The sequence below is a fragment of the Scomber scombrus genome, chromosome 24, assembly GCF_963691925.1.
Source record: "Scomber scombrus chromosome 24, fScoSco1.1, whole genome shotgun sequence".
Classification (NCBI taxonomy): Eukaryota; Metazoa; Chordata; class Actinopteri; order Scombriformes; family Scombridae; genus Scomber; species Scomber scombrus.
This window is the reverse complement of record NC_084993.1, coordinates 7,004,870-7,123,481: the sequence shown is the minus strand read 5'-3', so window position 1 is coordinate 7,123,481 and position 118,612 is coordinate 7,004,870. Positions and strand designations below refer to the sequence as shown.

The 118,612-nt window shown below is 38.8% G+C and overlaps 12 protein-coding genes across 14 annotated transcripts; 3 read left to right on the top strand and 9 right to left on the bottom strand.

Moving 5' to 3' along the window:
- Positions 1-13,251: 13,251 nt before the first annotated feature.
- On the bottom strand, positions 13,252-17,187 carry LOC134006549 (B- and T-lymphocyte attenuator-like). Its single transcript, XM_062445465.1, has 6 exons — positions 17,025-17,187; positions 14,449-14,772; positions 14,319-14,360; positions 14,052-14,180; positions 13,906-13,940; positions 13,252-13,810 (listed from the first exon to the last, which is right to left on the bottom strand). Exons 1-6 carry the CDS (start codon positions 17,098-17,100, stop codon positions 13,508-13,510), a joined length of 909 nt encoding a protein of 302 aa, XP_062301449.1. The 5' UTR covers positions 17,101-17,187; the 3' UTR covers positions 13,252-13,507.
- Positions 17,188-19,064: 1,877 nt separating this feature from the next.
- On the top strand, positions 19,065-27,036 carry LOC134006648 (splicing factor U2AF 35 kDa subunit-like). Its single transcript, XM_062445594.1, has 8 exons — positions 19,065-19,108; positions 20,552-20,639; positions 21,338-21,404; positions 24,028-24,077; positions 24,824-24,922; positions 25,131-25,264; positions 26,487-26,579; positions 26,680-27,036. Exons 1-8 carry the CDS (start codon positions 19,065-19,067, stop codon positions 26,786-26,788), a joined length of 684 nt encoding a protein of 227 aa, XP_062301578.1. The 3' UTR covers positions 26,789-27,036.
- A 4,008-nt stretch (positions 27,037-31,044) lies between these two features.
- Positions 31,045-38,516, top strand: cbsa (cystathionine beta-synthase a). 3 transcript variants are annotated; one of them, XM_062445506.1, is made up of 15 exons: positions 31,045-31,379; positions 31,731-31,837; positions 32,105-32,239; positions 32,366-32,445; positions 32,995-33,199; positions 33,438-33,529; positions 33,769-33,894; positions 33,986-34,070; positions 34,190-34,295; positions 35,031-35,108; positions 35,204-35,338; positions 35,484-35,592; positions 35,818-35,902; positions 36,018-36,053; positions 37,642-38,516. In XM_062445506.1, the coding sequence occupies exons 1-15, from the start codon at positions 31,087-31,089 to the stop codon at positions 37,773-37,775; spliced, it is 1,806 nt and encodes a 601-aa protein (XP_062301490.1). In that variant the 5' UTR covers positions 31,045-31,086; the 3' UTR covers positions 37,776-38,516. The 3 variants fall into 3 exon arrangements, with proteins under 3 accessions (XP_062301490.1, XP_062301491.1, XP_062301489.1); XM_062445505.1 differs by having other exon boundaries at positions 31,087-31,379; positions 36,015-36,053; XM_062445507.1 differs by lacking the exon at positions 36,018-36,053.
- A 1,287-nt stretch (positions 38,517-39,803) lies between these two features.
- Positions 39,804-52,757, top strand: LOC133976405 (uncharacterized). The gene is made up of 10 exons (XM_062414611.1): positions 39,804-39,941; positions 41,826-41,971; positions 43,274-43,355; positions 43,559-43,694; positions 44,766-44,968; positions 45,104-45,240; positions 45,374-45,515; positions 45,612-45,893; positions 46,040-51,314; positions 51,431-52,757. The coding sequence occupies exons 1-10, from the start codon at positions 39,816-39,818 to the stop codon at positions 51,439-51,441; spliced, it is 6,540 nt and encodes a 2,179-aa protein (XP_062270595.1). The 5' UTR covers positions 39,804-39,815; the 3' UTR covers positions 51,442-52,757.
- Positions 52,758-57,496: 4,739 nt separating this feature from the next.
- On the bottom strand, positions 57,497-69,541 carry LOC133976579 (vascular endothelial growth factor C-like). The gene is made up of 8 exons (XM_062414817.1): positions 69,440-69,541; positions 64,656-64,902; positions 63,858-64,048; positions 63,270-63,400; positions 62,976-63,079; positions 61,255-61,389; positions 60,665-60,866; positions 57,497-57,608 (listed from the first exon to the last, which is right to left on the bottom strand). Exons 1-8 carry the CDS (start codon positions 69,539-69,541, stop codon positions 57,497-57,499), a joined length of 1,224 nt encoding a protein of 407 aa, XP_062270801.1.
- Positions 69,542-72,780: 3,239 nt separating this feature from the next.
- Positions 72,781-78,248, bottom strand: LOC133976329 (stomatin-like protein 2, mitochondrial). The gene is made up of 10 exons (XM_062414513.1): positions 78,110-78,248; positions 76,695-76,847; positions 76,482-76,581; positions 76,297-76,355; positions 75,933-76,034; positions 75,703-75,837; positions 75,214-75,358; positions 74,810-74,889; positions 74,573-74,701; positions 72,781-73,578 (listed from the first exon to the last, which is right to left on the bottom strand). The coding sequence occupies exons 1-10, from the start codon at positions 78,149-78,151 to the stop codon at positions 73,465-73,467; spliced, it is 1,059 nt and encodes a 352-aa protein (XP_062270497.1). The 5' UTR covers positions 78,152-78,248; the 3' UTR covers positions 72,781-73,464.
- Positions 78,249-80,215: 1,967 nt separating this feature from the next.
- On the bottom strand, positions 80,216-81,202 carry LOC133976491 (trace amine-associated receptor 13c-like). The gene has a single exon (XM_062414710.1). It carries the CDS (start codon positions 81,200-81,202, stop codon positions 80,216-80,218), a length of 987 nt encoding a protein of 328 aa, XP_062270694.1.
- Positions 81,203-83,073: 1,871 nt separating this feature from the next.
- Positions 83,074-84,060, bottom strand: LOC133976510 (trace amine-associated receptor 13c-like). The gene has a single exon (XM_062414730.1). The coding sequence runs from the start codon at positions 84,058-84,060 to the stop codon at positions 83,074-83,076; it is 987 nt and encodes a 328-aa protein (XP_062270714.1).
- A 2,088-nt stretch (positions 84,061-86,148) lies between these two features.
- Positions 86,149-87,135, bottom strand: LOC133976483 (trace amine-associated receptor 13c-like). Its single transcript, XM_062414702.1, has one exon. It carries the CDS (start codon positions 87,133-87,135, stop codon positions 86,149-86,151), a length of 987 nt encoding a protein of 328 aa, XP_062270686.1.
- Positions 87,136-89,004: 1,869 nt separating this feature from the next.
- Positions 89,005-89,991, bottom strand: LOC133976505 (trace amine-associated receptor 13c-like). Its single transcript, XM_062414726.1, has one exon. The coding sequence runs from the start codon at positions 89,989-89,991 to the stop codon at positions 89,005-89,007; it is 987 nt and encodes a 328-aa protein (XP_062270710.1).
- Positions 89,992-92,079: 2,088 nt separating this feature from the next.
- Positions 92,080-93,066, bottom strand: LOC133976473 (trace amine-associated receptor 13c-like). The gene has a single exon (XM_062414688.1). The coding sequence runs from the start codon at positions 93,064-93,066 to the stop codon at positions 92,080-92,082; it is 987 nt and encodes a 328-aa protein (XP_062270672.1).
- A 1,871-nt stretch (positions 93,067-94,937) lies between these two features.
- On the bottom strand, positions 94,938-95,924 carry LOC133976440 (trace amine-associated receptor 13c-like). Its single transcript, XM_062414653.1, has one exon. It carries the CDS (start codon positions 95,922-95,924, stop codon positions 94,938-94,940), a length of 987 nt encoding a protein of 328 aa, XP_062270637.1.
- Positions 95,925-118,612: the final 22,688 nt, after the last annotated feature.

Below are 118,612 nucleotides of genomic sequence, written 5' to 3'. Positions count from 1 at the left end.
CCCTGCGAGTAGCATGTTGGCTTTGTTGCTCTTTTTCTTAAATGGCCTATGACTAACCAATGCAAATATCTAAAGTTGAAAATACCCTTAAATTAACTAACATCCAGTTTCACAATGTATTATTTCAGGTATTATTTTAGTGAGTCAGTTGTTAATCATAGATGATTCCCTGTCATTAGAAAAATACGTTGAAATTAGCTGTTTAAACACACCAAAGATCACAGGATGTGACTGTCATTTAATGTACACTACTACTTATTGTCCCAAAAAGTCGTACACTGAAACCACACCTGCTCTCCCTGGGGGGAAAACAAAGCTATTGTGTTATATTCAGAAAGGTAACCTCATTTTTATCTTAGGAATAGATATGTGTCCTCGACTGTTTTTCTCCCCAGATTTACTTTATCCTGTTTTGGAAATGAACTCCATCTGAATGGGACCAAAGTAACATTCTCTCCAAAACACCTTTCATGTAAGTAAAGAATTTTTTGTTTTCCTTCCATAAACCTCACAAAGACAGGAAAGTAGCTCATTTGTTCCTTTGGGGTGTTGGACAGACTTATTTTGATTATCTACAGCGATACCAATGTCATTAAAGCAAATAATTTGACTAGCAACAAAACAGAGAAGCTTATCAAGAGGAAACTGCTGATTTTAATGGGCTTCATGATAAAGTCACCAGTGTGTTTTTGTATTGGTCCCTCAGTGGCTTTAAATGTTTATGGACTCACACTTGTAGGAAATGATTATTTTTATGTGAAGGAGGGATGGATGTCCTGTTTAAAATTTATATTAGCAATATCTGGAGAGTGAAAGTGTGGAGCTTTTATACCACTAGGTGGCAACCTTTATTAATTTGCTTTGAGGTGACAGGTTTAATTGCATTTGTCCCATCCAGCTCTAAATTACACTACTTCTTCCCTTCCACTTAACAGCTTAAAGAGGAAACTCGAAAAGCCTGAGGTGCTTAAGGAGCTTAAAGGTAATGACATCTAAAAAACATTCTAAGTTTTTATTGGTTTTGTTGTAATTCTCACAGCTCTTAGACCCAACCAGGATCTCCACCTGCATGCAACATTTGTTGGGCAGTGTGCAGCGTGTGAGGTGTAAGTGACACCTTACTGTGCCAGATGCAGGCATTGCTGTGATATACGTCAGCTTTTAGCACTTTCAAAACCACAGAGGTAAACACATCCCACAGGCCAACCCCACCTATGCCCGCTTCACTTTCCACTCAACAGTTAGATTAACAGTCAATTCACAGGTTTGCGTCCCCTGATCTAACTATGATAAAAGTCAACAACAAAATGTATCAGACATTCAGTGTGGTTATAGATTTGTTGCCACTTTCTGAAAGGTAACATCCATCCATAAATCATCCTTCAAAGAGGCTCCTTATGCAGAAATGAGACAGCCTTTGACCTTTACATTGTAGTCAGTTTCAGTCTGAACTGAAACGTCTCATTTCCTGGATTAGAGGTGGGAGAGAGATGTTCCCCCCCCCCCGTCTCACTGCTCCCAACACACTTTGACACCTGCAGGTTAAGGGTGACTCATACTGAAATGTGGCAGATGTCATGTTGGGATTTTTGTGGCTTTGACTGGGCTAACATGATTGTAACAACAGGCCTATGTGTTAAAAGGAAATGTTTAAGTTGATGCAACTGACCCTAGCACAAGTTATAGCTAATTGAGTTTAATGTGCAAATGTGGAAGCATTTACTTAATTAAGTCAAATAAAAACACACATTTGCCAGTGTATTGTATGATGACAGTGTGGTTAATATGTTTTGCTAAAGTTAATGAACAACATGATCAATTTTGTCTCAATTATTTCAGCTATAGCTAAGATTCACTCTTGTTTAAGGCTAATCATGTTACTAGCTTTGCTAAATTAGCTTGCTAATAGAGAGCTAACACCACAATAGCTACCCGCTGTTTATTTTTATAGTTTGGTTGTTATCTATCTGATGCCCATTACATTTATCAGTAAACATTAAAGATGAATATTTTTCAATATATATTTCAAAATGTTTTAAAAGAGTAGTTTTTCGGCCATGCTACTAGCTTGTGGCTGGCTAAAAAATCTCAACTGTCTATCAAAAATATAGCCATGAAATGCTATGCATACAATAAATCCTCATAACTTTAGTGACCCCCTGACTTTTCCTCTAGCTCCACCAACAGATTGTGGTATTTAGTTAAATGCCTTTAGCCTATTTGATGGATAGTTGTGAAATTTGGTAAAGACATAGATGATAACCTTTTAATCTAAAATTTCTATTTCTCCAATACTTTAGTTTATGACTAAATAAATAGCAAAAATTCCCATCATCCTCAACTGTAGATTACTTAAGCAAATGTTAGCATACTAACAGGCCTCATACAGCTTCAAAAAGCTGCCAGTATGGCGTATTAGTGTTATGACCATGTTGTCATGTAACTATCACTCTCGTTTTAGGCAAAACATGTTAATAGTGTTAATTAACCAGCAAATTACATTAGACAGTTAATAGTCCACAAACCACTGTGGAACTGTTGTTTGTTGCTTAAATAAGATAGAAGATAAGGGCAACTAGTCATAAAGGTTTTTTTTTAAAAATGTCAGTAGAGTATAATCTGTGCTTGAGTCTCATGATGAATATAGATAATGACTAATATTCTCCACTGTAAAACAAATTCCAGTCCTTACAGTGATGTGTGGTTTAATTCTGCTTCCTGTTCATCAGTCTGATAGCTCTCTGTCCCCAAATGCAGAACAGATATTGTACCCAAGAAGAAAGTCAACTTCAATCAACATCATCAGAGAGAGTACAAAGAACACAAACACACACAACAACATAGACAGACCAAGGTATCTGAACCGGATGTGTGCACATAGACTGTTACCTGTAGAGGAAGCAAAACTATTTACCTGCGAATGTGTTACGTTCTGCACACGTACACACACGCACACAAAGCAGATCTAAACAATAGCGGTTTCTCTAGAAAGAAATTTCATTTCTGTGTTTTGCCACAGCTTAATTTACAGGAACTCAAAAGCACAAACTGGAGGTAAAAGTGAGATTCACGATTATTCATGACAGTAAACAAGACATTTATTATATTTTGCAATTATAAAAACCAGTTCATAAAAAACAAAGCATATTACATCAAACAGCATTTTTATAAAGTACTTTGACCCACAAATCATATAAATAGATAAAGTTACAGATAACAGTCTTGTAATGAACACTGCAAAATGTTTCGATATTAATCAGAACCCTGATATTGTATGATTTAACTCACAGATTGGTGTAGATGTGAGGATTGACATTTTCATAGATTTGAATGGGGAAGATATTCTGGTAATATGGATCTTCTTCTGGGAGAAGCTGGGTGCTCGGATCGGGTGGGTTCTTGGATTTTCTTGGACAGTGGACACCTTGGATTGACATCAAGTGAGATTACAATCATCAGTATATACCAGAGCCTATTTATCTTATTGCTTTGTGGTATTTTTGTGCTGTTATTGTTTGTTATTTGAGACATTTTAGAATACAATTACTGTATGTCAAAATCAGAAAACCTCACCTTTACACCCACGTTCTGATGCAACAAATATCATCATCACAATGATGACAAACAGCACCAGTCCAGCAACACGGTACAAAAATGGCCACAAAGCATCTTGAGTTGTTGTGCTCCCTGCAACATAAAATATTACATTTCCCACAGCATTAAGGAAGCATTGATGTGTATACATTTAATTAGATGTAAAAACATTAATTAAAGATTCATATGACGCCTTTTTTTTAGGCTGTAAGTTCTACGAGGCACACAAATACAATGGAGAGAGAGTGAATTTTCTTACCAGTTTTCCCATCAGTGTCTGCAGTTGGCATTGTATGTATGCTGATAGATGCAGCATTACCTGAAAAACATTCAAATCTGATTCTTGGGAAATAAAAGAAATAATGAACACCTTTCAGACCTGCCTGAGTCACATTTATACAGTAGGTGTAGCCTACTTTGACAGACATTTCAGTAGATCACGTTATAGGTGTGAAATACTACATTAGTAAAAGCAGCAAAATACATGAAAGTTGGTTTGTGATTGTGGACAGCTCTTTGCGTGTGCACATGCAACTCTGTTGACAAAAGACATGCAATTTGAGGCTTTTGTGCTCTCTGCATTTCATTTCATTATGTCCCAGTCTGTGTGCAGAAATTTGGAGCTTACTCAGTCTCAAAACTTTATGGCTGTATCATTACTGCAAACATTTTGTGAGTAGAACCTTAAAACGGGGCAAATTACGAGTGCAAATACTGTGCAATTCACAGTCCTTTTAGTGTGCACAGTACATTCTTTGTGGATTTGGACCATAGAGAGTAGAAATGACTGACCAATTTGTCATCACTTGAATAATTGATACTAGCTGATGATGACAGAATACACAATTTATTTTTTTTAAATTAGGCATTAAGAATGATACAGTAAAGAATTAGATCACAGAAAAACTGTATAAGTTTTTCACACTGCACCTGTGACCTCCCAACTGATAATTCAGATAATTCAGGTCAGCTGGGCAGGCTAGAGGAAGACATCTGTGGTAACTGTGGTTGAGATGCTTTTCTACATCTTGCCTGTGACTAATTCTTCCATTAAATATGTTACAGTTCACATAACTGAATTTTAAATGTTTGTATTGGAGCAAACAGCTGATATCAGGATCTACCAATCTTAACGAAGGAGATGAAATTTAGAAAAATGTGCTGCCTTTTCTAGAGAAGCTAAATTTTATGTCTATGTATGGGTTTATTTTGCACAAAATCCATGTTGTTCTGGTACCTACAATATGTAGCCAAGTTCTCACAAGTAAGCACCCTTTCAAAGAGAAAGAACGCAGGTGAAGAAAGAAAAAGCTGATTTTACTGCCACATCTGCTCCCATTAATAGTTGTAAAAGAGGTATTGCTAAAATTTACCATCAACCACTTACACATTACACATTTACATTGATAAAGATCATCCTGAGGTAAGCGTAAGGGTGTATATTATGAACATATTTTACTATTACCCTCATAAGAGTTAAATTTAGTCTAACCACATTCACTTTAAAGGTTATTTACTTGTTGAGAATGCTGCACTGTTGAGTGTTTCTGTGCGTAAAGGAGAATATCTTTACACCTGGTCTGGTTTAAAGTTCAAGATACACTAAGTATATTTAAAGCCTTTTGAGTCTCTATTAGATTTAACATGTAAAACATAAGTCATCCAGTTCATATTAGTGAATACATTACTTAGCTGAAAAAACAAAAACCTGCTCAAAATGAGAATGAGCGGCTTAGAAAGAATAACAGTAACTTACTCTCAGCATCCAAAGTGCAGACGAGTACCACTAAGATGGACATACGAAAGATGGTAAAGCAGTGGTTGGGTCTCATGGTGGAAACAGTCAAAGAATCAGCTATCCACTTCTGTAAAGCAACTATCGCTGGAGGTCTCCTCTATATATCACAGTCAATGACAGGCGGTTGACTTTACTTCCTGTTTTTGATCATGGTGGTCTAGATGTATCCCCAATTCAATTTAACACATCACAGCTCACAGGGGATTTTCAAGTCAACGTGAATATATATAGTATATTAGATTGATTTACAGGGAAAAAGCAAGTCAGCAGTAATGACATCATATAAACATATAATTTAATTTTTTAGGTAATCAAACATCAAAATATACATATACAAACATAAAGATACATACAAAATGCTGTTATTTGATTGTACAAAATATTCTGTATTTCCCAACAGGTTGCGAAACATAAAATGATGTAAGAAATCAGTGAAGCTCAAACTTTATACCATATTTATCTTGTGCAAAATTGTAAGCATAAAAAATACTTGAAAACAATTCATAAAGGAAATGTTAGAAATTCAATAAAACATGTCCATGCTCGTCATCCTCTGTAGGCATTCATTTAGGAATTTCTTGCTAATCTCATGTTTTCTATAAGAATCTCAGAGATGACTCACATCCACGTTGCACCTCTACAGGTGTTTTCAATTAATTGACCTGATTAGACATCGTTAAGCATGTAGACTGTGCATTCATTGATATTTTCCTCACAGTCTTAGCTTTGTTGCATTCTTACTGGCCTTTCTACGGCAGGCATTTTGACTTGTCATTGGAGAAAAATCTGTAAATGTTTTAATATTAATTAGAACCCTGATATCATAAGATTTAACTTGGCACATTGATGTAGTCTGAATCATTGGGATCATCTTCACAGATATGAAGGTTGGGCAGGGCGTGCTGGATAGCAGGACTTCCTCCTGGGAGAGGCTGGGGGCTCAGATCTTGTGTGTTCTTGGATTTTCTTGCACAGCGGACACCTTGGATTGACATCAGGTGAGATCACAATCATGAATATGTACCACAGCCTAATTATCTTATTGCTTTGTGGCATTTTTATCTATTTTTGTGTTTTCAGAATACAATTACTGTATGTCAACATCAGAAAACCTCACCTTTACAGCCACATTTTGTTGCAACAAATATCGTCATCACAATGATGACAAACACCACCAGTCCAGCAACACGGTACACAAATGGCCACAAAACCTCTTGACTTGTTCTCTCTGCAACATAAAATATTATATTTCCCAAAGCATCAATGAAGCTTTAATGTCTGTAAATTTAATTAAAAGTAAAAACATGAATTAAAGATTCATGTGATGCCTGTTTTTAAGATTCTAAGTCGTACAAGGCATAACAAACACAGATACCACTGGGAGACAGTGAATTTTCTTACCAGTTATATTAACAGTTTCCAAAGTCGTCCATGCTACTGTGGTTACCTCAGCGTTATCTAAAAAACATAAAAGAAATAACAAACCATGAATCATTCATTGGCTGTATGAAATATTTCCTGTCAGTGCAGTCTAAGGAAGAACAGTCTAGCTGTGCAGAGAGGATCACTTCCCATAGACAGACACGCTGATGACATGGTTCAAACTGCCTTTTTTTTGTATGTACACTACAAATTTGTTTTAGGAGTCAGATTAGAGTAAAGCCATTGATAGCTTGTATAATTGCAGAAACTATATAAAGTTTTCTTACCTGTTGCATTCAACATACAACAGAGGTTAGTTAATAAAACCAGTTAAGTACAATCCAGTCCAGTTGTATTTAATCATTGAAAAAGTCACACTTACCATAGACGTACACATTGATGGCGTGGCTCACACTGCCTCCAGTTTGACACCGATACTGACCTGAGTCACTTTTTTGTATGTTTTGGAAGATCAAAAATGATATCCCTTCTACATTGTTTGAAATTTTCCACTCTGTTTTAATGTGAATACTCCTGCTGAAATTTACAAGAACAGCATTTTTTTCAAATTTCTTCCAGGAGATTGGTGGTTGTGAACTGTCGCAGAGAGTAACTGGGCACTTAATCCGAAGGTTTTCTCCAAGTGAGGTGTTATAAACTGTGTGGCGGTGCACTTTAATATCTGGGACACAGTCATAATCTTCACCTGTAGGAAAAAAATGAAAACAAACACATGCAGAGTGGGAATGAGAAAGCTATTCATCCATGCTTGATACTGTATATTTAAATACTGTCATAAAACAATTTAATCAGATACAGCAAAAAAATCAGGTAGTGAGAATGGTACAGAAAGGTTTTTCAGTTTTTTAAGATGCAGCTCTAGCAATCAAACTGAAAGTGCAGGTCAGCCAGACAGGCTATAGGAAGTCGCCTGTGGTAACTGGGGTTTAGGTACTTTTCTGTATCAAGCCTGCAACTATTCTTCTAACTAATGTTACAATATATTAAAGTTCACATTACTGAATTTTAAGAGTGTGTGTTGGAGTAAACGGCTGATATCAGGATTAAGCAATATTAACGAAGGAGGAGAGATTTGAAAAAAAAGTGCAGCCGTTTGTGGACAGTCTCAATTTAATGGAAAAAGAGCTGTCTTCAACTATATGGCTTATTTTGTGCAAAATCCAAACATTGCAATGTATTTCTGGTAGCTATGAAATGTTGCAGAATTGTTACAAGTAAGCACCATTTACAAGAAAAAGCCCACCGGTGGAGAAATAAAAAGTGATTTTACCATCACGTCTGCTGCCGTTGATAGTTGTAAAGGAGGTTTGCTAAAAATTTACCATCAACCACTTAAATATTACACATTTACATTGATAAAAACATCTTCCTGATGTACAAAAAAATGGCGTTATAGAATCAAAGACCCGTCTTATAAATAACATTTTTGTAGGTTTTGCAGCAAATTATTTAAAACACACCTTGGTTTTTCTTTAATTTTAAGTAGACTGTGGCAGCAAGGCTGTACATCATGTACATATTTTACCATTTCCCTCATAGGAGTTAAATCAACTCCAAATACATTCACTTTAAAGGTTATTTATTTGTTGAGAATGCTGCATCGTTGAGTATTTCGGTGGATATAGGAGAGTATCTTTACGCCTTGTTTGGTTTAAAATTGGAGACATAATAATAAGTAATAAGTATACTTAAATGTTTTTGAGCCTTTTAACATGCAAAATATCATTTATTTGGTTAATATTAGTGAATACAATACTTGGTAGATAAGGAAAGACCTGCTCAAAATACGAATGAGCAACTAAGAAGGAATAACAAAGAATAACAATAACTTACTCTCAGCATCCAAAGTGCAGGCGAGTGCCACTAAGATGGACATACGAAAGATTGTAAAGCAGTGGTTGGGTCTCATGGTGGAAACAGTCGAGCAACCAGCTATTCACTTCTGTAAAGCAACTATCGCTGGAGGTCTCTTCTATATATCACAGTCAATGACAAGTGGTGGACTTTACTTCCTGTTTTTCATTATGGCGGTCTTTGGTCTACTTGTTAAACCAATTCTGTTTAACACATCACAGCTCAGGGTATTTTCAAGTCAACATATTTCCTTGATCATATATAGTATATATGGCAGCCTATTAGATTGATTTACAGGGAAACCAGCACGTCAGCACTGATGACATCATATCATTTTAATTTTCAGCAAACAAACATAAAAATATACATATTTAAACATATAGATACATAAAACATAATGTTATTTAATTGCACAAAAATGAAAATATTACTATTACATACTCTATTTCCCAACAAGTTGTGAAGCATTAAATTATAAAAGAAAATCAGTGAAGCGCAAACTGCAAAATTGTTAGCATAAAAAACATAATTATGTTCATGCTTCAGGCATTTCTTGCTAATCTCATATTTTCTATAGGAATCTCAGAGATGACTCACATCCACGTTGCACCTCTACAGGTGTTTTCACTTATTTGACCTGATTAGACATTGTTAAGCATGTAGACGGTGCATTAATTGATATTTCCATCACATTTTATTAGCTTTGTTGCATTCTTACTGGCCTTTTCCACAGCAGGCATTTTGATTTGTCATAGGAGAAAAATCTGTAAATGTTTTAATATTAATCAGAACCCTGATATGATAAGATTTATCTTGGCACATTGATGTAGTCTGAATCATTGGGATCATCTTCACAGATATGAAGGTTGGGCAGGGCATGCTGGTGAGCAGGACTTCCTCCTGGGAGAGGCTGGGGACTCAGATCTTGTGCGTTCTTGGATTTTCTTGCACAGCGGACACCTTGGATTGACATCAGGTGAGATTACAATCATGAATGTGTACCACAGCCTAATTATCTTATTGCTTTGTGGCATTTGTATCTGTTTTTGTGTTTTCAGAATACAATTTCTTTATGTCAACACCAGAAAAACTCACCTTTACAGCCACATTTTGTTGCGGCATATATGGTCATCACTATAATGACACACACCACAACTCCAGCAACACAGTAAACAAATGGCCACAAAGCATGTTGAGTTGTTGTGCTCCCTGCAAGATAAAATATTATATTCCCCAAAGCATCAAAAAAACATTAATTAAAGATTCACATGATGCCTGTTTAAGTTCTAAGTCGTACAAGGCATGTAAAACAGAGAGACCACTGGGAGAGAGAGAGTTTTCTTACCAGTTATATTAACAGTTTCCAAAATTGCTGAAAAACAGAAAAGAAATAAACACTTTTAAATGAATCATTCATTGGCTGTAAGAAACATTTCCTGTGTCAGTGCAGTCTAAGAAAGATCCAGTCCAGCTGTGCCGAGATGATCACTTACCATAGACGTACACACTGATGTAGTGGCTCACACTGCCTTCAGACTGACACTGATACAGACCTGAGTCACTTCTTTGTATGTTTTGGAAGATCAAAAACGATATCCCTTCTACAGGGGTTGAAATGTTCCACTCTGTTTTAATGTGAGTGCTTCTGTTTAAATTTACAGGAACAAAAGTTTTTTCAAGTTTATACCAGGAGATTGGTGGTTGGGAATTTTTACAGAAAGTAACTGGGCACTTAATCCGAAGGTTTTCCCCAAATGAAACGTTATGAACTGTGTTGCGGTGCACTTTCATTTCTGGGACACAGTCATCATCTTCATCTGCAAAAGGAGAAAAAGACAAACTACAGACTAGAAATGACTGAATTTCATCACTTCAAACTTTGATACTAGCTGATGATGACAGAATGCACTTAAAAAAGAGAGAGACAGTAAGAATGATAAAGAAAATAATTAAATGACAGAAAAGTTTTTCATGCTGCAGCTGTAACAATCAAACTGAAAGTGCAGGCCAGCCTGACAGGCTGTGGAAAGTCATCTGTGATAATGTGGTTAAGGCTCTTTTCTGCATCTGGCCTGTGACTATTCTTGTAACTTGAATATGTTGACGAATATCTTAATGAAGGAGATGAGATCTGGAAAAAAAGTGCAGCCTTTTCTGGAGAGGCTCATTTTCATGGAATAAGAGGGATCTTTGGCTATACATAGGCTTATTTTGTGCAAAACCCAATTATTGAAATGCTATTCTAGTAGCTACAATACGTAGTGAACATTTTACAAGCACCCTTTCCAAGAGAAACAACGCAAAAAGACAAAAAAAGCAGATTTTACTGTCACATCCTCTCCTGTTAATAGTTGTAAAGGATGTTTTGCTCAAATTTTCCATCAACCCCATTACACAGTTATACTGATAAAGGTCATCCTGAGGTACAAAAAATAGACCTGTTTTAAAACTTCAATATTTGTCAGTTTTGCAGCAAATTATATAAAACCCACCTTGGTTTTTCACAGAGTAAGGCTGTACATTATGAACCTATTTTAGTATTTCCCTCATAGGAGTTATATTTAGTTTAACCACTTCCAAATTTATTTTTTGTTGAAAATGCTGCACCATTGAGTGTTTCTGTGTGGAGGAGAATATATTTACACCTGGTCTGGTTTAAAGTTCAAGATATAAGTATATTTAAAGCCTTTTGAGTCTTTAGAAGATTTAACGTGCAAAACACAAGTTAGAGACCTGCTTAAAATGAGAATGAGTGGTTTAGAAAGAATAACAATAACTTACTTTCAGCATCCAAAGTAAAGACGAGCAACACTAAGATGGATATATGAAGGATGGTAAAGCAGTGGTTGGGTCTCATGGTGGAAAAACAAGCGAGGAATCAGCTATCCACTTCTGTAAATCAACTATCACTGGAGGTCTCTTCTATACATTACAGTCAATGACAGGCAATTGACTTTACTTCCTGTTTTTCATTATGGTGGTCTTTGGTCTACGTGTAACACCAATTCAGTTTAACACATCACAGCTCACAGGGGATTTTCAAGTCAACATGATTATATATAGCATGTGGTATTAGATTGATTTACAGGGGGGGGAAAGCAAGTCAGCAGTAATGACATCATATAAACATATACTTTTAATTTTCGGTAATCAAATAGTAATGGATACATAAAAATGCTGTTATTTAATTGCACAAAATGATCATATTATTATTACATTCTCTATTTCTCAACAGGTTGTGAAACATTAAATTATAGAAGAAAATCAGAGAAGCTCAGTCATTCATATAGTCAGAAAGTGAGTGAATAGCTGATAAAGGTATAGGTTGCATCAAATGAAACCATTACTGTTATCAGGTATGACACTACTCAAAAAGAGTGAATTCAAGTCATGGATGTGCACAACCAGCACAAAATCACAGTTGTAACCACACAGTGAGTGCAGGATAAAAAAAACATTCAAACCAAAAACACAATCACATCTGTATTAGGTGTAGACAGCCTGCAAAAATTGTGTGAAGTACACTGAGTTTGGTAAGAGATGCTGCTGCTTTGGGCCTTTATATCTTTTTATCAAATCTTACTCAAACAAGAGAAAATATTGAATTCATTGGGGACTATTTTCAGTAGCGGTCACCCGGTGCATTATGGGATTTGTCAACAGTAAGACATTTAGAATATTATTAAACTTATCCTTTAAATACTCCCAAGAAAAGTCCATATTAAAGCAGGAGTTGACTGAAGCTCCTGTAATTTGCCAGCTCACAACTTTTATGAAACTCTTGCACCATTTGGCAGAAGTGGAATTAAAAGCAGCAACATTTCCCAGAAATACAAACAAAATAATACAACGTACTACAATTTTGTGATTCAAACAAGGCAGTCTTAATATTTATGTAAGTACCAAGTTGTCCTCGGTTTTGTAGCTGTTGCTCGCTACATGCTAACAAACTTTAAGTCTCATTTACCTTAGGCTAAATCTTTAGCATAAAAAATAACTGAAGACAATTCATAAAATAAAAGTTAAAAATTCAATAAAACATATTTATACTTCTCAATAATTTAGGCATTTCTTGCTAATCCCATGTTTTCAGCAAGAATTACTCACAACCATGATGCACCTCCACAGGTGTTTTCACTTATTTGGCCTGATTAGACGTTCATTAGGCATGTAGAGGCTGTTCTTAATTGATATTTCTCTCACATTATGTTAGCTTCATTGCAGGAAAGGACATTTTACATCTTTATAATTCTTACAGCAGACATTTTGATTTGATTTGACATTGTAATAAAATCAATAGTTCTATTAAATTATAAAAACATCACAGCTATCATGCTCAATACTGGGAAGAAACTATCTGGAATCCAGCCATCGTTCAATTATTTACACCTGTGTTTTACATACTGTGTGTTTCCTGCAGGAAAGGCCTATTGGTCAAGATGAAAAGATGACACAATGTCCAGCACAGCTCCACCCAACTTCAACCTGAGCAGAGGTCGAATCAGGCAGGCTTCCAGGCCGTCAAAGTACTGACCAAATTGTGGAGATGGTAACTTATGCACTTATGTTATGGAGTAAATCTTTGGAGTCTCATGTAGATTGATTGATTAGAGAGTTTTCAGAATCCGCACATTACGAGCCTCTTGCACCCCTTCCTGGTGTTGGGGTCATCCCCTTTAATTGCCCTCCTGGGCTCCTGATGAGATCCTCTTGTTTATCCTCGTTGAATGAACCAAACTGTCACACTGGCCAACATTAACAAGTCTGTTACTCCAAATAATGTGACATGTCCGCTTTGAAATGATGGCCAGCGGGTCTTTAAGAAACACGGATAGCTGCGTACTCTGAACTCTCGTCCACCAGCCTCGGTGGCCGAACTGGAGCTGCTCGTGGCAGCTGATGGTTGAGGGCAGCGTACACAACAGAACTCGCCTCATCCTCCACCATATTCCTCTGTGTCTCTTGGTCGTCTTTTATCATGCCATAAACATGCTCTCTTGGTAACTCATCAGGTTCTGAGGACCGTGTCTTTTTCCGCGTAGATCGCCTTGATGATGGGACAGACGGGCCTCCTCTCCTTTCATGTGAGGCTGGTTGCTCATCCATGGGGATTACAATGTACTGTAAACATCCAAAAAAGCATTTTGCATTTGAATGTTTGAAGGAATAAAAATGAGATGATGTAAGGATGGAGGCAAGTTTGAAATCAGTCTTACCTGATTTTCAGTATGGGTCTCCTTCTTCGGTGTCCCTGCATGGTGGACATTTTGGTGAAATAGATTGGTTAATATTTACTTGATTGATTTGAACATTTTGGAAAAGAGAATTGTACCTTAATGAATCAAATATCTGAACTGCTCACCTTTACATCCTCGCATTGATATGACAGATATAATTGTCACTATGACGACAAATCCCACTATCCCAGCAGCAGAGTACACATACATCCATTGATCTCCCAGCGGTTTATGATCCAATTCTGACGTGACTGCTAGAAAACGAGGAAGTCTCATTCAGCAAGAAGGCAGGTTTTTTTTGTATGTACACTACAAATATGTTTTAGGAGTCAGATTAGAGTAAAGCTATCGAAAGCATGTGCAATCACAGAAACTATATCAAGTTTTCTCACCTGTTACATTCTTCTGTGTATCATTTGGGCGCTTGGCATTGTCTATAAAACACAACAGAGGTTAGTTAATAATGCCAGGTAAGTACAATTGAGTTCAGATGTATTTAATCATTGAAAAAGTCACACTTACCATAGACGTACACATTGATGAGGTGGCTCACACTGCCTCCAGTTTTACACCGATACTGACCTGAGTCACTTTTTTGTATGTTTTGGAAGATCAAAAACGATATCCCTTCTACAGGGGTTGAAAATTTCCTCTCTGTTTTAATGTGAGTGCTCCTGTTGAAATTTACAGGAACAGCATTTTTTCCAAATTTATTCCAGGAGATTGGTGGTTGTGAACTGTTACAGAAAGTAACTGGGCACTCAATCCAAAGGTTTACTCCAAGTGAGGTGTTATAAACTGTGTTGCGGCGCACTTTAATTAATGGGACACAGTCAGAATCTCCACCTGAAAGAGATCAATGAAAACAAACACATGCAGAGTGCGAATGAGAAAGCTATTCATCCATGCTTGATACTGTATATTTAAATACTGTCATAAAACAATCGAATCAGATACAGCAAACGATAAAGACCATGATACAGGATTTAAAACCTGTAAAAAGTGGTTTCCTTAAACCAGCAATGTACCACAATATATCATTCAACAAAAAATAGTTTTTCTTTTGATAGGATGTGTCCGAGGGGAGTTGTTAAAGGTAGTCAAATATCTGAAATACACATTAGAAGTCTTATAGAAGACCCCTTGAAACAAAATCCACACTCCTTCCCCATGAAGAAAAGTTTAAAACAAGTTCATCTGAAGATAATTTGAGGCTTCAGCCGGCCAAATGAGTCAAATCACTTCAAAATCTTTCAAAGTTACTCTTTTTAGTGCCAAATTCCCTGTTTTTCTTGTGATCTTTCCACTGCAGCTGGACAGGAAAACACTGTCCATGGAGACACAAAGGGAATGTTTCACTAACAAAAAAGAGCAAATGTGGAAGATATCCATTTTATTTGACTAACTCAGTCGGCTGAAGCCTCATATAAGCTTCAGATAAACTTTTAAATGCAACTTTTAAAACGCCAACTGTTGATTTTGTCACTTACATTGTAAATACATTTGGAAGGGATCATCTAATGGTCGGTATGAACAGAACCGATGATTACACATAGAGCAGAACATGTTTCAATGTTCATTTGAGCACCTGACTTGAAGAATTGTGAACCAGTCGTTTAGGGGAAAATACCGTCACAATAATAAGAATATTAAACAGCAAGTTGAAAGTGGTTCAAGGGTAAATGCAGTTATGAAGAAAAGATAAAACACACTAATCATACGAAGTGAAAGAAAAATGAATCTGTGACATTTCAATTGTGGTGAGTGGAAATACAATTTGCATGAGATCCAACAGTTAGAGGAACTGAGAGTTTAAACTGGCTTAACGTAAACTGTCTCATGGGAAAATTTTAGACATCACTTCAGTGCAACACCTCTTATGAACCATATAAACTTGATCACTAAGCGTAAATCTGTAAATTCCAACACTACACACCAGATATTACAAGAGCTTTAAAAATCTAATTTATTCATGGTCCAATTTAGTAGCTGTTCTGCTCAAATCACTACCTTCCTCTTGTATTTAAGAAGGTGTTTTGTGGATGTTCACACTTTGTAATAGTAGTGATTTTGCTTTGAGTCAAGTACTTTTAGAATAGTACAAATGATGTTCTTGGCTCCTTGGCTCACTGTGAGTCATTAAATAATACTCAATGCTCGTTCGCCCCCCCTAAGACCACAAAGAAACGTTTACGGTGCAAGAAAACCACAGGACCAACTTCACTTGATAAATATGTCATTGACACTGCGGTCGTGACTGTAAATAGTCATTCACACCATTTATAAGAATTAGGCAGTTTCCTCATCCTGTTTTTTTATTTCTTGTTTGTTTTAGAATGAGAAATTCCAGCTGTGTTTTTATGGAAATTATGACCTTCCAAGTCTTAATCAACACTGCAAAAAACACAAGGAACATGAAGTGGGTTGAGTATTGATGAAGCTGATGAGTACAGTCTACTTTTTAATTTATTGTTGCCTCTTTGTTTCTATGATTTCTTTTATTGTTTCCGTCAAGCTCGCAACCACACTCCAAAAACACCTTCATGTTTTGGAAGAAAATAGCATTTTTAGCATCTGACAACGACATTGTGATATATATATTTTTTATTGCAGCTCAATAGTCATTCAATATAAAACTGACATACCTTTTAAAGATAAGTTAAGATGTACAGTAGCTCATTATATGTTATTTTCAAGAAACAATCACACTCATCGTAAACATGTTCGACGTACTCCGATAACTGATTTCCGATACGACTTTTTACGCCAAACTAGGACGTTGATCGTGTTTGCGAGAAGATTTCTTCAATCTCTGGCCTTTTAAACACTATAAAAACTTCCAGTGTACTTTGCATGTGTGTATTTAATGTAAATCCAGTGGACATAAAGTCAGCACTTTAAAATTCATGACTCTGACTGAAATCTGGCCACTGATCCAACCAGAAAATTTGGATAGTGGTTACGAAGTTCTCCTCACAAAGCACAACAAGCTGACCTTTTATTCTCAAGACCTTAGTAAACACTTTTTACACCTGCAGAGGAAGGAAAGGTAATACTACACAAACACTGAGGTAGCATAATATGCAAGAAGAACTTACTCTCAGCGTTCAAGGTGAGAAGCAGCCCCGCCAGGACGGACATATGCAGGAAGGTCCAGCTGTGATTAGGCCTCATGATGGAGAAACTCAGATAAACTCCTGTCTTCTCCCAGTCGCAGTCAATTCAAGTGGGAAATGTTCCTCTGAGCACAGCATTTTTTTGGCTGAACGAAACAGAAATGCTGATTTTGAGGTTGGTGTTATTTAACTACATACTTGCTTCCTCTTTCTACTCACAGCTCGCTCCCTTCCTACCTCTGCGCCTTTCCTCCTTAAAGTAGGGGCGGTGAATGTAATGAAGGTGATTTCAGATCGGTGGGTGGTCTTGCTTCTGCAGATCTTGCAACGTTGCAGTGAAACATCTCAGATCAGGGGGTTCCCACAGTCTCAGGGGCTGACTCTGCTACGACACAACTATAAGACCTCATGCTGCACTACAGTCTTTTTCTCTTGCACTCCCTTTTCATTTGATTCTTCGTTTCATTCTGTGTACCTACATCACTTCTTGGCAGTTTCAGTGGTTGATGTTCTTCATGTCGACTTCCTCTCCCCTCACCTTTCCTTTCAAATCTGCCGTCTGCGTCTCCTGCAAATTTATGCGGCCCTGTGCACGGCATTGTGGTTAAAGTGGAAGACATAAAGTGCGCAGATGAGGAGATGGGGATGCTGTGGCCTCTTTAGGCTTAATGCCGGCACTGTTGATGTGCGTGTGTGGTTGCTATCAACAGACACTATTAGCCTGTGAACTACACTTTTTTTTAATCAGGGAGGTTATGTTAGGACCTGGTGGCATGGAGTTCAAAGGCCACACAAAATACTTGAGTTGTATCATGGGAAATGTAGGATCCAGAGGTCTGGGGGCTTAACCTTCAGTATACTTGCAAATACAATGTATCTAATGCTCTGCTGCTTGTCTTTGAACTGTTTTTAATGTTTCTCGTGTAATTTGTTCCTTTAAAGCTCGGAAGAGCAGTAAAGTGAAATACAAACATCTGGAAAAAATGCTGCAATAAATAGTACTGAGGCAAATGTACATTTACATTACTAAATGTTAGGCCAATTTCAGTCGGTAACCTAAAAGTGGTCTTTTCTTAAATGGTTAAAAAAAAGTACAAGCTATTATAGGTATTTTTACTCTGCACCATATTAAGGGATTTTTGTATGTTTTAGATCGTATTATCCATAGTAGAAAAAAAAAATAGGCATATAGAGTAGCCTAGTGAAAAGTACAATATACTGTAAGTAAGTATTCAGATCCTTCAGTTACTACAGTACCACAAATGAAAGTACTATAAAAAATACAGTGACTGCTTTCAGTGTATTTTAGTATATATATAGTATATTGAACTACTGGACTAATATTACTGATGCAGTAATGTGTTTGGGCCAGATGGAGCTAATAACTTATTCTGGGTAGTTTAATGCATAGCAATATTTTATAATTACACGTTTTGTATGTAAAACCCCAGTAGTAATACTAGTAATTTTATTTGTTATGTCAGATAAGTGTTGTGTGGTTTCCCTAGAGGAGTACAAATTACGAGAAAATTAAGTTAATTAAAAGTACCTTAAAATGTAGTGTATTTACAATCTTAACTAGTATAACGGTACATGTAGTGCAGTAAGTTTACATGGGAACTTGAACTGAAATATTGTACTTTTTAAAGCATAAATTAGCAGAAAATGTACCTCAAACAGTAGCATTATTTGATGTGGCCTATATATTTGATGTATATGTATAGGCCCCCTATATGTATATATTTGATGTATATCTTTATATACAAGAAATGGATAAAAGAGATGTATGTAGAGAGACTTTATATACAGTCTGTGGTAAACATATTAATTATGGCGACATCTTGAGGCATCTGAGGACATGCAGGGTTTCTGAGGAAAAAGGACCCAAGTCTCCACAGAGTTGAACAACAGCGCACATGTGCGGCCTTCAGGCTCAACACAGGCCGCCGGAAAAGTGACGACTACGCGATCTCCCTCGCTTTACGTAATGACGTGCGCCATAACGTCCGCGACGAGCCGAAAATGGCGGAGTACCTGGCATCCATTTTCGGCACAGAGAAAGACAAGTAAGTTTAATTTAGTATTTGTATTTAAATATACACTTAAACAGCATGGTTTGTGCAAAGTGAGGGTGCAGACATGTGGACTTTATCGCCAGTGAGGATCAGTTTGTTGCCGAGGCTCCAGTGAACGCCCCAGTCAAGCTTGCATTAGCCAGAGGAAGCTAACACTCGGCTAACGCATTGAATGAAACTCAGGAAGGCACCTCAGCTAACCTGCAGCTGCAAAAATGTGTTGTTTTGGAGCTTGTTGGCATTAAACTTAAACACTGGGAGCATATATTTGTAGCTTGTTAACCAGTTTGGTTAATAAACAAGCTTGTTGGCAGAGTGGACGGGTTGTTTTTGTTTCTGTTCACCGGTGGAGAGCAGCAAAAAGCATCTTGCACATGCCCCCTTTTTTCAATCACATGTACTTCTTCTACCTTAATATCACTAAAATGATGGTTATTTGGAGCATGACTGTAAATGCATTCATATAAGATTCAATCTGAAACGGGGGTGTTCTCCAAGTAGTCCAAAACTACACAATAATATGTTATAATAGGCTTTTATTCTGCATTTACATGTGGAGAAACAATGTATGCATCATTTATTTAGTGCTTAAAATTTGATCCTAGATTTATGTCCAAATTAATTAATGTGGTTAATGATATGGATGCATGCTACTGTTTATTTAAAATATTTGTTGTTATTGTGTTGATATCAATATATTCGATATTTTTTACTTGAGTACTTGCCTCCTTTTTATATATATGTGTGTGTGTGTGTGAATATTTAAGCATTTGACCTAATTATTTCTGTCATTGATTGCAGACCAAAATAAAGAAAAATCAAGTTTTCATTATTGATTATTTATTTTTCAAATTAATCAATTAGTTGCTGTTCTCCAAAATTTCAGAAAATAGTGAAGACTGTTGTCAAATATCCTCAAATGTTTTATTTTGTCCACAACCCAAAGATATTCTGCTTACTGTCACATAAGACTTAAAAAAAACATAAAATATTCACAGTTGCAAAGCTGGATTCAGAGACACGTGATAAAAAATAATGATTTATTATTAAAATAGCAGCTCTGATGTTACGAAACTGCTCAGTTGTATTACCTATTGAACTAATCGTGTATGGCTGAAGTTTATTTTTTTCATTCTTGATTAATCTGCCAATTATTTTCTCGATTATTTGATCATAAAATAGTGGAAATATGTCCATCAACCTTTCACAGAGTCCAAAGCAGCATCTTAAAATATTGTTTTCTGTCTCCAGCACTTTGAAATGTAATAGACTAAATTCACTACGAATAAAGACAAAAAAATGACTTAAGCATTTAATCTGCTGCCAAAATTCTTTCAGATTGAGTTCTGAACGTGTGGTCCTGTGTGTTGTAACAATTCAAGTGAAACGTTGTGGATAAATGTGAATGTGACGAAACTATTCCTTCTCTTTCAGGGTCAATTGTTCTTTCTATTTTAAAATCGGCGCTTGCAGACATGGAGACCGCTGCTCGAGATTGCACAACAAACCAACCTTCAGCCAGGTGAGGAGGAGGACGGCCCCGGGCCTCTCTCTTAAAATACAGACTCTCCTCTGTGAGATTGACAAATGTTATTTTATTACTGTTAATGAAATATTGAGTCATCTCTGGCTCATCAAACCTCACACCCTGACCTGTGTGTATCTAATGTGATATGCACTGGGAACTTTTACTTTTATATATCACATTTTGTTAAGTATGAGTAGTCTATATACCCAGTGTTATCCTAAACCCATTCAGATTGTTAACGTTAGTTATTTAGTTGGGTCAAAGTGTCAGCATTGTGAAAGCAAAATGCTCTGTCAGTCGTTTTTTTTTCGTTTAGTTTTGTCATTTCCTATTCATTCAGCAGCAGTTGTATTTTAGATCTCATATTTTGCAATTCCCTGATTTAGCATTTTGTTGTTTTTCATTAAAGCCATACTTTAAAGCAGTGGGATCTGTTTCGGGGGCTTATTCTGAAAAAGAAAGAGCTTATGTGTACGAGTTGTTGGCTTTAGGGGGAAGTCCGGATGGGATGGAGTTTGTTCTAACCCAAAGAGGGATTACAGTTGAGCAAATATGACCCCGATCATTGCTTTTTTAGTTTGACCCATCTTCAAAGATCATGTGGCAGGATAGCTCTTTAAAGATGAAAACCAACTAAAACAATTGCACATGTATTTTCCGATGTCTGACTGTGTATTATTTGTTCCTTGCAGACCATCTTGATTCAAAACATCTACCGAAATCCCCAGAACAGTGCACAGACGGCAGACGCTTCACGCTGTAAGTTAAACATGTGTCAGCAAACTCTCATTCTGTCTCTTAAAAGTGACGTTCAGATATAACAGCAGATGTGAGGTACAGCTTCAGCTCCGTTAATGACTCATTAACAGTCTATAGGCATTAGCAGACACTTGATAATCCCTAGTGATGCTTCACGGGGCCTCTACATTGTGCCCATTTTAGGGTTTTTTTGCACTCTGTCTGGTCGTCAACCAATGAAACTTAATATCTGGAGTGCAGAGCCAAAACAAAACACACTTAGAGGCCGTGCTGATTATAGTCAGATACCTAGAGCTGCACAGTAAATATGTTGAGTCCATTGTAGAAAAGCTGAGGCAGGACCTGTGATACAGGTAGGTGAGTAATGGAAGAGTTATTTTAGGATCAGTTTGTTAGTTCTCCTGAAGTCTCACGTTTACATTCAGTGAATTTAAAAAGGATTGCCTTCACACTGCTGTTGATATAAATTTTGAACATTTTTTGTGACTTTTAAAGTGGTCAAAAGTTCTTTATCAGCATCTGTAGTCTGATAAGAGGAGTGATCTGAAATAAAAAAAAGTGATAGATGCAGTGATGGAAAATAACAGGCACTTATGAGCTTAATTCTCTAATATTATTTTCCATCCCCTGAATCTTATCTGTGATGTTTCAGGCGCCACGCAAGATAACAAATAATGTTCCATAAAGCTCTTAATTCAGTTCACAAACAACTCTCGACTCTTAACCCAGTAACAATCATCCATCCCCTCTGAATGAATAGATTAGAGTCTTGTTGTGCAAGCTTACATAATAGCAGTAATGCCAGGTTCTAAAAGTTCACCATCACGTGTTTGAATTTCTTGTTTTTCCACTTCCAAAACTAAATGTTCAATCAACAGATTACAACTACTTCCTGTAAATAACAACCTAAACTTTACCAACTAAACCAATATGTACCAGACAGAGCCTCTAATGTAAAATGGGAATTAAAGCATATATGTAAAGCCCATAACTGTAGCACAATGATCTGTTATGTTAATCTCTATAAACAGATGTGTGTGTATATGAATGCAGAAGCTTTAGGCAAGACTTTAGGATTGCAAGTGTTCTGGTTTACGTTTCCCTCCTGTTGATTTGGACAGGAACATGCTTTGGTTGTGGGTAAACAGTCAATGAGGGGAGCGAAAGGTAGAACGCTTCGGCTGAAACCTACCTACAAAAAGTATCAATGTTTGTTTGGTTTTAAACTGAATTCAAACTGGCTACTCATGAATCCGGTTAACGTCGTCTCTCAAATCCAAATCCATTCCCGCATTTCAAGCTGCTAATCGGACTGTAAACAATGACCGTCACATAGAAGAGGAAGTCTTTGCTCCCGGATATTTGCTGGCTACTTCGGAAGCCTTGAAACATTGGCTGTTGGCTATATCGTTGTCAGAAAATAGCTGATGGGTTCAAAGCTTTAAAAGAGTTAAAGAAACAACTAAAAGCAGAGGGAAAAGGAGCAAATATCTTAAGACATGAAAGCTTTTAAAATAATCTACAATAAGGGGTGCAGGGAGTGAGCTTGAGTGCAGCTTTATCCATCACATAATTAGCTGTAACTCACGAGATGTAGTAACGAAAGCTCGCAGATTACTGACAGAAAAAATTTCTAATCACATTTTTTTTCCTCCCCAGCTCTATATTTTGGTTCACAGAAGTTTACGTTTTGTATTTCAGACCATTTCCCTCTTGAACATTTACCTTCATAACCTTCAAAACTCTGCCCAGTCTGCTGATGGTTTACACTGTAAGTTTTCCCTTCATTTGCAGGACCCTCCGGCACCGACTCCACTTTAATGTACTGTTACACACCTCGCCACATTTTAAAATTTGGCTTAGTGTAGCAACATGTCCTCTGGGGACATCTTTAACGCACCACAACACTCCCCGGAGATAAAATAACTGGCCCGGCCACATGCTGTTTTGCATGTTTCGCTGGCCTAACCCAAACTACCTGAAACAATGTAGTGCAATAATGTGCACAACTTTTTGGTTTTGCTGAACTGAAACAGAAACTCTGTGTCTTTTGGCTTGTACACTTAACAGTTTCACATTGAGTACACAATTTTTTGCTTCTGATTCATTGAAGCAGGTTTCTGCTAGTGCTGCCCCCAGTTTAGGAGATCCTCTTTTATATAATAGGCATCAGTTGTCACAGCTAGTTAAATGATCAACCCAGATATTGATTATTTTTTACATCATGACCTCTCTGCACGTAATGCACATGTTATCAGACAGTTTTGAAAAGAGGTGAAACCCTGCCAGCTGAGAGAGGATGCTAAGAGGGGTCAGCTCTAGTTTTTACTTTGCTTCTGTGAAAACAGGACATTGAATAATTGTCAGTTTAAACTGGAAAAAAATGGGAGAGAGGACTGCTTTTGTAGCATCTCATAACATAGAGAATCTTACCCCCTTTTGATTTATGTTTACAGGTAAAGTTTAAAAGCTTTGGGTGTAATTATATAGAGGGTAGTATCATGCTATGTTGCTACAGTTAGTTTTCAATGATAAAAGATGTTTAAATGTATTTAAATGTGTCTTTGTGAAGCGCTGTTCATGTATAGCTGCGGCTTGACTGTCTCTTGTTGACATTTTGTAGGTGCCGTCAGCGATGTGGAAATGCAGGAGCACTATGACGAGTTCTTTGAGGTAATTGACCTTTTGTGCTTGTTAGACGTCCTAATTTTTTTGCATAATGCACAGAGTGATGTCACGCTTACATTACGTGCCTTTTTGTAACACGTTGCAGCTGAAAGGACCAACACGACATCGTCAAAATGGTTGGTTTTTGCTGATGGGCGAGAGTTTTTTTTTTTTTATGGGTACAGGAGTAAATATTTACACAGCAGTGAAATGCAACGGCTGCTTTCACACATAGAAAAAAGGAAAATTAACTTTTTATTTGGTCTTTCCTGAATTTTGAATCTTGAAAATGTGATTAAACTCATTGTAGATAGTAATCAGAGGAAAACAGGCTGAATCCCTTACATGTTCATGCTGAGAGATGATGACAGAGGATTGTTAATATTTCTCAGCTGCTTCTGAAATGAAATGAATGCACTGATGCAATAACCAGGCAGGCTTTCAATAACCAACTCATGTCTAAACCCAACTTATAAAATCCCACTTTCAGGTTAAAAAAAGAATGTTTTAATAAGAGAAGTTGAGTTAACTTAACTTTTATTTCTCACTTCTTTATATCTGAGTAATCTGAGCTGGTTTCATGATTATTAGAAGTTTCCTTTATGTTTTAAAAAAAACATCTGTAGGGTTTCCCCGGGAAGTTGTTTAACTGATGTGGTGAGCTCGGCTAACCAATTTCCTGGTTAACACATATACATTTAAACATGAGATAAAAGATAAGACGCGGGTTAATTTTCTTTTCTTGGTTGCAGGAGGTGTTTACAGAGATGGAGGAGAAGTACGGAGAGGTGGAAGAGATGAACGTGTGCGATAACTTGGGCGACCACCTCGTTGGGAACGTCTACGTGAAGGTTTGTGATGAATTTAAGAGAAAAAGTGAACACAAATGAGATGAAAGAGTCGGATCTTGAGTTGAAACGATTATTATTTGATATCAAAAGAGCCGTGCTTCACAAATCTATGTGAAATAAAGAGTTTAAATGGACCACTTTTCATCAAGAAGTCATATTGTTTGCTTTTATCATACATTCCCTAAGTTGACGTTTCTTCTGTGTTCAGTTTCGTCGTGAGGAGGATGCAGAGAAAGCAGTCATGGACCTGAATAACCGCTGGTTCAACGCCCAACCCATTCACGCAGAGCTCTCACCCGTCACTGACTTCAGGGAAGCTTGCTGCCGCCAGTATGAAATGGGGTGAGTGACATTTTGTAGGTTGTAGGTGCACTGAAAACTGTTTATTAATAAAAGACAGTAGTGAAATCTCCCCTCAAACTTGTATAAATGTAACATCCTTTTTTTTAATATGAAGATGATTGGATAATGTGCAGTAATGTGGTGCTTTTTTGGTTATCAAGCTGTTTTCTTAATGTTAGTTACCTTTTGCCTCTTCTTTTTACTTCTCTTAAGCTGTAACCAGCAAATATTTGGTATTTTTTCAATGGTATCAGTTACCTTAAAATAATTTTTTGGCATCATTTGCCTTCATTGCACAGTTGCCAGTGAAGTGACAGACAGGATCAAGGGAAGAGAGATGGGTATGACATGCAAACAAAAGTCCTCAGCTGGAATGGCACCAGGAACCACCTAAAATAGTTTTAATAAGATATTTTCAAACCATTTAGATTGACATTTGTCAGTAATTACATTTAAATGATGAGCAGCTGTAAACCACAACTACTATGTCTGTAAACTATGTTTCATACACGCTGAGTCCTTACATGGAATCAAAACACAGCTGCAAACGGTTACTGCTGCACCATCGACCCACATCTATGATTACATTTTGAGTTTCCTGCTGAAAGTGAAACCTTAAAGATTTGAATTTATTTGAGAAGCCATTTTATGTACAGTTTTAAAAGCATCAGGTTAATGCAGTAAAGGACATCTGGTGGTGGCCATAGTATTGAAGTTTGGCTTTATCAATTAAAATATGCACAACTGAAATATGAATTCAGTGGATCGGTGTCAAGAGTTGTCTGTTGCTTTTTTCTAAATGACTGTCTTCATTAGCAACAGTAAACTGGGGTCAGGGCTTGCTCCATTATAACAAACTGCTGGGTCCCCTGCCATGTTTTTCACTAGATAACGTTTCACGGACGTAACGTTTTGCATGGACACAACGTGAATTGTCACATTTTCTTTTAAATGCAAAGATAAACTTTGTCCTTGTACAGTGGGAGGAAACTTGCAATCCCCTCCTTTTATGAGTCTCTCAGTGATTTTCCAGTGAGCAAGGCGTTGTTTGCTCTCCCAGTGATAGGACTACGTGAGTGTGGAGAGAGATAAACATGAGACGTTCAGCTTGGTAAGCTGGCAAGCTCCTCAGCATGTGTGAGTGCCAACTTTTCCTCTTGGCACTGGACAACCAAATACATGCAAAGTAAGTTTTAACCCTTCATGTGCTGCTTTCCTACAGAGAGTGCACCCGAGGTGGCTTCTGCAACTTCATGCACCTGAAACCCATATCACGGGAACTCCGTAGGGAGTTGTATGGCCGCCGCAGGAAAAGGTATAGAAGCCCAGTTCAAGATGTATATTTCAGCATGGATATTATATTTATTTCATAGTTTTTGACATTGAAATGAATCTCTTCCCCTCTCTCCCACCAGGCACCGCTCTCAATCGCGCTCCCGGGAACGACGCTCCCGCTCCAGGGATCGACGAAGGGATCGCGAGAGGCGGAGGTCGAGGGACCGAGAACGCTCTGGACGATTCTGAAGGAAGCCAATACTGACCTGATCTCCTACCAAATCCCTCCTTCTTAATCCTAGCAGTGAAGACAGTTATTTTCTTTTTTTTTTTCGGTGAATTGTTGGAAGTGTTTTTTCTTTTATTCCTTTTTTTAAGACGAGCTTGTGTCGCTTTCTCAATAAAAACAGATTTGTAACACAATTTGATTATCTGAACATCAGTTTATTTCTCAGCCAGAATTCCTTCAACAAGTTACTTTGTATAAAAGAAATATTAAACAGGTGTGGAAAAATAAATGTTCTTACTTGGTGAAATATTTAACTTAGAATGTACATAAAGTTCTTAATAAGTTGAAGAGAAATGTGTGTTAAAATGTTGAGGGACTAGATGATTGAGAGTCATCTAAAGCTTTGTTTGAGTGCTTTAAAACTGAATTGATCTCAAACCTAAAATCTTTATATTTTTGATATTCATATTGACCCATCTGGTATTTTATTGTGTTGTCAGTCATTCCTGAAAATAGTTACCAGTTATTTTTTTAAACAGTCATAACCCCCAATTTAAATCTTTTCTTTGTCCAGTTAGACTATATTTATCACCCTCCCATCCTATATTTCTAAAAATAATCACAATCATGAGTGGTTAACACATTGTTCTGTTTTTTTATTTTTACATGATTATTTTTTGCACTGTGTGAATGATGCAACATTAACCAAAAGTTAATCAGCCAACTCTTCATGCATTTCCTGTTTACTCCGTTCTGTTTTCTTAGTTGGGCAGGAGTTTGGTGACTAATTAGTTTGCTTAAGATTAATATGTCAAAAAAAAAAAAGAAGTAACATTATGCCTACTAGTCACTTGGGAAGGCGTTACATTAATTGATATTTGCTGCTTTAAATCATATTAGACACCAAAAAAACACTTTCAAACTATGGATTCAAGTTTTAAATGTAAATTACCTAACATATATGGCCTCAAAACCTATTTTAAAGTGTGTGTCCCCTTTAAATATAAAGAAACTCTGCCTGGTTTATTAATATTTTGGTAATAACAGACTGTGCATGAGAAGTTCTCAAGATGTCACATGCATGAAAGTCCTTGCAGTGTGTTTGGTCAATAAAAGGTAAACAGATGGTGTAGACAACTAACACGACGTTTCCCCTAAACCCATATTGAGAAATCTCTGCTCTGATTGGCTGATTCCACCAAACAGACGCCCTCGCCGTAGCCAATCAGCGAGCGTTCTAAAAACTTTACCCACGTCCTCCCAGCGTGGCCCACGTGTTCCGTCACGAAAAGTGCTCGTTTCATCTCCGCTTGCTCACTCCACCGTGTTGTCCCCTGCCACGCCGGTACGTCGGAGTCCTTTGTGGTAGCAAACACATCTTTTTGGGCCACATTTAAGCCTTCAGGTGAGTGAAAACGAACGAGTAAGTGCGCCATAGTGAGGACGAATGTAACCTTTATGAATGAAAACACGTGTTTTAGGTGGTATGTTCTGCCTTAATTGTATGTAGCTCCGGAGCTGCTGATGTAACAATGTAACTGCGCAGTAGAGATGTGTGTTTGGCTCGGTGCACGTTTCCGCATATTTGCCGCATTTTATACATTAATTATGTAACTATATCGTTATATTCTCACCCTGATATTTCACATTTTTAAAGATATTTCTCATTAATTCAGTCAGGGCTGAGCCGAGTTGTATTTAATCCGCTAATACTATCACACAATAGCCTTCCTTGTAGCACGTTATGGCTACGAGAGACAAGTCATCGGTCATTCAGTGATGATGGTTTTAATTTGCGATTAATAGTGCAGTCTAAAATGAAGATGGTGAACAAGTCAATCACGATTTCCCAAAAAGGGAAGCTGACTAATTCAACTTCCGTTTTTTATATGACAATCAGTCTAGTCATGGCTAAGAAGACGCAATAATTTGCTCAGTTTCCTTGAAAATGACTTAAAAGATCATGAAATTGTCACACAATCTATCAATCAGTTGACTGTCTTACCTCCAGTGTCTCGTTACTCTAAGAGTCACATTTGGCTATCTAAGCTGAAAGGTCATCATAAATTGCACCATTTGGCTTCCCAACATGTGGTGTGCTTTCAGGTGTGGGCTTACATGTTTGCACTTTTACATTGTGTTTGTATGGCAAGCATTCCTGCTGTTCACATTTGTCCTATAATTTGTAATGGCTGAGTGCGTATCTATAGACTGCTCATCTTGTGCTGTTGACCAGCTGATAGTTTGTGTTTGTTGCTGGCACGGCAATAATCTGGCACTTAAAAAAAAGAAAGAAAAAGAAATCCTTATGCACAGCAATTATTGAACTTGGAGAGCACCCAACATACCACAAAGGATTAGAAATGCCACAGCTTAATCAGATAAGAGTGTGATCAGGTAAGAATATGTTGCCAGACAGATCAAGTGATCTTTTTTTCTTTTTGGCTGTATTTCTTCAGCCTGGGAGGTATTTGGGAAGTGGATTCTTAGTTTAAGTCCAGCGCATTAAACAAAAATTGAAAATTCTCCTCGTTAAATCCTCTTGAAAGTCTTAACTGCCATGCAGCCTGGGCTCGGTGCCGCATGTGGTCTCTCAGAGGATCATGTTCCCCCGTTGAACCCTGTCTCGGGCCAACACATACCATCGACTCTTTCCCACATTTGCCCGTTGTAACCACTGTAACTTTAATTAGCAGCATGACTAATGTTGGCTATAGACTGGTGGGTTTGTGGGTGTTAACAGGTAAGATCAGTATCTACACCTTTTCATCCTGAGTATAGATGGAAATCAGGTGGATTACCTCTTTGTAAACAGTGACACTCCTCTAACACTTAAAACTATACATGTATTCTTGTTTTCAGCTTGCACTGATTACTGACAATGTATCAGTGCGTCACTAACTCTAAAGCAGCAGATCTCTGGCAGTTCTCTCCCACGGAGAGCTGTTTGCTTAAGATGATGTTGTTGGCTCACTGAGTGAACATCATCTGAACTCACGGTGAAGTCAAAGAGGGGCCTCCGGTTTTAACAGCTGGCATCGTTGTGTGCACTGTGTGTTAGTGAAGGTTCAGCTGCTGCCCTTTCAGCTGGGTGAGGGAGAAACCGAATGGATGTCTTTTGTATTTTTAGAAGTTTAGGGGCTAAAGTAGTGAGAGAGATCTGATTGCTTTTAAAGATTGATCGTCGTCTCATGTAATGTTATATGCCAGACTTTATCTCCACTATTAAAAAAAAGTCTTTATAACTGATTAATAAAACATGATAGTATCCTATCATAGTAGTCTTTAATAATCAGTAACCACATTTAGAGCTCCTTAAGTGCACTTAGCATGTTCTACTGAACTCAAGTTTAAGATTATGTTTAACATTTAGTTGTGACTTTTACAGCATTTTACAGATGGTTGACTCATCAAAGGCTCTCATTAACCGCATTCACAAACACAGAGATTATCTGAGGTATAAAAGGGAGATCATGATAACAGTTGGATATATACAATAACATATCTACAATATATTATGCTCCTATTTTTAGTGGTTCACACTTCTTTCTCTGTAGTGAGTGGCTGATGCAATGTTAACCAAAGCTTGATCAGGCGATCGTCTCCTCCTCTCAGTTCACTTCTCTCTTGGAAGAAGTGATGAAACCAGAGTACGACTGATGTGTTTGCTCATCATTGGCTGTAACCGTACATTCAAAAATGAAGTTGTGTAGACGAGTATAGTGCAATAGCGCTGAACTCCTTACTAAGGATGATGAAGCTTTTTTTTTTCGCAGTGTTGATATGACTCAGCATTAAGAGTGGAGACTAGGAGTGGTTCAGTGTTTGTTTTTCACTTCACTGCCTCCTGTTTTAATGTTGCAATGTAGTTTTTCGACTTGTTTTTCTTTTTTCAAATCCAACAGTTTGATCTGTTTCATTGGACTTTCTATTAACAAAGTTTCATTTCCTGTTTGTGACACCTTTTATGTGTCTTTCTCTCACATGATTGCCATTATACTGCTGCTCTCTTCCCAGTTCCCCCTCTGCTTATCACATTTACTAACCAAAACGTGTCCGTATCAAAAACTGTCAACTATCAAAAGTTGGCACTGCTTGCTCGGTCAGGTTCATGGTCTCACTTACTGACTTTATAATTTGATAATTCCAGATTTAAATAATCATTTTCCTAATTGCAGCTCTTGTACAACTGCTTGTGCCAAGGCACATTTTTATATTCCTAAAGTCCTTTCTCACAGTCACAATGGTCAGAGTCACAGGATAAAAAGATTATAACATCTCATCTGTTTTTTCGTTATTTCTTTTTTCGGGTTAAGCCATGCCGTCAGTTCCCTCGTCGAAAGAGACTCCCGTCAAGGGCCCCGTCTGCCCCCACGCTGCCAAACTGCTCAACCACACCAATGGAGAAGCCAAACTCCGGGAGGGTTCGTTCCCACAGAACGGGGTTGACAAGCTGCCCGCAGTGGACGCCGAGGAGGCCAACGGAGCCCTTCAGCTGAACACACAGAATGCTGCTGCTGAGAGGAAATGGATCCGGCCCGACCTGCCCAGCCGCTGCAAATGGAGCCTGGGAGCCTCAAAAGCAGAGTCCCCTCATACACAAGTTCCAAGGTGAGTCGATTTTTCACTGCTTTTACATATGAAATTGTTGGATTTCAAAAATTGACCAAAAAACAGGAACTGAAATGTATTATTGGCCAGATATAGAAGTTTTTTTATTTTGTTTGTTTAAAGTAATGAAAACAGTTTCATCATACTGCTCAGGGGTGACACTTTACACACAAACGCCTGCTTTTAAAACTCCTCCAACTCGTGAAACGAGTGGAAAGAGGTGTAATTATCTCACTGAGACTGAAGTTGACATAATTATGTTTGCAGTGTACTTACACACAGACACGTGACTTGAATCTGTTTGTCTTTGCTCAAACACTTTCTTTTCTCTCTGCCGCTTTCTCCTCCCAGGGGGGTTAATCCAACCATTCTTCCAAACATCCTGCACAGGATTGGTGAGACTCCCATGGTGCGCATCAACAAGATCCCCAAAGCGTTTGGACTCCGTTGTGAAATATGTGAGTCACCCACCCAGCGCTCAAGCCGAGACACATTCTCAGATTAGGTGTGACGTTAAACAACACCAATGATACAAAAGTTCACACATCGCAGGTAGCAGCGTGTGCGACGGGCTACGTTTGTTAAATTAGTTTGAGTTTGACAAGATTACAATGGAACAAATGAAGGTGGTTCAGGGTCCTTTCCTTTCTGAATTGACTCTTATCAAAGTGGCTTTTAATGTAACCGTTTTTATATATAAATTTGTATCTGTCGTGTGTTTTAAGTGGCCAAGTGTGAGTACTTCAACGCTGGCGGCAGTGTCAAGGACAGGATCAGTCTACGGATGGTGGAGGATGCTGAGAGAGCCGGCCTCCTCAAGCCTGGAGACACCATTATAGAGCCCACCTCTGGAAACACTGGTAATTTAACACATGTTTGTGCTCATGAATGTGTCCGTTGCTATGGTGAAAGGTAATGGTATGTTAATTACTGTAAAGCAGCAGTGTTGTAAAACTTAATTGTGTGTGTGTCAACTTGTTTTTTAGGTATCGGATTGGCGCTGGCTGCAGCTGTGAAAGGCTACCGCTGCATCATCGTCATGCCTGAGAAAATGAGCATGGAGAAGGTGAGATCTTGAACGTGTCCATTACTCTTCCATGAAATTCACCAAAAACGATTAAGACATTCAAGTTTTTTTTTTAAACACATAGCTTTATAAAGCAAAGTAGCGCAGGTGACATGCATTTATTTCCTCTTATGATTGTTTTTGGTAACCCATTGCAATCTAGACTCTTTTTTAAAACCCTAAAATGAAAGAATGTTGAGTTTTTACTCTATTTCAACTTTTAGCAGTTGTGTCAAGCCTCTAAAATGCCACTGTTAATTTGTGTATTTTCATTTTTTGAGTTGTGTCTAAACCTTCCTGCCACCACACATCTACACTGTAACAGAAATGATCTAAAACTCTATAAGACAGCATTTATAAGCTATAGGAAACCATTATTGATTAATGCCAAGCTATTCAGTGTCACATCTAAATTGGACTAGCTTTGCCAATTTTTATTCAGGTCTATTAGGCTGTATTATGTAGTAAAATATAAATGTACAACTGGAATTTGGTTGGAGTTCATTAATAATATCATATTCACCCATTTTGTTTCTTTTTTCTATACAGGTGGATGTCTTGAGAGCTCTTGGAGCAGAGATCGTCCGTACACCCACCAGCGCTCGCTTCGATTCGCCAGAGTCTCATGTGGGCGTCGCCTGGCGCCTGAAGAACGAGATCCCCAACTCGCACATCCTGGACCAGTACCGTAACCCGAGCAATCCCCTGGCTCACTACGACACCACAGCCGAAGAGATCCTGGAGCAGTGCGACGGTACAAAGACGCCACGATGCTGTCATGATAATATGAAGAAGAATATAAAGAATCTTTATATTCTGAGCTTTGATTTTACCACCATGCTCTTCTGACATTCAGCAATGATCTCCTCAGTTCAAGAGTTTTTCATAATATCATGTATATTCTGTTGCTTCTGTTCAAATACATTACTCATTGTTTCGTGTACAATGAATCAGATGTACCTCTGGCTGATAACATTTCCTTTCTCCAACAGGTAAAGTGGACATGCTGGTGGCAGGAGCAGGCACAGGAGGAACCATCACAGGCATCGCCCGCAAACTAAAGGAAAGATGCCCCAACATCAAAGTAAGTTGTCTCTGTACTGAAGTCAAATAGGACAACCTAGTCACCTCTTTCTAAGGTCATAGATGCATTTCTGTGTGTTGAAACCGCTTCTGATTTCTATTATTTCTGATTCTGAGTATTTCCAAACCAAGCTACAGTTATTGCTTTCATTCTCATTTGAGCCATGACTAAAAAGCAGTGGAAGAAGAAAGCGGCAGATGTCAGCCGAGACACATGTTGTTAATAAATGTTATTTGCAGATTGTCGGTGTCGACCCAGAGGGCTCAATCCTCGCTGAGCCGGAGGAAATGAACAAGACTGATAAAACCCAGTATGAGGTGGAGGGCATCGGGTACGACTTCATCCCCACTGTGCTCGACAGATCAGTGAGTTCCTTCCTGTCTTTTTTCCTTCATATTCCCTTTTTTATTTGTTTCTGGGTGGCATGAACTTAATATTCTGTCTCTATATTTTTAGGTAGTTGATAGCTGGTACAAGTCCAACGACGAGGAGTCCTTCAACATGTCTCGTATGCTGATCAGAGATGAGGGTCTGCTGTGCGGTAAGTACTCATTCTTACTAACAACAAAAACTCAGAGAACTAGATTGTAATCATGATTATTTTTGTCATCTTATTGTGTTGGTTAAAGGCACCTAATGTTTTGGCCCTTTCTTTAACAGGAGGCAGCTCTGGGACGGCCATGGCTGCAGCAGTAAATGTCGCCAAAGAACTGAAGGAGGGTCAGCGCTGTGTCGTCATCCTGCCAGATTCCATCCGCAACTACATGTGAGAACCCACACACATCCACTAACCAGATGATTTTAAATAAAGGGGCTCAAAATACCTATTTTTGTGATATTCAATATTATAACTCTCAGAATCAAAGCAGCACCAAATGATTTCTTTGATAATTTCATATCCACACATTCAGCTACAACACAAAAACATGGGCATCCCATTGTTGTCCCCTTCTACAGCGAATAAAAATAATATTAATTAAATAATTTTCCCATTAAAGTGTGGACCAAATTGTGGTAATGGCTCAAAGCATCAAGCATAAAATTGCTGATTGTGAGCTAAAATCGTGCAAGATTTCGATCGGTTAGACCTTTATGATCCCATGTTTATTTGTAGAGAACAGATAAGTCTTGGCGGGGGCAAAGTGCCATGTTTGTCAGATTTCTCAAGTGACTAATACGGGCAATTTGTTAACTTTGTTTAGCTATGTGGCAAGTCAGTTTAATACGTCATCGTGAAAAATGACGCTGTTCAATCATATTGAGCTTCTCAGAAAATAAATAAATGGTGCAGTAATATTAATAAAAGCAGTATTACGGTGTTGTTTGAAACCATGTGTTGATATCAAGATAATCGCAGAGCACATGGTGCCAAGGTAAACACACCGACTTTAGCCTTAAGAGGTCCCTTAAGGTTAGCTGAACCTTCGAGTGATGCAAATATTTGATGTTTTCTATTCATTCGGGTAAATAAAAAAAAAATCTTGATCTTTCCCGCTGCAAGGTCCAAGTTCCTGAGTGACAAGTGGATGGTCCAGAAAGGCTTCCTGAGGGAGGAGGACCTCATGGTGAAAAAACCATGGTATGTGTGTGTTAATTTTCTCTCTTAATTAAAGTGTATCTCCATGCATGGTCATTTATGCCATAAATCCCTTCCTATGTCTCTCTGTCCATCAGGTGGTGGAACCTGAAGCTTCAAGGCTTGAACATGTCCGCCCCCCTCACCGTCCTGCCAACTGTCACCTGTCAGAAGACGATCAAAATCCTCAAAGAGAACGGCTTCGACCAGGCGCCCGTGGTGGATGAAGCTGGGTGAGTGTCCTGAAACAGAAAAATACTAGCTTAATGCCACACCAAAAAGTAGGTTGCATTGCAATACTACTTATATACCTGCTGTGCACTGTAAACTGTAAAAGTTTTAACCTCTACCCCTGTATGTGTGTGTGTGTGTGTGTAGGTTAATCCTGGGCATGGTGACCTTAGGGAATATGTTGGCCTCTATTCTGGCTGGGAAGATCAGGCTGTCAGACCCAGTCAGCAAAGTGCTCTACAAGCAGTTCAAACAGGTCAGATTAACATCTCTGTTCTCAGCTCCTGTACATAAGGAAATATGCAAATGTGTGAAAGTAATTCCTTTATTTTTAAAGGTTGAATTTGTTAAACTGACTCTGGATGGAGTTCTGGCTCACAGCTCTTTACCAGATGTTTTTTCTCCTTAAAGTCTCATTCAAATCAATAATGAAAATGAAAATCATTTAAATAACCTTTTCATCGTAACTTGTCATCCTCAGATCCGTCTGACTGATAACTTTGGAAAGTTGTCCCGCATCCTGGAAACCGATCACTTTGCCCTGGTGGTACACGAACAGATCCAATGTAAGTACGATGACTCAAATTCGAATATGAGTACACACACACACACCCACACCCCCACACCCCCACAGCCACAGCCATAAAAACACTTCCTTTTGTTCTTATGCTTTTTCAGCAGGCCTGGAAAACTGTCAAATGCTGGCGCCACCCAGTGGTAGTATAACAAAACTACACTATCTGCATTTTCCACGTGCATACTAAATATTAATTTTAAGCAATTTTTTAGACTGCACTGTTGATGGGCATAATTCTTCCGCAGTGCACAAAACAAATGAAATGGTTTCTCAGATCTGGGAAAAATGTTTATAGTGGATTGTAATGAAGCATATCTAGAGAGATCTTGGAAAACAAAATTGGATTATTAGGCTCTTTTTAATGAATGGAAGTGAGACGCCAGTCACGACGTTTAATTGGCTGTGACATAATTCTGCTATAAAAAAAAATTAAATCTAAATAATTCTGAATGTTCAGATTAGTATGAAAATTGATTATGGTGCCTTGTGGGATTAAGACCAGGAAAAAACAAATAGTCAGCAAAAAATCAGCTTTAACCAAAGCAGCTCAGTCTGTGTGTCAGTGTGCATGTGCAGGGTCACGGTCTCTCTCAAGGACACAATATTGACTGGTGCTCAACACGCTCCTGACACACCCACATTTTTAAGATAACAGTGGTCTAGTTCAGTGGATTGACTTGCCACTGATCATCCCTCTTTGATATGAGTGTCAAAGTCCAGCTGCACAGGAGGTGTCCCAAAGGGAAATGGATTTTGGACAAAAGTAGAGTCTGGAACAGGGGAGTGTTTGGCAAAACAACAAGGACATAAGCTACTTATTTGTGTGTTTTCTCTAGTGTCATGCAAACACTCAAAGGTTGTGTTTACACAAAGGGGAAAACAGAATTTACATTATATAATTAACATCCCAGCTGTGACAGACTTTCTTTTTTTTGGCATGTTAAATCAGCAAACTCAGCAACCTGACTTCTTCTATGCTGCAGGTTTACTGAGTAATAGTGTCTCAGGTTTTTGTCTTCTTCAGCAGCTGTATTTGAATTACTCCTGATAAATACCAGAGGAGGAATATCAGATCTTAGTCTGACACAAAGTGACCTTTAAAATTTTATGGAATTGCATTTATACACATCTTTTGTATCCATCAATTTGATTTTGCCCATGCTGGACATAAACAATACATAAATGTAAACCATCAATCAGATGCTGGCAAAATGTTGCTTTAACAGTCGTAAATAAGCTCCATATATGGATGTTTTATTTGTTATCTGCTACACATCAGCTGATGCTCAAGTGTAATTTATCCGATTACTGGTTTGGTTTGACCGCCATCATATAAGAAACTGTGACCAGCTATCCCAGCATGTGACAGGTCACGTGCCTTTTTGATTTATTTTAATCACAGTTCATGAGGTGAAAAAAGGATGGTTTCAAAGCACAGTTAAAATAAATAACTCTAAAAGTTGAAGCAGCACTAATCAATATTTTATGTCAACAATTGATCAGTGGGCTATGCATAATGTAAAAAAAGAGGTTGCTCATAGTGATGAACTTATACAGTAAAGATGCAACTAACATCAATGTTTATTACTGATTAATTGTTTGGTCTGTAAAATATCAGAACATGTTGAAAAATAATCTCCTAAAGCTCAAGATGCAACCTAAAATGTCTGGAAATGTCTTTGATTACTTGCATCAATCTTGTTTTTTTTTCTTCTATTGCTCCACCAGACCTAACAGACGGCTCTCCCAGTCTGAAGCAGATGGTCTTCGGGGTGGTCACAGCTGTCGACCTGCTCAACTTCGTCACAGGCGTGGAGAGGAGAGAGCGCTCCCTTTCAGAGTCCACCGATGAGCTGTGCTAAAACACAGTTATACACCTGACACTTTTTACACTAACAAAACAAACACAATGGCAAGTTAAGCAAAAGTATATTAAAGATGGCAAAAAATAATCTTGCGAAGTTCTGGTTTAGGTTAGCTCTTTTTTCCCACTTAAAAAAATGTATAAATACATTTTTTTTTTATGTTTAAACCTGAGTCTTAAGGTACAATCAAGTGATGGAGCTTGTTAAGCCAGCCAGTCAAGTTGTGATATTGTTTTAAGCAGTTGATTATTACTTAATATATCTGCTTGTAGTGCACAAAGCAAATCTTTTTTAAGTTTGTAACTCCTAGAAAGTGTTTGTTTTATATTATCTTAAATATTGAGGCCTTTGTTTTGCTTTTTTTATTTGTCTGATAACTTCATGATTGTTCCGCTGTGGCCTCGTGTGTCAGTAATTAGAAATAAGACATAATTTAGTCTCAATCATCTTGTTAATCAAGAATAAACAGGTGGATGTTTGCTGTATATAAGTAAGTGCTGCTTTTTCATCTCTGTGTGTCTTTATGTATGCACACAAAGAGAAATACATGTGGAGTATAATATTTTTTCTTTCATGCCATCATGTGGCGTTCTCTCCCTCTGCTGTTTCAGTGCCAGAGTTTGACTGTAAAATGTCCTTCACTATTTAATCGTAGCTGTGTCTGGAAGAAACGTTTTGTATTGCATAATTTTTCTTTAATTAATGTATGATTATAATAAAGTTTAAAGAAATCCTGCAGCTGTCTGCCCATTATTATAAACCAACTGATGCAATGACATCAAGGAATCTTTACCCTCTGCTGAAGGTTGACAGGATCATGAGTCACTATTTTTTGTAAATGTTTGCACTTAAAATTTCCAGAATACTGTTTTATGTGAAAAACAATGGAAAATATAAAAAACAAAAAGCGTCTTTAGCTTGAATGTGATTTTTATGATAGTTACGCTTTATAAACAACATGTCAACATAAACTGAATCTTTAATCTTAGCCTTGTTTAGAAAGTTTATTCACTTTCAATTGCACTTTGGACTTCAATGGCCAATGTTCACATTGCTTTATTGTAAATGAATGAGTGAGTTAATTAACGAAACCCTTTATTCCCTATAGGGAACATTACACTCTAGGAACATAAACAAACACACATTAACAAGGCTGAGTGTTAACCAGGGTTCAGCAGTTAGGTTCAACCATGGCTCTGATTTGTCATGGTTCCACATGGTTTCATTTCATTAAATGTTCAAATGATCAAATATTTCACCAAACACAGAGATTAGAGAAAAAGTCCTAAAGCTGAAAACAGAGTTGTATATCAGAACTAACCCTTTTTCTTCTTTCCTCTACCAGTAATCATCTCACATTCCTCAGGTGTATTTAGTGGCCCCTTGGGAGACCATCCCTTACATTGTGAACCACTGGACTAAATCAACTAACTGTATTTAAGGTAGTTAAAACTAGCTCCACCTCCAGCAGCTACAACAGTAACATGGTGTTTACACACTGATGCTTCATTATTAATCTAATGATGTCATGTATCATAATATATCCGTCAGAGTGACCAAACCACTACTTTTACTACAATACTGTAAGTACATTTGCTGCTGAATTAAGTAGGACTGTTCATGCAAGATTTGAGTTATAATGGAGTATTTTACATGGTTGCATTGATATTTTTACTCAGGTAAAACGTCTGAATACTTTTTGCATCATTGTCAGCAGTGCAATCACTCTAATAATTTGCCATGTTTGTACTATGAGCTTGATAAGTAAGAGTCATTAACAACGCGCTGTGTTTGTGTCTGCCATGTGGTTTGTGGCGCATGTTATACTCTCCTGCTAACGCCGTGCGGGCGGAGCTTACAAACGAGAGCGGTGAAACTTAGAATCCGCCCCAGGAGTAGCTTCCGTCGGTGCGCGCTCACAAAGCAAAGGAGCGACTCCCTTCACGTCGTCCAATCAGCGCTGTCAACGCGAGCCGTTGACCGTGGCGATGTGTGGTGTTGTGTGGTAGCTGCTACGAGCACGGCTAGACAAGCAGTATGGCGGAGGAGGGCAGTGTGTACGAGTTAGAGGGGCTGGAAAAACAACTACAGAGTTTGTTAAGCCGCTACTCAAGTGAAGGACTGCGGGCCGACAGCAAACCTTTTTGCTTGGACTACTGCAAGGTAAGGAGCCGTGTCTTGACGTCGGTGACAGGCTTGTTGTGTCGAAGATAAGAGCCGACTCCCCTCCCCCAGAACACGGCTAACGTTAGCAGCTATTAGCGCCTACTTAGAACGAGCTGTTGTCGCTTTAAACACTTGATATAGCGCTTTAACACCCCCCCTTTTTTATATACAATTAAAACTTGTGCTGAAATTCATGTGACGCTTTCGACACGGTTGAGTCCTATTTTAACAATGATTGCTTCACTGTGCACAGCTAGGATGCTAACTAAGCTAACATACCCCAGCTAGTAGCACAATATTTGCCCCGCAACTTTAGCATCGTTAGTCGGCGAGTGTTTATCAAATCAGCCGTTGGACAACTTTTTTTGCAGTGACACAGCACCTTTTGGTTAACGCTGAACCAGATAGGAATGTGTTAGTTAGCGTCAATCTCTTAGTTTAAGGTTACAATGTGATGTGTAGCTAACATTACCAAACATTTGCCAAACAGCCCTCTACGTAATTTAGAAATCTGGCTTAATGATCTGTTTTAGGAAATGTGGCTTAGCTGTAGGTGTGCACTGCAGTAGTAGATAACAGCATGTATTGCATCATAAGACGTGCATATATATATACCCTGAAGTTTTCCTTATTGTCATGACCGTAGGGGTATAAAACCAGTCATAAAATCATCATGGAGAAGTGCATTTAAATGTCAGCTGTCTTGAGATTGTTTGCTAATCCTTTAGAGTCACTAAATAGACTTTAAATAAGGTTTCAACTTAATTAGTAACAATGGGGAAATTGTCTAAAATAAATTGCAGGGTTTAACTCACATAGCTGCAACAAAAATCTCCCATCTCTTGTATTGTTACTAGTTGACAATATCAGAATATTAATTTTAATTTAGCTGTTTCTCATTCAAACTTTAAAGTCAAGGAGTAGCCCCAGTGTCAAACCAGTTTTGACACTCATTAATATAAATTTATGAAGCACAATGAGTGTGTCAGATCAGCATTTTCAGTCAACCTAAGTTTGTAATGTTGTGTAACTTGTCGCAGTTTGATTTCGTAGGATAATGGTTGCACAGACGGGACAAAAGGCCTCAAAACAACATTGTTGACAGTTGACATTCTCTGGATTCAGCTAGTGAGGTTTCTGGATCTCCACCATTAGAGGGCAATATACGCACATAGTGTTGGGGTAGTAGGGGTGGGAGAGGGGTACATCAGGCCCAGTCTGAGTGTTGTGTAAAGGAGCACTGAATGCAACACAGACAACTTCAGTAGTGTGTCATTGTATATTGTAGTCAAACAGCATTCAAGGGGGAAAAGACGGATATAACTGTCCAGGCAAGACGACTGTGCCAAGTCTTCATGTACTGTATAATGAATAGTTTAATTTAGAGCTTCAACAATTAGTTGCCAACTATTAAATGAATCCCAAACTATTTTGATAATCTATTAATTGTTTTGAGTCCAGCTTGAACTATTCTGGTTTCTTTGACAAAATAAGACATTTAATGACGCCAGCTTGGGCTTTTTCACCATTTTCGGATATTTTTTGGACTAAACAATTAATCGATTAATCAACAAAATAGTGGAAAAATTATTGATAATGAAAATAATTGTTGCCGCCTTAGTACTAAACAGTAAGTTAGGTAGCAGTCTGTTTTATCTTGGTTTTTAATTTCATGTACATTCAAGAAAAAATACAAAGCTGCACATGTGTTTAACGCTGCATAAATCCCACAAGTTTGTTCCTTGTACTTTTTGTACCCATACTCATAGTCTCAGTCAAAACATTATTGCCACAGACATAAACACGCTTAACGATACAAGCTACTATTGTCCTTGCGTTGCCATTATTGACTAATCTTTGTTTTAATTCTTGTCCGTGCAGCTGGTGGAGGAGTACGCCTCTCGCTGGCAGGTGCCGCTGCCTCAGCTCAGGATCCTTGAGGTGGCTCTTTGCTGCTTCGCTCGAGCCTCCACTTTCTTCTCATCAAACTGTGATCATGTGCTCCACACACTCAGTAGTCTGGCCTTGTAAGTACACACACCTCCCTAATCCTATCACACACCACATAAGTGATGGCCACATATTTAAATGCTGTTTTAAATCTAAATTTGAATTAATTTCATCGTGCTAAATGGTATTCCACTTAGCAGGGCTGTTGTCGTCGCCGCTCCCATTCAGTTCAGAGGCAACACATGATTTACAGTCCTTTTCAATTCTTGTTATATAAACCTGGAGCAGCAGACAGGACGGTGTGATTTAGTGACCACAATACACGTCTGGAAACCAGCAGCAGAAATTGTGGTCGGCGAGGAATAAAGTTTGACTGACTGAGCTGTGACCTCAAGCTTTCATTTCTCATCTCTTGCCACCATTCTTGAATCTTAACACTTTTAATGTCCAGAGTGGAGTCTGAGCAAAGTTAATGTTTTTTTTAGGTAACATTATCCCATGAAAAAAACAGCACTGAGCGGCGGCACAGACCATCGACAGCTGCCACAATCACCATACTTGGTTTTCTTGCCAGTCCAGTGACAGTAGTGTTAGAGTGGTCCAGTTTTACTATTTTTAACACACAATTTGATCTCCATAATTGTGACCTTAATCTGCAAATTAAGCCTTGGCCATTTGTGGGGATTTATTACTCATGCTTGCTGAAACTAATTGACCAATACATCTGTTGTAACCACAAGCTAGTTGTTGGGAGGGCTGTGTTGACAGGAGCTTTTCTGAAGTTTCTTGTTTGAATTGCAGCACATGAACAACTGGACATTCATCCAAATGTTTTGTTTTTTTCCTCTTACACAAATGCTGGTGAAATGCTCCTGAGACCCTGTCTCGTTTACATTTCTTGAAGGCAGAAAGTTGACCGGATGTTTGTCTTGAACTGTTATGTCAGAAAAATCATTTGTCAGTTTTAACAAACTGAGAGGAAAAATTACTATCTAATCCGTAGCATTTGATAAATGACAAGATAAGATTTAATCGAATCAATCAAACTTTAGATTTTTTTATGTTTGTCGGCCACCTCTGTAGTAGTCTGGTTTATTTTCGTCCAGCTGAAAGTGGATTTTGCCCACACAAGCGCATTTGTTGACCCCACTCCATCCATAAACCCTCAATCCTCCATCCCGTCTCCCACAGGGTTCCCCACAGCTTCTCAATTAACTGCATTCCTCTACCTCTTTGTCACGGTGTCTTTTATATATACACACACAGTGAATTATTGTGGATACCTAGATTGGGCCCATCTGATTGAAGTTAAGTGTGTTTACTCAGTTTTAAAATTTCGTATTTGTTGATGAAAGCTAAACAAATTTGTCTCCTCACAGGAGTGTTTTTGAGTTGCTGCTGTTTTTTGACCAGAAAGACTTCCACCAAGAGCCACTGAAACACTTCACTGTTACATTCCAGGTGAGAAATATATATAGACATTTTTGTGTAGTTGTTTGTGAATCATACATTTAAAAAAACAAAAAACAAACATAAATTACAGTATTAATGTATTTTTTCCATATTCTGTGCTCTACATCTAAACCATTCAGAACATTTTGTGTAACATTGGGTGATGGTGCCAGATAAGTAACATAGTGTTATTGTCCCTGGGCTGTTTTTAGGAATGTCATTCGGCCCTTGCGAAGCATCAGAATGTTCACTTACTTCAGGTGGAGCGTTTGGTTCGGGGCGGTGGGGCTTGGGCCAGTACAGCCTTACAGGCAATCCTCAGTGATTCCAGTTTACCTCAGAATGAAGGTAGGTAACACTTGTCGTAATTATAATTATATTAGGGCTGCTCGATTATGGAAAAAACCATAATCACGATTATTTGAGTCAAAATTTAAATCATGATTATTAAAACTACTATTTCTGAATGACAAGAAATGCTTAATTAATTTTCTCTCCAAGCAGCAGCCTTTTATCTGCCGCTTAACGCAACACACAGCAGAAAATGTGCAGGGATATAAGTGCTGAGCGAGTTAAGATGACGATAGTTCACACAGCACATCCTGGTTTTTAATAATTAGTCAGTAAACTCAGCATTGTCTGACGCAGGCTTGAAACTGTGCACTTTTATTTACAGTTAAAACATTTCGCTGTGTGTTTCAGCTTCTGTCAAACTAACAGAGCTGCGGTGGCTTCCGATCTAAGCTTTCAAAATGAAACCTTTGTTATTGTGCGCTTCTCATTATTATTAACAAACAAAATTGGGGCTTGTAATATTACGGGAGATTCCCGGGAGAAAAGACCAAACGGGAGGGCAGCGGGAGATGGGTCTAAAATACAGGAGAAACCCGGGAAAAATGGGAGTGTTGGCAGCTATGGTGTACAGTGCACGCTGGGGGGGAGGAACGGAAATACGCATGTGCGGCTTTTTGCAGACTGTTTCTATACAGCGTTGCACAACAGAAAATGACAAATCGTTTCCCTCCGATTTTATTAGTTTTGAGATCGTCTGGCCCCAAAATCGTAATCACAATCAAATTTCGATTAATTGAGCAGCCTTAAATTATATGCATCTGAATCTGTTGATCTCACTAATCCTGTTTATTTGCCGTGGTTAAATGTCAAGATGTACAAGATAAGATGTTGTTTTATTTTTGTCTCATATTGAGGCATTAACCCAAAAGTTTAATTCCAGTGTGTATCTGAATTGGACTCCTGATTTTCCATTCCCATTATTAATTATTTATATATCCAGAGTTTATCTGAATGTCTTTCTGTGTTGTTGTTCCTTGCAATTCTTGCTAGCTAGTTTTTGCAGCATCAACAGTATTCAGTTTCAACCATGTCTATCTGCTTTTTGGTTTTTGGCTTTTCCCTCAGTGGATGAGTGCATCAGCTCGGAGCTGGCGGTGTTTTTCGAGCTTCGGGTGCGCTACCTTTTATCCTGTGAGCGGCTCAGTGAGGCTTTGGCCCTGGCTAAGTGTTGTGCTCGACATCCCACAGCAGGGCAACACTTGTTCTTCCTCCAGGTCTACCTCACATGGCTTCACAAAACGTCACAGCACGATCGTCTACATAAAGAGGTGGGTGGAGTAATAGCATGAGAACTTTGTCTTCTCTGTTTTGCACCAGTTGTTTTTGCTCGGCTGCCATACACCTGTATCAGGATTGTATAAAAGAAATACCCTTTAGCCCTTAACTGATGCCTTGTCGTTCAGGTGGCTGACTTCAGTGGCAAAGATGCAGTGCACATCATCTGTAATTTGGAGCGTGAGGAAAAGGACGAGTTGCTACTTGCCCTCAGCAGAGCCTTCCTCTCCCAGCAGCTTCGCAGGGGAAACATGTACTATTTGTGGTAGGTAAACTTAAATTTGATGCTTAAGTAAAGAGAAGTTGGTTTATAATACCATCGGGCCTTTTTAAAAGTTCTCACTGAATGAAAAACCATTCAAGTAAACACTAAGAGTCATTTCCTGTGTCCCCTACAGTGATCTCGTTTTCGTATGGAGCAAACTCCACAGTCGGTTGAAATCATCCAAACAATCTCTGCTTGAGGAGACTCGTCAGCTGATGCTGTCTGCCACCAATGTTAACTCAATCTTCCCATTTATCAGAGTGATTCTGCAAGAGGTGAGAAATCATAAAAAAAGTCATACGTTTTTAATGATGTTACATTTTCTAAACGTATTTAGATATTTAACAAGTCATTTGTTTCTATCTTACTAGCTGGGTGATGATGGTATTCAGTTTTGCGTGGAGCTTTGTGCTAATGCCCTGGAGTCTTGCCTTTCCTGTGATGTCGTCACCAAGTCCCTAATCTACAAAACCATTGCTGGCCTGCTGCCCAATGATCTGGAGGTTTGCCGGGCATGTGCTCTTCTTGTCTTCTTCCTGGAACGCTCTGTTGACACCTACAAGATGGTGTACCTGCTCTACATGCAACCTGACCAGGACTACAACGTAGAGCACAGCCCCATGAGAAATCACATCCGCTTCGAAACCCTGCAGGTACAGCACCTTTTTTTATAACAGAGAGAAAGTAGTAGTAGTTACGTACAGAGGTTCACAATGTGCATTATATAATAAATGGTGGACAAACTGTGTAATATAATATCCAGTGATGACTTCATGAATTATTTTTTTTCTATTCTCAGGTGTTGAAGAAGGGCCTGCCTTTTGACCCAGAGTTTTGGAACCTCATTGCTTTGCGGACCAACTGTTTGAAGCTGATGAGCGGGAAAGTGGTTGATGCTGCCCTCGAGGAAATCATGGATGAAAAATGGATCTCTAAGTATTGCACCAAAGAGGCCGCTTCCCGATCACGTACATCATGTCATAAAGGAAGTAAAGGGGCAGCGGCAAAGAAACGCCACCATAAAGAGGACAGACATCCTAAAGAGGATATAACTGACATGGAATCCAAAAGACTAAAATTGGCTCACGGCAAAACAAGGCTAAATGTTGACCATGCTCTAAAGAAGAAGGGCAACCAAGGGTCACGACATATGAAGGAAGCCTCATCTGAACCTTTGAGGCGTTCATTTTGGCAGCTAGACAGAATACAGGACAATGTAGTGGTAGCATATGGAGAGCAAAGACGCACTACACGACTATCTGAAAAGAATCCGCCAAAACGGAGGATTCGAAAACCCAAGTGGCTTCTGGAAGACTCAGGCACTCATGAAGAGAACAGTGTTCCTTCGAAGTTTAAAAAGCACGGGTTGAAACATGGAAAGCACCATCGATCGTCTGTCGTAAAGGGCTCCGAATCTGGTCAGATCAAGAACAACTCAAAACACAAAGTGGCAGTAAACTCCCATTTAAAGGCGAAGGAAAACAACACCAAGCTCCAGAAAGGGTTGGACTCTCATGAATCAGCCTGTACTCCACAAGTAATTCTCGAACTCTCCCTACCAGACAATGAACTGATGGGTACCTTTGCAGATGACGCTTGCAACAAACAGAGAGGGTTCCCTCAAATGCTTCTTTACAAACCCACAGTGAAGCTTCCTGCCACGTCACAGCCGGTCAAGGCCGTGCATCGCAAAGAGGTGATTCTTAGAGCGAGGGATGCAACCATGTTTGTACAACAGTTGCATTGTTATACTCGGAGGCAGAAAGGAAAAAGGAACGGTTCGAATATTCATGGATCAGTATCAACCATCACACGCTCGTCTGTGCAGGGAAGTCCTCCCAAAGATCCAACAAGAGAACTTTGTGAAAGTCCCGATGTTGAGATGAAAGGTGGAATCGCCTCACAGACACCCGAAGCATCTGAATCCTCAGTCTTAGAAAAAGTTCTTCAAAAGAAAACTTCAGCGAGAGAGCTCTTTGAAAAGTCTGCTGTGGAGATGAAAGTTGCTACTCCCTCACAGACATCCGATGCACAAAAAGTGACAGAAACTTCCATATTAGAAAAAGTTCCTCAAGCTCAAACCACAGAAAAGGTGTCACAGACTATATCTTCAGCAAGAGAGCTCTGTGAAGAATCAGCTGTTGAGATGAAAGTCACCATTGCTTCTCAAACCCCTGCAGCGGCTAAAGCGACACAATCCTCAGTTATAGATAAAGTTTCTAAAGCGCATAATATAAAAGATGTCTCAAAAACCACAGCCTCAGCCGAGGTTTCACAGACCTCAACTGCACACAACAATCGGATGGTAGTTACTGATGAAATCCCTCCAAACTCCAGCACGGCCATCGTTTCAAACACTGGAGCTCCAGGTGAACAAGCACAGAGTTCACTTTCAACGTGGTGTAAGGGTGCCACAAATGATGTAGCCCATGTTAAAGCAAACACTCCAGAGGTGGTACATAAAGACTCAGATGGACACTCTAAAGATGAACTCAAAAGGGACAGAGCAGATACGAGTGTTCAAAAAGGCACAATCTATGGAGAGAATATTGGGACTTTGTGTGAGTCTACTTGTGTATCTACAGAGCCGGACAGTTTACATGACATATCTGCTCTGACATTAGTAACAGAGATGGTCACTGAATTTCCACCTGGAGAACTTGCTCGAGACCTGGAGAATCACAAACAACCAGGTCCAGAGGACGGTGCCCCCAAGGAGTCAACATCAGTGCTTAAACCGAATGTTCCTCACAAAATACGGACTACCTCCAGCTGCTCTCTGCCACAACAGGGGGCCTCTGCAATCGCTGACATGCAAGGTAAAAAAGAGTACGAGGGAAGCGATGACAGTGACGCAGAAACAGTTGAATCAGAGGAATCCAAGTTGGAGTACAATTGCATCTTTTGTAACAAAGACTTCAAAGGTCACCGTGTGGTGGTTCATGCAATGTTTCATTACCGTAAAGATGAGTGCATGTTCTGTGGGACAATGTTCAAAGATGACCTCCTGGCCATGATGCACCTGTCTGATCACATAGAGAAGCTAAAAAAGATCAAAGCCCAAGAAAACTGCGTGTCTGAGACCAAAGATATCTCCACACCTAAGACCTCTTCCAAAGCCAAGAACACAAATGTGTCTTCTGGGCTTCGTAGTAGTGGGAGACAGAGGAAATGTACAGTCCGTCCTAATTCTCTGAGCAATCTAGAGTCAAGCCCATCTGAATCCAGAAAGTTAAGATCAAGAGACAAGCCAGCAGATGGTCAGGATTTACAAGAAAAGGAGAAAAACAAGCACCATGATAGCAAGACTCCTGTTCACAAGGTAAACGGACATGTTGGCAAAAAGAAACAGCTTGACAGAATGAAACAGAGCAACACAAACTCAAAAAACAAGCAGCCACTTAAACAGCGGGAGATTAAACAAGAGGGAACAAGTGATGGAGGGCTTAATCCTGGGTTAGTGGAAAACCATGATCTCAACGTGGACTCCTCTACTACATCAGTGCAGGTAAAGGAGGAGTTTGGCTGCTCCACTGAAGATACAGTGAAGGAGACAGAATCTCTGCAGGTCCTGAAAACGGCCACAAAACAAAACGGGCAGGTTGTTGAAGAGAAAAATGTGGACCCACAAGAGAAAGTTTGCTGTCCTGCGGATGGATGCACTTGGTTTACAGACCAGTCCAAAAATCGCGTTGCACTCCTTTACCACGCTTTGGACGATCACTACGGTGATGTCAAACCTTTGCAACTGTCATTTCAAATCTCAAACAGCAGATGCAGTATTTGCATGAGGGTGTTGTGGAGTTTTGAACATTTTCAGCACCATGTTGAAAGACACAAACTGGCTCCTCGGCATCCATGCCTTCATCAGGATTGCACTGTCAGATTCAAAACCGGAATGGAAATGAGACGCCATGCCAGGAGGCACAGTCCACTGCAGGCAGTGTGCTGCCTCCCTGGCTGTTCTCAATTATTTATTTGTCTCTGGGCACTGAACCTTCATGAAAGAGAGCATTATGCTTCCAAATCCACTAAACCAATCAAGAACACAAATGTGCAAACAAATGAAAAACATAATAACTCACTGGCGGAGCAGAAACACGATCACAAGCCAAAAGATTCTACTGCTGCCACTACTGTAAAAAAGACTTTGAGTGTCAAGACTGCTCGTAAATTAAGAGGACAAGCTGCTCATAATTCATCAACAGGAAAAAATGTTAGTGCTCCTCCTCTCTCCAATGTCAAATCATCTCTGTTGAAGCAAGAGACAAATGAGACCAAGGATTCCAATGTGTTGAAGAATCTCTCCAACAAGGACACCACCGCAGAATCAGACGTTCCTAACCTAAGATTGAGGCAACCGTTAAGAAAGAGGCAAGTGGCAAAGACAAATCTGTTGGCTCCCAAAACTCACAAAGTCTTATCTTTGTTAAAACACAAAAGCAAAATGAGGCACAAGTTCAAGAAACAGCAGGTCAAAGTAAACACAAAAGATCCTAAAAGAAGAGGGCGTCCTCCTAAGTCAAACAAAGCTGTACATGATGAAAACACTACTACTGATTGCAACAATGAAGCTATCAAAAAGAAAACTCAGCCTCCTGCAAGCCCCTCTGAAACAGCAGAGACTTCCACAGTTGGCAACAAGTTAAAGGTAGAAGAAGAAAAGAGCCAGCATGTTCAAGATGAAGTAAAAATCACGGAGACGTCAACCGATGAATCAAAATCCAAGAAATCAGTGAACAAGCATGTTAAACAAAATGTCTTGCATAATAAATCTGCACCTGCTGTTACAGCTAAGAGTTTAAATCAGTCAGTCACCAGCACGTCAGCAGAAAAAAAACAGAAGTTAACCGCTGACAAAGGGAAGAAATCGCATATTACGAAAAAACGCTGTGCTCCAGATGATAGTCACACAGCCTCTTTGGACTCCATTAAATCAAAGAAGCAAAAGGTCACAAACAGCAACAAAACAGCAAAGACTGTCAACAAAAAATGTTCTAAAAAAGAGCTGGGTGTCTCCACAGCCTCAAAAAACCTTGCCAAGTCAAAATCTGAGACCAAAGCAGCAGGCGCTGTAGAAAGTCTTGCTGATGAAGAGAGAAAAGCAGAGGCAGAAAACCCAAACTCAACACAAAATATCCCTGGTAACAGCTTCAATGAAATAACTTCACCACACACAACCTCAGGAGAGAAAAAGCAGAAGTTGTCAACGAAGGAAAATAAATCTCATGCTCCCAAAGAAAATAATACTCAAACTGCTTCCTCTGACTCAGGCAAGGCAAAAAAGAAGCACACAGTTATTATTAAAAAAGGGGACAAAAAAACTGCCAAGGAAAGACGGCCATGCAAAGACCAGAATAAAACATCTGCTTCCAAAAAGACTGCAAAATCTAAATCTGTGGTCCAACAGGCTGAGGCTAAAGCAGCAGCAGGAGAGAGCTGTCCCAACGTGGAAGGAGAAGCAAAGGAGGAAACCTCAGATGCAACTCTTGACAGCCCCGGTTCCTCCTGCGTATCTGCTGTTACTGCCAACATAGAAAATGAAACAACTCCCCCACAAACCTCCCCTGAAGAGAACAAACAGAAAGAAACCACAAAGAAATCTCAAGACGTGAAAAAATCTGAACACAAGAAAGCAAAGGTGCTAAAGAAAGAAGGCGACACAAAGAAAAAATGTCCACGTAAAGATGAAAGTACTCCGCCAGCCCCGAAAAAAACAAAACCAAAAACCCAACCTAAGGTCAAAACAGAGGAACGAGCAGAAAGCGAAGATGATAAATCTACCGTGTGTATTGACACTCTCGCGGAGTACGGAAAGAAGCCGTACATGCGCCTCCCACCGACAGCGTACCTTGACGAGAAGTTCATCACCATGCCAAAACGGAGGAAGGGGATGCTGTCTTTCCAGTCGTCTCAGAAATGTCCCCCCCCTGAGCAAGCTAACGTCACGGCAGCTCAGCAGAGACAACGATGTGCCAACTGTTTTGCCACTTTCAACAGCGCAGAGGAGCTGCAGAGTCACCTCCAGCTGCAGAGTTGCTCAAACCTCTTTGGGTTTGACTCTGATGACGAGGGTGAGTTTGCAGTTTTGACTTTCTTTGGCCTGATTTTTGATTATGGAAAGTTAATTGGAATATAGAGGAAAATATCATTATTTTCTCCTTACTGTTTTCTTCTTTTTGTTTTTCAGGCAACAGTTGAATTAGTCTACTTAATTCAAAAGTGACTTGACATTTTGGATGCATAATGGCGTGGCCTGTGGACCTGCATGGAGCTCCTGGATGGATCATACCTCAGCAGATCTCTTGGGGACTTTCTCATTATTTTAGGCAAAGACTTGTGAATTTTGAGTTGCCGGAAGATGAGAACTGAAAGGGTTACCCGACTTTGGCTGCAGCATGTGCAAGGCCCGGGAGCAGAACACATAAAAATAGCCAATCAATAAAAGACTACTGAACAGAATCCCAGTTGGACTTTTTAGCAGAACAGCTAGTACTGAAGTGCCTGCTCTGGAACCAGTTTCCAGCTGCTTCACCTGGTAATGGAGATTAAACATTGTGGCTTAAAGACTGGACTCTTGAAAGCTGTGAAAGAAACTGACGAAGACAAGGCTGCTCCTGCTATCACTAGAATACATATTTTTCATATCAGTAAGCCATAAAATGACATTGTTTGCTTTTTGCACTCTTCTCATAAGATTTTGTTTCTGCTTAAACTCTCAAAGTGAAGAAGTATCTTAAGTTCCTGCTATTTTAGACTGAGTCTAAACTTTGAAAAACTATAAGACTGCTGTATCAGTCTTCTTTGGAAAGATTTTAGGAATACTTGTTTAAAAACTAATTGTGTTTCTTAAACAAAATTCCCTATATGATTAGGTCTTTACTGCTTGTCCTCACCACAAGTAACCAATAGGGGTCAGCATGCGCTAAGCCTCTTCATCATGTTAATTTTTTTTTTTTCTTGCTAAACACAACATGCTATTGTTTGCTCTTTTTTTGTGCAGCAGAAAGATTTCTACATTTGGAGCTGCTCCACTGCATTCATCACTGTTTATCTTCCAGTCACATCCAATCAAGCTTTATTTCCTTTAGCAATAACAACTAGCAACCACAGCTGGCACCAGTGTCCACACAATACACTGCAGGATGCTGTCACTGAACCAGCTGACACTCTGGCTGTCTTAATTTTCTCATTTTTATCTTAACAAAACTGTCCAAAAGCATAAAATCATGATTTCTCTTTTTAGTGTGAATGTTGTCTTTTTAGGATTCCTTCAAACAGACAAACGTGGCAGTCATAAACTACCACAGTTTTAAGTGTTACTGGGAGGCCACACCTGTCTTTCATGAGCAGCAGCAGGTTATATTTATTTATGTTTTATTTTCTATCTTTTGTAAATATTTGAAGAGTTTCAATGGCTTATTATATAAGGGGGTGTTGGAGCTGGGTTTATATTTTGTTCTTGAAGAAAAAAATAAAACTTATTTGAAAATGGCAACAATTCTTACTTGTAATGACATGTAATGCAGATGAGGAGTGAGATTTCATTAGTGCAGTGAGCAGATCCAAAGAAATAAAGTATAAACATAAAATGCTTTAGTGCACTGGCTGCTGGTAACACAGCAGTGTTGGGCAGTGAGCTGCAGAGCAAGAGAAAATGTTCAGATTATGTTTCGCATTAAGAAAAAAAAAAAGCTTTGAATTAGACTCATCATTCACAAGATGAATCCTCACCTTTGCCAATGAACTTCTGGCATGTGTTATCTCACCAATATTAAAGTTTGCAATCCAACATGTGAAACTACTTAAAAGATGAAACAGGGCGGGAAGCAGATTGCCAAGTGCTTAACCCAGCGATAAAAGGGTCACACCAGTCGATGGGAAAATGTTTTGAGCCAGTATACAAATAATCTTAAAAAGGGTCCACTTTTTAAGAGGTCCATTTTATTTAAAAAAAAATTAGTTGTCAGTCCCTGCAACCTTCTCAAAAAGTAGCTTTAAATATTTCAGCTTTTTCTTGGTATGATAATGATAGTCAGAGGAGAACAAATGTCTCCCTGATTATCTGGATTGATGCCGAGGCACAGGAAGGAAATCAAGAGTGTCTTTTATTTCTTCTTCTAAGGTCATAAAAAAAAAAATACTGTCGAACTTACAAGGGCAAAGATGATCCTGATTAATTCCCTTCAAGCCGTGTAATGAATTCATTGGTAGTGGCATTTTATTCACTCACCTAACAGTATTTTAACAATTGAATTTTTGAGAAGGAGCTGAATAAACAGCTGCACTCAGACGACCTGGATCTCTACCAACCTGCTTCAGGCTCAAACTCAGTGCGCCTCAAACTTCACTGACTTTTTCAGGGTAATTTTATAGCAACAGTCAAGTCAAGTCAAGTTTATTTGTAAAGCACATTTCATACGACAGGCAGAGACTAATGTGCTTCAAGAAAAAAAGCACAAAAAAAAAGACAAATGGGGTCATACATGACACAAACATTAGATAAGAAGGTATTACATAAAAACATAAAATAAAAATGTAAGGTATACAATAGAAAGGGGGAATCATTGACCCCCATGTTTACTGAAGAAATGAACAAGTTTACAGCTTGGTATAAAAGCAAATTTCCTTCTTTATTCAACTGTCTGGGGATACATTTTAATATAAGTCTTAAAGTTATGCATAATTAAGGGCAGTGTATGGTAACATTTTTGTCGCCTAAGAAAAGTTCAGTCGTACCAGTTGGACATAGTTGTACTAAAAGACCCCGTAAGGCAGGCATGTCAGACTCATTCCATAAAGGGCCATGTGGCTGCAGGTTTTTGTTCCAACCAATCAAGAGCACACATGCGCACCAATCAATTGTCTGAAGAGTGAGTTCAGCTGATTAAATGAGTCCAGCCTGGTGTGCTCCTGCTTGGTTGGCATGAAAACCCGCAGCCACATGGCCTTTTGTGGAATTAGTTTGACATGCCTGCCCTAAGGACTCAGATGTTCAGTTAAATGAAAGAGTAGTGGAACAGGAATTGACTCTTGAGGGACTCCATGTGGAATAGAAACAGAAAAAGACTTTCCATGAAGAACTGTGCCGCTTAGGCCTAAACAGTGTTTTAGGCGCTGAAGAATTTTATGGTCAGCTGTGTCGAAGGCTGCATTGAGGTCAAGAAGTACAAGAATAGAGACTTAATGGTTGTCTGTGGTGATTTTAAGCTAGTTTACAACTCTGACCGGGGCAGTTTCTGTACTGTGGTTACCTCTAAAACCAGACTGGCAAATGTTAAACTAATTGCTGAATGACAGATACTGATTTAATTCTTGGCATACAACTTTTTCAAAATGTTTTCCCAGGAATGGACAGTTTGAGATTGGTCTGTAGTTCTCAAAAACACATGGATAAAGATTACTCTTCTTCAACAATGGTGATATAATGACATGTTTGAGACCTGTGGGGAAGAATCCAGAGAGCAGGGAGGTATTAACAGTCTCAAGGATATTATCTAGTAAACAGCTGAGAGCATTTATGAACAAAAAACAGGAGCTGCTAAATTGGACACAAACCTTGTCAAGTCTCATCAGTGTCAAGGTAATTTACTTAAATAATCCGATTAAATTTGAAGTACACACTGTATGTCTAATGTTAGTAATTAGTGTTGAACAATTACTCACTGTAATCATGCACAGTAATCATCTAATGATACACAAAAGTTGTGTTGAGGCAGTTCAGAAGGCAGACAGTCACCAGGGCCAGACGGAAAGGCGATCTCTCTGTTTTCCATCCAAGTCAATATTGTTTATTGTGGTAGACACAGACGGAGTGAGACAGACTGGAGAGGAGGGAGAAGAAGAAACGGGAGACCACAGGAGGAGTCAAGTTCCCTCCCACAGGTGTGTGTGTGTGTGTGTGTGTGTGTGTGTGTGTGTGTGTGTGTGTGTGTGTGTGTGTGTGTGTGTGTGTGTGTGTGTGTGTGTGTGTGTGTGTGTGTGTGTGTCCTGAGGGTTGGGGGTGCTTTTCACTGTATTGAAACATGAGCATATAATGTGCATTTCTCATGCAATAGACTTTTTTTTTTTAAAGGAGTAATGACACATTTACAACTAATTTCAGGTCAAAGAAAAGTTGAAAGTCATGTATCATATTTCCAGAGATTCAGTTACACTCTCTACACACACTGTTTATTTAAAGGCTTATTCTAATAGTTTGTACCACTAAATTTGACTTTTTAATGCAAATAACTTAATAATATTTTATATATATATATATATATATATATATATATATATATATATATATATATATATATATATATATTTAAATACAATGAAGGTAGTTTATTATTTTCTATCAGAACTTATATACTTGCCATCAGACAGATACAGGAAAAGCAGTTAAATGACCAAAAAAAGTGCATTTATTTGTTATATGTTAAATGGTGTGAAAAGTAAACAGTTTGGTAGCAAGATGAAAACTTCTCATGTAGGTTGAGTTCTGCTGGGGGAGTTTTAACTTATGTTCTCAGTATTTCCAAAATGTTGCTGCCCAGATAGCAGCAGGATGTGTGTCTTTCACTCATCGTTGATTCAAGTTTAACATCATATTTTAACAGTCAGTTGCTTTTGTATTTGTTGCCATGTTACCCTCAAAAAATACACTTATGATATTCAACGTTAACAAAATGGTACCACTGATGCATCAGTCTGACCAGGCTTTTATTCAATACTTCAAAACAATTTTAAATATTTAATAGTGGCATTATAGAAGGTTTTCTCTGCATCCATGTACCTCAAATACGACAATCACTGCTACACTGCAACAAATCTTCATCTTAACATGTACTGTCCTTTTGAGCCCTAATATAGTTTTAAAGCATTAACAGTAAATTACTGGTTAAGATTGATATTTTTTGCAGTGTTGCAAAAAAAATGGACAATTAAAAACATAATTCAATTTCTCCATCATAATTAAAACTGCTGGAGTACAAACACATGTAAATACTTTGATTCCAAAACAATATTCAGTTATGATAGTGACTTAAATACAGTATATTACAAAAACAACAACAAATGAGTCCATCTTCAAAATGTTTTAAATATGCAAAAAATTAAAATATTTACAAATAATATTATTTTAGAGTGTGTGAAGTTAAATTACAAGAAGAATTGTATCTTTGTGAAAGGTAGAATGACCAAACACCACCAGTGTTACCATCCATTATGATTCAGTCATGTCTGACTAAAAAACTTCAAAGAGCAGCAGTACAGTAGAAGCAAGTAGAAACTGGAGGGTATAATAGCTCTTGGGAGTGTTTAAATTAACATTTCTTTAAACAAGGTCAGACAAGAACGCTACTCTCAGATTTCAGGTTAAGGAAAGGGAGAGAGTAGTGTTTTATCATCAGCCTAAATGTAAAAGTCGAGCTGCAATAGAGCAACATAAACTGCCAATTTGCTTAAATGTGTTGGGAGTTGTTGCCTTCTCTCTCTATTTCCACCTCTACTAAAACTGTGAGTATAAGGCCCCAGCGACGTGCAGTGACATCACATTACATGATCCCTGCGCATTAATTCCTTCAACCTTTTAAATATCTCATCCCTCAAGGCTGTGAAGTTGCCTAAAGCTTATTTAATCTAACAAAAAAAAAAAAAAAAAAGAAGCACAGAGTATGGTCTGTTATTATCTCATTCCACTTTCACACAGTCATGAGTGGTGCCTCTGCAGCAGCAGCAGCGGGGTGGTTGAATATCTTGCTCAAACACGTCGCAGCGGGGATCAACACTGGCTTCGAGTCTGATTGGTCCGTCCTGCCCTGCTTGTCACACTGCTGCCAGGTGTGATTGGTTTCAGTCAGGATCATGTTATTAACGTTGGGAAGAGGGCCAACACATGGGCACTGTCAGACAGAGTCCCACAGAGTCAAATTTCTCTCCTCATTTCCTCTTCTTTTCACTGGTTTTATTGCATATGGGTGGCTTTTTTGGCCGTTTGGTTTCACTGGAAAGCTCCCACATCCGCCTTCGGGGCAACTAGCTTTTTTGGAGTGTCAGAGCACCGATCGTACTATTAAAACTCCTCCAAGCTCTATTTGTAGTCTGTTGTAATCCAATACATTTTCATTTGTTGTTCCACCTTCCCGCCATTCCAGTCAAGAGGCACTTCATCTTCTTGCCCAAAAAGTTAAAGGTTAAAGGGCAATAAATGGCGGCGCCTGCAGTTTGCTGATTTCCAGCTCTGCTCCTCTTCTCGCCTCCCTGCGATTAGTTAATTCCACTCAGGCCTCATGTAGTTGGGGATGCATTGGCAGACCTGGTGGCTGTAGTAAAACCCAGCCTGGCACACACGTCTGGGCTTCCTGCATGGCAACCTGTAACAACTAGAGACAGGAAGAACAAGAAAGAGATTGGGAGATGGGAAGGAAAGCCAGAAAAAACAAGGTCAGGAGGAAAATGGAAAGATGAAGGGGATTGTAGAGGAGGGAGAGTTTAGAGAAGGAAATAGAGCAAAAAAAGTGGGGCGAGAGGACAAGAAAGGATAGAGATGATTGAGAGAAGGTTGGATGGAAAGAAAGGGGGAGGTTGAGAAAGGGGGGAGAAATAAAAAGAGCACACAGGGGAGATTATATTCTCTTGGCATGAATACTATTGATTATTCAGATCTTCACATCCCTTTTGGATAAACCCTGGTCCAAGTTTTATTTGTGCGTGCATCAAAAGATTCTCTGAGGGACCGGGAGGGAGTATTTCTCCGGAGAGGGGCTGAATACGGCCAATTGTGAGAACTCTCCCCTTCAAAATCACAGTAGGTGTATGGTCTTCTCACCACCTCCTGTGACCAGATGTTGAATCAAACTTTTAGAAAAAAAATAGTCAAAATAATGAAAAGAATGACGGACAAAGAAGAAGTTCAAAAGTTGGTCTTGTACTTGGAGATGGTGAGCTTCATTTAGAAAATCAGGTTGCACATTTAAAACTTGGCAAATAAAGAAATGTCTTAGCTAGTAAAGACTTGAAAAATTGAACAAAAGAAGAGAACAAATAGGTCTTTAAAATAATCGCACAACATTCTGGGAAATATGCTCATTCAGTCTCTTGCCAAGGGGTTAAATGAGAAGATCGTTACCACTCTTATGTCAGTATGGTAAAGCCAAAAAGTAATCTTAGCTTAGAATAACTGAACACAGTAACCAGCCAGCTACAGTGAAAAATAAATTAATGAATTGAATGCAAGAATTCGGGAAGTCATCGCACCCGGCCAAGAAATAGTCCCAGGCATCTCACTAGCTCTTGGCAAGAAAGCAAATAAGCATATTTCCCAAAATATCAAACTAGTCTTTTACATATTTGTTAGGTAACATCTGTGTTTATAGCTAAGTTCTAACATGGAGAAATATGTGCTTTTCAGGGTTAGTATTTATACAGTTTATAACAAGATTACAATGAATTATGCTAACCCAACATGAGCTGATGTTAGCATAACATTTCATAATGTGAGGTATGTTGCATTACTTTTTCTGAAATGTAAATTACTGGTTTATATCATTTTTTAACAGTATTTTAATCATGGGTGAGGTCAAACGTGTTGACTCTTGCTTCAATGTGGTGCAACTGTTAGTACACCTGGTAATTAGCCTACTGGGTGTAAACATGTAGAAAGTAATCACTAAGTTGAGTTCGAGTTGTGCAAACTGTTTTAATTCTCAATTTAGTCCAAGTTTGTTTATTGAGATCAAAAAGGCAAATTGATTCAAAGTGGAAGCTTGGGAGTCAAGGAACTCTGGCTCATCCTGTGTCTCAGTTTGAGTAAAGGCCTTCTTTTTTTTCAGATCTTGTAAGCTGCAAATGTTTGAGCATCTCCAGCACGAAAGGTCACTTATACGTACATTTGTGAACTTTCCCACATGTGTAAAGCCACCAATACAAATACTCGCCGCTCATGTCAAAGCTCATGTCTGCTTATGTGTTTTTCTTTTGTGCTTGTCACTCCATCTGTCTCTGTGCCTGCCCGCCTGCCTGATCACTGCTCTGCTCGCTGTCATCAAGTTCACTCCATCTCTCTGTCTGTCTCTGCAGGCCTCTTGGGTCAGAGGCCTCTTGCATGCCGGCTGTGGGAACCACAACATGCATGCATTACACGCACACGCAGCTGAGAACACGGTCGAATGTTAAGGACACCGTATGTCCATAAAAGGCAATAAGGAAACATGTGATAGGAAGAAAATGGAGGAGGAAAGTTGTTTCTTTTTGAGTGCGGAATGTATGATATATCCATTGAGACTTTTTGGAGATGCAGATGTGCATCGCAAATTTAATTTTGACTAATTTGGTGTTAAGATCCACTTTAATTGTGCTCAGATAGTACTCAACATGACTCACGTCTTCTTATAAAAACATTTTTTGCTGACTTTCTATCCCTCAAAAACAGCTGATTTAAATAAATAGTGATATGATATATTTGTTTACCCATTTAAATGACTAAACCAGGAATTGTCTTTTCCTTAGCTACACTTTCTACACAAAAACACTGAGTCAGAGCTTTAAAAAGTGAACATGAGTGACACACTGATACTATGATACTATGTTAGCTAGGCAACAAACGCACAAAAACAAAACACACTAAAAATGTCAAGTATACGTTTCCCACTAAAACTTGAAAGTGACCACGTCAGTGCAATTCTGTCACTGTAGCCAAGTTATACAAATTGAAACACAGTGTCCTGATCATAGTTATTCCAGTCCCTTGAGCTCAGGACATCCTTTTGGCCCCAGGCCCCATGTTACATCACACACTTGGCCAAAATGACCACTAAGTTAATTTATGCTCTCGTAAAATTCCTTATAAGGAGTGTGAGTGTGTCCTGGGTTTTCAACATGCAGGTAAGTCCAGTCTTGCAATGCAATGACGCTATTCAGCTCTGTGGTTGCAGTGGTTTATGCAATTGTGGAAACAGGGAAAAAGGAACCAATAACAATGAATTGCTTGGAAACCAGACTGCATACTCTTTTGCTGAATGTATAAACACACAGTTATGAGGCGGCTTAGGTTTAATGTATAACTTTTAAAATGTGGTGGCCTAATTTAAATAAATAAGGTATAATTAGGTAAAGGATGGATGCTGTTTCCTGCATAAAAGCAACAATAAGCATGTTTACAGCTAAAACAAAATTACTTTTTTTGCCATTTTGCTTTTTTGTCTTAGGCAGGGATTTCCAAAAGTTAAGAGTCTCACTGGCTGAAGCCCAGAGTGTGGATACTCGGAATAATTTCATTCCCCAAAGGAGACATCCTGTTGCTTGCCCCTCTCTCCACAGGGAGGTTAGAGTACAGAGCTCAGCAATTCAGGCTCATCATGGGGTTTTGAAACCAGCACAAACTCCAAGCTTTTTTAAATCGCATCTTGCTGATGTACCTTTTTTTCCCTCCCCAGTTTACCTGCAGGTGTTGGGATTGAACCTCTTGCCCTGCCGCAGACAGGACTCCGGACTCTCTCTGCACTGACACAGGCAGGTGTCTGGATTGAGGGGTTGATTCCCGGGACAATCTACATCACACACACAGCCGCACAGCTCCTCGTCCCACCGCTGGCCTGCAGGGCACCACTTCCCCTCTCCTTTACCTTCACACTGACATTCACCTGCAACAACACACAAGTACAGCACTGACCACTTTGCTCCTTTTTTATGAATTAAAACCAATCAGATATTGCATTGTGCACTTCTGTCGGTTTTACCGGGTTAAATATTTCACGGTCACGTTCTGACTTGTTAGACATTTTCATAACGCCCTGCTTCCCAAATAATTCCTTCTCTCTGTGTTTATCCTTCCCGGCTTTATCTTGCTTCATTGGTTTCAGAATTACAGACTTCTTCTTAGGAATGTGGTGTATTTACAGTAAATGGGTCTCATGAAACTAAGGCCAGAGGTATTTTTGAACATTTTTCAGGCATGTAAAGACTCTTTCTTCATTTATTGACCACATTTGATTTTGTTTTATAAACTGTCATATTGTAACCCCTCCTCACAGGTGTCGTGGTCCAGTTTCCAGCCTGGATCACAGCTGTCCTTGGTGAGTCCGTTTCGACAGACGCATTCGCACGTGGACTCCTCCAGAACCCTGTTGGGCCCACAAAGAGCCAGCAGCCCCGAGTCCAGCGCCTCTGAAAGCCACAAAAAAAAGGTGTTTAGTTTACATTTCAGGTTGTTGTTTTTTTCTAATCCTCTAAAATCCTCCTTATGTTCAGTCTGTGCTTTAAAATGATGTGACACGGCAAGTTTGTCAGCGTATTATTACACAAAATAAAAAGTAGCTGGAAATGGTGGGCACTGTAATTCAACCACTCTCTGCATGAATGGGCAAGTAAAATGCCACAATGACACTTTCATTTCTCATGTTACAGTTGAATCAACAATTCCTCTGTGGGAATTAGTTCCAAATAATTTCATCCGCTGTCAGGCATCTTCATCACCTAGCTGCGGTGGTGGAGTTTTTGAAGAAAGTTATTTGAGTAGAATCTGGCTCACATCCCAAAACCAGCTTACTTCGGTTTTAAAGTGGAGCCACAGGTATGAATGACATTGCGTCCTATAGCATTCATTTCCTTTTACAACCAAAAGGCATTTCTCAACTTAACATTCCTAAAAATGATATGAAACCCCTTTATAAATGATCTCTCTGGCCTCTGGTATTTGTTTGCAACAAATTGGGGTATTATTCGTGCACTTTTTGTTGCAGGGATGCCTGAAAGTTTAAGGCTGTGCTGCCAAACTCTGCAGCAGGTGATTTTACTAGTTAGTTCCTCTCTGAATGTGTTGTGCTAATCAGTGAAATTACCTGCTGCTGTGATTAGTTGTCATTTTATTTGAGGTCGTTGCTGTCCTCTATCTGACTTCCCATCTTAAACGTGCTGCAGTATTATCACTGCTCTAAGTACAGAAGTTAACCCCAGGAGGTAAATCTCTCTTTTAGGACAATATACTACTTGATTTAAATGTTGCTGGTTTCTTGTTGAGCGTCCTGCTTTCAACCCTGTCTTCAGCATATAATGTTGCCGTTGTAGTGAGCATTTACTTTTGATTTCATGCTTCATTTCCATTTGCCAGGAGCTTTTCAGCATGTAAATTACGCAATTGTACTTTTCATGTGTTATAAGGACACAAAACAGAGAATAGATGTGTTGTTTTTTGGCTTGTGACTCCCTTAAAAAGTCATCAGAGGTTATGCCCTTAAGCAGGCACTGCACCAATGTAACTAGATCAGTTTAAGCTGAACTTTAAGCATCTTTGAGTGTCTTTAAAAGAGCTGTATAAATTATATTTAGTCTGAAAGTCCAAACCTGGGCTTGCAGATTGTAATTTTATAGCAGGAAGTGTGTGTTTCAAAGTAAGGGCTTGAAGTTTGAAGACATGGGCTTTTTCAAGGCTGAGAGTGCCTAATGAAAGATGCTAGTGACTAGCATTATGGGAAATGTAGGGACAGTGGTGTTTGAACCACACTTAAGGAAAAAAGTCAGAATATTTCAAGGTGTGCTGCTTGAATTTTGATTATTCTTTTAGTAATCTAATCTATCTATTGACAGTTAAGGTCAGTACTAAAGTGCTGGAATATGAGTTTTGCACATTTCCTTTCTCTTTTCTTTGTTTTTGTTTTTTTAATTTTGCAACACAAAAACTACAAGTTAGATAAAGAGAAAGAAATTGACGTTTTTTGTGATATGCCCTGCAAATCAGACACACACAGTCTTACCTGTCTCTCTGTCAGAGTAATTAATGGCGTCTGTGGAGACACACAGGCAGTTCACTGGATCCCATAATAATCCTGAAGCACAGGGAACCTCGGGTGGGGAACAACTACACAAACACACACACACACACACACACACACACACACACACACACACACACACACACACACACACACACACACACACACACACACACACACACACACACACACACACACAGAGATACACTTATTATAAACACATGGATACACAGACTGACTCAGAAGTACTTCGTAAACTCATTCGCTTTCTCTCACAGGTAATCTGCTGCAGCTCGTCTTATGATGGAGTGCAGCGGCCGCTTGGAGAGGCATTCGCAGGAAGTGTGGTTGACGAAGGTTACCATGACAACAGAGCGTTCCATCCTGGGCGGGGTCAGTTCCATCAGCTGGCAGGAGGAGAGATGAAGGTTAGGAGTGTGTCTGTATAGAAAAACACAATACTTCTTGGCTGTATTTTTTTTTTCTTTTTTCTTTTCTCTTTGGCTGCTTTCCTCACATTATTGTTGTTGTGACTAAGTGTTTCTGCCAGAAGCTGACGTAATTGTTGCCAGATTGTGCAACTGTGTGTGTGTGTGTTGTATGGACTAAATGTCCAGTTGAAGCCAATGGGTGTCCCAATGCAGAAGGGTGGGTTGTGATACAGATGAGCTTGTTATATAACTGGGTAGTTTTTGTATTTTCTGGGGCAGTTTGAAGTATAAGCGCAGGAAAAATAACAACACAATCATGTAATCTAGCTGTTTTAAACTATTCCACACACATTTTAGCAAAAATGTGTCTTGACATGGGAATAGACAGAGTAAATGCAAGAGGGAAAGAGGAGAATCCAGCCGGAGAACTTACTGTTTTGTTGACAAGCGTGTGACTCGTGTTGGTGCAGTAAAAAGCTTCACTGGTGCAGCATCCACCGCACCGATGCAGCGCCACGCAGCGAGGGAGGTAGAACTGACTGGTGGATTCTGGGTGCTCTTTTGAGACCTCAACACACACCTCTCTGGGCTGGCATGAGGTTCGCTGGATCTCTTCTAGGATGACTGAAAACATATGTGATTGCATAACTGGACCTTGAATTAAACCGCTTTGGGAAGTTTTGGTGTGATGGCAGAAAATCAATGGTTGTTCAAATAACTATATAGTCTTAGATGCCCAGATTTCTGTCTTTTTTCCATTTGATTTATGAAATCAGTTCAGCTTTTGATGCAACTTGGCAGGAAGGCCTCATCCTGCACATGTAACGGGGACATGACATGGTTTTTTTAATGATTTTCTTTCATTCAAATTCGGTTACAATATTGGATGTCTATGTTAAGCATAGACAAAAATCCGAAACTTGACAACATTTATGCTCCATGCAAGTCTAAAGCTAGAGCTTCGGCCTCTGCCAACCTCTACTTGTCAGATTGTTCGCACATGCCTACAGTAGAGGCCCAGGATGTAAGTACAAACTGGAAATGTGCATGATATGTCCCCTTTAAAACTTTTAAACTCCTTTGCTATGAGCTTCAGTGACGCCTTGCGCAATATATCTGATGTCAAATATGCTATCTCAGATACCACAAGTCTGCTTTTCATCTACATTCAAGAAATGGCAGATTTTTTTAAATTTTTTTTTTAACTGTGTTATTGGGAAATATAGTTTACCTCCCAGAGTCCCGTCAACTTTGAAAAGAGCCTCCTTCCTCGGCTGACCCCACAGATCATCATCGTTGGAGTGGACCGAAGGGCTCACAGATGAGGTGGAAAAAGAGGAGGAAGAGGAGGGGGCATGCCATGATTTCTTCCTCAGGCAGTGCTGAAGCAGATTGTATTCAGGGTATAGGAGCTGCAATAGCTGATCCACGCTTGTCACCGTCTCTAAACTGGGCTGATCATCTGACAACACTGGAGCCTGGAGGATGGGAGAGGAGAACGCAATGTGGCTTTAATAACACATGATTCTCTCAGTCATGATTTAATAACATGTAATTCTTTCAGTCATGATTTAATAATACATAACTCTCTCAGTTCTGATCATCTCTAAAGCCGTTCTTATGAAACGGCAGAACAAGGTTTGTATTCATGAGTAACCTTATCAAGAAGGTTAGAAAATATGAGGCTAAAAGCTAATCACAAGCTTGAAACTAGCACTAGCACATGAGACACAAGTTTCAGGCTCATTATTTGAATATTTTATTTATTCAACTCTTCATAATCCTTATATTTCTGTTAGAATTGAGTTTTTTGGAGAAAAAACTATTAGATACTGTAGAATTTACAAGGTGAGCTTTGCTGGTTTGAGCTGGATAAAGAGTGAATACCTCAGCTACCAATGTGTTGTAACATGTTGCTGTTGGCTACTGTTAGTTATTATGGTGTGTCCTCTCTTCACCTAGACACACTCACACACACACACACACACACACACACACACACACATAGACACACACACACAATGTTGCATTCGGGTACACAAGGAAGCTGCAGACTCTATTTTCTTTAATCTTGCTTTTCTTGTTCTTCCTTGTTTGGTTTTGGTTGCGTCCTTTTTTACCTCGTTAAACTCCACTTTTCTTTCTTTTTTTTTTAAATGTCACCTTAGGCAAAGTGATAAAATTTGAAAATTCCTGCCCTGTCGCTGCAGTGCCCTTGAGCAAGACGCTGAAGCACCAGCTTGCCCTGCAATGTGAGACAGTTTCTATGTAATAATTTCTTTTGGTTGCTTTATTGATCTTTTTCTTTCTTTTCTTTTTTTTTGGTAAAATATGTCATGCTACCCTTCCTACATGTGCCCTCCATGACAAGACAACTTCCAGTCTCATAAGTGCCAGTGTCTAAGGAGTCCCTGAATGCGGCATTAAATCCATTTAATGAATCAAACAGACAATATATTCCACATTATTATTATGATTATTAAACAGCCATCGCTTTATGTGGTGCACTGGATCAATAAATCAAATCTCAGTTTACAAAATCACTCTATAAACCATGTCTGATGTGAGTCATCCCATAATGATTTTTCAAACGTCATTATAGATGACTCCGCTATACAGCAGATCAGAGATAAAAGGTAACCGACTGGTTAATAGTCTGCATTATTATCTGTGGAGGACTCAATGTCTTTTGGGAGTCGGCGGTTTGAGTTTCACATATTAATCCTTCCCTCAGGGAGCAGGAACGCTTGTTTAGTTTTCCAGGCTGAGACAGAGCAGACTGGCAGAGCTGGCATTACCCAAACAGAAACCAGATCTCTCTTATCAGTCTTTCCATTTATCTCTTACTCCCTCCTTTCTTCACGATATGTCCCCTCCCCCCATCTCCTCTGTTTCTCCCCATACATCTCGCCATGTTTTTCTGTCATTCTGGCCCCTGACACCAAATATGAAATTCTTCTTTAAACAAGATTAAATGGAATGCAAACAAACTGGCGCATTAGATGCATTTTCATTTCTCTCCCTCTGTTTTTATCATCTATCGTCTTTTGGCCCGGGAGAAAGCCTTCAGGTGATGTAGTAGTCTCTGGCAGCCATATTTGAGATCCACATCTGTTGAGGGACATTGGCTTTAAACAGCTGGTTGTACTTCTAAATACACAGTTCATCTATATCAGCAAAACTGTAGATATGATAGATTACTTGATGTTTCTGAGTGGAATCGCAACATTTTGCAAGCGACTATCCGATCAATTTTGCTTTTAGTTTATCATCATCATAACCATCATTATCTTAATGTTACACTTGAAACTATTGTAGCAAAGGTAGTGACTTGTTTGTGTGTCTGAACATCAGTTGTTTTAACACTGCTGCCCACTTAACAACTCAAAAAATCCAACTGTATGCTTTATGATTCAAGTCGTAGCCTCACAGTCATTACAATCAAGTTTTACGGCTGTAATACTTCAAGTAGAGGAGAAAGGTAAAGACAAGATAGTTCAAGACATCCACTTTTCCACCTTTTTGGCACAACCAATTTACCTCTGGAGGCAGATGTGGCTGTAAAGATTTTCAAGATAGCAATCTCAAGAAGAGAGAAAATTGGAAATAATAATTCATTTCTACCTTAATATTTGACAATATTGGCCTTATATTTATTTTCAAGCTGATGTTAACCATTTTTTACCACATACTGTGGTGAAACTTCAACATAGCAACAACAATACGCCTGTTGTGGGTTTATTAGCAGTTTTGCTTCAATAAACCTCTAGAAAACATTTTTTACTAGTGAAACTGAGACACAGCAGGACCACATGACCTCAAACTTTCGTGTTCGTCTGGGTCTAAGTGAGTCCAAGTGATTGTGTAGTGAGTCATTTACAACCAACCTACTTTTGTTTGTGGTGTGTTTTGATTAGCTCATTTCACAGTTCGCAGTGCGACTTGTTCGGTTAGATTGAATCCAAGGCAATCGTGGTTTGTAAAGTAATTTAAAGTTTGATAACTATTGTGATAATGCAGTTTAATTATAATAGTTTTGGCCACAATAATCATATCATGACAAATTGATACTGACACATACTTAATCACTACAGTATTGATGGATACATGAAAGTTATGCACTAGAGGGTTGATTCTTCTCTCTTTCTTTAAAGGTCTTCCCAGGTTTCCTCTTTCTTTCATTACTCTTTCTCTCTCTCTCTTTGTGTTCTTAGTGATCACATGACATGAGGTAATCGCTGTGGGACTATGAGGTCATGATGGACAAATGACCAGCCATCCAGTGCAGTGCTGTGGGGTGTGTACTGCTGGCACAAGACACACACACACAGCACACACCCATTTGTCACAAAATCTCTCATCTTAAGCCTGAAACTACAGTGCTTTACACTGCTGCGTTCTACTATTTACACTTGAGACCAAAATATGTTACTGAAATCCATTCATTCATTCATTCATTCATTCATTCAACTCCAAGAGCATTGTGTTACTTCAAGTCTCATGCAGTGCATTTACGCACTTTGTTTAATGAGAAAAGAAACAGAATTCCAGGCAGTAAACCGACGCCACTATCTAAACACGAGTGAAATGATAGAACGAGCACTATGAGTCACTGCTATCCAACAAGGTTTTGACAAGTAAGAAGCTTTTAAGTCAACCGCAAAGACTTCCACAGTGAGATGCGTGTGTCAGATTTCAACAGAGCTTGAATACCAAATGTTTTTACTAGCTTGCGCATGAGCAGCATTTACAGTACTGATGCCAAGGCAAATGATGTGTTTTAAGCGCAAATTGACTCATAGCCTTGATTCAGATGACTTCCCAGGAACAAACACATAGTTCAGGAAAGTTACACATGTTCATTACTGTGCAGGAAACTGATTACGTAAATTACCTCAACTTTACGAGAGGAAAATTGAATTAAATGGCGATTCTGTGAGAAGTGATAAAATGACACTTTTGATACATTTACATCTGAAACCTGTGTAGCATGTCTCTCTCTCTCTCTCTCTCTCTCTCTCTCTCTCTCTCTCTCTCTCTCTCAGAGCCCCATTTTTCTGTTTCTACCTGAAGTGTTGAACCCGACTGAAGGGATTTGAACATGTTAGAGATATTTATTTATCTGTTATCTAGCTAAAACTTGAATTTAAAGGGAGACATAACATGTTCTTTTGTGATTTTCTGTCATTTAAATACTGTTATGATGTTGGATGACTTTGTTAAACATGGTCAAAGTTCCAAAACTTGAGGTGAATACATCAAAAAATGCTTCCTGCAAGTCAAAGGTCAGGTTGTCAGTCTGCAATGTTCCCTCTACTTCCTCCTCAAACTGACATCAGATTGTTTGCACGTGCTTACAAACGGCTGTCCGTTAGTCTCTGTTGCTAAGGCTGTTGCTAAGGTAGTTCCTTGGATTGTTCACATTGTCCACTTGCGTATTTCGGGTCAGATTTTTGCTTAAACATTGGGGGCTAACTAATCAGAACAGAGTGGGCTCATCAGGAGCGGGGGCCTTAAAGAGACAGGAACTAAAACAGCCTGGCTGAACTGAGGGGCTGCATAAAGAGCCAGAACATGCTAAATAATGAGCTTTATGAAATGTAACTCTTGCAAAGATATTCCAATAGAGCCCCAGAATACAAATAAGGACCTGGAAATGTGCATGATGTGTCCCCTTTAAAAACTGCTTTTAAGGGGATACTGTAGAGTTTTGGACTTTTCTTAAGACTCTCAAGAGACAAGTCAAGTAAAAAAAAAATGCTAGAGCCTATACTTCCCACTAGATAGCACCTTTCCCTTCATTAAAACCTGATATTTTCTTTCTTTTCTGCACATTTTTTTTTTTTTTTTAAATTCTTTCTTTATTTACTTTATTCAGGTTTTACCTTTTAAAATGTGATATATAATTGATTGTAGTGAATTGTAGACACTAATTGACAAGCCGCAGATGAAGAAGTGAAACTAAAGTACAGGCAGACACATATTACCTGATGAAATAGATATTTAATAACTCACCTCGGTGCCCATGTCTCCAGTTTGATAATAGTCTGTATAGTCTTGTCCCGAGCACAAATTGCTGATATTAACAATCCATAGGAGCAAAGCTGGTATCCACATAGTGAGGAGATGGAGATGGAGATGGAGAGGAGAGGAGGAGACGGAGAGATGTCAGAGCAGAGGAGGAGGGAGGTAGAGAATTTAAAGCTGGGTGTTAAGTGAAAGAGAGGAAAGAGGAGAGGAAGGTGGAGGAGCCTGAGGTGAAGAGGAGGAAAAGGAGAGTATCACAGACTCGGCAGGTATCTTCGTTCCTCTCTTCATTCTATCCGGGGACAAAGTTGCTCTTCCGGCGCAGGTTGTTTGAATTTGGGAAACCAGCTGAATAAAACATGATGAGGGAATCATATCCTCGTCTTCGTGTCAAACGCAGCCGACCTCAGAGGAAGTCAGTCCTCTCCTCTCGCTGCTCTTCCATTCTAGCTGTTGTTTAATTGATGTCAGGTGTCTTCAAGATAGTTAAAAAAGGAGTGAAAAGTTCTTCTTTATTTGACCTTCAACTGGAATTATACCTCAGTCTCTTTCTTTTATTTGCTGATTTTCCCATTTATCTCCCTTTTTTTTCTTCTTTCCAGCCTTGGTCGTCCCCGTCGCCCTTCACACTTGTGCACCTCCTTGCTTTCTTTATCTTTATTTTCCCTTCTCCTCACACAACAGCTGTGCTCTTCCCTCCCTCTGTCTCTTTCTCCCTCTCTCTCAGATTATCTCTGCCTCTTTATCTGTCTCCTGTTTCTTCCTCTCAAACCTTCAGGGGGGAAACACTCTCTTTGTCTCCTTTTTTTTGTTGCCACTTTCTAAATCTGTCACAACTCTTCTGTCAGACTGTCTGATCCTTAGAGAGGCATCAAAGAGAGAGAGAGAGAGAGAAAAGAGGATAAGCTTATTCCAAATCCTGTTTAAAGAAAAAAAAAAGAAGTCCAGCTTTTGGTGTTAAGTTCTTATCCAAACAGAGTGAAAAAGACAAGAGTGGTCGTTGGAGGATTGCGTCCTGCGTGTAGACGTCCTGGTGGAGTGAATGAGAAAAAATACCAGAATGGAAGGATTGTATGTTGTGGGCGGAGTGGAGGATCTGAGACAGATGATTCGTGCGTGCTATAGCTGATTATACTGGCACACTTTTTCCTTTTTTCTTCCTTTTTTTTCTCTTTTTCTCCAAAAATTGCAGGCTTTACAGTGTCTGCAGTAGCAGGCAGCGCATTGGCACTGACACACTTTCTCTTTAAACATGCCATCATCATCTTTTTGTGATTTTGCTCACTTCTTTTGGACTTTATAACTTTTAAGAAAAGATAAAAATGATGTTCCTTATCACTCTTCTCTTTCTCACATATTCATTATCTTTGTCTCATTAATCGGTGTGTGCGCTCGTGTGAGAAAAAGCGTGTGGTGACGAATGTGTGACTTGCCTAACTGCAGCTCTAAGTGCCTTTTTATGAGCTGCTAATACCTTTGCTGTATCGCTCTCTCTTTGCTGTATCTGCTTTATATCAGCCGACCCCCCCCCCCCCACACACACACACACACACCCACCTCCCCGAATATCTACTTGATAAGCACTGTACAGTCAAGACTAATCTGACACTAGTCTCACACCTGCAGCTCCAAACACCATTATCTGCCTTTTTTCTCTCATGCCTCATTGTCTCTGTGTGCCTTCTCCCCCCCCCCCCTCACTTTTCCTCTCATTCTTCCACCCTTGTTTCCTTCTGCTTTGACCTTCCAAGGTCCTAAAAAGACAAACTTTACATACCTCCTTAACCATACTGCCCCAAGGCTGTGGGCATGTGTGTCTGTGTGTCATGTCGGAGAAGGAGGGGGGTAAGGAGAGGTGAGCTTACATCTTTGTCTGAATTATGATATATCTTCTTTTTTTTTTTCCCCTCCCAAGGCGAAGCAATTACAGACAACTGTCACATAAATTATGGGAAGAAGAACAGACAGACTGAAGAAGAAGGAGAAGGAGAAGAGGAGACACAGGTTAGTTAAACAGAAGGCGACCAACGAGGGAGGGAGAAAGAGGTGTGTCTGGGAAACGCTCGAATGAGAAAACATCCGATTTTTGGGCCAGTCACTGCCAGCCTTTTTTGAAGGATTAAAGACACACACCCCCGCACACTCACACGCACACACACGGTGGCAAGTGTCTGCTTGCAGTACACTTTATGTGTTGAAATCTGTGCAACCAAACTCCACATTCCAGTCATTGCTTTGCTTTCTCCGCTTCATCATGTGAGCTCCGAGCACAGACTGGAGATGATAGAAAGGGTTTATCAGTGTGTCATGTGCTGTTCAGTTTAATTCTTTGGCAACAGGCTCACTGGTGTTTTTGAGGGGTCTTTTTTTATGTTTAAACAAAGATTTGACAATAACCAGTTCACCTGCTGCTTGAAAATGAACTTGTGAAATGAATATGCATGAGATGGCATTTACTTGGATGTCTAAGAGGATTAGTTGTTTCCTGGGGGGGTAAAACAGTTAATGAAACAGTTATTAACTATGATCCTCTTTAAAAGCTGACAACAAGCCAAAGATGGTGAGGTTAAGTTAGAAAAAGACCCGTAAAAACAGAAAAATTAGATCAAATTTGTGGTCAAATGGTCAAATACAGGTGCATAACTCTATTTAAAATGTTGGATTGGTGTGTTTTATGGCAGCCTTTAAATGCCTTTAGGACAATGCATCAGGTATGTGGTTGTGAAATTTAAAAGTACACATAACGCAGCGATGGCCTTGATTAAAATGAAAATAAAAATCTTAAGAATCCAAAGCTTTTTCTGCTTTACTTCACAGGAATCAGTTTCGTTTGTGAAATAACGGCCATGCCTGCGTGTGACAGGTGAACTTTGTGAACCTGCTCAAACAGAAACAAACGTGGCTGAGGCTAAACAGGTCTGATACAGTTGTTAATATTTGACGTCAAGTGTTGAGCCGCCGTTAACATGTGAAGATTCATATCAGAGTTTCAACGTCAGAGTAAAGCAAAATCGCTAAGCTTGGAATGTCTTAAGACGGGGAAACCGCACAGTTGTAGTAATTAAAAGAAGATCATTAAGGTTAGCGGTGCATTCATGACAACTTGGAGTTTGAAAGTGTGTTTGTGAGCTTCTGTGTTACCTTCAGGTTCCATGTAGACTTGTATGAATGTACAGTACAAGTCAAGTTTGAACACCATCCCATTTACTTTATAAAGTGTGTCCAGATGTTTGTCTGAAATGTTTTAATAGATTTCTTCAGTGGAGAAACCATATTGTTGTAATCTAAACATAATTGTTCACTGCTCTCAGAAATAAGACAGACAAAGCTTGACATTTATATACTTTAATTTTGCTTTATTTTTTCTCAGTGGCTATAGAGATGGCCCCGACATCCAACACCAAGATGCATTTGTAAGCTACATCTTCCTAAAACTGCAGGTTCTCATGAGGCAGTTTTATTACCCAAGTGCTTTTAAGTTTACATCTTCCTCAACAATAAAATTAAATGAATGTCCATGTAAAAAAAAAAAGAAGAAAACAACCGTGTGAAATTATATTAAATCATACTCCAACCATGAATAGCTAGACTGACAAATAACTCAAAACATTTACTCACATCTGTAATTAATGTCAAAGCCACCAAACGTCCACTGAAGAACCTTTAAGGCTTATTAAGAAGCTATAGATACTAGCAGACCAAACGTCCCTTATCACAGATACAATTCGCGGTATTCACAGTTGATTTAGTTGAAATCCAACACCTGACAGACATGAGTAATATAATTTACTGTTCAGTTTTTCTCCCTTCTCCCCCAGCACGTCCTCACTCAGCTTATCCGTTTATCAAGTGGCGTTCCTCTGCCTCGACATCTGTGCCCTGCAGTAGATAGAGCTGTGCACCAGACGCTTGCAGAACTCACACAGCAATGTCATTGTACTCCATAATTATGGAAAACTGCTTCCTCTATTTTCAGTGTATGCTGCAGTTTAGAGCTGTAATGACATCCTCTGCTATTGAGCTGATGTTGACTGGACCGGAGGCTCTTCCCCTGGTTCCTCTATCTTGGTCTTTATATACTCAACTTGTGGCACTGGTTTGGCCAATGTGTTGTAAATGGTCATGGCCTGAGGGTAGAAGAAAAAGGGCGGAAATTATTTAATATACCATATTAGTTCTCATATCAGAAAATATCAGTTGAAGAAGAGCTTGACACAAAGTAACATGTTTTTATTTCTATTTCAGGTCATTCATGAACACTGGGACAACCCATCTTTAAATCATATTTTTCACTTCTTAAAGTCAGCGTAACGTGATTCTGTACATTTCAATTGATTTAAATGAACTGAATCTACTCTTAACCGACATAGGTATGAACATGCACTATAACTTACAGAGTATGACAAAGAAAATCCATAATGAGTCAGAAATAACTCAGATCATTTAATTTAGCTTTTTTGTTTGTTTGCTTATACTGAAATAGTTTTGTAAATGTTCCCAGAGATCAAAATCTCTTGGAAAATGCCACATTTTTTAGACATTCCTGTGGCTTCCCTTCTTGCTTAGTGATGACTGATAATAACCTTTTTTGAAAGCTCAAACCAGTTTTGTATTTTTGTACCAATAAGATGACTAGTAACATTCAAGTGGGTCCCCAAAATTAAGAGATGTGGCTGTCATCCACAACTGTATCAGGAGTCTTGATTTACAATGTTAATTCTATATCAAGAAATGATGATAATAAATAGTATTAAAAGCACCAGATACAACATTAATATTAATAACTTTAAACACACAAAACTACAAATTTAGAAGACAATATTTGGCCATGACACACCAAACTGTGACTCAAATCCCAATTTATTATTATGTGTTATTATTTCTGTTAATGCATATGAGAAATGTGCCATTAAACTGACAGTCAGTGGCCTTGATGGTTTTATTGGAAATCTGTAGTTCAGAGGAGAGAACCTGTGTTCAAAGTTAAAAAGATGCTATTAAATAACAGTTTTTTGTATTTACCTCCTTGGTGTTGATTTTGTTTCAATATTGAGAAGAAAGAGTAACAGCCCTGATATTAAGTTCCTTCATATTTAAAGTAATTCTCAGACGACTTCATACCTGTGTGACCATCCCGCTGATGTCACCGGAGTTGGAGGGTAGGAGGATAGTGTTGGACTCTTTGGCGAGTTTGGAGAAAGCAGAGACGTACTGTTCGGCAACACTCAAAGAGGCAGCAGCACTGCCGTTCTGTCGAGAATACAACCAAACTTCTGGTTACTACACTATAATATTTCCAAATAACACAAAATCATTCTGTGATTCTATTAAGATGAAGCCATAAAATCTACTTCATACCTGTTCGGTCAGGGCCTCTGACAGCATACAGATGGCTTTGGCTTTGGCCTCTGCTTTGGCCAAAATAGCTTGGGCCTCACCTAGAGAGAGGACAGGACAAGGATCACTACATCATTTAAATAAAGATGTCACTTTCAAGTTGTTTTAGTATGTTGGTTAAACTGATGCAACAGCCTGAGACGGTCAGAAACCATGTTTGGTTTATTTCATGTCTGAGCCTTGAAATCCTTGTGTAATGTAACACAGTAAAGCAGGCGGGCAATTAAATGCTTTGTGGATTTAGTGTAATGACGGCATACGCACCAAGTTAACAAAACCTTTAATTACATACATAATCATACGATTCATACTTGTAACTGAGTCAACAGAAAAAGGAAAAAAATATATTTTCAAAATGCACCAACCAGCTGCTTTGTTTATCTGCTCTGCTTTTTCGCCCTCCGAAGCGAGGATCTGCGCTTGTTTGTAACCCTCGGCGATGTTGATGGCCGATTCGCGTGTCCCCTCAGACTCCAGCACTGTTGCTCTCTTCTTACGCTCAGCCTCCACCTCCACAGGAAACAAAAACAGATTAGACATGTTTCGCCTTCAGGAGAACAAAACAATCCTAAAAATCACCCAATTTTCATAATCTTAAGGATATTTCATAGCCTAAATTTTGTATAATTTACACGTACAAGTGCCTTAAAGATATATCATTCTACTTAGCTTTCTTGAAATTAGATGGTAGTGAAAACAATATTATTAGTAGTGCTTTTTCAGGGTTTCTAGGGATTAAAACAGAAGTTTACACCCCAGAAAAAGTAGGGTTGTTCTGTCAAACTTGCCTCGAAACGTCTCCTTAAATAGTTAATGATATTTAAGTGACCACTACAGTTACATGTGTGTCTTACCTGCATCTGCATCGACTCTTTAACCCGAGGTGGAACCTGTATGTCTTTGATTTCGTAGCGCAGGCAGCGGATACCCCAATCATCTGATGCCTGATTGATGGAGTGGACCATGTTGGAATTAAGAGACTCCCTTTCCTTTAAAAAAAAACACAAGAGAGGCAGCAGCTATAAGGTAATTCCTCGCCTGCAAAGAAATGTAACACACAGTATGTAGTCCGGCCGCTCCTTACCCTGAATACTTTATCCAGCGTCAGTTTGCCTAGTTCTGAACGCATTGTGGTTTGTGCGAGCTGAGTCACAGCATATTCTGGATCCTCCACACCGTAACTAGCCTGGAATAACAAAACTCAGTCTCCATGAAGAGCATCTCATGAAAAAAAAAACATTATCTGGCGCCACCTCCTGGCTAGAACAATTATATGCATATTTCTGTTTTTTTTAACAGTACAAATACAAGACAAATGATCTTAATTAATATTTTATGTCAAATAGCAGTAATTTGCAGAACAAACAGGTATCTTATCTTTTCAAACAGACTAGGAGTTGATGCACAATACTCTAAATGTTTAAGCATTTATATTTCCTTCAGCATACCTTAAAAGGATCCAGTATTCTTAAATAAAGGACTCCATCAATTTGGAGCGTTACATTATCTGTGTAAAGACAAAGCAAACATAATTAGATCCAGCCATAAATTAAACCAATAACAAACATATGTTTGATATGTTATTAATTTGTTTTGAAGTTTTCTTAAAAGGAAACAGAAGAATAAAACTAACCTAGCGATACAGCTGACTGTTCAGGAACGTCGATTACAATCTCTTTAAGGCTCTGCACATAACGAACTCGGTCAAGTACGGGAATGAGGAGGTTCAATCCCTAGAAGAACAAACAAACAAAAAACAATGATGTGAAGGAGGGGGTGCTGCTTTTTTCTGTCTTTATTCAGATAAATAAATATGTGGTCACAGAGAGCGAGAAAGCAGTTTTACCGGCTCTAAGATCCGGTGAAAGCGACCCATCCTCTCAATCACCCAGGCTTCCTGCTGCGGCACAAACAGGACCACAGTGTTCATGGGTAAGCTGGAGGCCCATCGTTGCTGGCCGGGAGTCCCCCACAGCCTTGGCACAGTCCTGAAGGAGTTCTGCCAACACAGGGAATAAAACATTACTGATAAGTGTTTGTTACAAATCAGTAGATCTATCCCAAAATGCACACTTCCAATATCTCTCAGTATAACTACTATTGTTTTTATTGTACTTTATTCTTTTATATTGACACTCTTCTATTTTTACTGCCCACTTGCTGCTGCAATAATAAACATTTCCCCATCGTGAGACTAATAAAGGAATATCTTATCTTTTGATAGGAGCCAACAGTGATTGTTAAAACTGAAAATGCATAGATGATTTTTTTTTAATGCACAACTTTATCCAACAAATAAGTAATCCATAAAGTAACAAAACAAGTTCCCAACACAGTGCTGATAACAAAAAACAAAAAACAAAAAAATTTGTATTATGTAATGGATAAAAACTAAATTAATCTATGAAATGAGCGGGGGGAAAGTCAAAATAAGATAGATATAATATACTAAATATTTTTAAGAGGAAGCTAAAAACGTATCTTCAATTTAGCTTTTCTATCAGTCACTACTGTACTTCTTTTAATAGTTATATTTTTACTTGATTTTACATATTGTTTTTGACTCCTTTTACCATGTACTATTTTTATATTTATATTCCATCTTATATTACATTCATATATGTATTTCTTTCCTCCTTCTTTTTCTTTAAAACATTGTTTTATGCTCCTTAAGTGAAGCACTTGGTATATGTAATCTTTTTTGTTGTACAGCCCTTTGAGCTCCATTTATTGTATGAAAGGTGCCATACAAATCCAGTTATTATTATTATTATTAATAATAATATTATTATTAAACAACTAAAACTGTATATACATATTTTAAAACTTAAATGAATTAAATGACAAAAAAAATATAAGTAATGCAGCTGTTAGCTCTAAGTGCTAAAGCTATAATGTATTACAATGACTTATTGGCTGGTTAGTAATGCACAAACATAAAAAGGTTTACATATAACATTATTATTTATATTTAGGACGTGTTCCCATCATGATTAGCAGCTGGTTGCTATGGGCTACAAAGCTTTCATTTTCACCAGTGTGACAGAGCAGTCTCATGGTAAGGTTTCTTGGTTATGTGAGGGAGAAATATGTAACTTTACTGACATTAATGCACATGTAGGAAGTTTAAAAAAACGGGTGCTGCTGGTTAAAATAGCAAACAGCGAGGTGTAACTTCACTAGATTAAGGTTAGCAAGCAGCTAGGTGAGTTAGCTGTAATGCCTGAAGGATAGTTAGTGGGTAATAAAGAGGGTCTTTACCTTTAAAACGACGCCGCCACCCCGATACAATGCCCCTAACATGTTGAGGTAAGTGTTTAATTTCTACAAAAGGTGCCACAACAACCTCTGAACCAAGTTCATGTCATTTTTATCAGGTTTTACAACGCCGCCATTCATCACATGTTGTAGCGCCACCTACTGCTGTGGAGGACGACACTGCAAGCCGAGTGCCTCTGCCCTCTGACCAAAACTGTGTCTGAAAAGTGGAGATTAATGGAGCAATAAATCCTCTTTTATGGCAGAAATGTTGGTTTATTAAAGCAGGAAAAGCACATATTAAATTATTGATAATAATGTAAGTAGCTTGAGTGAATGACAGGGTGTGCAGGTGTGGAAATGTCTTAAAAAGGGCTTCGAAGAGTATCTAAAACGTCTTAAATTTAATTAATGCCGATTGTATGCAATTTTTGAAATGTGATTTCAGGTCAACCTGGATGGAAAATCCCCATTTCTATTATTCTACACCTCTCACCTTAAATTAATAAGTTATATTTAAGGTGTTTAATCTATCCATTTATTCATCCATTAATTTTCTTAGTTATATTGGGAATGATTGTTAGGCTTTATATTGCCAGGAAGACAAAAATTATGTAAAATTCATGTCATTAATTTCAACCCTTGTTTTTCATGCTTTGAGACTATTATGTGTTGTGTGTAAATGGTTTATAGTGAAAGTGAAGTGAACCTAATTGACATTTTTCTCCTATGGTATCATAAAATTCAAGGATAGGCTATGGTTTTGTTACATTTGAATGCAGTCCCCATAATGTGGTAATTACATTTAAGGGGCTTTATCCAACCCTCATATAAAATAAAACTGTGGCATTGTTTACTCAGTACATGAATGCTTTTAAATGCAAACACAATTTTTTTTTTTTTTAAAGAGAAGTAGGGCGCTGGATGGTGACACTGAATAAAATACTTTAATCTTGGCTGACACATATTCATTTGCACAGATTTATACACAGTAAGATTGTATTTAATCAGAAAATTCCTCCTCCTACAAATATTTATTTTTAGATTTATACTCATTTATACCCAAAGAGCTGCTTTAAAAACGTTGTTTGCTGTGGTTGCATTGTAATCATGGGGAGCATGTGTCGTATTACTTTCCACCTGCTCATATATCTCAATTTCAAATGACTGACAGTTTAGTAACCCTTTTCCAAACATTGTGATTTGCAGGCTTTCTTCACATAGATAACTGAGTGAAACCACCTCATGGGTAAGTCTAAATTCAGAATAAATGTTGTGCTTTAGTGAGTGTTAATGAGTATTTATAGTCATGCTTATTTGATTTGACAGTTTCAATATTTATTTTTTTGCATAGCAATAACATAAATGTGAATCCTTTGCAGCATGAAAGAAAATTCAATACTTTGTTTGAGCGGAAGAAAATAATGAAGCCAGTAGGGCCTTTGAAGAGCAACAAAGCAGATTATCTAATGTCTCTGCAACATTTAAATTCTTATATTTAAAACATTGATAAGAAATGCACATGAATGTTATACATCTTTCGATAGAGGGGGGTAAACATATAAAGCATTATTATTTCTGTTATAACAAATGAGCCAGAGTGCATTTATTCATACAGAAATGCACTTTTTAAAATAACAAATATAAACTACTTTTTTATATGAAAGTATATAATAATAATAACAATTATAATTATTATGATAATATATTATATATCTTTTCAAGGTACTCAAAGACACATCATATCAACCCTAATGATGGTATATGGTCACTTACTTATATCTCATTGTTTATGACAGTGAGATGAAGGGGGGGATAGCATTTTTACATTTCAAAATATGGAGCTGAAATGTGGTAAAACTGAGATCTTGCCAAAGATTTTAAGTTTGTCCTGAATGACAAAATTATTGTGACTTCTTTTTCTTATTCATACATGTTGTGTTCATTGTTTTGCAGCAGCGTATGTGAGGACGTCTGCAGCTGAAGCTGTCGAGAGACCCTGCTGCTCACTACATGCTTAACACACAGTGAGTCTGACCAAAGAGCACATGCACATATACAAACACAAGCGACACAGGGAACACCAAACACAGATCATTTCAGCCCTGTCTACAGGATGTTGAGCTCCTGGGAGCGAGACTGCAGTATTCTGAGTGTTATGATGAGTTTGATAGCTTTTCTAAACCAGGTATAGAACAGAGCGTAGATCAGGGGGTTCACACTGGAGTTCATCAACATCAGCCATGACAACACACTGAAGTATGACGAGCTAGTGGAGGTGTCTTGACCTGCCAGAGCAGGGTAGTAATACGGGCAGGAACACATCAGAAACACAACTATCAAAATACCAAGAGTCCTGGCTGCTTTCCTCTCTGATCTTTTAGCAGTCAGAGCTGCTCTCATCTTGGTGGCAGCAGTCTGTGAGTAAATGACACGCATTTGAGTAACAGCAACTATAAACACCCTCATATACAGCACAGCCATGACAGTACAGGGCCCGACAAAGGTAACAAAGATGTCAACAGTTCCTGAGATGTGGCTGATGACCACCACACACTCTCCATGGCAGGAGTTGAATCTGTCTGGCTGCCCTATGTGTCCCATTAGTATCAGTCCATTGTAGAGAAGAGAACAAGCCCAACACAGACAGATTGAAATTTTAACTCTGTTCAGGGTGACTTTAGTGGAATAGAGCAGTGGGTCACAGATAGCTAGATATCGGTCTATGGATATGAGCACCATGTGGCCCAAAGAGGCAGAGAGCATACAATAAGCAACATAAGGAGTCAGAGCACACATCAGACTCCCCAGCAGCCAGCACTTCTCTATGTAGCGCAGGCCTTCAATAGGCATCACCAGCAGCCCCACCACCAGGTCGGACACAGCTAGAGACAGGAGCAGGATGTTGGTCGGAGTGTGGAGCTGCTGGAAGTGAGAGATGGAGATGATGACGAGCAGGTTGAGCGTGACAGTGAGCAGAGAGACGAAGGCCAGCAGGGTGTAAAGGACTGCAGACTCAGAATGAGGGAGCGGCAGACGCCTGCAGGAGGAGTTGAAGTCAGGGAAGCAGAGTGGGGGGCCACCACTGCCATCCATCAGCAAAGAGGGGGAAAAGATGCAAGTCCCCAACAGACAGTTAATTTATCCTCCTCTAACACGCCACCACCCTCTCTTCTTTCCAAACATCACCTGACAGCAGTGATGCAACTTCTCTCAGAAATCATCATCTTCATCACTTCACCCTCTGGCCTATTTTTCTAGTGAAAGATTTGCTTTAGTACACATGAACAAAAGTCTAAAAGTGAAAAATAAGTATACAGGTTTGTCTCAGTTGACATAACATGTATATTCAAAAAAATGGTGTGGGGTTTTTTGTGTAGTAAACAGAATAACATGAACACTTTAAGATATAATTGAGGTTTGAGGTTTCAGTCCCTTCACAGTGAGTGAGCTTTAATCTGACTCATGATTTTAAAAACGTGGTAGATTTGGTGGTGGTGTGCTTTAAGATGTAGCAGAAGAAGGATTTAAGAATATTTGTAGGTGTATTGTTGTTTATACTGTACAAAGGTGCAGTAAGCATCTTTTGGAGTGTAATGTATTCTCTATTATTAGGACTCTTGTTGTGCCTCCATGTAACTACAGCCAGAACATGTATGTCTTATGGTTGGGTCAAGAAAGTGTTACTTTTTTTTTTTAGCAAATGTGTCCCTCAGAGTTAATTATTTTTCATATTCCTTTCTAAAAATGTGTCCTGTAAAAGTAGTTTTCTTTTATTGTTTTCCACAGTTGTTATTTGTCTTGATTAAGGGGAGGACAGCAGTAATAGTTTGGCCTGAAGGACGGGAATGTGTGTTTTATTCTTTTCCTCTTACTCAGATTTTTCCAGTTTGAATGACTGTTTTTTTTGTCATTAACAGGCCTGCTTCACACAGACATTTGGGTGTGGCTGCTTTGTGGGTAAGTTTAGATACTAAAAGAAAACATCCAGAAAAGATATATAAATGTGGAGTGCTTAACTTAGTTGATTATGACTTTTTCATTTTTGTGGGACAAATCATGCCATTTGTTACATTTAGATTTTGGAAAATACAAAGTTTTTGTGTTTGTTTTTAAAAACGGTCTGCACCAAGGCAAGAAATGAAAACTGCAGGCATTTTGCATTTAACAACTTTGTTACAGTACAATAAATAAGTCATGGGAGAAAATACAACACACTGATTTAATTAAGCTATGTTTAATAACACAACTGGCTTCATAATAGGCTTCAAATGAAATGCTAAATAATGTTACAATTGGTAGTGTAAAGCTCAGAGACTTTAAAGCCTTCATCTTGAAATGATGCTGAAAATAAAGTCAACTCAAGTAGTAAAGAAGCAGAGAAACTAACAAGGTCAGCAGGGCCACTGAGGAGAAAAAAGAAGACAGTCTACTCTGTTTAATTCAAATCTATGAAGGTGTTATATAATATAAGTTATTATATCCAAATGTATCATCATGCATTATTTTAAAAACATTTTAGATATGCCTATGATTGGTATACATCATGTCTGTGCTCATATTTATCAAAACTCAGTGAACACAAATGACCATTCTGTCTTATATTGACTGACTAATAATATATTTATACATAATGTACTATAAGTACAATACTGTTTCTATCGTATTTGAACAGTGACACATTTTTATTGCTCAGGCTTTGTGCTCCAGTGAATTGGCTTTAAAATGTATGAATGAATGAATGACTATGAGGTCAAAATGCTGACCATCAAATGTAAGTGTTTCAGGGTGTTCACATCTATTTAGGATCAAAAGACTTTTTAGAATTTTGGACCATTGCAGCAATGAAATGGTGGATTTAACACCCAAAAGTGAGTAATTGTGCACTGTCACATTAATCTTAGTTATAAATGTCACAGAGCATATACAGAGGTGAGAACATGTTTCACAGATCATTTCAGCCCTGTCTACAGGATGTTGAGCTCCTGGGAGCGAGACTGCAGTATTCTGAGTGTTATGATGAGTTTGATAGCTTTTCTAAACCAGGTATAGAACAGAGCGTAGATCAGGGGGTTCACAGTGGAGTTCATCAACGTGAACCATGACAACACACTGAAGTATGACAAGCTATTGGAGTTGTCTTGACCTGCCAGAGCAGGGTAGTAATACGGGCAGAAACACATCAGAAACACAACTATCAAAATACCAAGAGTCCTGGCTGCTTTCCTCTCTGATCTTTTAGCAGTCAGAGCCGCTCTCATCTTGGTGGCAGCAGTCTGTGAGTAAATGACACGCATCTGAGTAACAGCAACTACAAACACCCTCATATAGAGCACAACCATGACAGTACAGGGCCCCAAAAATGCAATAAAGATGTCAACAGTTCCTGAGATGTGGCTGATGACCACCACACACTCTCTGTGGCAGGAGTTGAACCTGTCTGGCTGCCCTATGTGTCCCATTAGTATCAGTCCATTGTAGAGAAGAGAACAAGCCCAACACAGACAGATTGAAATTTTAACTCTGTTCAGGGTGACTTTAGTGGAATAGAGCAGTGGGTCACAGATAGCTAGATATCGGTCTATGGATATGAGCACCATGTGGCCCAAAGAGGCAGAGAGCATACAATAAGCAACATAAGGAGTCAGAGCACACATCAGACTCCCCAGCAGCCAGCACCTCTCTATGTAGCGCAGGCCTTCAATAGGCATCACCAGCAGCCCCACCACCAGGTCGGACACGGCTAGAGACAGGAGCAGGATGTTGGTCGGAGTGTGGAGCTGCTGGAAGTGAGAGATGGAGATGATGACGAGCAGGTTGAGCGTGACAGTGAGCAGAGAGACGAAGGCCAGCAGGGTGTAAAGGACTGCAGACTCAGAGTGAGGGAGCGGCGGACGCCTGCAGGAGGAGTTGAAGTCAGGGAAGCAGAGTGGGGGGCCACCACTGCCATCCATAAGCAAAGGGGGGAAAAAGATGCAAGTCCCCACCAGACAGTTCATTTATCCTCCTCTAGCGCGCCACCACCCTCTTTTCTTTCCAAACATCACCTGACAGCAGTGATGCAACTTCTCTCAGAAATCATCATCTTCATCACTTCACCCTCTGGCCTATTTTTATATTGAAAGATTTGCTTTAGTACACATGAACAAAAGTTTAAAAGTGAAAAATAAGTATACAGGTTTGTCTCAGTTGACATAACGTGTATTCAAAAAAATGGTGTGAGGTTTTTTGTGTAGTAAACAGAATAACATGAATACTTTAAGATATAATTGAGGTTTGAGGTTTCAGTCCCTTCACAGTGAGTGAGCTTTAATCTGACTCATGATTTTAAAAACGTGGTAGATTTGGTGGTGGTGTGCTTTAAGATGTAGCAGAAGAAGGATTTAAGAATATTTGTAGGTGTATTGTTGTTTATACTGTACAAAGGTGCAGTAAGCATCTTTTGGAGTGTAATGTATTCTCTATTATTAGGACTCTTGTTGTGCCTCCATGTAACTACAGCCAGAACATGTATGTCTTATGGTTGGGTCAAGAAAGTGTTACTTTTTTTTTTTAGCAAATGTGTCCCTCAGAGTTAATTATTTTTCATATTCCTTTCTAAAAATGTGTCCTGTAAAAGTAGTTTTCTTTTATTGTTTTCCACAGTTGTTATTTGTCTTGATTAAGGGGAGGACAGCAGTAATAGTTTGGCCTGAAGGACGGGAATGTGTGTTTTATTCTTTTCCTCTTATTCAGATTTTTCCAGTTTGAATGACTGTTTTTTTTTTGTCATTAACAGGCCTGCTTCACACAGACATTTGGGTGTGGCTGCATTGTGGGTAAGTTTAGATGCTAAAAGAAAAAATCCAGAAAAGATATATAAATGTGGAGTGCTTAACTTAGTCTCTTATGACTTTTTCATTTTTGTGGGACAAATCATGCCATTTGTTACATTTAGATTTTGGAAAATACAAAGTTTTTGTGTTTGTTTTTAAAAACGGTCTGCACCAAGGCAAGAAATGAAAACTGCAGGCATTTTGCATTTAACAACTTTGTTACAGTACAATAAATAAGTCATGGGAGAAAATACAACACACTGATTTAATTAAGCTATGTTTAATAACACAACTGGCTTCATAATAAGCTTCAAATGAAATGCTAAATAATGTTACAATTGGTAGTGTAAAGCTCAGAGACTTTAAAGCCTTCATCTTGAAATGATGCTGAAAATAAAGTCAACTCAAGTAGTAAAGAAGCAGAGAAACTAACAAGGTCAGCAGGGCCACTGAGGAGAAAAAGACGACAGTCTACTCTGTTTAATTCAAATCTATGAAGGTTTTATATAATATAAGTTATTATATCCAAATGTATCATCATGCATTATTTTAAAAACATTTTAGATATGCCTATGATTGGTATACATCATGTCTGTGCTCATATTTATCTAAACTCAGTGAACACAAATGACCATTCTGTCTTATATTGACTGACTAATAATATATTTATACATAATGTACTATAAGTACTATACTGTTTCTATCATATTTGAACAGTGACACATTTTTATTGCTCAGGCTTTGTGCTCCAGTGAATTGGCTTTAAAATGTATGAATGAATGAATGACTATGAGGTCAAAATGCTGACCATCAAATGTAAGTGTTTCAGGGTGTTCACATCTATTTAGGATCAAAAGACTTTTTAGAATTTTGGACCATTGCAGCAATGAAATGGTGGATTTAACACCCAAAAGTGAGTAATTGTGCACTGCAGTGTATAGCTGACATAATAATGTGTCACTGAGATGACTTTGTGACCATAATGTACATGTAGATACAAGTGAGCAATGATTCAGTATTATCCTTTTCTATGTTTTGTCTTTCTTATGACAGTGAAAGCAACACATGATACACTGAGAGTGTATAGAAGAAATCAGATAGAAGGCTAAATTGTGAAGATACACTTTTCTAAATCATAGAAATCCACTGTCACATTAATCTTAGTCATAAATGTCACAGAGCATATACAGAGGTGAGAACATGTTTCACAGATAATTTCAACCCTGTCTACAGGATGTTGAGCTCCTGGGAGCGAGACTGCAGTATTCTGAGTGTTATGATGAGTTTGATAGCTTTTCTAAACCAGGTATAGAACAGAGCGTAGATGAGGGGGTTCACAGTGGAGTTCATCAAGGTGAACCATGACAACACACTGAAGTATGACGAGCTAGTGGAGGTGTCTTGACCTGCCAGAGCAGGGTAGTAATACGGGCAGAAACACATCAGAAACACAACTATCAAAATACCAAGAGTCCTGGCTGCTTTCCTCTCTGATCTTTTAGCAGTCAGAGCCGCTCTCATCTTGGTGGCAGCAGTCTGTGAGTAAATGACACGCATTTGAGTAACAGCAACTATAAACACCCTCATATACAGCACAGTTATGATAGTACAGGGCCCCAAAAATGCAACAAAGAGGTCAACAGTTCCTGAGATGTGGCTGATGACCACCACACACTCTCCATGGCAGGAGTTGAATCTGTCTGGCTGCACTATGTGTCCCATTAGAATCAGTCCATTGTAGAGAAGAGAACAAGCCCAACACAGACAGATTGAAATTTTAACTCTGTTCAGGGTGACTTTAGTGGAATAGAGCAGTGGGTCACAGATAGCTAGATATCGGTCTATGGATATGAGCACCATGTGGCCCAACGAGGCAGAGAGCATACAATAAGCAACATAAGGAGTCAGAGCACACATCAGACTCCCCAGCAGCCAGCACCTCTCTATGTAACGCAGGCCTTCAATAGGCATCACCAGCAGCCCCACCACCAGGTCGGACACGGCTAGAGACAGGAGCAGGATGTTGGTCGGAGTGTGGAGCTGCTGGAAGTGAGAGATGGAGATGATGACGAGCAGGTTGAGCGTGACCGTGAGCAGAGAGACGAAGGCCAGCAGGGTGTAAAGGACTGCAGACTCAGAGTGAGGGAGCGGCAGACGCCTGCAAGAGGAGTTGAAGTCAGGGAAGCAGAGTGGGGGGCCACCACTGCCATCCATAAGCAAAGGGGGGAAAAAGATGAAAGTCCCCACCAGACAGTTCATTTATCCTCCTCTAACACGCCACCACCCTCTCCTCTTTCCAAACATCACCTGACAGCAGTGATGCAACTTCTCTCAGAAATCCTCATCTTCATCACTTCACCCTCTGGCCTATTTTTATATTGAAAGATTTGCTTTAGTACACATGAACAAAAGTCTAAAAGTGAAAAATAAGTATACAGGTTTGTCTCAGTTGACATAACATGTGTATTCAAAAAATGGTGTGGGTTTTTTTGTGTAGTAAACAGAATAACATGAACACTTTAAGATATAATTGAGGTTTGAGGTTTCAGTCCCTTCACAGTGAGTGAGCTTTAATCTGACTCATGATTTTAAAAACGTGGTAGATTTGGTGGTGGTGTGCTTTAAGATGTAGCAGAAGAAGGATTTAAGAATATTTGTAGGTGTATTGTTGTTTATACTGTACAAAGGTGCAGTAAGCATCTTTTGGAGTGTAATGTATTCTCTATTATTAGGACTCTTGTTGTGCCTCCATGTAACTACAGCCAGAACATGTATGTCTTATGGTTGGGTCAAGAAAGTGTTACTTTTTTTTTTAGCAATGTGTCCCTCAGAGTTAATTATTTTTCATATTCCTTTCTAAAAATGTGTCCTGTAAAAGTAGTTTTCTTTTATTGTTTTCCACAGTTGTTATTTGTCTTGATTAAGGGGAGGACAGCAGTAATAGTTTGGCCTGAAGGACGGGAATGTGTGTTTTATTCTTTTCCTCTTATTCAGATTTTTCCAGTTTGAATGACTGTTTTTTTTTTGTCATTAACAGGCCTGCTTCACACAGACATTTGGGTGTGGCTGCTTTGTGGGTAAGTTTAGATGCTAAAAGAAAACATCCAGAAAAGATATATAAATGTGGAGTGCTTAACTTAGTCTCTTATGACTTTTTCATTATGTGGGACAAATCATGCCATTTGTTACATTTAGATTTTGGAAAATACAAAGTTTTTGTGTTTGTTTTTAAAAACGGTCTGCACCAAGACAAGAAATGAAAACTGCAGGCATTTTGCATTTAACAACTTTGTTACAGTACAATAAATAAGTCATGGGAGAAAATACAACACACTGATTTAATTAAGCTATGTTTAATAACACAACTGGCTTCATAATAGGCTTCAAATGAAATGCTAAATAATGGTACAATTGGTAGTGTAAAGCTCAGAGACTTTAAAGCCTTCATCTTGAAATGATGCTGAAAATAAAGTCAACTCAAGTAGTAAAGAAGCAGAGAAACTAACAAGGTCAGCAGGGCCACTGAGGAGAAAAAAGACGACAGTCTACTCTGTTTAATTCAAATCTATGAAGGTGTTATATAATATAAGTTATTATATCCAAATGTATCATCATGCATTATTTTAAAAACATTTTAGATATGCCTATGATTGGTATACATCATGTCTGTGCTCATATTTATCAAAACTCAGTGAACACAAATGACCATTCTGTCTTATATTGACTGACTAATAATATATTTATACATAATGTACTATAAGTACTATACTGTTTCTATCGTATTTGAACAGTGACACATTTTTATTGCTCAGGCTTTGTGCTCCAGTGAATTGGCTTTAAAATGTATGAATGAATGAATGACTATGAGGTCAAAATGCTGACCATCAAATGTAAGTGTTTCAGGGTGTTCACATCTATTTAGGATCAACAGACTTTTTAGAATTTTGGACCATTGCAGCAATGAAATGGTGGATTTAACACCCAAAAGTGAGTAATTGTGCACTGTCACATTAATCTTAGTCATAAATGTCACAGAGCATATACAGAGGTGAGAACATGTTTCACAGATCATTTCAGCCCTGTCTACAGGATGTTGAGCTCCTGGGAGCGAGACTGCAGTATTCTGAGTGTTATGATGAGTTTGATAGCTTTTCTAAACCAGGTATAGAACAGAGCGTAGATCAGGGGGTTCACAGTGGAGTTCATCAACGTGAACCATGACAACACACTGAAGTATGACAAGCTATTGGAGTTGTCTTGACCTGCCAGAGCAGGGTAGTAATACGGGCAGAAACACATCAGAAACACAACTATCAAAATACCAAGAGTCCTGGCTGCTTTCCTCTCTGATCTTTTAGCAGTCAGAGCCGCTCTCATCTTGGTGGCAGCAGTCTGTGAGTAAATGACACGCATCTGAGTAACAGCAACTACAAACACCCTCATATAGAGCACAACCATGACAGTACAGGGCCCCAAAAATGCAATAAAGATGTCAACAGTTCCTGAGATGTGGCTGATGACCACCACACACTCTCTGTGGCAGGAGTTGAACCTGTCTGGCTGCCCTATGTGTCCCATTAGTATCAGTCCATTGTAGAGAAGAGAACAAGCCCAACACAGACAGATTGAAATTTTAACTCTGTTCAGGGTGACTTTAGTGGAATAGAGCAGTGGGTCACAGATAGCTAGATATCGGTCTATGGATATGAGCACCATGTGGCCCAAAGAGGCAGAGAGCATACAATAAGCAACATAAGGAGTCAGAGCACACATCAGACTCCCCAGCAGCCAGCACTTCTCTATGTAGCGCAGGCCTTCAATAGGCATCACCAGCAGCCCCACCACCAGGTCGGACACGGCTAGAGACAGGAGCAGGATGTTGGTCGGAGTGTGGAGCTGCTGGAAGTGAGAGATGGAGATGATGACGAGCAGGTTGAGCGTGACAGTGAGCAGAGAGACGAAGGCCAGCAGGGTGTAAAGGACTGCAGACTCAGAGTGAGGGAGCGGCAGACGCCTGCAAGAGGAGTTGAAGTCAGGGAAGCAGAGTGGGGGGCCACCACTGCCATCCATAAGCAAAGGGGGGAAAAAGATGCAAGTCCCCACCAGACAGTTCATTTATCCTCCTCTAACACGCCACCACCCTCTTTTCTTTCCAAACATCACCTGACAGCAGTGATGCAACTTCTCTCAGAAATCATCATCTTCATCACTTCACCCTCTGGCCTATTTTTATATTGAAAGATTTGCTTTAGTACACATGAACAAAAGTCTAAAAGTGAAAAATAAGTATACAGGTTTGTCTCAGTTGACATAACGTGTATTCAAAAAAATGGTGTGGGGTTTTTTGTGTAGTAAACAGAATAACACGAACACTTTAAGATATAATTGAGGTTTGAGGTTTCAGTCCCTTCACAGTGAGTGAGCTTTAGTCTGACTTATGATTTTAAAAATGTTGGTAAATTTGGTGGTGGTGTGCTTTAAGATGTAGCAGAAGAAGGATTTAAGAATATTTGTAGGTGTATTGTTGTTTATACTGTACAAAGGTGCAGTAAGCATCTTTTGGAGTGTAATGTATTCTCTATTATTAGGACTCTTGTTGTGCCTCCATGTAACTACAGCCAGAACATGTATGTCTTATGGTTGGGTCAAGAAAGTGTTACTTTTTTTTTTTAGCAAATGTGTCCCTCAGAGTTAATTATTTTTCATATTCCTTTCTAAAAATGTGTCCTGTAAAAGTAGTTTTCTTTTATTGTTTTCCACAGTTGTTATTTGTCTTGATTAAGGGGAGGACAGCATTAATAGTTTGGCCTGAAGGACGGGAATGTGTGTTTTATTCTTTTCCTCTTATTCAGATTTTTCCAGTTTGAATGACTGTTTTTTTTTGTCATTAACAGGCCTGCTTCACACAGACATTTGGGTGTGGCTGCTTTGTGGGTAAGTTTAGATACTAAAAGAAAACATCCAGAAAAGATATATAAATGTGGAGTGCTTAACTTAGTTGCTTATGACTTTTTCATTATGTGGGACAAATCATGCCATTTGTTACATTTAGATTTTGGAAAATACAAAGTTTTTGTGTTTGTTTTTAAAAACGGTCTGCACCAAGGCAAGAAATGAAAACTGCAGGCATTTTGCATTTAACAACTTTGTTACAGTACAATAAATAAGTCATGGGAGAAAATACAACACACTGATTTAATTAAGCTATGTTTAATAACACAACTGGCTTCATAATAGGCTTCAAATGAAATGCTAAATAATGTTACAATTGGTAGTGTAAAGCTCAGAGACTTTAAAGCCTTCATCTTGAAATGATGCTGAAAATAAAGTCAACTCAAGTAGTAAAGAAGCAGAGAAACTAACAAGGTCAGCAGGGCCACTGAGGAGAAAAAAGAAGACAGTCTACTCTGTTTAATTCAAATCTATGAAGGTGTTATATAATATAAGTTATTATATCCAAATGTATCATCATGCATTATTTTAAAAACATTTTAGATATGCCTATGATTGGTATACATCATGTCTGTGCTCATATTTATCAAAACTCAGTGAACACAAATGACCATTCTGTCTTATATTGACTGACTAATAATATATTTATACATAATGTACTATAAGTACTATACTGTTTCTATCATATTTGAACAGTGACACATTTTTATTGCTCAGGCTTTGTGCTCCAGTGAATTGGCTTTAAAATGTATGAATGAATGAATGACTATGAGGTCAAAATGCTGACCATCAAATGTAAGTGTTTCAGGGTGTTCACATCTATTTAGGATCAAAAGACTTTTTAGAATTTTGGACCATTGCAGCAATGAAATGGTGGATTTAACACCCAAAAGTGAGTAATTGTGCACTGCAGTGTATAGCTGACATAATAATGTGTCACTGAGATGACTTTGTGACCATAATGTACATGTAGATACAAGTGAGCAATGATTCAGTATTATCCTTTTCTATGTTTTGTCTTTCTTATGACAGTGAAAGCAACACATGATACACTGAGAGTGTATAGAAGAAATCAGATAGAAGGCTAAATTGTGAAGATACACTTTTCTAAATCATAGAAATCCACTGTCACATTAATCTTAGTCATAAATGTCACAGAGCATATACAGAGGTGAGAACATGTTTCACAGATAATTTCAACCCTGTCTACAGGATGTTGAGCTCCTGGGAGCGAGACTGCAGTATTCTGAGTGTTATGATGAGTTTGATAGCTTTTCTAAACCAGGTATAGAACAGAGCGTAGATGAGGGGGTTCACAGTGGAGTTCATCAACGTGAACCATGACAACACACTGAAGTATGACGAGCTAGTGGAGGTGTCTTGACCTGCCAGAGCAGGGTAGTAATACGGGCAGAAACACATCAGAAACACAACTATCAAAATACCAAGAGTCCTGGCTGCTTTCCTCTCTGATCTTTTAGCAGTCAGAGCTGCTCTCATCTTGGTGGCAGCAGTCTGTGAGTAAATGACACGCATTTGAGTAACAGCAACTATAAACACCCTCATATACAGCACAGTTATGATAGTACAGGGCCCCAAAAATGCAACAAAGAGGTCAACAGTTCCTGAGATGTGGCTGATGACCACCACACACTCTCCGTGGCAGGAGTTGAACCTGTCTGGCTGCACTATGTGTCCCATTAGAATCAGTCCATTGTAGAGAAGAGAACAAGCCCAACACAGACAGATACAGATTTTAACTCTGTTCAGGGTGACTTTAGTGGAATAGAGCAGTGGGTCACAGATAGCTAGATATCGGTCTATGGATATGAGCACCATGTGGCCCAAAGAGGCAGAGAGCATACAATAACCGACATAAGGAGTCAGAGCACACATCAGACTCCCCAGCAGCCAGCACTTCTCTATGTAGCGCAGGCCTTCAATAGGCATCACCAGCAGCCCCACCACCAGGTCGGACACGGCTAGAGACAGGAGCAGGATGTTGGTCGGAGTGTGGAGCTGCTGGAAGTGAGAGATGGAGATGATGACGAGCAGGTTGAGCGTGACAGTGAGCAGAGAGACGAAGGCCAGCAGGGTGTAAAGGACTGCAGACTCAGAGTGAGGGAGCGGCAGACGCCTGCAGGAGGAGTTGAAGTCAGGGAAGCAGAGTGGGGGGCCACCACTGCCATCCATAAGCAAAGGGGGGGAAAAGATGAAAGTCCCCAACAGACAGTTCATTTATCCTCCTCTAACGCGCCACCACCCTCTCTTCTTTCCAAACATCACCTGACAGCAGTGATGCAACTTCTCTCAGAAATCATCATCTTCATCACTTCACCCTCTGGCCTATTTTTATATTGAAAGATTTGCTTTAGTACACATGAACAAAAGTCTAAAAGTGAAAAATAAGTATACAGGTTTGTCTCAGTTGACATAACATGTGTATTCAAAAAAATGGTGTGGGTTTTTTTGTGTAGTAGACAGAATAACACGAACACTTTAAGATATAATTGAGGTTTGAGGTTTCAGTCCCTTCACAGTGAGTGAGCTTTAATCTGACTCATGATTTTAAAAACGTGGTAGATTTGGTGGTGGTGTGCTTTAAGATGTAGCAGAAGAAGGATTTAAGAATATTTGTAGGTGTATTGTTGTTTATACTGTACAAAGGTGCAGTAAGCATCTTTTGGAGTGTAATGTATTCTCTATTATTAGGACTCTTGTTGTGCCTCCATGTAACTACAGCCAGAACATGTATGTCTTATGGTTGGGTCAAGAAAGTGTTACTTTTTTTTTTAGCAAATGTGTCCCTCAGAGTTAATTATTTTTCATATTCCTTTCTAAAAATGTGTCCTGTAAAAGTAGTTTTCTTTTATTGTTTTCCACAGTTGTTATTTGTCTTGATTAAGGGGAGGACAGCAGTAATAGTTTGGCCTGAAGGACGGGAATGTGTGTTTTATTCTTTTCCTCTTATTCAGATTTTTCCAGTTTGAATGACTGTTTTTTTTTTGTCATTAACAGGCCTGCTTCACACAGACATTTGGGTGTGGCTGCATTGTGGGTAAGTTTAGATACTAAAAGAAAACATCCAGAAAAGATATATAAATGTGGAGTGCTTAACTTAGTTGCTTATGACTTTTTCATTATGTGGGACAAATCATGCCATTTGTTACATTTAGATTTTGGAAAATACAAAGTTTTTGTGTTTGTTTTTAAAAACGGTCTGCACCAAGGCAAGAAATGAAAACTGCAGGCATTTTGCATTTAACAACTTTGTTATAGTACAATAAATAAGTCATGGGAGAAAATACAACACACTGATTTAATTAAGCTATGTTTAATAACACAACTGGCTTCATAATAGGCTTCAAATGAAATGCTAAATAATGTTACAATTGGTAGTGTAAAGCTCAGAGACTTTAAAGCCTTCATCTTGAAATGATGCTGAAAATAAAGTCAACTCAAGTAGTAAAGAAGCAGAGAAACTAACAAGGTCAGCAGGGCCACTGAGGAGAAAAAAGACGACAGTCTACTCTGTTTAATTCAAATCTATGAAGGTGTTATATAATATAAGTTATTATATCCAAATGTATCATCATGCATTATTTTAAAAACATTTTAGATATGCCAATGATTGGTATACATCATGTCTGTGCTCCTATTTATCTAAACTCAGTGAACACAAATGACCATTCTGTCTTATATTGACTGACTAATAATATATTTATACATAATGTACTATAAGTACTATACTGTTTCTATCATATTTGAACAGTGACACATTTTTATTGCTCAGGCTTTGTGCTCCAGTGAATTGGCTTTAAAATGTATGAATGAATGAATGACTATGAGGTCAAAATGCTGACCATCAAATGTAAGTGTTTCAGGGTGTTCACATCTATTTAGGATCAACAGACTTTTTAGAATTTTGGACCATTGCAGCAATGAAATGGTGGATTTAACACCCAAAAGTGAGTAATTGTGCACTGTCACATTAATCTTAGTCATAAATGTCACAGAGCATATACAGAGGTGAGAACATGTTTCACAGATAATTTCAGCCCTGTCTACAGGATGTTGAGCTCCTGGGAGCGAGACTGCAGTATTCTGAGTGTTATGATGAGTTTGATAGCTTTTCTAAACCATGTATAGAACAGAGCGTAGATGAGGGGGTTCACACAGGAGTTCATCAACATCAGCCATGACAAGACACCCAAGTATGACGAGCTAGTGGAGGTGTCTTGACCTGCCAGAGCAGGGTAGTAATACGGGCAGAAACACATCAGAAACACAACTATCAAAATACCAAGAGTCCTGGCTGCTTTCCTCTCTGATCTTTTAGCAGTCAGAGCTGCTCTCATCTTGGTGGCAGCAGTCTGTGAGTAAATGACACGCATTTGAGTAACAGCAACTACAAACACCCTCATATAGAGCACAACCATGACAGTACAGGGCCCGACAAAAGAGAAGAACAGATCTAGTGTGCCTGAGATGTGGCTGATGACCACCACACACTCTCCATGGCAGGAGTTGAATCTGTCTGGCTGCCCTATGTGTCCCATTAGTATCAGTCCATTGTAGAGAAGAGAACAAGCCCAACACAGACAGATTGAAATTTTAACTCTGTTCAGGGTGACTTTAGTGGAATAGAGCAGTGGGTCACAGATAGCTAGATATCGGTCTATGGATATGAGCACCATGTGGCCCAAAGAGGCAGAGAGCATACAATAAGCAACATAAGGAGTCAGAGCACACATCAGACTCCCCAGCAGCCAGCACCTCTCTATGTAGCGCAGGCCTTCAATAGGCATCACCAGCAGCCCCACCACCAGGTCGGACACAGCTAGAGACAGGAGCAGGGTGTTGGTCGGAGTGTGGAGCTGCTGGAAGTGAGAGATGGAGATGATGACGAGCAGGTTGAGCGTGACAGTGAGCAGAGAGACGAAGGCCAGCAGGGTGTAGAGGAGTGCAGACTCAGAGTGAGGGAGCGGCAGACGCCTGCAGGAGGAGTTGAAGTCAGGGAAGCAGAATGGGGGGCCACCTCTGCCATCCATAAGGGATGAGGGATGCACAGATGAGGTGGGGGCAAGAAAAGTGATTAAACACAGTACATGACAGTTAATTTATCTACCTCCAACTCCAACCCTCACATTTTTTCAATAAACCTAAGAGACATATGTCACCTCTTTCATCACCTTCATCACTTTTTTCATTTTCTCTGTATACATTGTCTTTATTAGTATTTCCACATTGTTTCCAGGTACCATTTTCACACAAGGTTTACCATTTAGAATTAAAGTTTATATTATTAAGTGGTGTATATTGGCTTTGTTCAACCACTTGCAGAGCTTCTTGGCCATAATCCAAATACTAGAAATGTATTAACAATAGAGCTGCAAAAACTGTTCATTAATCAATTAGTTGCCAACTACTTAATTAATCGCCAACTATTTTTATTATCTTGGATTAGTAGTTAGAATAGTTTTTTTCAGAAATAAAGTGCAAATTCTCTGCTTCCAGCTGGATGAAATGTGAACATTTTCTGGTTCCTTTCGTCTTATGTGACAGTAAACTGTATATTTTGGGGTTTTGGACTGTTGTTTGGTATAAAACAACATTTGGGGACGTCATCTTGGGCTCTGGAAACAGTGACTGAATTTTTTCACCATTCTATGGACCAAAGGGGGGGGGGGGGGGGGGCTTGCTTCTTATCTAGCACTTTAAATAATTTTGAAAGCTTGTTACAAATTAAGATAGAGGACAATTTATGAGTGACTTGCCTGCATTTTCAGTGTCATATTCATAGAGAGTCAAGGGCTTCTCACTTAATCAAAGAGCTAGAAAAAAAGACACAACATCCTGTTTTTAAGGAAATTTAATGGTTTAACTTCTCACCTTGCCTCAGTAATATACAGGTGTCAAATGTCTCCAATCTTTAGAGATCCAAAGACCTCCAGACTAGCTGAAAAGGCTGCCAACGAGGAGCCCAGCTGCAGGCCTTCTGGTTTTATCTTCTCCTCCTGCATCCTCCTTCATCATGTCATAACCCAGCTCACTGACATTATAGAACAGCTCTGCATCTCTCTGAAGGCCAAAAAACATCAGGCCATCTTCTCCTGATATATCCTGCATGAGAAAGTCAACTCCATCATGAGGAAGGTCAGAGCAAAATATGTGCAAGAAGCTTATACACACTGCAGAGGATGATGCATCTGGATGTCTCGCCTTGGCTTACTGGTCTGGGCATGATTAGCTTCTTACCTGGTGTGACAAAAACAGTGAATTTGAAAGCGCATTAAACTGGAATACGCCATGTAAATATACTTCATTAATTACTGTCTAATCATAGGGTGATGAGATATTTCATCTTTTTAGAAAAACCCCTTTCCCATTTTAAAACGACACATGAATACCCTGAATAACCCTGACGTCCAAGTTTTACACCTGCACTTAAACGCAGCATGTGTTAGTGGATCAGAGACTGTAAAAAGATAAATATAGAGGGGAGTCCTGTACAGATTAGCCATCTGTAAAAGAATCTACAAAAGAACTTACAAATATTTTAGATATTTATATGCATAGGACGCTTTTTAAAAGTAAATTGTATCCGAATATACACTTAATGTGAAAAATGTTGATATTTATTCAAGTTGCTATGTTTTTATTTGTAAAATTGTTTTACATTTGTTCAAATAGTTTGATGTTTGTGGATTGGACAATGCCTTTGTGCACACCATAAATTACCCACAAACTGTCTTAAACATTTGTTAATCTTGGTTTTATTTGTAGATGATATAACCATTTTTCACCATTTTTGAGACTCATTTCTCTCAAAAAAACAAAAAACAAAAGGTGGTTGAGTTGGAGCTGAACTGGACGAGAGTTGTAAGAGAAATTGATATCATGGTGGAGAAGATATTTGTTATTTTGAGTCCCAGAAAAAAACATCTGGTCAGATGAATCAACTATTTCATTTAAGATGGAAGAAGATGATTCCTATCAGCCAACTATGGCATTATGTGCATAATGTTTTGTACATTAATCAGAGTTGAGTTTTTCAGTGATGCATCCCTCCTCCATATAGTTAAAATGTTGCTTATGCTTATAGCTGACAGTCATTAGGTAATGTAATATATAAATTATAAAGTAATGTTTTCTGTTTGCATGGCATTAAAATATGAATTTGAGAAAATGCTCAGACCTTCTAAACGTTGTGTAGTTTGAACAAGTACAAGAAAGTTTATATTTGATGTGTTTACCTGTTCTTTTCTTTTGTATTATTATCTCAAAGTTGCATCATTAACACCTCAGATTGGCCTGGTGCCTCAGCAGTTCAAGGGTGTTACTTTAAGTCATCATGAAGCAGCGGGGGAACTGCTCTTCTCACAGCTGTATCTGTAATACAAGCATGTTTTGCTGCAGGGTGTGAAGCTATAATTGGATCTCAGAGGTATTTCTTTGATCATAGTCGCATTTGTTTGCTTGTATGATAGATGTTGCATCATTATTAGCCTCCAGCAGCATTAAGTGTCTGCTGAAGACGTGACTAATGATGTTTAAAAAAAAGTCCATCCATACAATCTGTGGAAAAATCTGGGTACAGTTTTTATTCAACGTTGAAATTACTGCCAATAATGACTCCAATTTGATATTTTTTGCTCCTCCAAAACAAATAAGCATTATGATATTAGTATAATTACTGCTCCAAAATCAATAAAGGAACATTTGCAGTTATGGTGCTTAAACGTTCTAACACCATGCCAAAGAAAATATGATTAAGAAAATATTTGTGAAGCATAAGTGGAAATCCATTTTCATAAACTTGCTTGTAATCGCTCTTGTAATCGCTCTCTTTATGTAGCTTTGAGTCCAATATGGTTTCTTAATTTTGCTGAATGGTTATTAATTAACCTTTAGTTTTATATTGTATTAAGTGGTCACTGATGTGCTCATTTGACTCCTTTCTACTTGTACAACCATTACAAGCTTTGGGGGCTAAATTGGCCTTAATGAAGCCAGCAGACCAAGGCTTCTCTTCTTATTGTAGCTGATTGTTTTATTTTCACAGCATTTTGCAGCTTCGTAAAAGCGCCACACTGTTGAATTCTCTTTCAAATTAACGAGATCAAAAAAAGAAACAACATAAATTTCTATGCACATAATATATGTTAATTATATATATAAACCATTAAGATTATATGAATTTAATTTACTCAAGCACAAAGAGTATAATGGGGTACAAACCATACAATGTTGGATTTTTTTATTTTTATGAATTTGTTCTGTAAGCACTGACATTCTCTCACATAATACATTGGAATACACAAAAAATAATATAATATAATCAGAAAGATTATTATGTCTACATGATTTCAGGGATTTGGTTGTCTCCAGTATGCAAACAGACTGTTACACTTTATTCTAGAAACTCAAAATCATCAACCAGTCTGAAGACAACGGACTGTGTGCTTTAAGATTGTGGGTTTATCATGAAGTTGGAGAGTTTTATAACATGTCAACAACTTGAAATGTTTTTTTTGGACACCTGATCCAGCTGTTTGAACTGTTTGGTGATGTCTTGATGTTGAGATTCAGATTCAACCGTGAGTCACTCAACCAGTCAAAACCAAAAACCTCAAATGAAACCTTGATTTACTTGTGTGACTCTGTAGCTCACTGTGTTTAACAGAAACACTGTATTTTAAAAGTTGTTGTTAAAGTTTAAGGTTGTGGGTTAAATCCTGAAAACTTGGATTGACAGTTTTCAAGCTTTTTAATTAACATTGTGTTTTAAAATAAAATGTAATAAACTTGATTAAATAATAAGGTGCTTAATTTATTTTAGACATTTATCAAAATTAAAAATAAATGCAGGTTAATACATCTTCACATTTTTAAGAGCAACAAACAAATTAAACCATTAAAAAGAAGCTTCAGCAGCAGGACCAGTCTGATAACCAGTAACACCAGCAGCAGTTTTACCTGGTTGTTACCTAAAGTCATGTGATGCCGGTCACATGACTGCAATGTAATCACATGACTGTCATCACTATTAAAGCAGCTGTTTGGACTCTTCACGGTAAATTTGCTTTCTTTTATACTTATTTTGACTTTATCTACAGTAACTTTACACTTTGTTTGTTGCTCTTTAATGATTGTAGTTCATATTTGTATGTATTTATCATAAACTTTGGAGTCTGAAAACTAGCTATTTTAGCTAATTCCGCTGCATTTACATTTTAATTAGAAATGTTCATGAATGTAAACTGTCCCTTTTTTTTAAATAAAAACATAATGTTAGAAGATAAATTCAAGATTCAAGAACTTTATTTAGCCATTTGTGCTTGCACACATAGGAATTTTTGTGCGGTTTGTTCAGAGTCAAGACAAAATTTAAAAAGACACACAAGAAGGACACATTCATAAAACACATACACATACTCTACACATAAAAAAAAGTGCATAAAAACCCTGTGTAAAGGGAAAGTTTGAGCATTGTTGTAAGCGTAGGTATATTGCACAGGCCCAGAAGACAATATAAATATAATAAAATAAATATGGTATGATATAATGTGAGGTAGTTCATTTTATTTTGGCCAAGAGTCTCACTGTGGCAGGGTAGCTACCTGGCATGTACTATCATGAAGTTAAACTTTCACACACCCATATAAACATATAATAAATATTACATTAATATTTACATAAAACCACTACCAAATATAAATCCATTATCAATAAATATATACACACCAAAACCATCCTAATAAATACCCATACATAATTTACATAAAAAACATAAGCAAAAACAAGCAACTAAACTCCCCTCTACCCTCTTCCCACTTGGTACCTCCCTCGCCGAACTAATGGAACTAATAAAAGGTGCCCGAACACCTGGTCTCTGGTTTGACCGAACACCTTGGGAGGAAGAGAGGCGGCAGAGGTAAGATAAGACAATTAAATTATTGGGTTGTTTAAACTGAGTCTCACTTTCTGCTTTTACCACACTTAAGTGCTGCAATGACTGGACAACCAATGCACTTTTTTTTTTAATGTTGTCAGGTGAACATTGGTGGAATAGCAAAACAGACTTCACACAAACATTTTAAAATTACCTCGCGCTCTTTCAACTTTTATATTACATGCCAACATGTGTTTTTACAATGTATTCTTTCAATTTACCATTATCATTCATGATACATATAAACTAGTGACGGCGGTCCGTTGTAAATAAATAAATAAAATAGACCTTTTTATTTCTGTAATGTGTTGTATTAGCTCAAAAATTAAAAAAAAAAAAATGAATTCACTGCAAACTGTTTAGGGTAATTGTACAAATTTTAAGTGTGCCTTCCTTAAACACTGTAATGCTCATGTTGAATTTTAGTCAGATAATTTGTCAGCTGTCTCTTAATCCGCGGGACGTCATGCACCTGCGCAAGACCGAACTGGACAAGTCCGCCATTTTTTTATAATCCCGCGCTGTGAGATAAATTTTTTAGAAGTTGTTTACTTACAGCATGCATACATTTGGCAGTTTAAGCAGCGAAAGAAAGCAACATCTTATTATTCTTTTGTTAATTTGTTGTGGTACGCTGGTGAATATACTTGCGCTGGCGTGCAGTAAGTTTCCACCATGCTGCCTTATGTTACTTATGTGACCTGACCTCCAAAGACAAAACAAATGAAGAGCATATTATAGTCTTGTGTTTTTCTTTTAAGTTTGGAGATAAAAATGACTCATGATTTGTAACAGTTTCTTTCTGTTGATAAATACAGATTTTAGTTTAAATTTGAATCCAAACAAGGCAGCAAGACATACTGTACTATCTGTGGATGTAACGTGCTAAGTTGCTCCTTACCTACTTACCTACTTAACATTTTAACATGCAATCACCCCTTATAGTACAAAGAAATCGAAAATAAAAGCTCAATTCTCCCTCTCACCAAAATGAACAAACCAAAAGTTGTATTGGGTGTTTTGTATATTATGGTCTGAAAAACCATGTTTAATTTAATGCCTGTAATGTTAGGTAACTGATAAGTTGTTCTGATATTTTACTCAGGCTGCAACCTTTTTTACAAATTCTATCTAACTTTTCACTCTACTACTCAAAAGTATATCAAACAAGTGGTCATTGTGCAACGTCAGTGTTTTGTGGTTAACAGTCATTAGTGTGACATTGATCATTGCGGTTTGATGTTTTTTTCTAGTCAGAAAGGACAAAAAACACTATAATCTGACTTAAACAGTCATTTCATGTTTTTGCAGATCTGTGCAGAGTTTCACAGAGTGTGGAACATCAACCTGGAGAAGTGCTTCTACACTGAGCTGGACCGACATGCACCTTGTCTTTAGAGCTTGTTCAGGAGGAAAGCTGCACGCACAGGAAAAGAAGCCAATGTCATCAGTCAAGTCTTCAAGATTTATGACCTCCAGGTTAGTTGGTTTCTGGGTGCTTGATCAGGGCCTGAAATTCATATTTTTAAATAGGGGGGAATTCCCTCCTTAAATGCTTCATATAGGGGGGATTTTACTTTGTCGGGGGGGACTGTAGGTCGCACCTTGTCGTATTCTTACCACATATTGTATTTTGTCACTTTCCTTCAATTTAAGATATTCTCTGAACTATATTATATAATAATTAGTTATTTAGTATACACAGTTTTATTCTCTAAACTAGAGTTACCTGCAACTTCATTAGGAACACATGTGCAATATAATTCAATCCAATACAACAGCTTTGCTATAAATTCAGCTTTTTTTGAAGTTTATACATTTTCAGTTTTTGTTGACATTTTCAAAAAAGTGATAATTCTACTTTGTTTATTACTGAGGTCGTACAAAGTGGCGGTGGTGTACTTGGGTGCATTACATTGAATGATGTTCTTAATATTTTGCCCTCCTTATGTATTTTTAATGGAGTGGACAAAATATTAGGAACACCTTTCAATATAATGCACTCTAATACACCACAATCACTCAATAATAAACATAAAGCAGAATTTTCACCTTCTTGTCAAAAAATGTATAAGCTTCATAAATGTAGAATTTATAGCAGAGCTGCTGTATTGGATGAAATTAGATTGCACAGGTTAGGCCAGTGAGTCTATCTTATATATATATATATATATATAATATTCAGTTTCAGTAGCATTAGCATCACAATTTTGTTGAATCTGCCTCACTCTCTCTCTTCAGGTCTGTTGAATGAGAAACATGTGAGTGAATTAAAATTGATGTTTTGTAACATCAGCTGATAAAACGTGCAGCACCGCAGCATTTTACACATCGGGCCGCTAATATCACCTGTTTAGTTGGAGCCGTTCATACACTCTGAGCCGGATAGCCTGAAACTTGTTACTATAGTAACGTCACAGTTACCTGTCTGAAGATAAACGTTGTTAATGTTGACATCACGTGCGCTGTTTTTATTAGCAGGTTCTGCCTCAGATGATGTAGATTTATGTTAACCAGCGGTCTGTGTTTGTTTCCTTAAACTTAATATCACTGTTAGCATGTTTGCGTTATGCTAGTGGGAGGCGCAGAGAGCTGCAGGTGTGTTCAGGGTCGAAGTCAGACAGTCGGACACAGCGGTTCCGGCCAGTCGTCCCGCAGTAAGCACAGCCGCAGATGTCGGTCGAACAGTAATATACATCGCTGTAAACGTGTGCGGGAATTTCCAGCATCATCAATGTTAGATTTGCGGGAATCAATTAAATTGTGCGCAATACCCACAATCCTGTGCTGAAATTCAGGCGCTGAGCAAGATGTCATCAGCATACATTGCTATTTTATGTTCTATGTTATTAATCAGAATTCCCTGTATGTTACAGTCTTCTCTTATTGCTGGAGCCAAAGGTTCTAAGTAAAGTGCTAAAAGTGTTGGTGACATAGGGCATCTCTGTCGTGTAGATCTTTCCAGTTTTATAATATCGACGAGGCGTCGGTTTATCTCGATTCTTGCAGTAGGGGCAGAATATATGGTTTAAAAATTGTTAATAGCTTTTTCATTGAAACCAAATCAATTCAAGACTAAAAATAAATATTCCCAACTAACACAATGAAAAGCTTTTTCAGCATGTAGACTTGCCAACACAGCACTTGTTTTTGTTTCTTTAATATTCTGCATTATATGGAGAGAGCGCCTAATATTGTCCTGTGTTTGGCCTCCCTGGACATAATCCAGTTTGGTCACTGTCAATTAATTCAGGAATAAAGGAGTCTAGTCTTCTGGACACGATAGACGCATACAATTTGTAAGATGAAATGGGTCTATATATGAGTAACATAGCATTTAGTTTTTGCCTTCTTTTGGGATAACAGAAATGACAGCCTCACTCCATGAGGGTGGGGATGACAAGTTCTCAAGTGTCCAATTAAAAGAATTTAGTAGTACCGGATTCAAGTCTTCTCTAAAGATCTTGTACCACTCAGCTGGTAATCCATCACTTCCTGGTGTTTTATTATTTTTTAATTTATTCAATGCACTTTCCAATTCTTTCCACGTAACCTGTGACGTTAAACATTTGTTTTGATGGTCTCCAATTGTAGGCAGGTCTAGGGAATTTAAGAATGTTTTTATATTTTCTTTATTTTCTTGCTTTGGTTGTGGGTAAAGGGTCTTATAATATGTTTGGAAGGCAGAATCAATTTCATCTAAGTTCTAATATATTTGCTGATATTTTATATATTGATTGGGACATTTGCTTTTTACGTAATTTCCTTAATTTAGTAGCTTTAGGGCCTACCTCATAATATGATTGTTTTAGAAACTTATATTTTTTCTGTAATTCGTCTTTATAAATGTTCCAAATTTGATATATAGTTTGGTTAATTTTAGTCATCATTTCATGATTCTGATTCTCGCTATGTTGTCTTTGCAATTCTTTTAGGTTGTTTTCGAGCTGTTTAAGTTTCTTTTCTTTTGCTTTCTTGATTGTCATACTAAGGGATATTAGTTTACTCCTGATAACTGCTTTTAAAGTGTCCCATAGTATATTTTGGTTCACTTCCCCATTTTCATTAATTTCAAGAAAAGTCTTAATTTCAGATTTGACTTGTTGAATGACCTATTTATGGTTGAGCAAACTTGTATCGAGTCTCCAAATTATTTTCTTTGGTCTACTGTCCAAATGTAATTTTAAATAGATCGGCGAGTGATCTGATATGTCTCTAGTTCCGATTTCACAATTCAGGATCCTATGTGTGTGAGAAAACCTCTGTCCCCAATGAAGATCCAGTGGCTCAGTGGTTAAAACATCTTCCCTCTCAGTCAGAGATTATGAGTTCAGCCCAGGTTGCTACTTTTAAAGTCAGAAAGCCCAAATAAAGACTGATAAGAACTTAAACAAACTAACATTAGAGTGTCAGCGCAGGTAGCTCAGGCTGTTATAAGACCGCTTGGGAAGCTTGAGGTCGTCGGTTCAATTGTTGCACAAAAGGTCTTATCGTAGACAGACTCGACGGCGTAGCGGGTTTGTCCGAAATCATAAGGCGACGGCGAAGCAACACCCAGTAGAAATCCAGGTTAGAGCGAGGAACAGGAGAGGACGGCAGGAAAGGGAGCGAGAAGGGGCTCTCGGCCCCCGAAGTTTCGGAGAGGTGAAACTAAGGGGTTATGAATCTTGACAATTTTTCTGTACTTGACAAACCCTTGTATTTGTTTCACCTTTCCTTTTTTTGTTTCTTCTTCTCTCTTCAGCTGGTGGTGTTTTCCATCAATGTGATTAAACATCCAGCAGTGTGTGTTGAGAGAGGATCAGCTGTATCCTGATGATCCAGAGAGGTTGAAGCAGCAGCAGCAGTTTGTGTGTAGAGAGGCTGCGACTGGACCATGTTACCGGGAGGTAGAGTGGAGAAGTGAGCTTCATCCAGCAGTGACTGACAGAGGAATCAGGAGAAGCGGAGATGACTCTCAGTGCTGCAGTCTGAACCGATCTGAGAACAGCTCCACTGTCAGACACAAAGTCAAGTCTACCATCATCCCTGAGTATCATCAGCGTATCCGGACCGATCCGCTGCCGCTCTGTCTTTCTACACAATCTCTGCAGACACACCGAGACTCCTCCACTCGACCGCCTAGATGTGAGTCTGGATGTCGGTCCATCTGGATCATCTCCAGCAGAGAAGACTTGTAAAAATCATGTCTTGGCATATCATTTTTAAATGTCTCTTTACATGTGACTATATGTATCTGTTGAAACTAGAATAACTGTTAATTTACAGGATTTGTAACAACTCTATTTACTTTAGTACTAGCACTTTATTGCTTTAAAAGTATTAACACTAAAAGTACTCAGTTTGGAGAAAATCAGCCCCTGTGTGTCAGTGTAATTAATTTGATTACTGTCGCATCCATGCGTACACAGTATGTTACAGTCGTAGCTGCAGCAGTCGGAGCTAGTTTAACTACTTTATATACGGGTCAGTGACAAATAAGGGTTGGCGAGATGAGAAATTGAAAAACGTCTTAAAAAATGTTTTAAAAGTAACATCGGGTTTATTAATATATTTATTTAGTGTTTTTGTCGGTTTTACGTCATTTGAAATGATAATTTCTAAAAAGAATACTTGATTTTAAAACATCAGTATTCCTTCATTTAAATGTTCATGCATTTTGTCAATATTGAGCAGGACATATCCTAAAAACAATTTTTTGTTCTAAACACACAGTCCATTGACTCTTTTAAGGACATTTAAACAATATGTAACAGAGAAGTTTGAAGATTTTTTATTTTTCTTAATTCTTTGGAAAGTTGCAAAAGTTTGGAAAGTTTTAAATCAATTTATTTTAAAAAACAATTTATTAAACAACGTGACTTCCTGTCAATTGTGGAGGCAGAGGTCAAGATGTCCGTCAATTTATCTGCAATGGCATCGTCCTTCTCCAGACTGTCGCTATAGTACTGCTCATTTAGGCAAAACAAACCAAATTTTTTTGAAATGTACCTATATTTATATTAATAATGAATAATTATTAATTATTCGTATCTATTAATTGATTCATCATCACACTGACAGCTTCACAGGGTCAAAAATCCCCCAAATTCAAGCTTTTTAATTAACATGAAGTTTTGAAATTGAATATAATAAACTTGATTAAATAATTAGTGCTTAGTTTATTTCAGACATATAAATTTCAAATAAAAAATAAATGCAGGTTAATACATGTTCACATTTTGAAGAGCAACAAACAAGTCAAACCATTAAACAGGCTTCAGCAGCAGGACCAGTCTGATAACCAGTAACACCAGCAGCAGTTTTACCTGGAGGAGGGTGTCACCTAAAGTCTGATGCTGATGCAGTGATGCTGGTCACATGACTGTCATCACTGATTAAAGCAGCCGTTTGGACTCTTCACGGTAAATTTGCTTTCTTTCATACTTATTTTACCTTCATCTACAGTAACTTTACACTTTGTTTGTTGCTCTTTTATGATTGTAGTTCATGTTTTTATTGATTTATCATAAACTTTGGAGAACTCTGTTCATGTTCACAGATGAAAAGTAGCTAATTCCGGTGCATTTACATTTGAATTTGAAATGTTCATGAATGTACACTGTCCCTTTTTTGAAATAAATACATAATGTTAGAAGATAAATCTAAAATCTGGCTAATTATTGATCAATTTGCTGGTGGAATGAAACAATATCAATCAGCTAATCAATATTTCCTTTCTTCAGCTCTAAAAAATCAACACGTTTTATATGTTTGAATATTAAATGTGTCGTATTCACTGATGTGGAGGAACAGTCAGTCAGTGTTACTACAATAACATGCAAACAGCCTAATTACACTTAGACAGGAAGAGACGATCTGTGTATTTATTGCTTTATTTCTCTTTGTGATTATACTTCATCTACTGAGCGAACAGTTAAAAGTTAAACTAGTAAATGAAGTTAAATTAAGATCTAACATCTGCTGTGAAGTTTTTACTGTAAAATAATTAATATCAAAGTAAATGTGTCACAATTATATTTGAATACATTTCTTTTTGTGTATCATGTGAAATATTAATGTTACAACACTAAAGAGAATTAATAGATACCCGAATCTATTTAAATGATGTTTTATTGGCGTTGAATTTGCTGAATGTTAATGATTCAGTAAAACCCAACATTTTAAACCCATTTAACTTTGAGTTTCCTTTAAAACCCTCAAGTCAAACATTCAAAAGAACATATTTCCATATTTCACAACAACGTCATAGGTATTGTCTATCTGCTGAAATGAAGGTATCACGCAGCAATGACAAATGTTTGTGTATTTTATTCTCTGAATTGTTCAGTTTTAGTAGAAATCAATGAACAAAAGACAATCATTAGCAAGGGAGCCATGGCCAATATTCAACTAGTTATCAATCGTCACGATACAGCAGGTTGCATATATAAAAATAGAAAATAGGTTAGAAATATCTCAATTTCTACTCTAAATATACCTAATTGTCAGTTAAAACTTGAATTAATTGAAGAAAAACACTATGTTGCTTTATTGAATGGAAAATGCATAGAATGCAATAAAATGAGAATTGACCGATTTGCAAGGGTTAATGTCGCCATCTAGTGGACTGATGGTGGAACTGCATCAACTTTCTCTGACTCAGTTTTATTCCATTATCTATGAAATTAGAGCCAAAAAAGTAATGTTTGCCTGCAAAATTGAGCTTTGAAAAAATATTTTTAAAACAGTTAAGTGTAACAGAAGACCTGCAACACCTACGCTCTGTCAGTATTATGCATAATAAATAATAATGTAATATATTATATCAATCCAAATAGTGGATCTGTTACAGGAAATCCACTTTCACTCACAAGGTTATTTGTGAGTTATAGGCCAGATTTCTACTACTTGTTCTTGTTAAACTAATTGCTTCAGGTCCCTTGTAGGTTTAAAAAGTGTTGCAGAAAGAATTTAACAGCATCTAAAAATCGAAAAATCCTTAAACAGCACTTGTTTATTTAGTTGGAATGAATAAAAAGAATTAAAAATCAATAACATAAGTAACTTGTACATGCACCCTGCAAATATTTAAAATGTAAAATAACTTAGTGGTTAATATGATCTTAAACTTCAGACTCATCAGTGTTATAATTATTATTCAAGCTTCTGAATATCATATTATGTAGTGAAGGCAAGGTTTTAGTATATACTCTACTATGTATATATTTGTGAGAGCTGCAAAACCACCAGAAACTCTTCCCAGGTAAAAGAAAATCCAAGGTATTCTTTTAATGCAAATGTTTACAGGATATAAACACACAATAAGTTGTCGATGCCTGTCTAACTCTGCAGCTGCAGGTCTCTGTACAGATACCAGAGGATCCTGATCCTTTCCCATCCCAAACCTCCTTCCTTGCTTCTCCTTCAGCATAATCAGTGGAACAACCAGCACCTCCTCAACCTGTGGCAGCCCCTCCTGCTGTTGTGAGTAAGTTGGTCAAATTGGCATTTTAACTGGAAAGATTGTTAACACAATTTGATGTTTGTATCGAGCTGTAGATCTCTGCCGCTGTTGCCGAACAGCGTGACAAAATTACTCACAGGCTAATTAGCAGCTCCTCAGTGTGTGTGTGTGTGTGTGTGTGTGTGTGTGTGTGTGTGTGTGTGTGTGTGTGTGTGTGTGTGTGTGTGTGTGTGTGTGTGTGTGTGTGTGTTCGCTTTCCTGATTCAGGAAGATGATTATTGTGTTTGAGCATGAACACACTTACACGCACATACAGACCCTTTCCAAAAAAATTAGAATATCATGGAAAAGTTGTTTAAGTTCCACAATTCCATTCAAAAAGTTAAACTTTCATAGATTATAGATTCAGGGCCCACAATTTAAACGATTTCAAGTATTTATTTGTTTATTTTTACATAATTTGGGCTTCCAGCTCATAAAACCCACGAAAACAGGAATTCAAAAAATTAGAATACTGTGAAGAAATCACTATTTACTTTTCAGTTTTTGCAGGAAAAAAAAAGAAATAAATTAGGATCACATCAAATCAATCAAAATATGGTACTTTCAAAACGATATGTCAATCTTCAATACTTGGTCGGGAATCCCTTTGCCTTAATCACTGTCTCTATGCGAAGTGGCATTGAAGCAATCAGCCTGTGGCATTGCCTGGGAGTTATGGAAGCCCAGATTTCCTTGATGCTTGCTGTCAGCTTTTCTTTGTTGTTGGGTCTGGTGCCCCTCATTTTCCTCTTGAGAATACCCCATAGATTCTCAATGGGGTTTAGGTCCGGCGAGTTGGCTGGCCAGTCAAGCACTGTGATGGCATGGGCATCAGACCAGGTTTTGGTGCTTCTGGCTTTACCAACACCGGCACCGGACATTGTACCCCAAATCATGACTGACTGTGGATATTTCACACTGCACCTCAAGCAGCTTGGGTTCTGTTCCTCACCCGTCTTCCTCCAAACCCTTGGACCTTGATTACCGAATGAAAGGCACACTTTACTTTCATCACTTGGCCCAGTTGAGACGCTTCCTACATTGCCTCAGGTTCAGAAGTTTCTTGACCCGAGGAACCCGACAGTTGTAGCCCATCTCCCGGATGCGTCTGAATGTGGTGGTTTTTGAAGCTGTGACTCCCGCCTCATTCCACTCTTTCTGGATCTCTACCAGATTCTTGAATCTTCTCTGTTTGATAATCCGCTGAAGCCCACGGTCATCTCTTTTGCTGGTGCATCTTCTCCTGCCACATTTTGCCCTTCCACTACACTTTCCATTGATATGCTTGGACACAGCACTCTGTGAACAGCCAGCCTCCTTAGCTATGAGCTTTTGTGGCTTACCCATCCTATGGAGGGTATCAATGATGGTTTTCTGGCCAGTTGTCATGTCTGCAGTCTTCCCCATATTGTACCGAACTGAGACAATTGACCCAAACTGAAGCAATTTAATGACACCTGGGGAAACCTGTGCAGGTGTTTTGAGCTTAGTAGATGATTAGTGTGTGACACTCAGTTTAAAACATTCATGCCCTGCAAAATTTGGGCTGATTTCTTCACAGTATTCTAATTTTTTGAATTCCTGTTTTCGTGGGTTTTATGAGCTGGAAGCCCAAATTATGTAAAAATAAATAAATAAATACTTGAAATCGTTTAAATTGTGGGCCCGGAATCTATAATCTATGAAAGTTTAACTTTTTGAATGGAATTATGGAAATTAAACAACTTTTCCATGATATTCTAATTTTTTGGAAAGGGTCTGTATATAAACTTATGAGAGGCGTCATTCACACATTATTATTGATTTGATATTCATAATTACTCTGCTGGTAGCCCTCAAGTATCAACACTTTACTTTAGTAATTAAAAGAAATCAAGTTGTGCTTAAATTTTAGAGTTAAATGCAGAGAAAAGTTGGTGATTATTGCAGATGTGGCAAAAAAAAGGAGCAAAATCTTTTAATTTCACATAGTCAAAAGTCTTGTTTAAAATATAAAAAATCAGTTTAGTCTCATGTTGAAATGTGATAGAAAATAACTAAATACAATGTTGACTGACTTGTACTTTATATTTTCATACCTGTCTTGAAATATTGTACATATATTACACATATGATGTATTATAGATTTAACTTTAGCTCCATTGAATGCATCAGTGAGGTGAAAAATCCGAGTTTTTAATAATAAAACCCAGATAAAGGTCTTTCTGCTGTTCAGTACTACTACTATAGTACTTTTACTGTTGATACTTGAAGTACATGTCGCTGATAATACTTTCTGAATGCAGGATTGAATCTTTTAAAGCAGAGTCAGAGCGCCCTCTGCTGGCTGCAGCTGAGAGATTGGATAAATCTAAAATTATAATCAGTGGTGAACTTGAGTTTGTTCTTTCTTTCCTTTGCTGCTCTTTATATTTTCTTTGTGTTCAGAGATGAACGTGTAGACGTTTGTTTCACTGAGCTCCTGAAATATTATTTCAAAACTTCACTACCCAGAAATCCTGTGTGGTGACATCACTAATAATCAATGATTGTTTGTTTTTTTGGTGTTTTTCTCCACAGGAGTCACATTTCAAGCAGAGAACACAGAGAAGAGAAGAACACACAGGAAGAGACGGAGGGTTATTAAAGGTAAGATTTTATTACAATTAATAAAAGTAGTCGTTGAGCCGAAGTTTAGTTTAAATCCTCTGAAATCACCTTAAATGTAACTTGAACGTGCTGCAGAACATATTATATTTCTAAGTTTACTTTAATGAAGCTTTTTAATTGATGACTTGGAATAAATAGAATAAGCCGATCAGAGAGAAGTACTTATCCCTTATCTGTTAATTCAAGATTCAAGAAGTTTATTTAGCCATTTGTGCGGTTTGTTCAGAGTCAAGACAAAATGTAAAAAGACACACAAGAATGACACATTCATAAAACACATACACATACTGTAGACATAAAAAAAAGTGCCTAAAACTCTGTGTAAAGGGAAAGTTAGAGTGTTGTTGTAGGCTTAGGTATATTGCACATGCCCAGAAGACAATATAATATAATAAAATAATTACGAGACGATATAGCGTGAGGTAGTGAATTTTGTTTTGGCCAAGAGTCTCACCGCGGCAAGGAAGAAGCCGTTAAAGAAGCGCGCTCCGTTTGCGACGACGCCGTCCGCTCGTCCGCGTCCGAGGTCGTACGTGCATCGTTTGTGTTTGAGCAGGGAGCGAGCCGGACGTAGCGCGTCTCTGGTGATTCTCTCCGCTCTTTTTTGACAGCGCCGTGTGTAAATTGTGTCCATGGAGGGGAGTCGAGTTCTGGCGATCCTCTCTGCAGTCTTTCTGACTCTTTGCAGAGCCTTCCTCTCTGTCTGTGTGGTATTCCCATACCAGACAGCGATGCCTGTGGTGAGGATGCTCTCTATCAGTCCTTTGTAGACCTGGGCGAGAGGGCGACAGTGCAGACCAGCTTTTCTGAGCAGACTGAGGAAGTACAGTCTCTGTTGGGCTTTTTTCAGTGTGGCAGCAGTGTTCAAAGTTCAGCTCCAGTTTTTCTAGACACTTCACGGTGACTGGCTTGAGTGACACTGGCCTGAACTATCCCATGGTGAAACAGATAAAGTGCACAGGCACAACAGATAAGACAGATATTTCCTAACACTAGAGAGTAAATATTGAAGTGCACAACAGATAAGACATTTAGGAGTCTACTTTTGTATATGTAGGAAGTAGCAGCATCAGTTTCTGTATAGTTAAGTTGGGGTAGTGCAAAAAGGCAGTAACAGCAGTGCAAAAAGTAGAGTCAGTAAATTAGGTCGTCTGCGGCGCAGCTCCGAGCAAGAACGAGATCAAGCTCTTTGCCAGTCTTGCGAGTCGGGACCCGTTTTAGGTCGAACGAGCGAACCGGAGACAGGAAGTCGACCGAGGTCGCACCGTCCAAGCGGACGTTCGCGTCTCTGACGTGGCGTGAAACACTCACGCTCAGGAATCGACGACCGCAGGGTGTCAAGCTCACGGCGGACGACCACATAGGGCCAGTCGGAGCAGTCGCCGAGATGGCACGATATTCAAAGGAGACAAAGTTGTTTAGAGGCAGCGGTGGGTTAAATTTGTATTTGTTGGAGATTAGCAGGTCAGTCCCTCCAACGTGACCGGACGGTCGGGATGTGTGGGAGAATGTGTATGTAGTGACTACGCCCTGTATTTTAGCAGTACTGGAGGCTAATGGATTGGAATAATCTGATGTGTATGCAGGTTTCCCTTTGTATTAACTTTACATAACTTGATCATAAACAAAACAGAAAGACAGCCCTTTGCCCTGAGCACGGTCAAAAAAGTTTTGGTCACCATAGCACACACAGGGCTCGATCGGCATCCAGGCTTTACCTGTGCCCAGCTGGCCTTTTACCGTGCTCACCTTAGTGCTTGGGAGGAGCAGTACTACTTATAGAAATCAAATATATGGCTCCTACAGTGTAGTTTGTGGAAAGCGCAGCTGGGGTTGTGCTATCTTCTGGTTTAATCCATGTCTCAGTGAGAGCAAGGAGCTCGAAGGAGAGGCGGTTGGCACGACCAGAAATGAAGTCTGCCTTGTTAACCACAGATGGACAATTCCACATGTCAACAGAGAAGGAGGACTTTGCAGTTGATGTTTGCTTCAGAGACCTGGGGTTACCCAGATTGCATTGGTGTTTGTTATAAGGAGGCTTTGTGGGTGACCTTGAAGTTGTAGAGATGTGGTAGTGGCACATTGTGTAGAGTTGCTGACAAAAGTCTTGTCACTTATCCATTTTGTAGAAACAACAGCTTATAACTTTAAAATCCGCCTACCTGCCCCGTCCGCGTTAATAACCGACATCATACATTCCTCACCGACTTCCGGTGTTGTCCCGGCATCACTAAAGACCGCAATAACACCGACACTCAAGAAACCCGGCGCCGATGCGAAGAACTTCCGACCCATCTCAAACCTGCCATTTCTCTCCAAAATTTTAGAAAGAACCGTCGCAGCCCAGCTCCACACCCACCTATCCGACAATAATCTCTACGAACAATTTCAGTCTGGCTTCCGTCCCCTTCACAGCACCGAGACAGCAGTAGTGAAAATCACCAACGACCTCCCGACGGCATCCGACTCCGGACTTCTCTCCATTCCGGTTCCTGTTCATTCATTATTTATCTTCTGCCTCTTGGTCACATTGTCAGGAAATTTGACATTCAATTCCACCGTTCCTACATCCCCTCGGGTAAAGAGCCCGGGCGTTATCCCGGACGGCACATTATCTTCGGAAGCCCACGTCAATAACGTTACTCGGACCGCATACTTCCATCTACGGAACATTGACCGTCTCCGTCCCTCACTTTCACCTACCTGCACCGCTATCCCGGTAAACACCCTGATCACATCCCGTCCGGACTACTGTAACTCTCTCTTCTTTGGTCTTCCGTGGAAATCTCTTCACAAACTCCAGCCGGTACAGAACGCAGCCGCCCGTATCATAACCAGAATCCCCTCTATCGAACACATCACTCCTGCCCTGCAGCAACTTCATTGGCTCCCTATCAAATCCTGCATGGACTTTAAGATTCTACTTCTCACTTACAAGATCCTTCACAACCCGGCACTGTCATATCTCTCGGAACCGATTTGCATCTACACACCCTCCCGAAGTCTCTGATCCTCCTCCGCCAACCGGCTCTTTGCCCCATCTGCCAACTTAACTACCACAGGGTCAAGAGCTTTTAGTCGATCCGCCCCCCGCCTTTGGAACTCTCTCCCACCAGACATTTGCACTTTGGACTCTGTTTCCACCTTTAAATCCCGCCTGAAAACGCACCTATTCAGAGTGGCATACTCTGTCTCTAACTACGCAATCACGTTCTTGCTTATTTGTTGCACCGATGCACTTTATAGTCACATTCATATTTATTTCTTTATCTTTGCACTAAAATTGACCTGATTTTTATTGTTTGATGTACTGTTGTCGTGTTTTATGTGCCAATTAAAAGGGTTCATTGTTCTACTCCTCCATTCACAATCTCTCTTACCAAAAAGGCAGTAACAAGGGTATTCAATATAGGCTATATTTAGCTATTTAGTTTAGTTATTTGAGTGCTTTGAAAGGCGCCTTTAAATATAATGCATTATTATTATAATAACCTGACTTTTAATGAATCCATTGTTTTTAGAAACGGCTCATATGAAAGTTAAAACCCTCCCAAATGATGTTTAATATAGTAAAGTAAATTTGCTTCACTGAAGAAAGATTGATTATTTAATGAACACAGAAAGGTGTGATTTTTGGCAAGACAAAAGTTTTGTCGCCTGCAGAGAGTAATGTGAAAATGAAAGAAATAATTGACTTGAAATCCAAAAATATGTTGCATAACATCAGTGAATGAAGTAGTGGTGCTGTGAGATCCATGTTGAATATCTTGTAGGACTTCCATGAGGTTGAAGGACTGCATCCATGCGGTCGGACAACGATTCATAGAATTTATCGATGTAGTCATTGTTAGGGAATTTTCCATAACTAATATGCCCTGGGTCAAACTAGGCTTTGCGGTCATAGCAAGGCCACACCAAATATGGGGTTTAGACACCCTCTCCCTTTGAGATAGCTTTTGGGGAAAACAGGAAGCATTCCGATAGCGTCGCTACAGCGGCCGAGGTCAGATACGTCTTTGACCGTTTTCCCCGAACGGGGTAAAAGGTAACCGGAGTCAGAGGTTTGATATAGTGTCGGATGTAGGACAAAGGTCCCGAGTGAGGTCTAAGCAACGTTTTGGCTATAGACCAGTAGACTACATTCTGTATATTGTAGATGTGTCGGTCTGCCCATATTTGGGCACAGCTCAACCCGTGCGGTTTAAAGTCTATACCCGGAGGAGAGAAAGTTCAGAATGGAAGGGAGCATCAGAACATAACGTGTACCGATCATTCGTTCATTTCTCCTTGTATACAAGTAAATAAACCTTTTCAATGCAAGACATCCTGGACTCCTGTGTACTCTCTCTCCATTGACGTATGGGCTGCATAATTCAAATCATTATCAGTCATCAGGAATAGCAAAGAAAGCAGTCTTACATGCCTCCCAGAGTTCATCAAGATTGTTTGGTTTTGTTCCTATGTCATTCTACCCCAGACATGCTCAATGATGTTCATGTCTGGTGACTGGGCTGGTCAGTCCTGGATCACCTTGATCTTCTTTGCCTTGAGGAACTTTGATGTAGAGAATCAAGTATGCAAAATTTGACCCCTTTTATGGTTGGGAATGTAAGAGATAGCTAATACTTTTTGATATTTTAGGCTATCGATATCGCCTTTCACCCTGCAAATGTCTCGCACACCCCCATACCGGACGTAACCCCAGACCGTGATTTTTGGGCCACCAAACGCAAATCTGGGATCCACGCGGGCCACAGTAGGTCTCCTGCAATATTTGCGGCGGCCGTGATGTGATTCAACCGAAGATTGGTCTGAGAAATCCACCTTCTGCCACTTTTCCAACGTCCATCCTTTTAGCAGGTTGTGGGCCTTGGCAAACGCTACAGGTTTTTTTAATCGCGTTTTGACCACAGAGGCCATTTTGAGACAGAATTCTACAAACTGTTCTGGTTGACATGGGGAGTTGAGGTGACCAGGCCTGGTGGAGCTGCGCTGCGCTGCAGTGGAAAAGGGGCCGGTCTTGGATTTCGGAACGGTCCTCCCGAGCAGTTGTGTTGCGGGTCTGCCGGACTTGGGCTTGTCCAAAACATCTCCAGTCTTTTGAAATCTTTTGTACTTGATGCTGAGACTCATTCTGGTCTGGTGTTCAGCCTCTTGATAATCAATGCTTTGGTTTCAGGATCAATCAATCAATCAATCAATCAATCTTTATTTGTATAGTGCCAAATCACAACAAAGTTATCTCAAGGCACTTTACACAGAGCAGGTCTAAAGCGTAGTCTTCAGGTTTGAAACCCAACATTCCCACATGAGCAAGCACTTGACAATGGCAAGGGAAAAAAAAAAAAAGTTTTAACAGGAAGAAACCTCAGGCAGAACCATGCTCAAAATGGGCGGCCATTTGCCTTGCATTGACTGGTTGGGGGAGAGGGAGAAGCACAAGCACATTGAAAATAAACATTGAAGGTAGAAAGGTCTGGGACTGGAATCTGTCATCTGGATTGCCTGTGAGACAAGAAAAGCACAGGGTGAGTTTTAGGCATGTTGTAGTTGATGTGAAGGTCTGGTGTGCTAGGGTTCTTCTCATACACACCCAGTAATTGAGTAATCAATTATTGGTTGCAGGTGAGGCTGCGATCTAGTCATTGCACAAACTTTTTAGCAGTTTCTTTTGGTAGCAAAACATTGTTTGAAAAAGTGTGGGGATTGAGATTAGCTAAGTTTTGTAAAAGAAATGGATTAGACAGACATATATTTGAGGGGTACTTACAGTCGACTTGTAGCCCAGCGACAAGACTTTAGTCAGGGACTGCATGGGGAAGACAAAGGAAGGAAGACAGGTTAGGTTAGGTTTTGTAAAATTGAAGTTAGATTCCTGCCGTGTTCGGTCTCCGTTTTTGGATGACGTTTTTGGTAGACGATTTTGTAGACGTGCGCCCCCCTTTGTAGACGCGCCCCCCTTGACGTTACGCCCGGCTTAACGCTTCGACCGGCTAAGCGCCAAGACCGCTAAGCGCTCTTGGGAGCCATGCTCTGATATACTGTGGCCAATCACTCCATCCACCTGTTCCGCCTGATTGCACCACGCCCACACAAAACAAAGGACCTACCCATTAGGGGGAGTGGCAACACATCAGGAAATCCAAATATGGGTACACAGTCAAACCAACACTCCTAACTCACAATACTACATAACAAATACACACCAATCTCAACAATAAGTTTGCCAAGTATTCACAGGGGGGGGCAAACTTCTTGTCAACACATTACAACATGTAGATTCATGTTTCACACATATTAATTATCAACATTGCTTCATTACATTGGATTTCAACATTGCTTTGACTTACTTTCTGAGTGTAAAAAACATTTTTGCCATCTTTGAATAAACTTTTCATTTCGTACTCATTGGTATTCCTCATTATTACAATTCTCTCCTGCAACATCTATCTGTTTATAGTCATTCCCAATTCAAATCAGTCTCCAGTCAACTTGGACAAACACTGCTCTCTATGGACCGATTCGTTTAGCCGATTCCAAAACGCACGTACGACACTATAAATATTCAGTACGTTCAGAAGGATATCCCATGATGAGTAAAGATGCAGACGTACGTATACAGGCCATAAGATATTTGCAATGGAAGG

Excerpts from the sequence above, each read along its gene's own strand:
- LOC134006549 (XM_062445465.1), bottom strand. The coding sequence starts at position 17,100 with ATGAGGCCTAATCACAGCTGGACCTTCCTGCATATGTCCGTCCTGGCG. Across the intron at positions 13,941-14,051 it reads ATCAATGCGAGGATGTAAAG|GGACACCGAAGAAGGAGACC; the intron begins GTGAGCAGTTCA and ends TCCACCATGCAG. Across the intron at positions 13,811-13,905 it reads AGACCCATACTGAAAATCAG|TACATTGTAATCCCCATGGA; the intron begins GTAAGACTGATT and ends GGATGTTTACAG.
- LOC134006648 (XM_062445594.1), top strand. The coding sequence starts at position 19,065 with ATGGCGGAGTACCTGGCATCCATTTTCGGCACAGAGAAAGACAA. Across the intron at positions 21,405-24,027 it reads GACGGCAGACGCTTCACGCT|GTGCCGTCAGCGATGTGGAA; the intron begins GTAAGTTAAACA and ends GACATTTTGTAG. Across the intron at positions 25,265-26,486 it reads TGCCGCCAGTATGAAATGGG|AGAGTGCACCCGAGGTGGCT; the intron begins GTGAGTGACATT and ends GCTTTCCTACAG.
- cbsa (XM_062445505.1), top strand. The coding sequence starts at position 31,087 with ATGCCGTCAGTTCCCTCGTCGAAAGAGACTCCCGTCAAGGGCCCCGTC. Across the intron at positions 31,380-31,730 it reads CCTCATACACAAGTTCCAAG|GGGGGTTAATCCAACCATTC; the intron begins GTGAGTCGATTT and ends TTCTCCTCCCAG. Across the intron at positions 33,895-33,985 it reads CCACTGTGCTCGACAGATCA|GTAGTTGATAGCTGGTACAA; the intron begins GTGAGTTCCTTC and ends CTATATTTTTAG.
- LOC133976405 (XM_062414611.1), top strand. The coding sequence starts at position 39,816 with ATGGCGGAGGAGGGCAGTGTGTACGAGTTAGAGGGGCTGGAAAAACAA. Across the intron at positions 39,942-41,825 it reads TTTGCTTGGACTACTGCAAG|CTGGTGGAGGAGTACGCCTC; the intron begins GTAAGGAGCCGT and ends TTGTCCGTGCAG. Across the intron at positions 45,894-46,039 it reads TCCGCTTCGAAACCCTGCAG|GTGTTGAAGAAGGGCCTGCC; the intron begins GTACAGCACCTT and ends TTCTATTCTCAG.
- LOC133976579 (XM_062414817.1), bottom strand. The coding sequence starts at position 69,541 with ATGTGGATACCAGCTTTGCTCCTATGGATTGTTAATATCAGCAATTTG. Across the intron at positions 64,049-64,655 it reads AGTTGACGGGACTCTGGGAG|TCATCCTAGAAGAGATCCAG; the intron begins GTAAACTATATT and ends ATATGTTTTCAG. Across the intron at positions 61,390-62,975 it reads TTACTCTGACAGAGAGACAG|AGGCGCTGGACTCGGGGCTG; the intron begins GTAAGACTGTGT and ends TGTGGCTTTCAG.
- LOC133976329 (XM_062414513.1), bottom strand. The coding sequence starts at position 78,151 with ATGTTAGGGGCATTGTATCGGGGTGGCGGCGTCGTTTTAAAG. Across the intron at positions 76,356-76,481 it reads ACAGTCAGCTGTATCGCTAG|ATAATGTAACGCTCCAAATT; the intron begins GTTAGTTTTATT and ends GTCTTTACACAG. Across the intron at positions 74,702-74,809 it reads CAGAGGCCCTGACCGAACAG|AACGGCAGTGCTGCTGCCTC; the intron begins GTATGAAGTAGA and ends TATTCTCGACAG.
- LOC133976491 (XM_062414710.1), bottom strand. The coding sequence starts at position 81,202 with ATGGATGGCAGTGGTGGCCCCCCACTCTGCTTCCCTGACTTCAACTCC.
- LOC133976510 (XM_062414730.1), bottom strand. The coding sequence starts at position 84,060 with ATGGATGGCAGTGGTGGCCCCCCACTCTGCTTCCCTGACTTCAACTCC.
- LOC133976483 (XM_062414702.1), bottom strand. The coding sequence starts at position 87,135 with ATGGATGGCAGTGGTGGCCCCCCACTCTGCTTCCCTGACTTCAACTCC.
- LOC133976505 (XM_062414726.1), bottom strand. The coding sequence starts at position 89,991 with ATGGATGGCAGTGGTGGCCCCCCACTCTGCTTCCCTGACTTCAACTCC.
- LOC133976473 (XM_062414688.1), bottom strand. The coding sequence starts at position 93,066 with ATGGATGGCAGTGGTGGCCCCCCACTCTGCTTCCCTGACTTCAACTCC.
- LOC133976440 (XM_062414653.1), bottom strand. The coding sequence starts at position 95,924 with ATGGATGGCAGAGGTGGCCCCCCATTCTGCTTCCCTGACTTCAACTCC.